At 61.0% G+C, this 109,398-nt stretch overlaps 12 protein-coding genes across 18 annotated transcripts; 4 read left to right on the forward strand and 8 right to left on the reverse strand.

The window, feature by feature from the left end:
• Nucleotides 1-6: 6 nt before the first annotated feature.
• THBS3 (thrombospondin 3) lies at nt 7-4,340 on the reverse strand (the record flags this gene model as incomplete). Its single annotated transcript, XM_039389650.1, has 11 exons — nt 3,211-4,340; nt 2,307-2,513; nt 1,868-2,124; nt 1,673-1,775; nt 1,426-1,452; nt 1,058-1,140; nt 910-961; nt 674-822; nt 375-515; nt 152-229; nt 7-66 (listed from the first exon to the last, which is right to left on the reverse strand). Coding segments are annotated over exons 1-11 (1,236 nt in total), but the record flags the coding sequence as incomplete, so codon positions are not given.
• A 507-nt stretch (nt 4,341-4,847) lies between these two features.
• Nucleotides 4,848-8,443, forward strand: MTX1 (metaxin 1). Its single transcript, XM_027751339.2, has 8 exons — nt 4,848-4,981; nt 5,090-5,159; nt 6,423-6,502; nt 6,624-6,716; nt 7,043-7,225; nt 7,398-7,474; nt 7,804-7,958; nt 8,036-8,443. The coding sequence occupies exons 1-8, from the start codon at nt 4,901-4,903 to the stop codon at nt 8,263-8,265; spliced, it is 969 nt and encodes a 322-aa protein (XP_027607140.1). The 5' UTR covers nt 4,848-4,900; the 3' UTR covers nt 8,266-8,443.
• Nucleotides 8,444-10,055: 1,612 nt separating this feature from the next.
• Nucleotides 10,056-12,975, reverse strand: LOC114003937 (lysosomal acid glucosylceramidase-like). Its single transcript, XM_027751340.2, has 10 exons — nt 12,879-12,975; nt 12,572-12,763; nt 12,342-12,488; nt 12,106-12,239; nt 11,399-11,571; nt 11,062-11,299; nt 10,698-10,922; nt 10,451-10,614; nt 10,244-10,369; nt 10,056-10,164 (listed from the first exon to the last, which is right to left on the reverse strand). The coding sequence occupies exons 1-10, from the start codon at nt 12,943-12,945 to the stop codon at nt 10,056-10,058; spliced, it is 1,575 nt and encodes a 524-aa protein (XP_027607141.2). The 5' UTR covers nt 12,946-12,975.
• Nucleotides 12,976-16,997: 4,022 nt separating this feature from the next.
• On the reverse strand, nt 16,998-20,376 carry LOC120324896 (lysosomal acid glucosylceramidase-like). The gene is made up of 10 exons (XM_039389645.1): nt 20,301-20,376; nt 19,911-20,102; nt 19,681-19,827; nt 19,410-19,543; nt 18,892-19,064; nt 18,552-18,786; nt 17,622-17,846; nt 17,385-17,548; nt 17,181-17,306; nt 16,998-17,103 (listed from the first exon to the last, which is right to left on the reverse strand). The coding sequence occupies exons 1-10, from the start codon at nt 20,374-20,376 to the stop codon at nt 16,998-17,000; spliced, it is 1,578 nt and encodes a 525-aa protein (XP_039245579.1).
• A 3,934-nt stretch (nt 20,377-24,310) lies between these two features.
• LOC114003933 (lysosomal acid glucosylceramidase-like) lies at nt 24,311-27,672 on the reverse strand. Its single transcript, XM_027751333.2, has 10 exons — nt 27,219-27,672; nt 26,717-26,908; nt 26,496-26,642; nt 26,262-26,395; nt 26,009-26,181; nt 25,671-25,908; nt 25,305-25,529; nt 25,029-25,192; nt 24,746-24,871; nt 24,311-24,659 (listed from the first exon to the last, which is right to left on the reverse strand). Exons 1-10 carry the CDS (start codon nt 27,283-27,285, stop codon nt 24,557-24,559), a joined length of 1,569 nt encoding a protein of 522 aa, XP_027607134.1. The 5' UTR covers nt 27,286-27,672; the 3' UTR covers nt 24,311-24,556.
• Nucleotides 27,673-27,734: 62 nt separating this feature from the next.
• FAM189B (family with sequence similarity 189 member B) lies at nt 27,735-33,337 on the reverse strand. Of its 4 annotated transcripts, none has more exons than XM_027751332.2 (12): nt 33,099-33,337; nt 32,464-32,520; nt 32,197-32,307; nt 31,908-32,033; nt 31,715-31,822; nt 31,375-31,535; nt 31,173-31,272; nt 31,006-31,090; nt 30,341-30,919; nt 30,054-30,119; nt 29,452-29,714; nt 27,736-28,875 (listed from the first exon to the last, which is right to left on the reverse strand). In XM_027751332.2, exons 1-12 carry the CDS (start codon nt 33,315-33,317, stop codon nt 28,705-28,707), a joined length of 2,046 nt encoding a protein of 681 aa, XP_027607133.1. In that variant the 5' UTR covers nt 33,318-33,337; the 3' UTR covers nt 27,736-28,704. The 4 variants fall into 4 exon arrangements, with proteins under 4 accessions (XP_027607131.1, XP_027607130.1, XP_027607133.1 ...); XM_027751331.2 differs by having other exon boundaries at nt 30,054-30,122; XM_027751330.2 differs by having other exon boundaries at nt 27,735-28,875; nt 32,197-32,520.
• Nucleotides 33,338-34,142: 805 nt separating this feature from the next.
• Nucleotides 34,143-37,669, reverse strand: SCAMP3 (secretory carrier membrane protein 3). Its single transcript, XM_027751337.2, has 8 exons — nt 37,501-37,669; nt 37,269-37,388; nt 37,067-37,187; nt 36,859-36,987; nt 36,537-36,696; nt 36,288-36,389; nt 36,066-36,183; nt 34,143-35,434 (listed from the first exon to the last, which is right to left on the reverse strand). Exons 1-8 carry the CDS (start codon nt 37,624-37,626, stop codon nt 35,288-35,290), a joined length of 1,023 nt encoding a protein of 340 aa, XP_027607138.1. The 5' UTR covers nt 37,627-37,669; the 3' UTR covers nt 34,143-35,287.
• A 1,305-nt stretch (nt 37,670-38,974) lies between these two features.
• Nucleotides 38,975-50,368, reverse strand: CLK2 (CDC like kinase 2). Of its 3 annotated transcripts, XM_027751335.1 has the most exons (13): nt 50,235-50,368; nt 47,116-47,285; nt 45,269-45,506; nt 43,486-43,579; nt 43,072-43,138; nt 42,623-42,739; nt 42,251-42,417; nt 41,740-41,834; nt 41,307-41,436; nt 40,514-40,596; nt 40,210-40,289; nt 39,935-40,025; nt 38,975-39,623 (listed from the first exon to the last, which is right to left on the reverse strand). In XM_027751335.1, exons 2-13 carry the CDS (start codon nt 47,283-47,285, stop codon nt 39,441-39,443), a joined length of 1,515 nt encoding a protein of 504 aa, XP_027607136.1. In that variant the 5' UTR covers nt 50,235-50,368; the 3' UTR covers nt 38,975-39,440. The 3 variants fall into 3 exon arrangements, with proteins under 3 accessions (XP_027607136.1, XP_027607135.1, XP_027607137.1); XM_027751334.2 differs by lacking the exon at nt 50,235-50,368 and having other exon boundaries at nt 43,486-43,582; XM_027751336.2 differs by lacking the exons at nt 43,486-43,579; nt 47,116-47,285; nt 50,235-50,368 and having other exon boundaries at nt 45,269-45,345.
• A 710-nt stretch (nt 50,369-51,078) lies between these two features.
• On the forward strand, nt 51,079-61,094 carry HCN3 (hyperpolarization activated cyclic nucleotide gated potassium channel 3). Its single transcript, XM_027751348.2, has 8 exons — nt 51,079-51,651; nt 54,217-54,646; nt 54,799-54,960; nt 55,428-55,646; nt 56,050-56,196; nt 56,293-56,533; nt 57,107-57,271; nt 57,758-61,094. The coding sequence occupies exons 1-8, from the start codon at nt 51,320-51,322 to the stop codon at nt 58,900-58,902; spliced, it is 2,841 nt and encodes a 946-aa protein (XP_027607149.1). The 5' UTR covers nt 51,079-51,319; the 3' UTR covers nt 58,903-61,094.
• A 2,978-nt stretch (nt 61,095-64,072) lies between these two features.
• FDPS (farnesyl diphosphate synthase) lies at nt 64,073-67,201 on the forward strand. The gene is made up of 9 exons (XM_027751351.2): nt 64,073-64,255; nt 64,831-64,971; nt 65,046-65,126; nt 65,221-65,343; nt 65,897-65,985; nt 66,141-66,213; nt 66,336-66,413; nt 66,492-66,626; nt 66,809-67,201. Exons 1-9 carry the CDS (start codon nt 64,112-64,114, stop codon nt 67,007-67,009), a joined length of 1,065 nt encoding a protein of 354 aa, XP_027607152.1. The 5' UTR covers nt 64,073-64,111; the 3' UTR covers nt 67,010-67,201.
• Nucleotides 67,202-67,333: 132 nt separating this feature from the next.
• On the forward strand, nt 67,334-74,420 carry RUSC1 (RUN and SH3 domain containing 1). 2 transcript variants are annotated; one of them, XM_039389647.1, is made up of 10 exons: nt 67,334-67,404; nt 68,144-69,753; nt 70,158-70,262; nt 70,651-70,727; nt 70,821-70,995; nt 71,104-71,209; nt 71,302-71,348; nt 71,630-72,632; nt 72,942-73,070; nt 73,757-74,420. In XM_039389647.1, the coding sequence occupies exons 2-10, from the start codon at nt 68,217-68,219 to the stop codon at nt 73,845-73,847; spliced, it is 3,270 nt and encodes a 1,089-aa protein (XP_039245581.1). In that variant the 5' UTR covers nt 67,334-67,404; nt 68,144-68,216; the 3' UTR covers nt 73,848-74,420. The 2 variants fall into 2 exon arrangements, with proteins under 2 accessions (XP_039245581.1, XP_027607148.2); XM_027751347.2 differs by having other exon boundaries at nt 67,336-67,404; nt 73,752-74,420.
• A 3,951-nt stretch (nt 74,421-78,371) lies between these two features.
• Nucleotides 78,372-103,538, reverse strand: LOC114003944 (histone-lysine N-methyltransferase ASH1L; the record flags this gene model as incomplete). The annotated part of the gene is made up of 22 exons (XM_039389646.1): nt 78,372-78,793; nt 79,653-79,954; nt 80,570-80,610; nt 81,510-81,676; nt 82,778-82,950; nt 83,617-83,755; nt 88,209-88,299; nt 88,574-88,660; nt 89,399-89,647; nt 90,806-90,938; nt 91,041-91,095; nt 91,516-91,668; nt 92,702-92,859; nt 93,099-93,193; nt 93,385-93,546; nt 93,736-93,844; nt 96,077-96,223; nt 97,182-97,388; nt 97,835-97,943; nt 98,175-98,220; nt 99,779-99,852; nt 103,421-103,538. Coding segments are annotated over 22 exons (2,907 nt in total), but the record flags the coding sequence as incomplete, so codon positions are not given.
• Nucleotides 103,539-109,398: the final 5,860 nt, after the last annotated feature.

Below are 109,398 nucleotides of genomic sequence, written 5' to 3' on the forward strand. Positions count from 1 at the left end.
GGGGACGCAGCCCGACGTTTGGTTCCCCACAAAGCCCGACTTGCAGGGACCACACTTGAAGGAGCCCTGGAGGGGGAGAGAGGGCAGGGGTGGGATGAGGGGAGCTGGGTGGCCCCGGGAGCCAGGGAGGGAGCAGGACAGCGCTGCTCACCAGCGTGTTGGTGCAGATGGAGTTGGGGTCGCAGCCGCCGTTGTTCCCATCGTTGCATTCATCAATATCCGTGCAAACCTGCGAGCAGTGTGGGAGAAACCCTCACCTGGGGCCTTCCCCTGCCCATTCCTGCCCCCCTGGGAAGTTGCCCTCCTCACAGGCAGTGCCCCGCAGTCTGGAGCACCCACAGGGAACCGGCAGAGTCCTGTGGCACCTCACTCACCTGCTTGCTGGCCTTGGCATAGTCCACCCCCACACCAGAGACGGTGTTGCCTCGATAGCCACGGGGACAAGGCTCACAGCGGAACCCGGGGGACGTGTTGATGCACTTGGAGCCAGGGAAGCAGGGGTTGGCATGGGCACACTGCAGCACCGGGAAGAGAGACCGGTTTCACCCTCGGGCACAGCATCGGGGTGGCTGCTGCCACCAGGTCCCAGCAGGGCCTTTCCTGAGAGGAAGCATCCTCTGCCTGCACTGCCCCGGCAGTGCTGGGGCTGCTGGTCTCCCCAGAGCGTGCCCACCTCCTCGATGTCGGCGCAGTGCGTGCCGTTGCCCTCCAGCCCCGGTGGGCAGGGCCCGCAGCGGTACCCGGGGTACTCGTATGTCTCCATGCAGTCCACCCCGCTGAAGCAGGGGTTGGGGTTGCAGCGGGACCGGTGCTCGTGGAAGCCTGAGGGGAGGACAGGCAGATGAGGGGTGAGACAAGGCGGCCCTTTGTGCCCCCCTGAGGTGGGGGCAGAGCCTCGCCAGCACTCACCGCAGACCTGGCACTCCATGATGGTGTTGCGGATCAGAGACATCTCCTTCACCTGCAAGGCAGCAGAACGTGGAGCATCAGGGGGTGCTGGCACCGTGCTCTAGGGAAATCCGGCCCAGGGAGGGCTGGTACTCCCCCGCTGTCCCACCTGGTCCCTAATGTCTTCCCGCAGCTCCGACAGGACCCGGTTGAAGAGGGTCAGCTGCGTGACCAGCGCCTTGGTCTGCTCACCTGCCAGCAGCAGAAAGGACAAGGTCAATCCCAGGACAGACACAGCCCCCTGGGGACATAGGCCAGGACTGCTCTGCCCACCAGCACTGAGCTGGGAGGACAAGGCAGTTGACAACCTGTTCTTCTCCTCCCTGGTTCACACAGGATCTCTTTCCCCATAACACAACCCGTGCCTTTTGATGCACCCTATGTGGGGCACTGGGACAGGCTGTGGAAGGGTTTCTGCCTCTGTGGAGCCCCAAATGCCTCAGGCCAGGGAATGGGGAAAGCAGAGCAGGGACTTACCCAGGATGGAGGCCAGAACACTCGTCACTGCAAGGAGAGAGACGAGATGTTACCAAATGCTGCCATCACACCCCGGCAGCATCACCTCACACAGTCACTCCCGGTCAGCACGTGAGCAGCGCTGGAGCTCCCAGCTGTGTGGGGACCCTGGGCCAGGAGAGGCAGGAGCACCTGTCTGTGCTGTCACCCCCCACCTCCCTGTACCACAGCATGCACAGGTGACCCCATAAGCCTCCCAAGCCATTACCTGCACTGTGAATGGACTCATCTCCTTGGAAAGGGCACTCACTCAGGGCCCCCACACGGCTCATGGACCCGCCCAAGATCAGCTTCATGGACTCCACGAACCCCTGATGTACGTGGGGAGACACAGCCAGTGTGGGGGGGCTCTGCCGATCTCCAAGGGCACGGTGGTGGGGGTCTCGGTCCCCCCAGCACTCACCTGCATCCTCTGGTAGGCCTTCTGCCCCGTGCGCACCTCGATGGCCTCCACCTCGGCCAGGGGGATCTCGGACAGCTCGGGTAGCCCCACGCTGGAGTCCATCTGCTTGCAGTCGACGTAGAGCTCCACGCTCAGCGTGTCCCTGCGCAGCCCGCTCAGGCGCACGATGATGGAGTGGCTCTGCCCGTCCGCCACGTGCGCGTGCTGCAGGTTGACCGAGTGCACCTTGTTGTCCTCCCGCAGGTACCGCACCAGGACTGCGGAGGAGCGGGGAGGGGCCATCAGCTCCCCCCTGGCACCGGCAGCACCCCGGGACCAGCAGGCACCCACTGCTGCTCCCCGTGAGCCCCTTGGACGGCAGGAACTCAGTCCTGTTTCCTTCAGAGCACTGGGGCAGGAGCAGGACCAGCCCATCCCCACACATGGGGCACCCACCCACCTTTGTTGATCTTCCCCACGACCGAGACCTCCAGCCACCGCGTGTTGTCCTTCTTGGAGTAGAGGCCGAAGAGGGTCCCCCCCTGCTTGGGGGGCAGGCGGAAGGTGGACAGGAGGTACACGTCGTTGACGGTCAGGAGCTCCATGCGGATCTTGTGGGCCACGCTGGCCATCTGCCGCACCTCGCTCACCAGCAGCAGGTCAATGACTGCGGGAGCCGAGCACCGGGGTCGCCTCCGCACCGGCAGCCGCAGCTGCGGCCGGTGACCGCAGGGATTCCCGGTGCGGTCACACCGAGGGGGGGTTGGGGGAGACCCTGGACCGCCGTTCCCCGGGGGGACCGGGGAAGCCCCGGGGTCTCCGGGGCCGCCCCCGCGCGGTGGCGCTCCAGGACCGGCCGCGCCGCCGAGAGCGACCCGCGGAGCCCCCGCACCGCCGGGACCGGCGGAGTCACGGCCCGGAGCCCGCCCTGCAGCCGGGGCTCCCCCGCATCCCGCTCCGCGGAACCCCCCGCGCCCAGCAGCAACGAGGGACGGCCGGACAGGGAGACCCCGGAGAGACGGCCGGGCCCCCGGGGCGATCCGGTGGGAGCGCGGACAGCCCAGTCCGCAGCCGAACGGATGCCCTCCTGCTCCGTGCAAACCGAGAGGAGCTCCGGTTCCGCGGTTAGCCCTCGCCGAAGGACCCCCCCGCCGCCCCGAGCCGGCATCGGAACCGGCGGCCACCCTGAGCCCCGGGGATGAATGTCCCTGTGTCCCCGCCGCCCGGCTCTCCCGGGGCGAGCGGAGCCGCTGTCAGCGGCCCCGGGACAGGGGCTGCTGCTGCCGCCGCCGTCCCCCGACTGCCGCCCGTCCCGCCGCCCCGTCGGGGCCGCCCCGCCGCCGCCCCGAGCTCCCCCGTTATACCTTGCAGCCCCGGGCGCGCCGCAGCGGCGGCGCCCAGCAGGAGCAGCGCCAGGAGCGCGGAGCCCCCCGGTGCCCCCATGGTGCCGCCGGTGCCGCCGGTGCGGAGCGGAGCGCGGCGGGGCGGGGTGGCGCACGGGGGAGGGGCCGACGGGGCCGGCGAGGAGGAAACAAAGAGCCGTCAATCACCGGGCGCATCTCGGGGCCACCGGCGGGCCACCGGCGGAGGCCCCGGAGGCGACGGGGGGGCAGCGGGCCGTCGCGGCGCACCGGGCCCGGGGCTGCGGGGAGTCCCCCCACCGGGCACTGCCCGCCCCCGGGGCAGCCCCCGCTCGCAGCGCCAGTTCACCGGGAGGTCAGGCGGGCTGGGGCCGCCCCAGCAGCGCCGGAGCATCCCGGTCCGGGAGAGCGGGACCGGCCGTGGGGTCGCTTGTCCGGGGTTGTCCCACGCCGCCGAGCCCCCCGGGCCGGCGGAGCTCCGGGGCCGGTCCGTACCGCCGGGGGATGCTCGGGCCGCCGAGCCGCTCCCGCGGAGCCCCGGCCAAGACGTGTTTACAGCTGTTTCCCCCAGTGCCATAACAACGGGCCGGGCCCGGCCCCGGGGCCGCCCCAGCCCCGCGCCCCCGGTCCGGCCCCGCGCCAGCGGCCCCGCGTAACGGGGGAGCGGGGGTGGGAGTGATGGAGGGGGGTGGTCCCGAGCCGCACGCGGGGCGTTTTCCCTCCGCCGCTGCCAGCGGGCTCCCGGCCCGGCTGCGGTCCATGGAGACGTGCGGGGGGGTGCGAGGCTGAGCGGGGTCCAGCGATGCGGGGCTCTGCGGTGCGGGAGGTGCGTGGCTGTGCGGTGCGGGGCACAGCAGGGCTGTGCGATGCGGAGAGGTGCGGGGCTGAGCAGGGTGGAGCGGGAAGCTGCGGGGCTGAGCAGGGTGAGCAGTGTGGAGCTGAGCTGAGCCGAGCCGAGCGGTGCGGGGCAACGCGGGGAGGTGCGGGGCTGAGAAGAGCTGTACAGTGTGGTGTGTGGTGCGGGCCAGAGCAGGGCTGTGCGATGCGGAGAGGTGCGGGGCTGAGCGGGACTGTGCAGTGCAGTGCGTGGAGGTGCGGGGCCGAGCAGGGTGGAGCTGAGCTGAGCGGTGCGGGGAGGTGCGGGGCTGAGCAGGGTGGAGCTGAGCTGAGTGGTGCAGGGAGGTGCGGGGCTGAGCAGGACTGTGCGGTGCAGCGCGTGGAGGTGCCGGGCCGAGCAGGGTGGAGCTGAGCTGAGCGGTGCGGGGGTCCCGGCAGCCGCCGCCACCGCCGCCCTTGCACTGCGGAGCCCCCGGTGCGGTGCCCCCGGTGCGGAGCCCCCGGTGCGGTGCCCCCGGTGCGGTGCCCGCGGTGCGGTGCCCCCGGTGCGGTGCCCCCGGTGCGGAGCCCCCGGTGCGGTGCCCCCGGTGCGGTGCCCGCGGTGCGGTGCCCCCGGTGCGGTGCCCGCGGTGCGGTGCCCCCGGTGCGGTGCCCCCGGTGCGGAGCCCCCGGTGCGGAGCCCCCGGTGCGGTGCCCGCGGTGCGGTGCCCCCGGTGCGGTGCCGCCGGTGCGGTGCCCCCGGTGCGGTGCCCCCGGTGCGGTGCCCGCGGTGCGGTGCCCCCGGTGCGGTGCCGCCGGTGCCGCCCCGCGGGGGGGGCGGTGCGGGGCCGCCCGTCCGGTTCCGGGTCGGCGGAAGATGGCGGCGCCCATGGAGCTGTTCTGCTGGGCCGGGGGCTGGGGGCTGCCCTCGGTGGACCCCGACTGCCTGGCCGTGCTGGTGAGCGGCGGGGCCGGGGCGGCGGGGCCGGGGCCGGGCCGGGCCGGGGGTCCCGCGGGCTGAGCCCCCGCTGCCGCCGCTCCCTCCCTCCCTCCCTCCCTCCCGCAGACCTACGCGCGGTTCACGGGGGCGCCGCTGAAGGTGCACCGGGTCACCCACCCCTGGAGGAGCCCCTCCGGTAAGGGCCCCGCGGGGGATACCGGCACCGGAACCGCCGAGACCACCCGGTGCCGGCACGGCCGGGGACCCCCCGCCCCATTGCCCCCCCCCGCTCCGCACCGCTGCAGCCTCCCACAGATCACACACCCTCCTCATCCCATCACACCTTCCTATCCCACCGCATCCCTCATGTCCTGTGGATCCCCCACCCCACTGGGCCCCCCCCTTACCCCATGGCACCCCCTCATCGAGTCGAACACCCCCTGTCCTATGCCCCCCCTACCCTGCACCCTCCCACCCCATTGCACCCCACTGTGCCCCATTACCCCCCCATCCCATAACACCCCCTGTCCCATCACCCTCCCATCCTATTTCACCCGCTGCCCCATCACACCCTCCCACCCCATTGCATCCCTCATCTCCAGTGTCCCCCCCTGCACCCTCCTGCCACATTACACCCTCTCATCTCATTGCACCCCCTTTTCCTATGACCACCACAGCACTCCCCTGTACCCCATCACACCCCCTGTCCCATTGCACCTCCCTTGTCCTATTACACCCTTGTACCCCATTGCACCCCCTTGTCCTGTCGCCCCCTGTATCACTGCACTCCCCTGTACCCCATCGCACCCCTCTCATCCCATCACAACCCCATTGCACACCCTCATCCCACTGCGACCTGTGTCCCCTTGGATGCCCCCTCACCCCATCACAAACCCCCCTCATCTCACCCCCTTTTCCTGTGGTCCCCCTGCACCCTCCAACTCCACTGCACCCCTCTGTACCCCAGCACAGCCCCCTCATCCCATCACACCCCTGTCCCATCACACCTCCACTGTCCCATTGTACCCTCACACCCCATTGCACCCCCTTATCCTATTGCACCCCCTGTCCCTTTGGACACCCCTTTCACTCCATTGCACCCCCTCACCCCATCACACCCCCCTTTTCCTGTGCCCCCCTGCACCCTCGCACCCCATTGCCCACCCTGTCCCATTGCACCTCTTTGTTCTCCCTTTTCCCATTACACCCCCTGCCTGTCGCCCACACCCACATCCCAGTGCATCCCCCTCATCCTCATTTTCCATCACACACGGTTTCCACCCCTCACCTGCACCCCTGTACCTCCCACCCCCCCTTACACGCACTTCTCCCTCTGCCTCCCACCCCTCACCTGGGTGTGGGGGCCCTTCCCCTTGTCCCAGCTTTCCCCCCGACCCCTTGCCCGCCCAGGGTGCCCCCCAGGCACGGCACCTGCAGCCCCCACTCCCCCTGCCCACAGGGCACCTGCCCGCGCTGAGGACGCAGGATGAGGGCACCATCTCCAAAACGCAGCAGATCATAACTCACCTCAGGAAACAGGTACAGGGGGGTGTGGAGCACCCCCTGCCCCGGGCTGGGGGGCACCAGAGCCCCTCGAGGAGGAGGGGGCTCTGTCGTGTCTCCCACTGGCAGGATTCAGCGCGTGGTGTTTTCTCTGCAGAAGTACAACGCCGACTACGACCTGTCGGCCACGCAGAACGCAGACACGCTGGCCTTCGTGTCCCTGCTGGAGGAGAAGCTGCTGCCGGTGCTGGTGAGGCTCAGGGGGGAGCCGTGGGGAAGGGGGGCTCGCCAAGGATGGGGTCTGCTCCCTGGAGACGTGCCAGTGGGCTCAGGTGTGTGCCCACCCGCCTGCGGAGCCGGAGAGCGCTGCCGGCAGCAACGTCCCGGGGGTCCGGCGTGGCAGGGATCGGGGTGGGGGTGGGTTGTGCAGCCAGGGCTGGGGTCTGCCCTGCACCACGATGCTCCCGCAGCCCCTCATGATCTCTGGGGTGGCTGTGCTGGGCAGGGGCTCTGGTGTGCCAGCCCCCCTGGCTGCAGCCCCGCCGTGGCCGGGCCGCGGTTTGTTCTCCACCACAGATCCACACGTTCTGGGTGGATGCGAAGAACTACGTGGAGCACACGCGGAAATGGTACGCGGAGACCATCCCCTTCCCCCTCAACTTCTTCCTGCCCAACTCCATGCACAAGCGGCACCTGGAGCGGCTGCAGCTCCTGTGGGGGGACGACTACATGGAGGATGAGGAGAAGCTGGAGAAGCAGGTGAGGGATATGAGGTCTGGGCACAGCAGGTCCTGGGTGGTGCCCAGGGGATTCATGTGAAGCCAAAATCCAAATTATGGTCTGGGATTCTGCCCTCCGGCTCCCTTGAGCACCGTGGCAGTGCCTGGGTGGGTGACAGCCCTCTGTCCTCCTCCTCCTCCTCCTCCTGCAGCTCTACCGGGAAGCCCGGGAATGCCTGACACTCCTCTCCCAGCGCCTCGGCTCCCAGAAGTTTTTCTTCGGAGACTCGTGAGTGGCCGAAGAAGGAGCAGGGGAAGGGGCCTGCCCACACCCTGGCGGGGCTGAGCCTCCCCTGGTCTGCAGGGGAGTCACAGCCCCTGTGCGTTGCTTTGTGGGTGGGACAGGGCTGTTCCAGGCAGCAGGGAGTGAGGAATTCAGGCTGTGGGAGTGGTCTGGGATGGGATCATCCTGCTCCCCATCCTCACCTTGGGCTGGAGGCAGTGCCCTTCCAGGGAGAGGAAGCTGTGTGCCATCCCCCAGGGCGCTGGGAGGTGGCCAGTGTGTCCGAGTGGCTCTGGGTGGGGACAGTGGCCCAGCCCTGGCTCTCTGTGCCCCAGGCCGGCCTCCCTCGACGCCTTCGTCTTCAGCCGCCTGGCGCCGCTCCTGAAGGCGAAGCTGCCCAACGGGAAACTGCAGCAGCACCTGAAGTCCCTGCAGAACCTGTGCAACTACTGCACCTCCATCCTCAGCCTCTACTTCCCCTGGGATGGAGGTGAGGGCCGTCCCCCACCTCACCCTGCGGGCTCGGGGTGACCTTTCCCCCCTCTCATCCCTGCTCTGTTCCCCCAGCTGATCCCTCGGCCGGTGCCCCACGGGCTGCGGGCACGGACAGCAGCGAGGGAGAGGAGGACCCCCACAAACGGCGCAACCAGCTGCTGTCGGTGCTGGTGGGGCTGGTGGCCATGCTGGGCTACGCCTTCCTGAGCGGCATCGTGTCCATCCAGCGCGGCGGCGTGGGGCCGGCCGGCCGGCAGCCCATCGCCATGGGGGAGGAGGAAGAGGAGGAGGAGGAGGAGTGAGGATGAGCTGTGTGACTGTCTCACCCCCCCAGCCCCCTGGAACTGACTCTTTTTACACCGGGAGCCTGGCAGCATCATTCCCCGTGGGTGCTCCGCTCGTTGTCCCGCCAGGAACCACGGCCCTCACTGCGGGAGTGTCCCTGCCACGCCAATAAACCTCCCTCTTGTCCTCTCGGCACGCTCAGGGTCCTTCCCAGTTTCCCCAGTTGCCCAGGATGGAGTGCTGCAGCGGGCACCAGCATGTCCTGCCCCCAGCTCTGCCCTTGGCCCCAGGCCCAGGTCTCACTGGGGACTGGGCACAGGGGGAACCTAAAAGCATCTGTGGTGTCTCAGCTGCATCCCCTGTCCCTTCTCCTGCAGCTGTGGGGCTGAACCCACATCGTTCCAATGTGGAATCCCTCTGGGCAGATTCTGTGGGGCTCGTCCCCCGCCCTCCACGCTGCTGCCAGCCCGGCTGCCCCGAGAGCAGCACAGCTGGGGACGTGAAACCAGTGCCAAGCGCGGCCGGGGCTGCTCGTCAGGACACGTCCCCAGACCCGGGAGCACTCCCTGCTGCCGGCGGGACACCCGGAGCCCAGCTCCAGCAGCCGGGATCCCTCCGGCGCTGACATGTGTTTGCATTCCTCCGCGCCTGCCAGCGCCGGCAGCTCCCGCGGCTGGCACGGCCGGGAGCGCGTCCCGCGGTGAGCGTGGGTTGCCCGCCGCGGGCTCGCGGGCTGTGAGCGGGGTCGGGGGGCACCCACTCGGGCTCCCTGTGCCCCCCGTGGTCCCCTGGGCCACCCGGCGTGGGGCTGGCCCCCGGCGCTGGCCGCGCTGCCGCCGTTCCCTGCCGGCCACTGCGGGTTTACGAGAGCACAGATGGAAACAGCGGCGCCGGGCCAGCCCGGCACACAGCCCTCGCTTGTTTGGCCGCCGGCTGCCGCCGCCGCCGGCATCCCGGCCCTGCTGCTGCGGTGGCTGGATGTCCCCGGGCTGAGCTCCTGGACACGCGCCCCACGTGCCCCCCACCCAGCCCCGATGGCCGGGGGGCCCCTGCGCCGTGCGGGAGCGGAGCTGCGGTGCTGGGCAGCTGCGGAGCCTCCCCCGTACTGGCCCAGTTCAAGGGGCCCCACTGGGAGGGGGATGACTCAGTGCAGCCCCCCCAGTCCGAGCCCGCTCCCCCATAACGTCACTCAGGAAGTATGTGCCCCAAGCTCCCGGTTCCCATTAGCTGGAGGGGCTGATGGCTGCTCCGGCAGCAGAAACCACAGCCGCCTGCTCTGGCCGGGGAGAAACTGGAGCTGCCGACGCCAGGGCTTTGCACTAAATCCCGACTGCGGGTCCTGGCTGCTCCTGGTCTGCAGTCCCTGCCAGCTTTGGGGCCTGCCCTGCCCTGGGGATGCTGCAGACAGGAGGAAGATGCCACCCCTTGGGGTGAAAGTCCCCTGCATCCTGGAGCACCAACCCCGTAGGATGCCCTCAGGAGAAGGGCAGGACAGGCAGGGCAGGACCCCATGGGGCTCAGGAGGTGCCATCAGCCCCAAACCTGCCCCCTCCATCCCTGGCACAGCTTGCCCGCTGAGCTGGCACCAAGGGGGGTGGGGGTGCAGGCAAGGTTTTAGAAAACCTGTTTATTTTATGAAAACATCTAGAAAAGGGCAGGCGTCGCAGCCCCTGGATCAAACAGGTCCCCTGGGGCACAGGGGGCTGCAGGGGCTCTGCTGCAGCCCCAGCCCCATGGGGGTCCCGTCCCCAAGCCCCCACCAGCACCGTGCTCCCAGTGCTGGCACTTTGCTCCTCCAGCAGCTGCACTAGGCTGGCTGCTTCCACAGGAACGTCTGGATGGAGTCACTGGGAGCCGTGGCCTCGATGAAGCCGATCCGGGGGTCAGAGATCCCGAAGGACACATCCGTGGGGGAGCTGAAGGGAATGAGAGAGGGGATGGAGCTCAGTGGGAGCAGTGGGGCCGTGCAGCAGGGCGCAGGGCTGAGCCACTCACCGGTTCAGGACCACCAGGACGACGGTGCCGTCGGGGCGCAGGAAAGCCGAGTGCTCCAGGTCACACCGGTGGCACTTCTTGGAGACGGCCAGTCCCACACGCTGTGAGCCCTCGGGGATGAACTTGCTGTGGGGACAAGCAGGGTCTGAGCATGGTGCCAGGAATGGCACTGGAGCCGGTGCCAGGAGCCAGCAGCCCCTGACCCACCTGAAGTGCCCCAGGTGGTAGAACATGGGCTGCTTGTAGAAGATGTCCTTGCTGCTGTCCACGATGATGGGACTGTCCACGTAGTTCTTGCTCCAGTTGGGGCCCCCCTCCATGTCCAGGGCCAGGTTCCAGTCAGTCCAGCCTGTCACGTAGTTGTTGAGGTTCTGTGGGGCAGGGGATGGAGCTGAGTCCCGGTGCTGAGCCACAGGGGGTGGCTGGTGCATCCCTGGCCCCTGCCCAGCCCTACCGTGAGGATGCTGTGGCTGTACTTGCTCCCACGGTCCCAGCCACCCAGCACCACCCTGGGCTCCCAAAAGTAGGAGCCCGTGGAGGCCTCTGTGGAGAGGAGGAAATAGTCCGGGAAGAGGTGATGGGTGATGGAGAGAGTCAGGTCGATGGGCGCCAGGAAGTCCAGGTACCAGTGGATGCCAATGCCACTGATGTAGCTGGCGGCCACGGGGTCTTTGAGAACCTGGCAGGAGAAAGGGGTCACCAGTGCCCAGGGCTGGAATAGCTGCCGTGGGACTGGGAGAACTGCTGTGGGGCTGGGAGTGCTGCCATGGGGGCAGAAGACCCACTGTGGGGTTGGGGAAGCTGCCGTGAGGACTCACCACCTGGGCCCAGTAGGGCAGCATCACCCTCTGGTCGTCCAGGATGATGAGCTGGACGTGGCGGTGGGAGCTGTTGGCCAGCGCCGGGCCCAGGTCCTGGGCGATGAAGTCCCGCTGGTGCTCGGGGGAGAAGCCCAGGCACTGGAAGGGGTAGAAAACAATCTCCCCGGCCGTGGGCTCGTTCCCTGCCGTCACTGCCCAGAAGGTCAGGTTGTGCTTGGCATATTCATCCAGGAACCTGGTGTGGGGCAGACGGTGAACGGCCCCGTCGCACCCGTGCCAGCCCCAGCCCCGGCCCAGCATCCCTGGCACCCACCGTGCTCCCGTGGCCCCTCACCTGATGAAGTACTTGGCCCAGGCCTTGTGGTACTTGTCCCCAGGGTTGCCCTTCAGCGTCCCCCTCCCCGTCATCGCGCCGTTCGTCTTCATCCAGACAGGGGAGGTCCAGGGGCTGGCGTAGAGTGACAGTGGCCGCTTGGCCACCGCCTGGGCTGCCCGGAGGATGGGGATCTGGGGAGAAGTGGGATGGCAGAGAGCTCTCCAGGTCTGCCCCAGCACTGGCAGTGCAAGCAGCAGGAGTCCTCCTCTCCCTCCCCGGAGGCAGGAAGGTGCTCCCCTTCCCTATCCCAACCCATTCCGTTCTATTCCATCCCATCTCAGCCAGGGGGCAGGATGAGTCCTCTCCCTCCCCGTTGGCAGGAAGGTGTCCCCCTTCCCCATCCATTCCCTTCCCATCCCCTTCCTTCCCATCCTGTCCCATCCCATTCTGTCCCATCCTGTCTCCCACCCAGATAAAAGGATGAGACCTCTCTCTCTCCATCAGTGAGACAGTACCCCCTTCTCCATCTCTTCCCATCCCATCCTGTCCCATCCCATCCAGATGGAAGAATGAGTCCTTCTCCCTCCCCATCAGCAGGAAGGTACTCCCCTTCCGAAGCCCATCCTATCCCAAGCCAATCCCATCCTGTCCCAACTTGATTTTATCCCATCCCATCCCACCCAGGTAGCAGCCCTGGTCCCTCGGGCTGTTCCTGAAGGACCCACCTTCATCCTCGTGTCCTCCTCTGTCAGGTTGAAGTGTTTGAGCTCGAAGTCTCCCTCGGCGTCGGCGTAGGTGTACAGGCGGACGGAGAAGTCGGTGCTGGCCATGGGCACACGCACGAGGTTGTACTCGATGCCTGGGGACAGGGTGGGTGGTGATGGGCACTGCCAGGGTGTATTTGGGGGGCGCAGCACCCCCAGCCCTGTCACCCAGCAGTGCCGCCCTGCCCCGGGCTCACCTTCCTCGGAGAAGTAGGATCGGAGCAGGTGGTTCTGGGCAGCCTGGGACAGGGACTGGATGTTGATGGCGGCCGCGTCGGTGATGGAGCCCCCGAAGCCCTTCACCTTCTGGAACCGCTGCGCCGTGTCCAGGGTGAGGTGGAAATCTGGGGGGGACACACAGAGTCACTGCCACCGTGTGGGACGGACTCTGCCCCGGGTGGGCAGCAGGTCCTGGCCGTGGCGGTACCTGGGCTCTCGGCGTTGTGCTGGAACCTCCCCTCGCTCCGCTCCAGCCTCTTGCCGGCCTTGCTGCTCTCGTACTTGACGTAGGAGCCAGGGGCCGGCAGGACCAGGGGGTCCAGTGTGTCACAGTACGTGGCACTGCAGGCACAGACCAGTGAGCCGTGCCCAAAGTCCTTGGCATCGCAGGGACGGCCGCCTGTGGCACAGGAGAGACCAGGCAGGCACCGAGGGCTGCGGCAGGAGCCCAGCTCACCCCTCTGACCCACCACAGACCCCAAACCCACCACCCTGCACAGCCCAGGGACACATACCTGTGGCCTGCAGGGCTGCCTGTGCCAGCAGGAGCCAGCCCAGGATGCTGGCACAGCCTGGCCCCATGGCACCTCTGCTGCAGTGGCTTGGGCGACGTCGATGAACACACCGGGGCTGGGAGCAGGGTAAAGTGTCAGCACCCAGCTCCTCTCACCCTGACCCAGCCCCGCACGGGGACAGAGACCCAGAGCAGGGAGACCCCCAGCATCACCCCCCTGCCCGGGGGGCTTTGGGAACCCTCCTTCCAGGGCTGAGCCTCCTCCCCCTGCTCACTGCCCACTCCTCTCCCACCCCTCCAGTGCCCACCAATAGCTCTGGCTCCCAGCCGAGGGTGCAGTCCCCCCAGGTTTGTGCAGACCCCAGGTTTGTGCAGCCCCTGGGTGTGAACTGCCCCACCAGCCCGGTGTTTCCGGCCACCCACACCAGCTTTACCTGTACCTGCAGATCAGTTCACTCCCATTGTCTCCCTCCCACTCCTTCTCCCTCTTTGCTCCCATAGCTGTGCCATGCTCTGCTGTGCCATGCCACGATGTGTCATGCCATGCCATGCCATGCCAGCTCATGTGTCCCTGGTGCCTCCCAAGCCATGGCCAGAAGCAAACAGGTCCACACTCCCAAATCCACGTGCGTGGCAGCCAAGACTCTCCCAGCCAGAGCACTCTGGGGCTCGAGCCCCCAGCACAGAGAGTCCCACATTCCCCTGCTCCACACAGGTGCTTGCACCCTGCCCTGTCCTTCCCATGCTGCTGGGCAAGGAGCCTCTCAAGGAGGGAGATGCCACCTCTGAGCCTCCTGACCCTTGTGCCAGGTTGAGGACACCTCAAGGCCCCCGTCAGAGGGAGGCCAGGTGGCTGTTCTGCACGCACTGCCTCCCACTCCCTGCCTGGGAATGATGCACCATGGCCTCAGCACGGTCCTGCTGCCTGGGGCTTCCCCCATCCCCATCCCCTTCCCCATTCCCACCTGCTGACAAAGCCTCCCTGGACCCAGGGGACTCACCTGTTGCCAAACCCCCTCTTGCTGCGTCTCTGGGGCAGCGGCGCCGGGACCTGCGTCCTGGCTGTGCCTGGTGGGAGGGGACGTGTCTGGCGGAGCAGGAAAGGTGAGTTTGGGATGGGACAGCTCATGGGACTGCGTGTTTGAAGAGGAGCCTGGGGATAATTTTGCAACCCGGCTCCAATGAGTTTTCAACACACCACAGCATTTGCAAAGCTTTCCCTGGAACCTGTCCTGGTGGCCAGAGGGAAGCTGGGGGAGAGGGATGCCCACCAGCTCCCCTCAGGTGCCTCCATCACCCCAGACAGGACCTTCGCAGCCACCCCCGCCCAGTGCAGTGCTCCCCTTGGGAAGAGCCCCACAGGAGCAGCCTTGTGTCCCCAGGACAACTCAGGCAGGGTGCCCACCCAGGGTCCCTGCTCATCCCACTGGACAGTGGTCTGGCTTTGCCCTTGGTCAGTGCCACCACCACGACCCGTGTCCTGCTTGTGGCTGCTCCACCACCTTCCCTCCTGTGGCCAGCGGTGCTGCTGAGGCCATGGTGGTCACATGCCAGCAGCCAGCCTTGGCAGGGACCCCCGAACCCCACTGCTGACCCCACAGACGGTGGGCACAGTGGGGGCAGCGCTGAGGGTCCCATTGTCCCTGTGCCCCCCACGCTGGAGCCCCACGCCGCAGCGGGCTGGGTGGAGCTGGCTGCAGCAGTTTATCATTTGCAAAACAAGTCTGGGCTCCACACCTTCTAATTTGGGATCCTTCCTAATTGCAGGCATCTGGCTAGCAGAAGAAACAGGAGAGGGGCAGAGCCACGGTAGGAGCGGCATCTGTGCTGGGGTCCCCATGGGGAGCTGGTGCAAACGGCCAGGGAGACAACCCCCCACCCAGCCCCTCTGCCAGGGACAGCAGCCCCTCGCTGGAGACCACGACCCCCCCATCCCAGAGACCACAGCCCCCCCAACCCAGGGACCACAGCCCCCCCAACCCAGGGACCACAGCCCCTCATCCAGGGACCTCACCCCTCTCTCAGGGAGGCAGCCCCTCCCCCAGGGTCCGCAGCCCCTCACCCGGGAATTGCAGCCCTTCCCTGAGGAACACAGTCCCTCACCCCCAGGGTCCTGCTCCTCCTGCTGCGGCCAGAGAAGGGACCCCCCGGCACACGCTGCGGCCCGTGGGGGTGATGGGGGTGATTCTTGCAGCCTCGCCCCGGATCCTCGCACCCGCCGGTGCATCCCCAGTTTCCCAGTCGGTTTTTCAGCAGGGAGGGAAGGTCCCGGCCCCGCGGCAGCTGCGGTTCCGGACGGGCAGGAGCAGGGAGCCAGCCCGGAGGGGGCAGTGCCGGAGCATTTCCCTGCACAGGCGTCCCCGGGCGCTGCCGAACACCCGGGGTGGGGGTTCTGTGTGTGCCGCCCCTGCCTCGCAGAGCGCCGATATCCCTTGGGAAGTGTGGTGTCAGGAATAGCGTGGCCAGCAGGACCAGGGCCACAGGGCCCCTGTGCTGGGCACTGGTGAGGTGACACCTCGAATCCTGGGGTCAGTTCTGGCCCCCACATGACAAGAAAGACATTGGGGGGTTGGAGTGTCCAGAGAAGGGAATGGAGCTGGGGAAAGGTCTGGAGCACCAGGAGCAGCTGAGGGAGCTGGGGAGGCTCAGCCTGGAGAAAAGGAGGTTCAGGGGAGACATTCTTGCTCTCTCCAATTCCCTGACAGGAGGGGGGAGCCAAGGGGGGGTCAGGCTCTGCTCCCAGGGGACAAGGGACAGGACAAGACGAAACTGCCTAAAGTTGCAGCAGGGGAGGTTTAGGTTGGACATTAGGGAAAATTTCTTCATGGAAAAGACTGACAAGCCCTGGCAGAGGGTGCCCAGGGCAGTGCTGGAGTCACCATCCCTGGATGGTGGAATTTAACAGACGTGGATGGAGCACTTGGGGACAGGGTTTAGTGGTGGCCTTGGCAGTGCTGGGGGAACGGTTGGACTGGATGATCTTGGAGGCCTTTTCCAACCTCAACAATTCCATGATTCTATTCCGTGACTCCAAGCACAGGCAGCCCGGCCCGGCTGCCGTTGGGACCAGCACTCCCCAGGAACACGGACAAAAGCTTGGGATGGCCCGATGTGCTCCGTGAACAGGGCTGGGGCAGAGCCCGGTGCCACCTTCACGCCACACTCCAATAAAACAGCTGTTAAACCTCTGGGTTTTTCATTTTCCCCAACCTCAGCAGCTCCGAGGCTCTCACACGGGGGCCTTTGCCAAGGAGCGCTCTGGCTTTCTCATTCCTGGACTTCAAAGGTGCTGGTAACGTTCCCAAAGGCACAGGGAAATACTGTAACTGGTATTTAGGGAAAGCAAACAGGACGGGGAGGTCACTGCAGGCTGCGGCCGGTGCTGGCCGTGGCCGGAACAGAGGGGACTCTGTCCAGAGGCCACCCCGGCGCTGGGTGGGTGGATGTGGCCAGTGGCATGAGCTCCGGGAGAGGGGGCACCCCTAATTTGCCCATGAGGTTCGGTGGATGGGGGACACTGATATCATTTACTCGACCTTTCCGAGTATCTGACATTTGGGTTTTAAAAAAAAAAATCCCCCCCACCCCTCCAAAGAAAGCGGGCCGGGGAAAAACCAACGGCACATCTGGAACGAATCAAGGTCTGGCAGCGGCGGAGAGGCTCCAGCTGCAGGGATAAACAAGGAGCCACCCGCGGGCCACGAGGCCGGAGCCCCCGGGGCACCCCTGGCCCGGAGCCGCCTCGCCGAGGAAAACCGAGCGATTTCCGAGCGCGTAGAGGAAACACTGACGGGAACGGCGCATTCCGGAGGGAGCGCGTCATGGCTTTACTTGGCGCCCGAGACACACGCGAAGGTTTCGAGGGAGCCACGTGTGGAAGCGTGGTCCAGGAGAGGCGCACAGGGAGCTTCCAGGGGGATGGGGGATGCTGGGAGGGAGGGGAGGGGCTGGGAAGCAGCAGCCCTGGCTGGGAGCACACGGAGCCCCTCGCACAAGGGCTCAGCCCCTGGTCCCTCCTGCACCCCCAGCACTGGGTCATCACCCACTTCCACCACTGAGGGGTGCTGGAAAGGGTGGGGGAAGAGTTAACCCCTGGAGCCCCCCAGCACTGCCCCGGCCATCACTGCTGGCGCCACAGGTAGGTCTGGATGGAGTGAGCCGGAGCCACGGTCTCGATGAACCCCATGGCGGGGTCCCAGATCCCAAATGGCACATCCCAGCCAAACCTGGGGGGTGAGAGAGGCTGAGCAGGTCGGCACAGCCAGGGCTGAGCGTCCCCCCTTGTCCCCCTGCCCAGGCTGACCTGTTGAGGACCACCAGGACGAGGGCACCGTCGGGGCGCAGGACGGCCACGTGCTCCAGCTGGCAGAGGAGGCAGCGGCGGCTGCTGTGGAGCCCCACGCGCCGGGAGCCCTCGGGGATGAACTTGCTGTGGGGAGAGGATCAGGAGAGGGGTTGTGCCCCTGGTCTGGGGCTGGCAGCAGCACCTGAGCTCCCCCCGACCCACCTGAAGTGCCCCAGGTGGTAGAACATGGGCTGCTTGTAGAAGACGTCCTTGCTGCCGTCCACGATGACGGGGCTGTCCACGAAGTTCTTGACCCAGTTGGGCCCCCCCTCCAGATCCAGGACCAGGTTCCAGTCGGTCCAACCGGCCACAAAGTGGTTCAGGACCTGGAAGGGTGGGGAAGGGGCTGAGCAGGGCTGAGCCCCCCCAGCCCCGGGCGGGCAGCGTGGGGGGCTGTACCGTCAGGATGCTGTGGCTGTACTGGTCCCCTCGCTCCCAGCAGCCCAGGGACACGGCGAAGCGGAAGCTGAAGACGCCACTGCAGGCCTCCGTGTAGAGGAGGAAATGGTCAGGGAAGAGCTTGTGGGTGGCCTCCAGGCTGCAGCCAGGCGGGACAATGGGGTCCATGTACCAGTGGACCCCCAGGCCGGCCACGTAACGGGCAGCTGTGGCATTGCCCAGCACCTGGGGGAGCAAAGGAGATGCCTCACACCAGGACCACCCACACCCCGAGGCTGTGGGGATGGACACACGAACCCCATGTGCCAGTGGGGTCTCCTGGGGCCACTTTGTGTCCCCTCCTGTGGACACTGCAGCCCCCTCCCTGCAGCACTGCATCCCCCTGAGCAGCACCCCAGTATGGATCCGGCACCCCAACAGCACCCCAGCATAGCTTTGGCACCCAGCTGGGTGCAGTGGGAAGGGTTTGGGGGTGCCCATCACCCCCCACCTGGTTCTGCTCCTGCCTGGTCCTCCCTCCACATCCCCCTGGGGTGGTCCAGCCCTGTGGCTGGCAGTGAGGGAGAGACACGCTGAGCCCTCCCGGAGCTCTCGCCGGGGCAGGGGCATGGATTACTTTCTTTCCTCCTGCTTTCAGGTGACTCCCCCAGACAGCTCTGTAGCACTGTGTGGGGAAGCTGAATCAGCCAAGACTCTGCCCAGAGAAGGTGCTGTTGCCGGGATCTGGGATGTGGGTGCCACCTCCTGTCCCCACTCCGGCCAGGCACACGCGGAGGCGGCTGCTCCCGAAGGAGCCGGCTCCGGCTCCTGCTCTGGCAGACCCGGTTTGCTCCCGGTCTCCAGGGCTGGGAGAGGCCGCTGGCTCCATTTCCTATAAACCCCGGGGCTGGGGCGGGAGGCGGAAGGGGAGGAAGGGGCTCTGCTCTTCACCACTTTGGCCCAGTGCGGGAGGTGGATGCGCTGGTCGTCGAGGATGAGGAGCCGTGTGCGGTGGGGGCTGCGGGCCAGCGCGGGGCCCAGGTCACGCAGGATGAAGTCCCGCTGCTGCGCGGCCGTGAAGACGATGGTGGGGAACTCGGGGGGTGTCAAGAGCCCCGCCAGCGGCTCGTTCTGCGCCGTCACCGCCCAGAAGGTCACGTTGTGTTTGGCGTATTCATCCAGGAACCTGGGGCAGGGAAGAGGGGGCAGCCTCAGGCTGTGCCTGCCCCCATAACCCACTCCCCAGCCCCCCTCTGCAGTCTATCCCGTGGTCTTGCCCCGGGGATGGTACTTGATGAAGTAGTTGGCCCAGGTCTGGTGGTACTTGTCCCCCGCCTGCCCCTTCAGCGTCCCCTTCCCACGGATGTCCCCGTTACTCCTCATCCAGCCCGGGGCGGTCCAGGGGCTGGCGAACAGCAACAGCGGCCGCTTGCTCATGGCCAAGGCTCTGTGCAGGACAGGGATCTGTGGGAGCGAGCAAAGGGACCGGCTCAGCTCCAGCTGAAGCCCCCCTCAAAACCACAGGGCCCAGCACCAGATTACGGGGAGCACTCAAGGGACCCCAGCCAGGACCAGCAGCCGGCGAGCACCACCCCATGGCACAGCGCCCCGGCTCCTCATCCCGCCAGTGCCAGCCAGGATGCGCCGGGACGTGCCCCGGAGGAGGTGCCAGCTCCCACAGGCTGTCCCCACACACCCTGCTACTGTGTGCAGGGCTCGGCAGCACCCGGTCACGGGGGTCCCGGCACACGCAGGAGCTCCGGTGGGAGAGGGGACAAGGAGCCTATGGCAGCGGCTTCAGCCTCCCACCTTCATCTTCACATCCTCATCCACCAGCCTGAAGTGCTTCAGCTCATAGTCATGGGGGATGTCGTCGTAGCTGTAGGGGCGCACGGAGAAGTCGCTGCAAGCCATGGGCACCCGGACGAGGTTGTACTCAATCCCTGTGGGAAAAGCGGGAAAAGCATCAAGCAGCACCGGAGCAGGCGCCCAGGTGAGGGGTGTCCCTGCAGCGGGGACAGGCACGGCCACCTCCGGTGACCCCACGAGCCGCCGACGCTGCCGTGCCCTCACCGCTCACCGCACGCGGAGAAGTAGGAGCGCAGCAGGTTGTCCTGGGCCGGCCGTGACAGCCGCAGGATGTTCATGGCAGCTGAATCCGAGAGGGACCCGCCGAAGCCCTTCATGCTCTGGTACAGCGTGGTGATGTTGAGGGTCAGCAGCAGCCCTGAGGGGAGAGCCCTGCTCAGCCCATGGTGCCCGGGGGACCTGCGGTGGCACCGCCGCCCACCTTTCCGAGCCTGGCCGTACCTGGGGTGTGCAGGCTGTGCTGGAATTTCCCCTCGCTCCTCTCCAGCCTCTTGCCGGCCTTGCTGCTCTCGTACTTGACGTAGGAGCCGGGGGGTGGCAGGACCAGGGGGTCCAGCGTGTCACAGTACGTGGCGTTGCAGACACAGACTATCGAGCCATGGCCAAAATCCCTGGGGATGCAGGGCCGGGCGCCTGGGGGGCACGGGAGGGGAGGGGGTGGCACGGGAGGGGAGGGGCAGCTGCAGGCTCAGCTCTCCCACCTGCCCCGGATGATGTGCTGCCCCCATGCCTTGCATCCTGTCACCTCCCCAGCACCCGGGTCCATCCTGTCCCCAGGCTCCTGCCCCTACCCCGGGACATCCCGGCGCCCCGGCACATCCCCGTGCTCACCTGCCGCCCGGGGCACCGGCATCAGCAGCAGAAGCAGCAGCAGGAGCAGCCAGCCCAGGATACTGAGAGCCCCCATGGCCCCTCCACGTCCCTTCAGCTCCAGCAGGTCCCAGGGAGCAGCACCTGCGAGCAGGAGAACCCTCAGCCAAGGCAGGGGGATGGAGGGACAGGCTGTGCTTCCCTCCGGATCTGCCCCATCTCCCCAGCCCCTGCTTCTCTTTTCTCTGCCAGAGAGCTCCTGCCCCCAGAACACCTTTGTCTTTCAGGTAGGTGAGGTGGGTCCAGCCCACCCACCTTCACCCCGGCTGCTCCCGACCTGTGCTGCTGCCAGCCCTCCTCCTCCTCAGCGGCTCCAGCCTTTACAGGGAGCTGCTCCGAGACCTCCCTCTGCAGCACACCCTCTCCCTCCCCCACAGCTCCTCCTTGCCCTCCTCCCGGCCCGTACCTGCCCTGGGGCCGGGACCATCGAACTCTCCTCGCCGTGGGGCTGGGGAACACCGGGTCCCCCTCGCCCCCAGCGCCGTGCCAGGGAGGGACAGCGACACAGCGCCGGCAGCTCTGCCTGAGGGAAGGGCCCCACCAGCTCAGGGAGGTGTCGAGGGGGGAACTCTGGGACCCCTCTGCAATCCCTGAAGGAAGAGCCGATTCCTTTGTTTTGTCGGTCACGGTCTGGACGAGCCCCTGGGAGTCTGGCAGAGCCCAGGGAAGGCTCGTCACAGCTGCCTGTCCTGCTGGGAACCTCCAACAGCATCCTGGACCACCCACTTACCCCTGCCCACCACCCCACTGCCCCCCTCTCCCCCAGGAGCTGCCATGCATTTGTGTCCAGCATGGGGAGGGCCCAGGACCCCCGGGTGATGCCAGCAAAATGGCCCAGGGTGGCAGAGGGACCCTGCAGGGATGGCCACACAGGAGCTGGGGCCACTGCCATTCCCTGACAAAGGCTTTGGAATTGCTCTGCCCTCCTCAGTGGGCGCTGGGGAAGGTGGCAGCAGTGGCAGCAGTGGCAGCAGGTGGGCAATGCCCCAGCTTCCACGCAAGCAGGGCTGCACTCTGGCCCCTGGCCATGGCAGTTGGACCCACAGACAGGGACTGGGTTCCCTAACACCAGCCATGCCAGGAGCAGAGCCCAGCTGTGGTGACCAACTGCTCCAGGAGCACTCCTTGCTCCTCTGAGAGGGACCCTCCAGCCCAGGACAGGGTTGAACTGGGCCAGCTCAGCTGGGCACACAGATCCCACCTGATCTGGGTCCCATCACCCAGGCTGTGCCTGATCCCATGAACATGTCCCCATCACTGCAGGGACGACCTCAGTATCTCCCCACAGGGGTGGCCCAGGGGACAGAGAGTGGCCACATCCCAACCACAGCTCCCTGGCACAGCTCCAGTGGCCTGGAGTGTCAATCCCCACGTCAGAGCTCCCCTCCACAGGGTTAAACTGCTCCGTTAGCTCTCCCTGCCCGGGTGGAGCAGCACTTCATGACTAATTTGCTCCTTTCCTGGCATATCAGATGCAGCTCTGGGGCAAGTCAATTCATCAGAGTTCCTCCTGCCCCCAGCACTGCACTGCCATGGGCCCTGCCATGGTCCCACACCTTCGCTGGGAGCTGAGCCACGGGACACCAGCCCCTGCTGCCACCAGAGCTGGGGCAGACAGGGCCAGGCAGCCCCTGGTTCCATCTCACAGGGCAAACAGCTGCCCTGGAAGGGAGCTCCTGGCCCAGTCCTACTGTGCTGTGTATCTCCCACCCCCAAGTGTGATTAAGTTGTCACGCGACTGCTACGCCCAGGCTAATGAGCCCCAGTTTTAGGGAGGGGTTAATAGGTCCTGTGGCCATCAGCCACCTCCCAGCCTGCTTCCAGCCACCTGGGATGCCCCACTCACCCTTTTCCGTCCTGAGGTCCTGCTGAGGGGCCAGAGCCCCCCAGCTGGCTCAGGTCCCTGCAGCTCCTGGAAGCAAAAACACTGCGGAGGCTGCTGGAGCTCATCCTTATCAACATCTGGCTGATAAGAGCGTCCTGCTGAGCAGGAAAAGTGAGACCCAGGGGACGGGCAACGCCTCGCACCACGGAGCCGCTGGCACGGGACGTGCTGGGCAGCCCCACCAAACCCCCAAAATCCGCTTCTTGTGGCCGCTCCCCGCGCACAGGGGGCTGGTGGGGGTCGCAGGGGCCTCGCTGGCAACGTGTGGCCGCCCTTTGCAGCGCACAGGTGGGTTCGTTCCGTGCCGGGGCCGAGGATGTGGGCTCAGAGGAGCTGGTGGAGGAGTCGGGGGGTGAATTTTGGTCCCTTAGTCAGGAGGGTGTGGATGGGGACCCTGGGGACACTGAGCTGGGCTGAGTCACCTTTATGGGCATCACGACTCCGTAAACACCGAGGCCAAAGAGCCTCAGTGTGGCATCACAGCAGTTCCTTCCCCACAGCTCGTTCCCCGCAGCGGGACCCCAGCCTGGAACACGGAGGGACACAGACTTTAGGGTGGTCACTGGTGCCAGGCCAGTTCCTGGGGGGCCCCAGCAGCCCCCTGCCACTGTGAGCCCCAAACAAGGCAAGGCTTTGCACAGGAATTAATGAGTCAAGCCCAGCCAAGCCCAGGACTCGCCCCCGCTCCGTTTATCCCAGAGCTGCTCTGTCCTTCAGAGCCGAGCACAGAGACGAGGGCACACGGACCAGGGTGATTCAGCATCTGGCCACCAGCTGTTAGGACCAGGGCAAGTAAGAAAGAAGAAGGTGAAGCAGCAGCCCTGCACCAGGAGCAGGGTGCTGGGAGCGGGATGCTGGGAATGGGATGCTGGGAGCAGGACACTGGGAGTGGGGCTCACTCTAGTTATGATCCTGGAGAAATATTTCCCTCTTGTGGACAAACACAAACAGCCTCGGGGCAGGAGCAGGGTGCTCTCCCCAGGATGCCTCCTGGAGTTGAAGGGTCCCAGGGCTCCCCCCCTGGAGCAGTGTTGCTGTGGTACCACAGTGCAGGATGTCCCAGGGTGACTCTGTCACGCACAGACCCCGCCTGGGCCGTGCCCAGCCCACACAGCATCGGGGCTGTCAGCCCTGACAGCACCCCCGGGCACGTCCCACCCCCGCGGATCAGCCCAAGGGCCCGGCCGCCCTCCTCGCCCTGCAATTGTGACCTCCCTGCCCTAATCCCCTGCTCCCACGCCCTGCCAGCTCCCTCCCTCCTTCCTGGGTGGACCCACTCTCAGCGCCCACTCCTGGCCCTGGGCCAGCTTGCTCAAGCTGCCCCAGCTCCGTGGTGGGTGCTGAGCCCCTGGTGCACCCCCACTCTCCTCTCCACAGTGGGGACCCCTCTGCCCAGTCCCCACAGGGGCACAGCTCATGCTCCAGGCAGGGTTGCTGCAGCCTGGCCAGCATCCCTGTCCTGGCAAAGCCCCAGGAGCAGCTGGCAATGCCAGAGCCAGCTGGGACCCTGAGCCCTCCACGCTGCGATGCCTCTGGAACTGGCTCTGCCTCCAGCCCTGACCCTGGGAGCACCCTGGGCTGGGAAAAACGTGATTCACACACCCCCTGGCCCAGCACTGGGCTGTGAGTGGCTCCAGCTTGGTAGTAAAAGCATGGAAAGCTGAACCTTGACTGCAACCCCTGCCCAGACCTTCCATCAGAGGGGTGTCCAGGTGTTTCGTTCCTGCTTCTGCTCCTGCTCCAGCACCCAGAGCACCTGTGTGCCAGGTGAATCCTGAGCCACTTGCCAGGTCCTAAAACCTGTCCCCAAAGGCACTGGAAGAGCACCCAGGCTCTGCCCAGCCCCTGCCAGGCAGTACATGCTTGGAACTGGGAGGAGACTGGGAGCACCCCCTGGCACAGTGAGCTCCACAGGGAGCTGTGGGGGGCAGAGGGGGAGCAGGGAGAGGGGCTGCCCCATGGCATTCCGAGTGTTCCATGCTGCTCTCCGTCCTCCTGCGGGCTCCATGCCCGGGTGGCACCCAGCCACAGTGCCCAGGAGCAGGGGAGGGACCCGGACGTTTCTCTCCCAGCCGCGGACACCGAGGCAGCTTCACCGTTTAATGCCAGAACAGCAGAACACAGCGCTCACGGCCTGTGGGGTCTCCACCCTGAGGGGCACCGGTGCCCCCGGCCCTCCTGCCACACGCACGGCGTCCCCGGCCCGGCTCGCTCCGGGCGCTCGGCTCCGAGGAATCGCTCCCCCCGCGCGCCCCGGCCCGAGCCCGCGGGCAGCTGGGGCCGCACGTCCAGCCCGGCCGCGTCCGGCACGTCCACGGGCGCCCCTTCCCCGTCACTGCCGCTGCCACACGTAGGTCTGGATGGAGTTGGCCGGAGCCACGGCGGAGATGAGGCCGACGGTGTCGGCCAGCCCGAAGGAGATGTCCTGGGGGGAGCTGTGGAGGGGAGAGCAGGGGGGGTCAGAGGTGCGGCACCCACTGGTGCGCAGGGCCCACAGCAGGGGCTGGGCCGTGTCACTCACCGGTTCAGCACCACCACCACCACGGCGCCGTCGGGGCGCAGGAAAGCCGTGTGCTCCAGCGCTGTCTTCTTGGACTCTTTGGAGGCAACGAGCCCCACGCGCTGGGAGCCCTCAGGAATGAACTTACTGCACAGACAGAAGCAAGAAGCAACCTCAGGGAGGGAGTCAGCTCCCAGGAGAGCTCCTCTCCCACCAAACCTGCCCCGCTCTCCTCCTGACGAGCTGCTGCGATGATGGAGCTGAAGACCAGGCAGGTGGATGCACGTCAGGGGCCCCAACCCACCTGAAGTGCCCCATGTGGTAGAACATGGGCTGTTTGTAGAAGATGCCTTCGCTGCTGTCCACGATGATGGGGCTGTCCACATAGTTCTTGACCCAGTTGGGGCCCCCCTCCAGGTCCAGAGCCAGGTTCCAGTCGGTCCAGCCAGTCACAAAGTGGTTCAGGTTCTGCAGCAGGACAGCTCAGACATGTGCCCAAGGAGCAGGGTGCCGAGGGGAGAGGGAGCACGCTGGCAGCCCTTCCCAGGGCCCATCACATGCAGTGATGCAGGGGCCTCACCGTCAGGATGCTGTGGCTGTACTGGTTGCCCCGGTCCCAGCAGCCCAGGATCACATCCCGCTCCCAGAAATGGGCTCCGATGGACGCCTCCGTGGCCAGGATGAAGTAGTCAGGGAAGAGCTCGTGAGTGGGCAACACTGTGTCCTGTATGGGACCGATGAAGTCCAGGTACCAGTGGATGCCGATGCCATGGACATAACGAGCTGCCTCTTCATCCTCCAGCACCTGGCGGGGAGAAGAGTTGGTCCTGTGGGGCAGAGCCAGCGCCCCAACCCTTGCACAGCGGGACGGAGCGGCCGAGCCCCCCCGTGGGCATGGGGGGCTGTGCCCCGGCTCTCTGTGCCAGCCATCCCTGCCCACGCTCACCACTCTGGCCCAGTGCGGGAGGTGGAGCCGGTTGTCGTCCAGGATGATGAGCTGGACGTGGCGGTGGGAGCTGTTGGCCAGCGCCGGGCCCAGGTCGCGGGCGATGAAGTCCCGCTGCTGCTCGGCCGTGAAGCCCAGGCACTGGAAGGGGTAGTTGTTGATCAGCCCGGCCGTGGGCTCGTTCTCTGCTGTCACCGCCCAGAAGGTCAGGTTGTGCTTGGCGTATTCATCCAGGAACCTGGTGTGGAGGGCAGGGGTGAGCCGTGGGGGGTCCTCAGTGCCACCACTGAGGGTCCCCCGGGTATCACCCCTGTCCCCTCACCCTGGGCGCTCCTCACCGTATGAAGTAGTTGGCCCAGGTCTTGTGGTACTTGTCCCCCGCCTGCCCCTTCAGCGTCCCCTTCCCTATGTAGGACTCGCTGGTCTTCATCCAGGTGGGGGAGGTCCAGGGGCTGGCGTAGAGTGACAGCGGCCGCTTGCTCATGGCCATGGCTCGGTGCAGGACAGGGATCTGCGGGAGGGGGTGGAGGGACTGGCTCAGCTGAGCCCCCTGAGGTCCCCCATCCCACCCTGCTCCCTCCCACTGCTCGCCTTCAGCTTGGTGTCCTCATCCCGCAGGCTGAAGTGCTTCAGCTCATAGTCATAGGGAACGTCGTCGTAGGTGTAGGCGTGGAGGGAGAAGTCGCAGCTGGCCATGGGGAGCCGGACGAGGTTGTACTCCAGCCCTGCCAGGCACAGGGGTGGCAGTGGGACACGAGGTCTCCAAAACCTGCCGGCACCCAGGGTCCCTGCCGCCATCCTACCTGTCTCCCTGCGTGTTCTCACCTTCCTCAGAGAAGTACGAGCGCAGCAGGTGATCCTGCGCCTTTTCCGGCAGGGATAGGATGTTGATGGCGGCCGCGTCGGTGACGGAGCCACCAAAACCCTTCACCTTCTGGAACCGCTGCGTCGTGTCCAGGGTAAGGACAACGTCTGCAGGGAGGGGAGCCCAGTGTGACAGAGGGTCACAGCGGGGTCCACCCCATCCCTGCCACCTGTGGCGGTACCTGGGGCGCAGAGTCTGCGCCGAAACCTCCCCTTGCTCTGCTCCAGCCTCTTGCCGGCCTTGCTGCTCTCGTACTTGACGTAGGAGCCGGGGGGTGGCAGGACCAGGGGGTCCAGCGTGTCGCAGTACGTGGTGTTGCAGACACAGACCATGGCATCGCGGCCAAAGTACTTGGGGCTGCAGGGCCGGGCGCCTGGGGGGCACGGGAGGGTGATGGGGGCAGCCTCGGGGATGCGTCTCTGCCAGCTCTCCCACCTGCCCCAGGGTGATACCGCTGCCCCCGTGCTCCACATCCCGGCACCTCCTGGCCACCGAGCTCCACGCTGCCTCCGGGTGCCCAGACACTCCTGGGCATCCCCGGACACTGGACAGCCGCGGGTATTCCCTCTCCTTGCCCCCCTACTCCGGTCCACCGGGCACCCCCAGTCCACCGGGCATCCCCAGCCCTCCCGGGTAGCCCTGTCTCCTCCACCCACCGGGCACTCCCGCTCCCCCCCGCTCACCTGCGGCCCGGTGCGCGGCCAGCAGCACCATCACCAGGCGCCAGCACAGGGCACCGGCAGCCCGCATGGCCCCGCCGCTCCCGCTGCGCTCGGAGCCGGCTCCGCAGCACCGGGCCCGCCGCCGGCCTCGCCTTTAAGGGCGCCCGGGACGCCCGGGACGCCCGTCCCGCCCACACCCGGGGCGCCGCTGCAGGAGCGGCACCGGCTCTGGGCGGGCCCGGCCCCCCGCCCTTCCCGGCGCCGGTACCGGGACGGCGGAGCGGGGGGGGAACCGCAGGGGCGCGGGGCCGCTCCGCCCCCCCGGGACGCGCGGGTGGTCCCGGACCCGGACCCGGTGCCGCTCCCCGTGCCCCGCGCTGCCTCCCCCCGCCCCGACGGCACCGACCGCTCCGTCCCGCGGAGCCGCCACCGGGAAAATCGGGAAAACGGGAAACCGGCGCCCCGTGACCGGTCAGCTGATCGCCCGCCCCGCCCCGTCCCGCCCGCCCCGTGACACCGGCCCCACGGCCCCGTGGGCGGCGGCGACCACCTTTTATTCGGTCTCTAGCGAGGGGCAGCGGCCGCGGGACCGGCCCCGCAGCGCGGCCCGGGCGCAGCCGGGCGGGGACGGGGGGAACGGGCACGGCCAGCGCGGGGCACCGGCAGCGGCACCGGGAACGGCACCGGGAACGGCACCGGACGGGGCGGGGCGGCTGGAGAGGGGACAGGCATGGCAGTCCCAGGCTACGGGCACGGCTGGCCCAGGGGACCGGGGACCAGGCCAGCACAAGGGACAGGTGAGGGGACAGGCAAGGTCATCCTGGGGTACAGGCACGGCTGGCACAGGGAACTGGGGAACAAGCCAGCATGGCCAGCACAAGAGACAGGGCAGGGGACAGGCACGGCCAGTGCAGGGGACAGGGCAAGGGACAGGCATGGCTGTCCCAGGGCACAGGCACGGCTGGCACGAGGGGATAAGGCAGGAGACAGGCATGGCCAGCACAGGGGACAGACATGGCCATGCCAGGGTACAGGCACGGCTGGCACAGGGGACGGGGTACGGCCAGTGTGTGGGACAGGCACAGCCAGAACAGGGGACAGGGCAGGGGACAGGCATGGCCATCCCAGGGAACAGGCACAGCTGGCACAGGGGATGGGGCAAGGGACAGGCATGGCGCCAGCACAGGGGACAGGGCAGGGAACAGGCGTAGCCATCCCAGGAGACAGGCACTGGGGACAGGGCAGAGGACAGGCATAGCCATCCCAAGAGACAGGCACTGGGGACAAGGGAGGGCACAGTCACCGCTGTCTCAGCCCCCCAGCAGACATCCCAGGGGACCAGCCCCTCGCCCCGGCCCCGCCTGGGGAAAGGGCCAGCAGAGTCCCAGGGGCCACGGCGCAGGGCCCAGCCCCACCGGGGCAGAAGGAACGTCCGAGCAATGTCCAGGGCCAGGCCCAGAGCGGGACCCCTTCTCCAGAGCAGGGGGTCCCCGCGGGGGCTGCGCCCTCAGAGCGCGCTCTCCTTGCAGGCCCCGCTGAGGCTCCGGGGGCGGCTGCGCTCCAGCCGGCGCGCGGACAGGAGCCGGCGCAGGGACGAGGTGGAGCTCAGGTCCCCGCAGCTCTGCAGGTGGATTCCTTCGTGGGGCCGCTCCGCGCCCGGCCAGGCACTCCAGGGAACCTGCAAACCCATGGGGATGGGCTGGAGCCGTGGGACTGACACCCCTGCCCGTGGCACCCTCTCGTGCTCACCTCCCCCCCGAGCTCGCAGCCCCCACGCTCTGGTTCAGCTGGACGGCAGGGGCAGGAGGGCAGAGGTGACAGGGATGGCAGAGGCGGGCATCACACGCCCAAGGTGGCATTTGGGACAGGCTCGTTCCCATCAGGGCCTCCCGGGCTGCGCAAGGTGTCAAACCTCCCGTAAGCCGAGTTGTCAGAATGTGCCTCTGGGTGCGGTGACTCAGGAGCAAAGACAAAGCCCTTGCAACAGGCACGATTTTCCCACTCCTAACTCTGGTGGGGATCAAGGGAAAGGAGCTGCTCCCCAAGAAGGGCTGGGAAAGGGCAGTGCCGTGGGAAGGAGGCTCTGCCTGCAGCCGAAGTGCTGACAGCGTGAGTACCTGATGGGGGAAGGGGCACCACGGAAGGGAGGCCAGGGTGGGGGTGCTAGTGGGGACCAGAGGGAGGGAGAGGGTGCGGATGGGGGTTCTCTAGGAAGAAGGAGTCACCCCTGTCACCTGCGGCTGCCAGAACGCACCTGTTTGTGCCCCTGGAAGCTGTACCCAGACACCTCCACCCCGGCTGCCAGGCTGCGCTTGGGTCTCTGCAGGAACCTGGCCACCAGCCCGCGGGTGCCACGGCAGCCCTTGAGGTCCCCCAGGGAGCGAGTCGTGGTCTTTGACAGCTGCTCTGTCACCTTCTTGCAGGGTGGCAGCTTGGTCTTGCCCACCGAGCCGGCCCGGAGCAGTGGCGGGGAGTCACAGTGGGAACGGCGGAGCAGGCAGGCCTCGGAGCACAGCCCTGGGGGGACGCCACTGTCAGAGCCAGGACACTGCTCCTGAATGACCCATCCCTGTCCTCAGACCCGGGACACTGCCCTGATGGACCTGTCTCCATCCTCAGACCCCAGGACACTGCTCTGACAGACCCATCCCTGTCCCCAGACCCAGGACACTGCTCCTGGCAGACCCGTCCCCACAGCCCCCGGGGTCATGGTGTCTCCCCTTGCCAGCCAGTGGGAGCAGTCCCACCACAAGTCTTCATTGTTCCAGCCCCAGCAGGATGGGCCTGATCCCCAAAGGGCTGCAGAAATGCTCCCCCCACCCCTGTGTCTATCCCATTTCATCCCAGTGCCCTGACCTGTGTCGGCGGAGGAGTCGGACACGGTGTCCTCCAGTGCTTTGGTATAAAGTACTTCCCTGAAATCTGCTGGGAGCAGAGAGAGCCCTCAGGCTTTGGCAGCTGTGCGGACCCCAAGCTGCACGACCCCTTCCCCAGCACCCTCCCGCTGCCCCCATTCCTCCCCACCCGCCTCAGCCTGGCTCCAATCCCACGGGGCCGCGGAGAAACGCAGCCAAACCCTGCGGCACATCCCGGGGCTGCCCCGAACAGACCCTCCCACACGCACCTTGGTCGTTGCCACCTACCAGCATGGCCGGCCAGAGGGACGCCGGGGTCACTGTGCGACCTCAGCAGCGGGCACGGGGCCAGCCCCGGGGCGGGGGACGAGGGGCACGAGGTCTCGCTGTTGCGCCGGGGGTGGCCCGGGCGCCCGGCGCCGGGGTCCGTGGGGCGGCCGCCCCCCCTCCCCTGCAGCGAGCCCTTGTCCTTGAGCCGCACCTCGGGGAAGCAGGGCCCGGCGCAGCGCGCCAGCCCCGCCAGCCGGTTGCAGCTGTGGGTGACGGCTCCCCCCACCAGGACGCCGTCGTGGCCGGGCTCCGCCGTGGAGCAGGAGTAGGAGCGCTCGCCCCGCGCGCGGGGCTGGGGGGTCTCCTCGAAGGGGCCCTGCAGGCCCAGCGTGGGGCTGCGGGCGTGGTGGCTGCACTGCACGCAGTCCACGCTCAGGCAGTAATCGGCGCGGCTGCGCTGGATGGAGCGGAACAGCACGTAGTCGACGGAGCGCATGGAGCCCTGCAGCTCCAGCAGGCACGAGTCCTCCGAGGGGCTGCTGTCCCCGGGGATGTCCATGATCTCGGACATGATCAGGGAGCCGCTGTCCATGGACACTGCGAGGAGCGGAGGAGCGCCGTTGAAGGGCTGCAGGGAAGGGCCGGTCCCCCCGCGGCCCCCCGTGCCCATGGGGAACACTCACCTTCTCCGCTGAGCACGATGGAGGGGACACGGTCGCAGGTGCAGGCGTGTGAACCCTCTGTCAGCTGCGAGTCGTACAGGGTGGCCTGTGGGGCAACACGCTCAGGGCTCGGCCAAGCAGAGCCCACCCTGCCTGGCCTCCCCTGCCCGCAGCCCCCCGGCCCCCACCTGGCTGTCCCCCCGCAGCCCCATCACGGTCTCGTAGGACGGAGGGAAGTCAGTCGGGTAGAGGGGCACGGGGCTGTCCATGGAGCCATTGTAGGTGATGCTGCAGAGGCAAGAGCAGCAATGACATGTCTGGTGGGACAAGCCCTGCCTGGGGGCACACAGACCCCCCCCCCGCTCCACCGGCCTCGCCCCCAGGTGGTACCTCTGTGCGTCTGTCTCGGAGCTGCAAGTGTACTCAGGTGGGTAGTAGGGGGGTGGTGGCACTGGGGGCACGAACTCCTCGAAGTCCATCATGCTCTGCAGGAAGGTGTCAGGGGGGGACGTGCATTCCAGCGTCACAGAGCTCGAGCGCTGCGGGACCAGCTGCAGGGAGAAGGGAGAGCTGGAACTCCCCTGCCCAGAGATCCAGCAAGGGATGCACATTCTGGGCTTTAATCTGCACACGAACGGGGCCAAGTCCTGTCCTGGCACTCCGGGTTCCCCCCAGCCTGGGAGCACTGCTCCCCAGCCCTGTCTGTTCCCAGGCCAGGGCTGGGACTCACCACATGGACGATGTCGAGGGAGAAGATGCGGATGCAGCAGACGACAGCAGAGAGTGTGCAGATGACGGTGGAGAAGACGGTCAAGCCGCAGACACTGAAGAGGAGGTCCTGGGGAGCAGTGGGGTGAGCTGCAGAGGCCACAGAGCACGGTGGGGTGCACAGCCGCTCCCCTAGTCCCCCCCTGGACCCCCACCTTGAGCGCCACGCGGATGCTTCGGCAGTTGGGGTTGGGGAACATGGTCAGCATCTCGCTCTGTTGGCTGCAGGAGGCGGGCGGGGGCTCCGAGCGGGCCTGGCAGCAGACACACGAGTCCCTCTCCTGGCGACAAGGAACACCATGAGGGACCGCCCGCGAGGGCCACCGGCACGTCCCGCCGCCAGACCCCGGCTCTGCAGCTCCCCCTGTCCCCAAGCCCTGCAGCAAGGGACGAGCTGAGCGCGGAGGCCCGGGGGGCTCCGGGGCTGCCCCCGCTCAGCCTCACCCTCTCGCAGGCCTCCAGGGACTTCACCAGCTGCGCGTTCTGGCAGGACAGGATGGAGCCAGCCAGGCTCAGCATGACGCCCAGCACCGACAGCAGCGTGAAGAAGGCGATCTGCAGCGGGAGGAGAGGGGCTGCCGGCCACGCAGGGCTGCGGAGCAGGGAGCCGACACACACGGCTGCAGGGGCACGAGGGGCTGCTCGGCCTCCCCATCCTGGACTTCCCCACATGCGGAGGGGGTGTCGTCGTCCCCCCCCCCCAGCACCTACCACCAGGGTGAACGGCCGCTTCCAGGAGACGATGCCGACGAGCCCGGACAGCGCCAGCTGCAGACGCACAAACCCCGGGGTGAGGGTAGGGAGGGGTCTCTGCCAGGCAATGGGGCCCCGAGCAGCCCCTGCCCACGGGAAGAGCCCCCCCGATCCCTGGGGGGCCCGTAGCCAGCCCAGGAGCAGCAGGGCTGGAGGGGCAGCCGTGGGAGAAGCAAGCTGGGAGAAACTGCTGATTCAGGGCCTGGGGGCTGCGGGCAGCTCCGAACCGGGCAGCAAACCCGGGCCACGATCCGAGCTGCAGGGTCACCGCGGGGGCCCCCGGGTCCTGCCCTCCCCCCAGTACACAGCAGGTAGAGCAGAGGCCCCCTCGCTGTCCGGCCCCTGCCCTGTCACCACTGTGCTGCCCCTCCTTGCAAACCTCAACGCGTTCCTCGACAGCCCCTGCTCGGGGGTCTCCATCCCTCACAGAGTGACCCTGGGGGACACCTTGGGATTCTCCCACAATGCACCGCGGCAGCCACGGGCAGAGGGTGGGGGAGCAGCGGGGCTGCTCTCCCCTGGGACCGGCAGCAAGCTCGGCCCCCGGGGAGCCGTGCGGCCCCCTCCCCGCACCGCGCCGGCCCCGCACTCACCGAGAAGCCGGCCCAGGAGGGGCAGGAGTGCCGGATCTTGGTGGAGGGCGTGATGGTGGCCGCCACCAGGCTGAAGGTGACGATGAGGACGCCCAGGATGGCTTGGATGAGGCCCAGGACCAGCAGGACCTGCAGCCAGGTGCGCTGGAGCCGGAGGTGGGTGAGGCTGCGGGAGCTGCGGCCGGTCAGCGAGCGGCTGGAGTTGGTGGGGGAGGGCATGGCCGCGGCGGGCGGCGGCTCGGGGCCGGCCCCGGAGCCCCGGGGCAACCGGCGGCACCGCGCCAGGACCGCGAGGAGCGGGAGCGGCCGCTCTGCGGGAACGGGCCGGGCTCCACCTTTCGACTCCCGAAGGATGCTGACGGCGGCTCTTCCCTGCCCCCGCGGGGGGGCTCGGGCAGCGCCCACGGCCACGCGCGGCCGGGGCCGCCAGAAGCTCCGCGGAGAACAGAACCGGCCTCACCGGGGCCGGCCTAGAGCCGCCGGCCGGAGACAGAGCGCGGCCCCGGGGCCGCCGCCTCCTCCTCCTCCTCCTCACTGACCGTCGGTGGAGCGCCGGGCCCCCGCCGGGGGATCATCCCGCCCCGCGGGGGCCGAGAGCCGCCGCCCGGGACGCGGCCTCCGGGGCAGCGCCAGCAGGCGGGAGCCGCGGTCCGCACCGGAGCATCCTCCGCGGGCGGCGGGCGCACGGCCAGGTCCCGCTGCCGGTACCGGCGGGCGGCTATCGGCGGACCGCCCGTCCCGCGCCCCGCAGCCCCCGGCGGGGTCGCCGGGCCGGCGGGAGGCTGCGGGCGAGCATCGCCCCCTCCGCGAGCGCCCGTGGCCGCGGCTGGAGGCGGGCGGCGGAGCGCCGGGAGCTGCGGGGACGGTCCCGCACCCTCCGGCTGCTGCTCGACCGCGCCCGCCCCCGGGGCCGCCCCTGCGCGGCACGACGGGAGCTGTAGTTCGTGTCCCCCCCACCCCCGCACCGCCACCGCCGGGAGCTGCGACACCGGCCCCGGCCCCGCCGCTCCCGCCCCCCCCGGTCAGCGCACCGAGGCGGCGGAGGCACAGAGTGGAACTTCATTTATTCCTTAAATAAACCCGGAGGCGGTCGGGGGCAGCACACGGGGGGCAGCAGGGGGGGCGGGGACCCCCACGGGACCCCCCAGCACAGCAGGACGGGGCCGAGCCGCGGGCACCGGCCCCCAGAGCTGAAGGCACGAAGCCTCTCGCCAGCCCCGGAGCTGCAGGGACAAACCGGGAGCGTCCGAGAGGAGATGGGGCGAAGCAGAATGCATGAGACCTGTCCCGGGGAACCCCGGGGACAGAGGGCAGGTAAGGGGAACACAGGCACTGGCTCAGCCCCCGAGGAGGGTGAAGGCCTTGGGTGAAGGCTGCTGGGGGGAACGAGGGGTCACAGTCCCTGGGGTGGGTGAGGAGGAGGGTGGGGGGAGCTGTTCACCCCTCCCTGGAGCCACAGTAACACCAGGGCCGCTCCTCAGCACCCAGCCTGGTTTTGGGGTCCACAAGGGGCACCTGGGCTAAAGGCAGGAGCCCCACCAGCAGCATTTGCCCGAGTACTGCCTGTCCCAGCCCTGCTCTCCTCAGCCTGGAGAGAGGGAAAGGACGGGGAAAGGGACAGGACAAAAGGGACAGGACACCCTGGGGACAGCACCGGCCCCATCCCACCGGAGCAAGCCCTGGGGGGAAGAGGGGGATGATGTTCTTGGCAGAGCACGGGGGTCCCGTATCACAGGGAAAGGCAGGCAAAGGGAAGAGCCTCAGGACTGGACACAACGAGGGGCCCTCCACGCCCCAGGGCACACAGGTGTCACCACCAGGCAGGGACACAGGAGGGCCCAGGGAAGGCGAGCGGCAGTTCCAGTCCCTGTCACACATCCGGAGGAGGCTCGTGCTGGAAGGGAGGGCGATGGCAGGCGCAGGGCTCGGCCTCGGCACCACCCACCCCGCTCCCCCCAGTCCGCTGAGGGGGAGAGGGACCAGCGCGAACCAGAAACAGCCTCTGTCCGTGAGGGAACGGGGGTTCGAGCAGCAGACGATTCAGGCACCAGCACTTCCAAGCCGGGATGAGGCAGCCTCTGACAGCCGATGCGGGCGCGGGGGATCCACCGAAAGTGCAACTCGGATTCTCCTCTTCCCCGGGAAGAGCCCCCGCGCGTGCCGGGGAGGCAGGGCCGGCGCCCGCCCGGCTACGGCGCGCGGAAGGCGCTGGTGGCGGCGCCGGCGGCGGCGTTGGCCGCGGCCGTGCGCACGGCCTGGTTGGAGAACACCCCGGCCGCGAACTCCTCCTGGGCCTTCTGGAAGCTGGCGCCCGTCCGGCGGTACAGGGAGTGGATCTGGAAGGGTCAGGGGGTCAGGGTGGGGCTCCAGGGACACCCCAAACCTGCCACCCCCCCCCCCACAAAGGCTACCCCTTTTTCCTTTTAAAGGTATTACTTTATGCCTTTAGAGATACTACTTTCTCTCTAAAGTAGCATCTTTGAAGATACTACTTTATTTCTTCGAAGATACTACTTTATTTCTTCAAAGATGCTACTTTATCTCTCTAAATATAGTACTTTATCTCTCCAAAGACACTACTTGCTCTCTCCAAAGACACTACTTTCTCTCTCCAAAGACACTACTTGCTCTCTTCAAAGGCTATTACTTTATCTACTTTATCTCTGTTCTAAAAACAAAACCGCCCTTTGTTTCAATCACCTTTCCAAAACTCTTGTTAAGTGATTAGCTCTATGTCTTCCCTAACTGAGCTCGCAAACACCTATGTTTACACATTTTTGGTTTGTTTTTTCATTCTGCTTGCCCATTTCCTCTTGCTTTTATTGCAGTGGTCTCAGAGATCTGAACCACGCAAACAAGTGCAGCACTGTCAGGGGCTGTAGAGGAAGACGAAAGCCACCCAAATTCAGCCTCCCTGGCACTCGCTTCAGGTCAAGTGTGGCTATGGGAAGAAGTGTCCCAACGCACCTTTTTCAGCATAATGATGCCCAGCACAGCCACTGCCGTGAAGGACAAGGCCACCAGGATCATCATCACCGCCACAGCCGTGTTCGTCCGCAGCGCTATCAGGCTCAGGATCCAGCCACTGCAAAAACAAGAGCCTGTTACTGCCCCCAGAGTTCCCTCTTCCCCACCCTCCTCCCGCCGTGCCAGGGTCCTGGGCCAGCCTGGGGTCAGCACACAGCTCACCTGAATCCCCAGTTTGGGATGCCAATGGCCTGCAGCACGTACATCACATTCTGGGCAAAGAACACGAAGAAGAAGACAAAGAAGTTGAAGGAACTGTCGCTCCTGAGAGGAAGAGACAGGCAAAGTTAGGCTGCAGGAAAAGAGCTCTTAAAAATTCCTTAGAGCAGGGGGACAGCGTGGAAACACCACATCCCGCAGAGCCAGAGGCCCCAGGGAGCTGCAGCAGGTACCCCCAGCTCGGGCACACACCTGAAAGCTTTGTACATGGGCCGGTACCAGCAGACAAAGGAACAGGGCGTGTAGAGCAGAGCCCAGAGGATGGAGAGGCCAAACCCGGACCCGGACGAGGGATCCACGCAGAACCAGGCCAGCGAGGACAGGAAGTTCAGGAAGAGGGTAATGGTGCTGGCTGAGGGACAGGACAGCGCTCAGGAGCCTGTGGGGCTCACCCCACCCCACCCCAGACCAGGCACCACCCGCTCATCCCAATTTTCCCCAGAGCAACAGCACAGGACACTCATTCCCCTGCTCCCTCCCTGGGTCTGTCCCGAGATTCCCGGGCTGCACTCACCCATCCAGAGGTAGTACATGGTGGTAACGGTCTTCTGGAAGTCAGCAGGGATCTCGACAGGGATGTCCTGGTAGAAGCAGGGCTTCACGGGGCAGAAGGACGGCAGCGGGGGCCAGTTGTTGAGCCTCGCTGCGGAGGGAAGGGGGTGAGGAGGGGGGACGGCTCCGAGGGGGCGGCCGCCCCTCCCTAGCCCCGCGGCCACACTCACTCTGTGACCCGCCGAGGGCCGCGTTCTGCAGCTCCCGCTCCCGCCGGTCCAGCTCCTCCGCTTTCCGGTTCAGCTCCTCCTGCCGCTTCAGCAGCTCCGCCGTGGCGGCGGCGGCCGAGGCCTGGGCAGGGGGGGACACAGACCCTGGGCTCCCGCCGCCGCCCCCCGGGTGCCCCCGGCCCGGCGGCGCCTCCCCCCGTACCTGCGAGCCGTAGGAGCCGTAGTTGCGGGGCTCGGTGGGACTCGCCTTCCGCGGGGGCTGCGCGGCCGCCGGGACCGGGGGCGGCGGGGCCACCGACGGCGTCTGGAACGGCGGCGGAGGCTGCGGGGGGAGAGGGGAGCGGTGAGGCTCCGGGAAAGAGCTCCGGTCCCCGAGAATGGCCTCGGTCCACCGGAAAGGCCCCGGGCAGGCCCCGGTCCTCCCGAGCGCTCACCGCGTCGCTCTCGAAGGGGTTGTACCCGTCCAGCGCGGCTCCGGGACGCGGCTGCAGCGCCGCGGGGTCCTGGAAGGGGTTGTCGTCCGGGAGCACGGCGGGGCCGCCGCCGCCGCGCTGGGCCATGGCGGGACCGGGGACCGGGGACGGGGAACCGGGACCGGGAGCGCGCGCGGGACCCGCGGGAGCGGCGCCGCCGCCGCCGCCTCAAGCCACGCCCCCCTGCCGCGCGCCGATTGGCCCGCGCCGCGCAGTGACGTCATCGGGGAGCTCCCCGCCCCGCGCCGCAGGGAGCCACTGCGCACGCGCCGGGCGGGGCCGCGCACGTGACGCGCGGCCACGTGTCTGTGTGTGTGTTCCCCCCCCCCGGGGTCACGTGAGGCGCATCCCAAAACCTCCCAAAACCTCCCAAACCCCCCGACTCGCACATGCCACCCCCCCTCACCCCCCGCATCCACCCTCAGGTGTCCCTGGGCCGACACCCATCGTCCCATCGCCCCTCGGCTCCCGGTGTCCCCGCCTCCCCCCCCTTTTCCCACGCGACTCCCGCGACAACGGCGACAGGGACGGGACCCCCTCCATCCCCTCACCGGCGCTCCCGTGTACCCCCAGGGTTCCAGGTCCCCAACCTGCCCTCTCCGAGGCCTCACCTCCGACCCCCCCACCCCGGCTGCAGACTATGTCCCCCCCAGCAGTGGAGCAGCTGTCGCTGAGCCCCCCGAGCCGGCCGGGTGGGCTCCGACAGCCTGGGAGGGACCCGCGGCACGAGGAGCACTTGGGGAATTTCTCCTGTGTCTCCTGGGCCGGTTATTTATAGGAATCCCCGATTCCACGGGCTCCAGCTGCCTGCGGACGGCACAGCGACCCCCCTCCCCAGCAGGGATTCCTCAGCATCCCCTCCATCCTCAGTGCTCAGCAGAGACTCTGCTGAACATACTCTTCAGCCTCTGAACAGCCTTGAGAGTGACACACGAACACCACAGGTGAGCTCCCACCTCTGGAACAGCCCCAGCAATTCCCAGGGAACAGTCCAAGCCACACTGCAGAGCTGAGAGGAGCCCAGAAGGCACAGACAGCCCTGGGGTGGGTGTTGGACCCACGTGGGCTCCTGACACCCCTTTTCCAACAGCCACCACCAGCAGCCAGTGCTCCACCCCAGCCAGGGTCGAGAGGGCTCTTCAGGTGAGAGAACACCTGTCTGAGGGCCCCACTGTCCTTTTTCTGCTTCCCACCCCAACACTGACCCCAGGGCATGAGGAAAGGGGCAGCTTGACCCCACAACCAGCATCTGCCCAGGTCCAGCTGCAGCCCTGAGGGCCAAGAGCAGCTCTGAGCCCCTGCAGGCTTGGGAGGAGTGGTGCAGGTAGACAGAGCTGGTTTCCTAGATCACAAAGTTCCTTTCATCCCTGTCAGCATCTGCTTTCATCCCAGGAGCAGCTGCTGCCGGTGCCAAACCCAGCTCAGTGGCTTTTTATTCACTTCATATTTATTTGTCACAAAGACTGTACAAAATTCTTATAAAACTCTGGTGTGGGGATGGGCTATGACATTGATCCAAAAAATAATTCCCATGCAGTCCCACCAGTTCCATAACTTACAAGGGAACAGATAAGCTACAGAGAGCTGCGAGTCCCGGAGTATTTACACCGAGGGAGGGCAGGAACAGGAGACAAAGCAACACTTTGACGAGAGAGGTATTTACAGCATGGACACACAGGCCCCCCCTCACCTCATGGAACAGCAGGTCAGGCCCACGCTGCCCCGAGGCCGACAGGGCTATTTACAGTATCTCACATATTAACAGCTTTACAAAGGGGAGTTCTTCTCATGTATATATATAAAAAAAAAAAGAAAAAAAAAAAGCACCAAGTGTCTGGATAAGAAGTCACGGGGGGCCTCCACGGGGGCTAGAATGCAAAGGCTGGCTGGCACCGGCGGCGTCACCGGCTGATGTCCCGGCTCGAGTCCCACAGTTTTGTGCTGGGCTCCATGCCCAGCAGGTCGAAGAAGGGGTGTTTGAGGGCCTCGGCCAGGGTGACCCGCTTGGACGGCTCGTACTCCAGCATGCTCTCGATGAGGTCGAACAGGCGGTGGTGGTCCTCGGCCTCCGACGTCAGGTAGCGCTGGGGGGCGGAGGGGACAGGTCAGGAACGGCCTGGGACATCCCCTGGGCTAAGCTGGGGCCATCCCTCAGCCCAGACCTCAACTCTGGGCTCCTCTATCCACGACAGAACTGCCCTTCACCCATCCGTGCCCTTCCCCACTTCCTGAACTCTCCATGCCCTCCTCCTCTTCCACTTCAGATTAAACTCAGGCTTCCTAGTTTATTCCAAGGTTCTCTCAGGAAGACACCAGTCTGAGCCTTTTGCTGCCCTGCGCTTGCCCAGAGGGAGAATCTCTGCACTGAGGAGGGGCTGCTGCCCACCCTCCTTACCCGCAGGGGTTTGCAGTTCTCCCGGACGTAGCGTCCGGCCGAGGTGTTCTCGTCCCAGTCCAGGCGCCCGTGGTAGAAATACTTCTGTTTCCTGTCGGAGTAACAGGTGGGAACAGGTTACACCTGAGCACAACACACCCTGCAGCAACAGCAGCGTGCCAGCCCTGGCAGGGCACACGGCTCGGGGCACCAGCACGGCCAGGGGACCCAGGGAATTCCCCCTCCAAAGTGGGATCCCTCAGGGAGGCTGCAACACCTGCAGGGCCCTTGCTCACCTCGTCTTCCTGACCATCCGAGAAGGAATTGGCCCCAGGATCCTCTCCATCATGGCCAGGTGCTCCCGGTTGTCGTGTGTCTGAGAGAGAGAAATGTAAAGGGAAGGCATGGAACAGATTCCAGTGGTTCTGCCTCCAGCCCTGGCTATTCCCCCCACCCGAAACCCCTTCCTGGCCAACACTTCTCCAGGACAGCAGTGATGGAGAGACCCCCATCAGCCCCAGGGGCTCTGGGCTGTGCTGGGAATCAGCCAGAATCCTCTCTCACCAGTTGGGAAGTAGCCACACCACCCGGAGTTCTCACCTGGAACAGGGTGAAACCCACATAATACTCAAAGATGATGCAGCCAATGCTCCACACATCACAGGGCTGGCTCCAGCCAAGCTCTGAAAAACAATGTTGTTTAAATAAATGATCCAGTTATGGTACAGGATTTCAAATCCCTCTCCCTTTAAAAAACAAACAGCTGGAAAAACAGTTCCCATTCCAGCCAAGCCCCTGGTGCCCTGCTGGCAATGCACTGCAGTGCCAAAACACCAACTGATAATCATGGAATCATTAAGGTTGGAAAAGACCTCCAAGATCATCAAGTCCAACCTTTGACCCATCACCATTTTGTCACCCAGCCCAGAGCACTGAGTGCCACATCCAGTTTCTGAACACCCCCAGGGATGGTGACTCCACCACCTCCCTGGGCAGCCTCTTCCAAGGTCTGACAACATTTTTTGTGAAGAAATTCTTCCTGATGTCCAGCCCGAACCTCCCCTGGCACAGCTTGAGGCTGTTTCCTCTCATCCTGTCCCTTGTTCCCTGGGAGCAGAGCCAGACCCCCCCCGGCTCCCCCCTCCTGTCAGGGAGTTGTGGAGAGTGAGAAGGATCCCCCTGAGCCCCCTTTTCTCCAGGCTGAACAACCCCAGAATAATGACATGGCTATAATGATGGCCTTCCCAGAAAACAGCACTGGAGAGCTCTTAAACAAACACTTCCCATCTCCCAGGGCAAAGCCGGGACAGCTCCTGAACGATGTGGAGGCCCAGCACTCCCCAGCCCAGCGAGCAGCACCTCGAGGGACACACCTGCCTCGGCAGGGACCTACCCAGGATGACTTCAGGGGCCCGGTAGTGCCTGGTGGAGACAATGGTGCTGTGGTGCTCGTGGTCAAACGTGGCACTGCCAAAGTCCACCACCCTGATGGCCGTGCTCTTCACGCTCCGCTCGTCCCGCTTCTGCACAGGCAACAACGGGATCCGTGACCCAGGAGCTCCCAGACAGGTACTCAGGGCCTTTCCTTACACACCACGGGAGGGGAAAGCTTTGGGGGCCCCACAGCTCAGCCCCAAACAAACTCCCACCGCCAGCCAGCAACACCTGGGGTCCCCATGGCTCACTTCTCACTGCCTGAACACAGGCAGCTCGTGCAAGACACAGGCCCTGAGGGAGCCCCTGTCACCTGGGGCACGTCCCAGCTCCCCTCCCAGTCAGGGACACCAAGAACCCAAGAGCAGACCTGACCCCAGGCAGTGTGTTACCTTTTCCAGGTTGTAGGAGAGCTCATAGTCCGAGTTCACAAAGAGGATGTTCTCCGGCTTGAGGTCGGTGTGGGTGAGTTTATTGTCGTGCAGAACTGGGGAAGCAAAGAGAGTCGGGGTGATGGGACAGGAGCAGAGCAAGGCTGCAGCCACAAAAAGCCATCATTGCTTCAGTTTGCTCATACTGGCACCACTTTAGCCCACATTTAGCACTGGGTGTGAACAGGCTGGCCCAGGCCAAGATGCTTCATCAGAAGCACAAAGACTTATTGTATTGATCACCAGAAGGTGAGGGGGGTGGATGCTGGAGTGCCCTAAGCTACTGCCAGCCCCCAAGCCTTGGAAAACAAACAGGATTCACTCCCAGAGGGGCAGGAAGGCTCAGGCTCAGAAGAACAGCAAAAACTCGCTTGCTCTGGGCCACCAGTTGCACGAGTGTCCCGGTCCCTGGGAGCTGCACAGCTCTCCAGGTCAGCCCAGTGCAGCAGGGAGAGGAGCAGGGAGCACTTACACTTCACAGCCTGGCACACCTGGAAGGCCATGTGCCGTACTTGGTGGATGGGGTAAGGCAGGTAGTTGTTGTCCTTCAGGAAGTCAAAGGTGCTGAGCCCCAGCAGCTCAAAGGAGATGCACATGTGGCCATGGTAGTCAAACCAGTCAAACATCCTGACACAGAGACTGACAGAAACATTCCAGTTGGGACCAGCTCTGCAATGCCATCCCTGCGCCAGGCTCCTCCTTCCGCTGCTCAGTCTGTACCCCACGGCAAGGCAAGATGCCTCCAACACTAGCCAGGATCACATTCAGCCACACAGCACCAAGAACCTCTTCCATCCCACCCCTGGAACCGGCCCTTCCAGTCCAACACCAGGAGCACACTCACTTTGTGTTCTCGGGATCCTTCTCGTTGATTTTCTCCAGCACGTTGATTTCCAGCCGAGCAGCCTCTTTGTATTTCTCTACGTTTTTAATGATTTTGAGAGCAACACGTGCACCACCCCTGAGAGAGAAAGCACAGAGTGAGCCCTGAGGAGGTCAAAAGGGCTGTGTCCTATGAAAGGGACCTTCTGACCAGCCTCCCCCGTGCAGCACAGCCTCCACCACCCTTGCTCGAGCAGGTGGCTGTTTTTAAGGGGTGTCCACCAAAGCTGTGCCTTTTCCCTCCCCACAAACAGCCCCAAAGCCTCTCCCGGCACACAGGTGACCCAAGAGGGCGAGTGCCCAGACCAGCAGAGGACATTGGAAGCCAACAGATTAGTTTTCACCCCCAGGCTCCCACATTATGCCCGAAAGGCTCCACTGCCAGCTGCGGTCTCCCCTCTCCCCACGTACCTCCGGTGATCCATGCACTGCACCACCCTGCCGAACGTGCCTTCCCCCAGCGTGCTGATAATCTCATCTGGGAGGGAGAGAAGGAGAGGGAAGGAGCTGAGAGAGGGAGCAGCACCTGGCTGCAGCGATACACAGGGCAGAGGAGAATGCATTGCAACACCTAACCTGCACACAGCTGGAGAGACCGGAGCAGCGGAAGGCTGACACCGGCTGCACAAGGCAGCTGCCCTAATTCCCTGGCACTTCAGTAACAATACACAATATAAACGTAGCTTTTAACAAAAGGGGAAGGAAAAGGAGAGGGTTTCTCTTTAATAAACAATGAAAATAAAATGAAACAGAAAGATAAGACAGATCTGCGACTGCGATGGGAGCTTAACTAGAGAGCTAAATTATGTTACGATTTGGCTGTACATCTTTCTTGTAGCCAGTCGCCGACGCGATAGATCAGATGCCCCTCGTCGTCGTCCTCCACACTCTTGGCCCTTCTGCTGCTCTGTCGACTCCGCTGCTGGCCCAGGCAGACAGGGAATTCATCATTCACCAATCAGATTTTCAAACCAGCGCAGCAGCCAGCGTCACGCATTGGTTGGTTTGGAAATTCACATGGTTGTTTGAGGAGGGGTTGCAGGAGGAGATTCCCAGCCAATTCATACGGCACAGAGGAATATATAACGATAGGGATATTGCAAGGGAACATGTCAAGATACAACACACTAGCTCAGAAAAGAAAAAAAAAAACAGTTTCGCTTTTCGTTGTAGCAAAAAAGGAAAAAAAAAAAAGTAAGGAAAAAAAAGTAAAAAAAAATAAAAATAAAAAAAAAAATAAGAAAAAAAAGAACCTACAAACAGCCCCACCCGAACCAGTGTGAGAGCAGAGCTGTCAGTGTGGGAGCCGAGGGGGCACGGAAGGGGCCGGCTGCTCTCGCTCCCACGGGGGCTCAGAGAGGAATAGCACCAGCCTTCGGGTCCTGGGGACCCCCTAAACATGCCAGAGGCCACAGGGAGGGGGCTCCCGGCAGCCCCACGGCCACCAAGGAGGAAGGGCAGTGGGAGGCAGGTGCCCAGAGGTCCTGCACAAGCCCAGGCTGCCCTCACAGGCACCCCCATCCCACTCCAACAACCGCCCACACAGCTTCCCCCAGCCCCGACACTCGGAAAGAGGAATTCAGAGATTCCAGAAGCAGCTCTAGGTAACAACAATCCATCCAAAACCGAGAGTTTACAGTGACTGCCTGGGGAAAGACGGACACCTCTTCTCAGACCCTCCCCCGAAGAAGCTGATCCTGGAAGGACTAACTTCCAGGAGAGAAGCAGAGCCCAACAGGGAACAGGGACAGCCTGGGATGAGGCAGATAAGAGGTTTATGCCAGAGAAGAGAAAATTCCTGCCTTCAGTTCCTCAGCTAAGTATCCCCACACCTGGGAGCAAGCGGCCCAGCAGACTTGGGACCCGAATCCAGCCCCCAATCCCCTCCCTGGACACACAGTCAGAACAGACCAGACAACACTGAGAGCTCCACACACAGAGCAGAGACCGTGTCTGGGGTCTAACAGAAGTGAACAGCAGAACAGACGAGAAGAGAAAGCCAGGGACACTGCCAGGAAGAGCCTGGGATGGTCGCTGCCTCCACCTGAGCTGAGTGGTCCGAAAGCTCTGCTCCTCCGCAAAGCCCCTCACACGACACCCCACGTCAGCTGAGCCCACCCAGGAGGATCTGCTCTGGAGAATCAGAGCCAGGGGCTTCCTGCCACAGCCCAAACCAGTGACCACGGGGACAAGCCACCTGTCACAGGCTCTCTGGGACTGGGACCAGCTGAGCGTCGGCTGTTTGAGCCTCGCACAAATCCTGCCTGGCTGGGGCTCCTATACAGCTCTCCATGAGCGTCACCAAACGGGAGGAGCTGCAGCACCACCCCAGGGACACACCCCAGGGACACATCTGTCCTCCCACCTGAGCGGGCAACACTAAGAGAGAGGGTCTGAGCCCCCCGTGCCCAGCCGGCGCAGCGGGACGTGCGGGCAGGAACGCTCTGCACCGAAAACTTTCCTCCTGCACACACACACGCACACACACACACAGAGTTCAAGCCGAGTCCGAGAGAGCGTTTAGAAAGTGAGTTTTCTACTTACCCAGCTCGGCACCTGGGAGAGAGAAAGGTTTACAGGGCAGGCCCAGCGAGAGCAGGATACTCACCGATGAGGAGCGGCTAAAGGACCGGCTGCGGCGCCGCCTCCGCCTGTGCTTACGCCGGCTGCTTTTGCAGCTGCGGTAGCTGCCCTCGCGGTCCCGGGAGCGCCGGTACTCGTAGGAGTGGCGGTACTCGGGCTCGTAGTAGCCGTCCCCGCCCCGCTCGCGGCTGTAGTCGTTGCGCCGGTAGCTGTCACAGTAACGCCGGTCGTAGGCCCGCCGGTCTGCCGAGTGGTCGTCGTAGCTGAAGGAGAGACACGGCCGAGGATTGGGTTGGGAGGGACCTCGAGGATCATCCAACCCCAACCCCCTGCGGGTCGCTCGTGGTTTTATCCAGCCTGGCTTTGAACACTTCCAGGGATGGGGCAGCCACGGCCCCCCCGTTCCAGTACCTCGCTACCCTCAAAGTAAAAAATTTCTTCCCCTCTTTCCATTTGTACCCGTTCCCCTTGTCCTGTCACTCCAGCTCCTGAGGAACAGTCCCTCTCTGGTTTCCCTGTAGTCCCTTCAGATATTGGAAGGTGCTCTGAGGTCTCCACACAACCTTCTCTTCTCCAGCTGAACATTCCTAGCTCTCCCAGCCTGTCTCCAGAGGGGAGGGGCTCCAGTCCCCCTTATCAACTTTATGGTCTCCTCTGGACTTGCTCCAACAGTTCCATGTCCTTCTGATGTTGGGAACACTGTATGCAGTGTTCCAGATGTCTCACCAGAGCAGAGCAGAGGGGGAGAATCTCCTCCTTCCATACACTCAGTGACAGCAGCTCGGGGGGCAGCAGCAGTGGGAGTTCTGGGGGCTGGAACCCCAGGAGGCAAGAGGCTCTGAACTCCCAACCCATGGCATAACAAAGGGCACAGGGAACTGTGTCCCAGCCAGGTGAGGGACACTCATAGACGTGCAGGAGTTGATGACCCCCACACTTTCCTGCACTGAGACTCTGAGGGGATAAAAGAAGCCCTGGGGGTCCTTTGTTTGGGGTCCCTCCCCAGAGGCACCAGCTCCAGCTGTTATTTTGTTACTGCACCAAGATTATTTCAAGGCTCCAGAGGTCTGGGACTCAGCTATGGGAAACCTGGGGCTGAGCTGGTGAGGAAAGTGGTCTGACTGGGAGTGTGGGGGGTACAGGGAGCTGCCACTGCAAAAGGGCCTCAGTCCCAGCTCAGGTGGTGGAGTGGGATTGCTGGAGTGGCTCCTGGATGGTTTCCCTAAGAGGGGAGCAAGATGAGGGGGTTTGGTCACGAGCATGGCCTAGAATGCTCAGAGCAGGGCCCAGGTCACACAGGAGCTGGGTGACCATGGCTGACCAGGCCCAGCTGGAGAAACAAAGATGATGAAGGGACTGGAGCATCCCTCTAATGAGGAGAGACTGTGGGAGCTGGGCCTGGTTAGTCTGGAGAAGAGAGGATCTCATCAATGCATATAAATATCTCCAAGGCACGTGTCAGGATGGTGCCAGGGTGTTCAGAGGTGCCCAGTGACAGCATGAGGAGCAATGGCCATAAACTAAACCACAAGAAGGTCCACCTCAACATGAGGAAGAACCATGAGATTAACCCAGTTGGTGTTAACAGTGCCAAGGTTGTGGGTTCAACCCCAGTGTGAGCCATTCACTTAAGAGCTGGACTTGATGGTCCTTGTGGCTCAGAATGTTCTGTGTTTCTGTGAAGAACAAGGCTGGAAGAGCTGCCCAGGGAGGGCACGGAGTCTCCCTTTCTGGAGACATCCCAAACCCACCCGGCTGGGTTTCTCTGTGCTCCGGGTGACCCCGCCTTGGAAGGGGGTTGGCCTGGGTGATCTCCAGCGGTCCCCCCCAACCCAACCGCGGCGAAGGAGGGCAGATTCGAGCCTGGCTCACCTCCGGGATCGGACGTGGTAGCTGTCCTCCCTCCGGTGCCGCCGGTCCCGCTCGCTGCTGCTCGACCGCGACCGCGTCCGCCGCCGCTTGTGCTTGCGGCTCCGGTAGCGCTCGTGGTAACTCCCGCGGCTGCTGCGCTCCGACGAGCGGTACCTTCGGGAGTGAGGCATCTGTGGGGACAGCGGGGACCCCCGTCAGGCACCCAGGGACAGCGGGGACCCCGCCAAGCACCTCTGGGGACAGCAGGAGCTGCTGCGTGGGACAGGGACCGGTTCAGCAGGGACCACAACACAGCACACCCGAGTGTCCAGAGTTCTGAGAGTGCTCTTTGGAGTCTCCGGGGGATTTTGGGGTCCCCCAGGTGTATTTTGAGGTCCCTGACCCCCCTTTTCTCCCCACAACACCCTGAACACGCAGGGGAATCAGTCTGAGAGCGAAGCGGAGTCACTGTCGGTGCAGACGTGCAGGACAGAGGGGGACAAGAATGTGAGTGACCAAAATCACCCCAAAACCAACCCTGGCACCCCCAAATTCCTCTGAACCACCCAAAAATCCCCCCAAAATCCCTCTGAAATCAACCCTGACGCCCTGAAATTCCTACATTGCCCCAAATCATCCCAAACCCCTTCAAATCCCCCCAAATCCCACATCCATCTGCTGGGCATGGATGACTCCCATTCCCAGGGATCCTGCTTCATTCCCAGGGACTCCTGCTCCTGTTCCTCCCATTGTCCCTGAGAATCAGATTGGGATCAAGGCCTTGAAGCAGCACATCCACATCCTTATTTCCCTGTAACTATTTTTAGGGATCAGGATGGATTTTATCCCCAACTTTGCCTTTATTTTTCCCATTTATCCAGGATGTTGCCCTGGGACTCCCCCTCTTCCCTGCTCCTATTCCCCATCCCATTCCCACATTCCTGTTTTTCCCCCAGAAGCAGGACTGGATCAAGATCCTGAAGTGGCACTTGGGAAACACCCATATCCCTCCCTATTAACCACGTTTCAGAATGAGGATAGATCTCCTATTCCTGACCTTTTCCCTGACCCTGTTTCTGTGGATTTTCCCATTTTTCCTGTGTTTTTTCCCCCACATTCAGGTTGGCATTGAGGCCCTGAAGCAGCACCAGTGTCACATCCATGTGTTGGGGATGAATCCTGGAGGAGGATCCCAGTTTCCCCTGGCTCCCTGACACCATCTTTTCCCATTTTTCCATGTTTTCCCCCCAGGAACAGGACTGGATCAAGGCCCATGGATCCTTGACCCCACTCCCAGGGATCCCCCTGGGGGAGAAGAACTTTTCAGAGATCCCAGAGCCCCCTAAAACAAGATGGGACCCCCCAGAGGAGCTGTGCTTGCTGTGTATGGGAGAGGTTCAGTCATGGGAAAACAACTCTCTCCCAGTTACGTAGAAAATAAAAGTTTTGGGGTTTTTTTTAAGATCTAATTGAAATATCTATTTCAATAAATCCTCCTATAATTTTTATTTTGACTTTTACATGTCTCAGAAGCCAAAAAGAAAAAAAAACCAAACCATTTTGTCAATGCTGCCAAGTGCTATATGACACCTGAGTGGCACGAGAAGACTGGAACTAGTTCTGCGTATTAATCAAATCTTTTCCAGGTTACTTCCCCCTGTTTGCACCCATCTGTAAAGTCCACAGCTCCAGGAGGAGTATTTGCACCTCCAGGGCTTCCACCTTCTCCCCTTAAGCTCCTGTGCTCCCCAGGGAGGAGGGAACCACCCCTGAGGAAGGTGAAATGAAGCCCTGGATGTCACCAAAGTCCCTGTGCAGCAGTAACGGGAACACCCACGGGGGCAACTCCCCAGGAGATGCCCCTGGTTTGGTGCCAAGGAAGTGACATCCACACCTGGGGGGACACGAGGGCAGGGAAGAGTCTGGAGGGGCCACATGAGGAGCAGCTGAGGGGAGACCTCAGGGGGCTGCAGCTCCGACCTCTGCTCTGTGTGAGCAGGGACAGGACCTGGGGAAGCAGCTGGAGCTGTGTCAGGGCAGGGTCAGGTTGGATATTAGGAAAATTCTTCCCCCAGAGGGTGGCTGGGCACTGACCAGGCTCCCCAGGGCAGTGGGCACGTCCCCAAGGCTGTCAGAGCTCAAGGGGCATTTGGAGAATGCTCTGAGGGACAGGGTGGGATTGTTGGGGTGTCTGCGCAGGACCGGGAGTTGGATTTGGATGATCCCCTTCCAGCTCAGGGTATTCCATGGTACAATTCCCTGTGCCTGTGGGAAGTGCCCAGGAGCAAACCCACCCTTCCCAGTGCACATTAACAGAGCCCTGCAAACCCCCGGCTCTGCCCCTCTGGGGGACCACGAGAGGTCAGAGCCAAGGAGACCCCCGGGGGGGGATGGCACAGCTCCAGCTCCAGCTCTCACACATTCCCCACACGTATTTCAGCTCCCCAAGCAAGAGCAGCTCCACCTGCCTCGGCTCCGCAGGCACGAATCAGGGAATCATGGAATGTTAAAGGGCTGGGAGGGCCCTCAAAGCTCGCCCAGTCCCACCCCCTTCCACGGGCAGGGGACACCTTGCACCAGGCGGGTTTGCTCTGAGCTGGCCTTGGACGCTTCCAGGGATGGGGCATCCACGGAATAACCCGTGCCAGGGCCGGGAGAGGAGCCCGAGCTCCCTTTGCCCACAGAGTTCCCACAAAACACCCCCCCGGCCACCTCCCCGCCCCCGCCCCGCGCTGACATCACCGGCCTGGCTCGGACAGGCACAACCGGCCGGGGCTGGGCTGACCCGGGGGGAAGGGGCTCGGGACCCCCAGGGCTCTGCGGGGCGGCTCCCGATCCCCCCGGAGGCCTCGCCGCTTCCTCGCCGATCGCGGGGAGCGCCGAGGCCGGTGCCGGCGGGACGAGCACCGGGGCCGGTCTGGGCGCGATGATGGCGGCGGCGGGCGGGGCCTCCCCCGTGCGGGGCCGGAAGCACCGGGACACCGGCAGCGACGGGCGACGGGCCATCGGGACCCGCCGCCCCCCTCAGAAACACCCACATCGTGTGTGCCCCCGCCCCACCGGGGACCCGCCGTGGACCGGGCCCTCCCCGCCCGCGGCCTACCCGCCCCACCCCGCACCGCCCGCCGCGCGTCACTCACCGTCCTCGCAGCCAGCCCGGTGCGCTTGTCCCACAGGAAATCCGTGATGGCGGCCGAGGGCCCCGCGGGCCCCGCTCCAGCTCCTCCTCCTCCTCCCGCCGCCGCCGCCGATCCGGGTCCTGCCGCCCGCGGGGCCGCGCACGCAACGCAACGCAACGCAACGCACGGGGGCGCGCGCACGTACCCGAAGGCGCGCGCGCGCGCGCGCGGGAGGGGAAAGGGGGAGGATGCGTCACGCCGGGCGGGGCCGCGCGGGGGAGGAGTTACACGCGATAGGGGCGCGGCCTAGAGTAGAAGCCACGCCCCCTCTCGCGTCCTTTTGGCGGGGTTAGAGCGGATTGACACGCCCACTTCTCACCCGAAGCCACGCCCCGTCCCTCTGACGGTGGCGGGACGGGATTATATCAGAGGGGCGGAATTTCCCCGCCCACCGTCTCCCGGAGCCCCGCCCCGTCCTACTCGGGTTAGACATGAGGGGCGGGGACTAGAGTGGTTCGCTCCGCCACTCAAGCCCCGCCCCCTGGTGGAGTAAGGCCAGGGGGGCGTGGCCTGTACCGAGTGTCCCCGCCCGTCTCTCCCAAACCACCCCCATCGCTCACCATGTTTGGGTATTGTGACTGTGGCCCCGCCCATTTCACCGAAGCCACGCCCCTCCTGGGCTCATCAGCCTGTGACGGGGCGGGGCTACTCCCGAGCGGGCGTGGTCTTCCCTGCGAAGCCCTTCCCTCCGGCCCCGCCCCGCCCCGCCCGCCGCGGGGTCCCGGCGCCGCCGCCGCTCCCGGTGGTGCCGCCCGGGCCTCGCCGCTCCCGGTGCTACCGCCGCTCCCGGTGCTGCCGCCGCCGCCGGCGCCTCCCCGCGCTGCCAGCGGCGGCCGCCGCGCCCGCGCCCGCGCCGCGCGCAACAGGCGGGCTCCCGGCGGAGCGACAAACCCACCCCGGTGTGACCGAGCGGCCGCGGGCGGCCAGCGGAGCGCCCGCCCGCCCGCCCCGGGGCCGGGCATGTGCGGCGGGGCGGCGGGCAGGGCGCCCGGGCAAGGGCGTTTGAAGGAAACGTGAGGCGCGGCGGCGGCGGCGGCGGCGGCGGGATGGAGGCGGCAGCGCCGCGGCGGAGGAGCCCCGAGCCGCGGGAGAAGCCACCGGTGCCGGACGGGGAGGCGGCGGGGGCGCCCGCGGGGGCGGCGGGCGCGGCCCCGGCCTCGCCGGCGGCGGCGGCGGCGGAGCAGATCGTGGCGGAGGGCGAGGCGGCGGCGGCGGCGGCGGGCGGCACGTTCGTGCAGCGGCAGCTCGGGGCGATGCTGCAGCCCGCCGTGAACAAGTTCTCGCTGCGCATGTTCGGCAGCCACCGGGCCGTGGAGATCGAGCGGCAGCGGGTGAAGTCGGCGGGCACCTGGATCATCCACCCCTACAGCGACTTCAGGTGGGGACCCCCGGGCCGGGCACCGCGAGCCCCCGCCACCGGCAGCGGCACCGGCGCCGAACCCCCCGCGCCCCGGTGCCCGCTCCGGCTCCGCCGCCCCGCCCGGTGCCCGCCGCTGTCCGTGGTGCTGAGCGTGGCCCCGCCGCCGTCGGGGCAACAAGTGCCGGGGGCCGGGGCTCCGCACCCCTCCGCGAAGGCGGCTGCACATCCCCGGAGCCCCGGGCCGCGCTGTCCCAGCCCTTTCCCCGTCCCCGGTTATCCCACCCGCACAGACAACTCTGTTTTGCCTCATTTCCCCCCGTGTGCGTTCCCGGTACCCCGGGGGCAGCAACAGCCCCGCCGAGGCCGGGAGCTCCGCTGACCCGGCCCCGGGCGTGCGGAGGCGGACGCAGGGGCTGCCCGGCTGTGCCTCGCCCCCGACAGCTCCCCCCGCCCTTCTCGGTGCTGTTTTTAATTCGGTTGAGCAGCCGCCGCCCCCCCAGGACATGAAACCCCGCGGCTGAGCAGGGCTGGGCACTCTGCGAGGAGCCGGGCCTGGCTCACGGTGTCACCGGGATCACCGCGGGAGCTCGGGGATGGATGATGTGGGAGGAACCGGGTGTCACGGGGATGTTGAGTCATATAGGGTGGGCTTTCTCCACGGGGGATGAAGCTGCCAGGCAGTCATCTCCCCGCAGCAGGCTGTGACACGGCTGATGTCCCCAGCCTGGGGGGCACCTCGGAGTGGGGCTGGCACCCACCACGGGTCCACGGCACCTGTAGCCATCTCCCCTCATCGCTGGGCCTCGGCCACACCGCCCCAGCACAACACCCAGGGCTGCCAGCCCCGAGAGCCCTTTTCCCGGGGAAGCCATCCCAAAGTTTGCGAGCCTGAGCTTGACCAGGAGCTGCTTGTGCAAGCGGAGCCGTGAGGGGAGCTGGCAGGTGGACAGCTGGGGGGATTACACCGGTGTTTATCACATTATGGGGATACACAAAGGCCGTGGAGATCAGGGCCCCGAGCGCTCGGCCTGACACCGAGTGAAGGACAGGGCCTGTCCTAAAGAGCTTAAGCCTAAATCTGACTCGAGAGCTCTGGGCAGGTTCGGACACCGTGGGGACAGTTTCCCTGCTCAGGATGTGGTGTTTCTTGGGGCAGAGTGTGGAGGTGAGGAGGCAATTGCTCAACCCCTCCTGCCTCAGCGGGTGTCTCCTCAGCTGACCCAGCAAACCCTGGACATGGCAAGAAGGTGTTAATTTGTGAGAGGCTCCTGATCCTGGGGCGGCTCCTGACCTTGGGTGGGCTCCTCAACCCTGGGGTTGCTCCTGGCCCTGGGGTGGCTCCTGACCTTGGGGTGACTCCTGGCCCTGGGGTCTCTCCTGACCCGTGGGTGGCTCCCAGCCCTGGGGTGTCCCCCGCTCCCTTGCCAGCTTTTGGTGCTCTCTTACTGAAGGAGTGTCTTGTGGCACCACGACTTTCCCTTCCCTCACCTGCAGAGATCCTGGTACCTGTGTCCCAGTGCGGGTGCAGGGTGGGAAACACCCAGAGACTTCCATCACCTGCCAAGGCTGGTTTGGATCCACCAGCACTGAGTTGTCCTGAGGTCACCTTTGGAGATTCAGGTCTATACCCACAGCCAGGGCTGGGGCTAATGGGGGCACCTGAAAGTGGGAACTGGCCTTGCTTTCCCAGGGACCTGGGAAGGCTCTGAGCTGGGATCCCAGGAATCACGAGCCTGGTGGAGGAAGGCTGTTATGTGTCTGCCTGAAGAATGAAAACATCCCAGGGGCATTTGCATATGAACGGGGATGCTGGATGTCCTGACATAACCAGCTGCTCTTGGAATCTCTTGGCTTTTCCTCCAAAGCCTCTGAGCTCATCCAGTCTCAGCAAAAGGAGGTGGATGAGGGGTGCTGCAGGCCCAGGGCTGTGCAGCTCCTGCCCGGTGTGCACTGGCAGCTCCTTTGGAGACAGACATTCCTCCCACCTTCCCCTGGTATTGGCGTTGTCTATCCTTGCCTGGCTGTGGCCTGGCTCACCCTGACAGCCTCCTCGAGTCCCTCGGCCGCCCCAGGAGCTTGGCTCAGTTTGCATAACCAGCAAAGCTTATCCCAAATCCTGCTAAGCCATCCCGGGTGGTGGCGGGGAGCTGGCAGATGACAGGGAGCTCCGGGAGCTCCAAGGAGCAAAGCCCACATTCTCCCTGAGTTCTCCACAGGGCACGCATCAAGTTTGGGCTGGGGGCACACGTGTGCATGCACTGTCATGCCACTAGGAGATGAGAGTGACAGCCAAGCCCCTCGAGCCCCCCACTCCCACACACACGGGAGGTGACATTTTCCCCCTGGGCCCCCGGCCCGGTGCCGAATCGCTCCTCTCCACACACCTTTACTCACATCTGTCCCAGCCAAGTAGCAGGGTCTTAGTCATGTGTGTGGGCAGGCACGTGTGTCCTCAGCACCGGCCTCTCCATGCTCTGCTGGACTCCAACTTTGAGCCTGGTTTTGCTGTCTAACCCCGCCTGTGTCCTGCCTCTCCCTGCTCCATCCCTGCCCCGCTCCGTCCCCCACATCCCCACCCTGCAGGTTTTACTGGGACCTCATCATGCTGCTCCTGATGGTGGGGAACTTGATCATCCTGCCCGTGGGCATCACCTTCTTCAAGGACGAGAACACCCCTCCCTGGATCGTTTTCAACGTGCTCTCGGACACTTTCTTCTTGGCTGACCTGGTGCTGAACTTCCGGACAGGCATCGTGGTGGAGGACAACACGGAGATCATCCTCGACCCCCACACCATCAAAATGAAGTACTTGAAGAGCTGGTTCCTGGTCGACTTCGTTTCCTCCATCCCTGTCGACTACATCTTCCTCATCGTCGACCTGGAGACCCAGGTGGATTCTGATGTCTACAAGACAGCGCGGGCCCTGCGCATCGTCCGCTTCACCAAGATCCTGAGCCTCCTGCGCCTGCTGCGCCTCTCGCGCCTCATCCGCTACATCCACCAGTGGGAGGAGGTGAGAACCCCTCGGGGGTCCCCTGGTTGGGGTCTCAGGCCAGTCTGGGGGGCCCTGGCTGTGTGGTATGGTCTGGCTGGAGGGCAGAGAGGCTCCAAGGACCGTTCTAGGAGAAGAGTTTCTCTGCAGCTTCACTCCTGCCTGTCCCCCAGATCTTCCACATGACGTACGACCTGGCCAGCGCCGTGGTGAGGATCTTCAACCTCATTGGCATGATGCTGCTGCTGTGCCACTGGGATGGCTGCCTCCAGTTCCTGGTGCCCATGCTGCAGGACTTCCCCGAGGACTGCTGGGTCTCCAAGAACCACATGGTGGTGAGTGCCCGGGCAGGGGTGATTCCAGACCGGATCTGCCACAGGAGGGAGAGGATTTGGTTACACATCTCCTGCTCCAAGGCTGGAGCTGCCTGGAACTACGTGCTGCTGAGCAGCATCTCTCTGGTCACAGCAGTGAGATGGGGCACAGGGAATCTTTGCCTCAACTTCCTATCTCGGCCCACCTTGCTGGATTGAGGGAATCCCTCAGGGAGTGGATAGGGCAGTGGGCCTCCTGCCTCCTCCCCAGAGCGGGAGCTGGTGCCACCTCAGGGCTTCGCACCATCCCAGTGCCACCTCCTGGAGCAGAGCTCGACCCTTTAGGCTTGGACACATCAGCAACACTTTTCTCACCGGAGTTCTGAACTCCTGTGAGAACTCCCAGCTTAAAGAAGGGGGACTGGGGGGGGTTCAGCCCCTCAGCTCCTTCCAACAGCCCCCCCAGCGCCGCTGTCCCTCGCCTGCAGAACGACTCGTGGGGGAAGCAGTACTCGCACGCCCTGTTCAAGGCCATGAGCCACATGCTCTGCATCGGCTACGGGCAGCAGGCGCCCGAGGGCATGACCGACGTCTGGCTCACCATGCTCAGCATGATCGTGGGGGCCACCTGCTACGCCATGTTCATCGGCCACGCCACCGCCCTCATCCAGTCCCTGGACTCCTCCCGCCGCCAGTACCAGGAGAAGGTCAGCGGGGTCAGGGGAGCACTGGGGGGAGAGCCCTGGCATGAGCAGGTCCGGCTCCAGAGCCAGCTCAGCACAGCTGCCTCACCCTGCTGATTCCACAGAGAGGGGTCTCTGCCCCTGCCACTCACCCTGGGGGTGTGGGGAGGGACCTCAGGCTGCCCGTTGGGATAGAGACACCCCGTTCATCCTGCTGGGGTTCACCCTGATGCAGTGAGACCCCCATGCTGGTCTCTGCCCTGGGAACCCCTGGGACCCCCTGCATTCTGTCCCAGAGGTGGCCTTTTGGGATGGGGCCCTGGAGCAGGGGTGAGCCCTCACTTCTCACCACCAAGGAGAGTGGATGCATTGTCTGGCCATGCAGTGGGTCCCAACTCATCCCTGTGTGTTCCCCTTGTCCCCACAGTACAAGCAAGTGGAGCAGTACATGTCCTTCCACAAGCTGCCCGGGGACACGCGCCAGCGGATCCACGAGTACTACGAGCACCGCTACCAGGGCAAGATGTTTGACGAGGAGAACATCCTGGGGGAGCTCAGTGAGCCCCTCAAAGAGGTGGGGGCAGGCACCTTGAAATGGGCGACCCCGGGGGAGAGGGGCTGGTGCTTGCTGGGGCCAGGCTGGGTGACATCCCTGCTCCTCACCCCACAGGAGATCATCAACTTCAACTGCCGCAACCTGGTGGCCAACATGCCCCTGTTTGCCAACGCCGACCCCAACTTTGTGACTGCCATGCTGACCAAGCTGCGCTTCGAGGTCTTCCAGCCCGGGGACTTCATCATCCGCGAGGGCACCGTGGGCAAGAAGATGTACTTCATCCAGCACGGGGTGGTCAGCATCCTCACCAAGGGCAACAAGGAGACAAAGCTGTCTGATGGCTCCTACTTCGGGGGTGAGGCTGAGCTGGGGGGACTGGAGAGCAGAGGGGGGTGAGAGTTGCCAAGGGGGAAGAAACTGGGGCACCCCTGATGTTTCTGCCCCCCCATCCCCTTTGCCTGGTGCCAAAAGCTTGGCATCCACCTCACCCCAGGCTCTGGGGCACAGAAGGATGCCCCCATGCTCTCCTGGGGTACCTTGCTCAGCAGATGGGACCAGAGGGGCAACTGCAGTGCTGAGGTCTGGGGCAGAGCAGGCATCCACCACCCCACCACCAGGGAGGAGAGGGTGTTTAAATCAGAACATCTGAGACAGTTTATAGGTTACAGGCACAAGTCTGAGAGGAAAACAGGCCAGGCCATCACAGCAGCCAGGCCTGGGTCTACGTGATCTGGGGAGGGAGGAAAAGGCCATTCCTGGCCATGGGTGTGGCTGTGCCTGTCCAGGCTCTGGGGTCTGTCCCTCCTCCCGAGCCGTGCTGCACTCTGTGCAGGGTGTTGGGGTGCCAGGCAGTCCTGTTCCCACTCTGCCTGCTGGGAAAGGGATGGATGGCAGCATCGCCCTGACCCCCAGCCCTGTCTCCCTGCAGAGATCTGCCTGCTGACCCGGGGCAGGCGCACGGCCAGCGTGAGGGCCGACACCTACTGCCGCCTCTACTCCCTGTCCGTGGACAACTTCAACGAGGTGCTGGAGGAGTACCCCATGATGCGCAGGGCCTTCGAGACGGTGGCCATGGACCGCCTGGACCGCATAGGTGAGGAGTGACTGACCCCTCTGTGCCCGCTCCCAGGGGCCACGGCACCCCGGCCCTACAGGCGATGGTATCACAGACCCTGTGGATCACAACACCCAGCCCACGGTGCCAGCAAGGAGGATGAGGGGGAGCACAGCCAAGGAGCCTTCCTCCAGGATCCCTCTGTCCTCCAAGGCAGTGCTATAGGACAGGTTTCCCAGGGAAACCGTCACCCCCTCACACTTGCACTGTCTGGTGCTGGTCAGCTGCTTGTCCTCTCCCCTCCTCACCTGCAGAGGACAAGCAGGACCCCAGCCCCCATCCTGGAGCCTTTGGAGCCAGGACTCCCGTGTTTTGTCCCTGCTGCTTCCTCTGCCCCAGCCCAGACCCTCCTCAGGGTCTTGCTTCCCCTGGCACACTGGTCTTTACTGTCCCTTCCCTGCTGCCACCCTGCCCTCCACAGTGTCCCCGAGAGCTGGGTTGGTGACACTCCTGCCCTCCACCCAGGGAAGAAGAACTCCATCTTGCTCCGCAAGCGAGCCGAGCACAGCTCGGGGCCCATGAACACCGAGATGATCCAGCAGATCGTGAAGCACGACCAGGACATGGCCCACAACATCCAGGACCTGCAGCAGATGGCGATGGGCCGGGAGCTGAGCGGGAAGCCGGTGATCTGGGAGCCGCTGGTTCACGCGCCCCTGCAGACGGCGGCCGCCACCACCAACGTGGCCATCGCCCTGACCCACCAGCACAGCCTGCAGGCCCACATCTTCCTGCCGCCCTCCTCCATCTCCAGCCCCCTCTCGCCCGAGACCACCCTGCTCACCAAGCCCGTGCGCCGGTCCCAGCCCAGCCTGGGCGGCTCCCGGCCCTCCTCCGTGAGCTCGCCGTCCGGGGCGCAGTCCCACCTCCAAACGCCCGCTGCCGGCTCGCCCTCCTCCCCCATGGTCCAGTCCCAGGCGCCGCTGGAGAGCGGGGCCCAGAGACCAAGCCATGGGGCGCAGCCCCTGCCACGAGCAGCGCAGAGGGGGGAGATGCCGGGGGGGGCCAAGCAGCCCCCGGGTGGTCCCCAGCCCCAGCTCTCCAGGTCCCGCGGCGCCTCGGTCTCCACCTCGCTGCTGCAGCAGGCGGCGGGGGCGGCGTCCCCCAGCTCGGAGCAGGCGCTGCCGCCGGGGAGAACGCTCCACTACAGCCTGTCCCGAGCCACCGGCTCCCACATCTCCCTCCTGATGCAGCCCCAGCAGCTGGTGAAGCACAGGAGCATCCAGGGCCTGCCGGTGGGGCGGCTCACCCAGGATGTCCGGCTGCTCTCTGCCTCCCAGCCCTCCCTCCCCAACAAAGTGGCCCAGCAAGCCGAGGGGAGCTCCTTGAAGCAGGGCAGGAAATCCGCGGGGAACCTGGCCCGCAGGTCCTCTCCCTCGGTGGCCGGACTCCTCGCCAAGCCGTGTCCGGGAGTCCCGGCCCAGCCCTCACACCCGCAGCAGATGCCTTCAGGATCGCTGGCTCAGCCCGCCCGCTCCGCGCCGGGAGCCTCCACCCCGCAGTCCCCGGTCTCCACGTCCAGGCAGGCAGCAGGTCCCTCCCGCAAGGGTTCCGTGGCCTTCAGCCCCGAGGTGGAAACGGGGAAGCCCAAACTCCCGTCCAACATGTGAGTCCCGGCGGCACCGAGCGCAGGCAGGAGGGACCCGGGCACCCCGGCGACAGGAGCAGCCGAGCACCAGCCCCGCCGTGCCGCGGGGAAGGTGAGGTGAGAGGCAGCACCCGCGGCCTTGGAAGGGCTGTTTCGGGCACGGGGGCGCAGCAGGGGTGGGCACGGGGCAGCCCCGGAGCTGGCCCAGCTGGGTGAGGAGGGGGCTCTGCTGACTGCCCCGAGGGGGGACCCTGCCCGGGCTCTCCCCTCCTCGTTCATCGCCATCTGTCCTGAGTCCTGCCCTCGTCCTGGAGGCACAGGACAGGACAGAGCCCTCGCCCCAGCTCTGGCCTCTCTGGGGAGCTCAGCTCCCCACAACTGCCCTTGGGGGCCGGGCCCCCCACGCTCTGCCCGCGCATCCCAGGGCCTGTCCTCGGGGCGGGGCTGGCGCTGGCGGCTCCTCCAGCTTGTCCTCTGTCACAGCAGCGGCCACCTCACGCCCACCTCGATCCCCAGAGAGCTCTGCTTTGCTTTATGGGGGAGGAGGGAGAGGCAGCCCCCCGGGTCCCCTGCCGGGGTGGCCGGAGGGGGATGGAGACCACGGCAGGGGCTCCCCGGGCAGGCAGAATATGGGGCGCCAGGGCCAGCAGGGGCCAGGTCCCCCTTCCCCAACACTTGGGGGTGGGTGCCAGGAGCTGGGGGTCCTGGGCAGGATGGGTGCCAGGAGCTGGGGGTCCTGGGCAGGGCTCCCCTGGTGTGACGAGTGCCAAGCAGCAAAGCTGGGGGCAGAGGGGTCTCCACTGAGCAGACCCCCCAATCCCTCTCCCCGGCTTGGGGGAGCATCTTTCCTCAGAGGTGCTGAGTCCCTGCAAGGTTGGGATGTGCTGCCAAACAGGGCTCTGCACCACACCTGGGCACTGTGGCCTGGACCCTGGCACGGGGGCAGCCTGGGAGGACCCCACAGCCTGTGGCTCCAGGAGGATGCTCAGAGGGTCACGCTGGGGACCCCCACTGCCTGTGGCTCCAGTAGGATTTTCAGAGGGTCGGTCTGGGGGAGACCCCTCTGTGGCTCCAGGAGGATGCTCAGCCCGGGCTCTGCTCCCCGTGCCCTGCCCTGCGGTCCCGTTTCCAGGCTGCCTGGAGATGTCAGTCACCAGCACCGCAGCGAATGAAAGGCTGTCGCCAAGAGATGCCAACCCCGGGCAGTGTCCGGGGGACAGGCGGGGCTGCGGGGTCACCCCCTCCTCGGGGTCCCCACAGCCACCCCACGCCGCCCCTCCAGAGCCAATAGTCTGCAATGTGTGTTCGAGTCGTGGCTCTGCCGAGCAGCCGAGCTCTGCTTACAGTGTCGCTTTGGGCCAAACCGTGTTCAGTCCTGGTTAGAGTAGTGTCCCCTCCGACCCCGCCACGCTGCGCGAGCTGCTTCCCACTCCCGGAGTCAGGAGCCATGGCTTGTGTGGTGCTCTGGGGCTCGGCTGCCGCTGGGCGGGGCCCGCCGGACCCCCGGCACAGCGGGTGAGGTCGTGTTCCCTGTGCTACTTTACCGAAGTGAGGTCTTCAGTTCTCCCCCCTCGTGTTTTGGGATGTCGGGAGCAGCCCGGAGCGCAGCGCTGCTCCGGGAGCCCACCAGGAATCCCGGCAGCGTCTGCCAAGAGGGGATGTCCAGCACTGCCTTCTTTCCATGGACTTCAACTCCCCTTCCCCGCCCACCCCCACGTCCCCACTCCACCCCCGCGGTCGGTGTCCCCCGGACAGCCCCTCGGGCAGGGGTCTGCAGCTGGGCCGCATGTCCAGCGTCCCCGGGCTGTGTCCACACTGCGTGATGTCGATGTCTTAGTGGTCATCCTGGTGTCCCTGCAGAGCACACGGGCCGGCCCGGATGGCACCGGGAGCGGCTCCACTCCCACCGGCCGAGCCTTTGGTGCACCCTCCCCGTGCTGGCAGCCAGAGCCACCCTGTGCTTCTGTCACCGCGGCCCCTGCCCCGCGTCACCTCAGCCCGGTGGGGAGGCACAAGGCGGGGCTGGAGGGGCCGGGGGGGTGCCGGCCGTGCGCGAGTTTAGCCACCAAAGACCATGACCCTCCACTCTTGCACTCGCGGCAGTCCATGTACAGAGCTTGTAGTTTTCATATCGCAGAGGATTTAAAAGCGTTTTTTTATTTTTTGGTCGTTGTACATAATGGATTTAAATAATAAAGAGAGATTCTGAGCTGGTCTGGGGGAGCCTCTTTCTGCACTGCCCGTGGTCCCCCAGCGCCCTGCCCGGGGATGGGATGGGACAGGGACATCCTGGCCCTCTGCAGAGCCGGGAGCAGCCAGGACACCCTCGGGAGCCCATCGAGGGGCCTCTCCCCGGCCCCACAGACCCGGGAGGCACAGCAGGAGCCCAAAGGCTACAGGTCCCCTCCCGCCCACCCCGATCACTTTCGGCCCCGGGGAGATTAATGTTTAATCTTTGGTTATTTTCCCCTTCCATCTCCCTTCCCTTTATTAACGGGGGGGGGAGGGGCAGGTTTGATTGCAGAGCAGACTCGAGGCATTAACGTGATTAAATGAAGGTCACACAGTGCAAGGTGGGCCGGGGAGCCGCGGCCCTGCCCGTGTTTGCTCTGCCTCTCACCTGGCACGGGGTGCGGGGCTCAGGTGTGCCCTGCCTGCACCCCCAGCGTGGCACAGGCAAGGGGCAGGCAGGATGTGGGGGCAGACAGGACAGGGACACAGGCAGCACACAAGGGCAGGCAGGGTGCAGGCAGGACGCAGGCAAGGCACAAATGCAGATAGGGTGCAGATGCAGGTAGGACACAGGCAGGGTGTAGGTGCAGGCAGAACTCAGGTGCAGGCAGGACGTGGGCACAGGCAGGACACGGGCACAGGCAGGATGGAGGTGCAGGCAGGAGGCAAGCATGGCAGGACTCAGGCAGGGCACAGGCAGAACACAGACACAGGCAGGATGCAGGTACAGGCAGGGCTCAGGAAGGACGAAAGTGCAGGCAGGACACAGGTGCAGGCAGGACACAAGTGTAGGCAGGATGAGGGTGCAAGCAGAACACAGGTACAGGCAGGGTGAAGGCAGGACACAGGCATAGGCAGGAGGCAGGCAAGGCCCAGGTGCAGTCAGGGCACAGGCAAGCACAGGCAGGAGTGAAGGCAGGGCACAGGCAGGATGTGGGTGCACACAGGACACAGTCATAGGCAGGAGGCAGGCAGGGTACAGGCAGGATGCTGGTGCAGGCAGGACGCAGGCACAGGCAGGACACAGGTGCCACCCCCCGTGCCCAGCCGACTCTCCCCATGGCAGCCCCGCATCCCCGGGGCAGCCCCTGCCCGCAGGGCACTGCTGGCAACCCCCCTGCCCCCCCAGCAATTAGGCTCCGTGACAGACGATGAGCTCAGCGCTGATTAGCGGTTTCTCTCTAATTTGATTATTTCAGATTACCCCGCAGCCAGCCCGATTAAGGGGGCGCGGGGGCTGCCCGGCCCCGAGCCGCTCCGCGGGGCTGCCGAGGGCCGAAAGAGCATTCCTTGGGAATGAACTCCAGCCAACGTCCCATGTCCTGTTCCTATTCCAGTGCTATTCCATCCAGCCTGTGTCCCGCGCCCCATCGGCTGAGGTGGCGGGGCAGGGACCGGCGTCCCAGGGCACGACAGAGCCCCGGGGGTACGGACAGAGCCCCAGGGTGAGGGCAGAGCCCCGGGGGTGAGGGCAGAGCCCCAGGAATGTGGAGAGAGCCTCGGGGGTGAGGGCAGATCCCTGGAAGTGCGGAAGCCCCGCAGAGCCTCGGGGATGAGGGTAGAGCCCCGAGGGCACGGACAGAGCCTGAGGATGCGGGCAGAGCCCCGCTGCCCGCCCCGGGGGTGAGGGCAGAGCCCCAGGAATGTGGGGGCCCCGCAGAGCCGCGGGGTTGAGGGTAGAGCCCCCCTGCCCGCCCCCGGTACCAGGTCCCCAAGGACGCCTGTCCCTGGGGGGCCGGTGACTCTGCCCCGAGCCCCCGCGCCCCCGGCGGCGGGGAGGGGGATTAGCGGGCGCCACGGAGGGATTAATTAACTCGGGTGAGCTGGGATTAGGGGATTCGGGGGGATTCGGGGCGGACGCCAATCTGCGGGGCGGAGGCCGGGGCAGGAGCTGCGAGCAGCGGCCGGGGAAGGGGCCACTGCGTGTGCCCACCCAGGTCACGCCTGCTGGGTCCCCTCGGGGGTCAGTGGGGAGCTGGACACCCCCGGCACTCGGGGTCTCGCCCGCTCACATAGGTGGGTGGTGCGCTCCACCTGCAGCACCTGTGCTGTACATCACACCTGTGCTGCACCCCACACCTGTGCTGCACCCCACACCTCTGCTGCACCCCATACCTGTGCTGCACGACATACCTGTGCTGTACCCCAAATCTGCACGGCTCCCCACACGCACAGAACGTGCCAAATGCACGGCACCCCACACCTGTAAGGCACCACATACCTGTATGGCACCCCACATCTCTATGGCACCCTATATACCTGCACTACCCTCCACATCTGCAGGGCATCCCACACCCACAGAACGTGTCAACTACATGGCACCCCATACCTGTACAGCGCCCCACACCTGCACTGCGCCCTATACCTGTATGGGACCCCATAACTGCACTGCACCCCACACCTGTGCTGCACACCACACCTGTGCTGCACGCCACACCTGTATGGAACCCCACACCTGTGCTGCACGCCACACCTGTATGGAACCCCATAACTGCGCCGCACCCTATCCCTGTAGGGCACTCCACACCCCCAGCTCCCCCCCCCCAGCCCCAGCGCACACCTGTCACCTGCCAGGTACCTGTCTGGCCCCGCCCACGAAGCCCCGCCCTTCACCTTAGCCCCGCCCACCGACCCATCACCCACGCCCCTCAGCCTATTGGCGCCGCTCCTTCCCGCCTCCGCACTCCAGCCGGGCTCTCGCTCCATTCCCCCTCTCCACCAATCACCTGCGTCCGTCCCGCCCCCGCCGCGCTTCTATTGGCTCATCCCGCTTGGGCTCATCCTCACACGATGAAACGGACCAATGGGCACCGCCCCGCGACCGCCCCGCCGGCCCCGCCCCCCTGCGCGGGGTACGCCGGGAGTTGTAGTCCCGGCGGCCGCCCCGCCAGCGGCCTCGCCCGTGGACCGGGACTGCGAGTCCCGGCGTGCCCCACGCGGGGGGGCGGGGCCAGCGGGGCCTGAGGGTCCGCGGGCGGCGGGTCCGCGCACGGGGCACCATGAACGGCACCGGCAGCAGCGGCGGCTCCGGGGCGGCCGAGAGAGAGGAGTTCGCCGCCTTCTTCCCGCAGATCGTCCGCGACCTCACGGAGGATGGGCTGGGCCACCCGGAGGTGGGGGACGCCGTGGCGAGGCTCAAGGAGGTGAGCGCGGGGACGAGGGGCGGCGGGGAGGGTCGGGGGGCAACGGGATGGAGTCGGGGGACGGCGGGTCGGGGGTGACGGGCAAGGGTCGGGGGCTGCGGGCAGGACAAGGGGCGGAGGGTCGGGGGGTGACGGGCCAGGGTCGCGGGGGCGGTGGGCAAGGCAAGGGCCGGGGGGCGGAGGGTCGGGGCCGGGGGGCCGGGGGCGGTGGGATGGGATCGAGGTCGAGGGGACCCGGTCGGGGTGCGGTGGGTCGGGGGAAGACAGGACAGGGACGGGGGGCGGTGGGCAGGGCAAGGGTCAGGGAGCGAGCAAGGGTCGGGGGGAGACGGGCCAGGGTTGAGGGGCGGTGGGCAGGGCAAAGGTCGGGGGGCGGTGAGTCGGGAGAAGACGGGATAGTGTCGGGGGGGAAACGGGAGAGGGTCGGGGGGCTGCGGGCAGGGCAAGGGGTCGGGGGGCGGTGGGTCGGGGGTGATGGACAAGGGTTGGGGGGCGGCGGGCGCGGGACCAGGGGGCACGGGGGGAGGGTCGGGGGGCTGCGGGCAAGCGCTGCCCGCGTCCCTGCGCTCCCGCAGGTGCTGGAGTACAACGTGCCCGGCGGGAAGTGCAACCGCGGGATGACGGTGGTCGCCGCGTTCCGGCAGCTGGCGGGGCCGGGGCAGCGGGACCCCGAGAGCCTCCGCTGCGCCCTGGCCGTGGGCTGGTGCATCGAGCTGGTGAGAGGCGGGACCCCCCGGGAGGGCACCCCCTGGGCACCCCCCTGCCCCGCCCCTAACCCGACCTCCCGCAGTTCCAAGCCTTTTTCCTGGTGGCCGACGACATCATGGACGAGTCCCTGACCCGCCGCGGGCACCCCTGCTGGTACAAGAGGGTGAGAGCCCTAAGGAGCCCCTTGATGTCTCTGAGGGGGGTCCTGTGGGGGTCAGAGGAGCTTTGTGACACCTCTCCCTGCGCTCCTGGTGCAGGAGGGGATCGGGTTGGATGCCATCAACGACGCCTTCCTCCTGGAGTCCTCGGTGTACCGGCTGCTGAAGAAGTACTGCGGGGGCAAGCCCTACTACCTGCACCTGCTGGAGCTCTTCCTGCAGGTGAGCCTGGCTCCCAACTCCCTCTTGGTGGCATTTCCCGGGGCCTGGGCCCTTTATGGAGGTTTGTGGGTCTTGAGAGTGTTCCTGGGTGTCCTGCCGGGCATGCAGCCTTCCTTCTGACCCCACAGGGCTCAGGGTCTGCACTGTGCTGTTGGGGCTTTGCTGTGGGGGGAATAAATCCAAAAAATCCATAAGCATCAGTGGATGGAATCACTCATTGCTTTGGGTTGGGAGGGACCTTAAATCTCATCTCATTCCGAACTCCCTGCCGTGGCCAGGGACACCTTCCACTATCCCAGGTTGCTCCAGCCTGGCCTTCCAGGGATCCAGGGGCAGCCACAGCTTCTCTGGGCAACCTGTGCCAGGGCCTCACCACCCACACAGGGAAGGATTTCTTCATAATACTTCATCTAAGTCTCTCCTCTTTGAGTTTAAAACCATCCCCCCTCATCCTGTCTCTTCTGCCCATGTAAAAAGTCACTCTCTCTTTTATCAGCCCCTTTAAATGCTGGGAGGCTGTAACGAGGCCACAAATCCTTTCTCTCCCCTCCAGACGGGCTACCAGACAGAGCTGGGGCAGGTGCTGGACCTCATCACTGCTCCTGTGTCCCGGGTGGATCTGAGCCGCTTCAGCGAGCAGCGGTAACGGGGACAGGGGGGCAGAGCTGTGGCTCCTTCCTGGCCGTGCTGTGGCCTCGACCTCATCCAGGGGCTCATTTTGGGGGAGCTGCTGGTCCCTGCTGGCCCCGAGCTGCAGAGCTCGGGCCTTGGGGCTGAGCCTGGTTCCTCTGCTGCAGGTACAAGGCCATTGTGAAGTACAAGACGGCGTTTTACTCCTTCTACCTCCCCGTGGCCGCCGCCATGTACATGGTGAGTGCGGTGGGAGCGGGCTCAGGAGGGGCCTCACCCCCGTGGGAGGCTGCCCAGGAGGGCACGTGCTGGAAGGCAGGTGCTGGAAGGCTTTATTCCCTTTATTCCACCCCCATCCTCAGGTTGGTATCGACAGCAAGGAGGAGCACGACAACGCCAAAGCCATCCTGCTGGAGATGGGGGAATACTTCCAGATCCAGGTGGGAGGTGGCTCCGTGCCCCTGGGGTGCTTTGCCAGGTGCTGGTTGTGGCACTGAGGTGTTTCCATGGTGGCACAGGATGATTACCTGGACTGCTACGGGGACCCTGCCCTGACGGGGAAGGTCGGCACCGACATCCAGGACAACAAGTGCAGCTGGTTGGTGGTGGAGTGTCTGCGCCAGGTCACGCCGGAGCAGCGGCGGATCCTGGAGGTAAATCTGGGCTCACAGACCCGGGAGAGGGGGGGTGTGGTGCCGTAGTCCACACCTGAAGTGCCTGGGTTGTCACCCAGGAGGGGTGGGAGCGCAGCAGGGAGAACAAAGCTCCTGCCTCCTCCCGATGCAGCAGCACCGTGAGCTGGGGCTGGGGCTGACTCGCTCCGGGTTTTCCTCAGGAGAATTATGGCTGCAAGGAGCCCGAGAAGGTGGCGAAGGTGAAGGAGCTCTACAGTGCCCTGGGCCTGGAGGCGGCTTTCCGGGAGTACGAGGAGCGCAGCTACCGGCGGCTGCAGGAGCTGATCGGGCAGCACGCCCGGCGCCTGCCCCGGGACATCTTCCTGGGCCTCGCCCAGAAGATCTACAAGCGGCAGAAATGATGGGGGGGGGCCTGGCCGGGGGCTGCCGGGCCTTTGCTGAGTGGTGGGGGGGCGTCACCCCCCGCCTGGAGCTGCTCCGTGCCCTGGGTGGGGCCGGGGGCGGGTTTTAGAGGGTGCGATGGGATGGCCGGGGGGGGTTCATCGATCGCCCCCCCGCCCGTGTGTGTCAATAAACATAAGTTATTGTGGGTGCGTCGCTGCCTGCTGTTGGATGGGGACGGGGCTGGAGGGCGGGGATGGGGATGTCGCTCCCCCCGGCGCTTTCCGAGGTGGGGGGGATGCCCGGAGCGCCGCCCCCGCCGGCGGGGCGGGGACCGGGCGGCTCCCGGCGGGCGGTGGCGGGGCCGCGGCTCCTCCCTCCCTCCCGCAGCCGCATTCGCCGCCGCAGCGCCGAGGTGAGCGGGGCCGGGGCCGGGGATGGAGCCGGGATGGAGCGGGGGATGGGGACGGAGGGGGATGGGGCGGCCGCGCCCCGGAGCGCCGCTCCCTATCCCCGGGGCCGAGGGATGCTCGGCGTCGGTGGATGCTCGGGGCCCTGGATGCTCGGGGCCCTGGATACTCGGAGCGGGCGGATGCTCGAGGCCGGCGGATGCCCGGAGCCTCCCGCCCGCGGTCTCCGCTGCCCGTTCGCTGCCCGCGGCCTCCAGCAGGTGCCCGGGGCCGGGTTCTCTCCCGGTAGGGCCGTTCCCGGCGGTTCCGTGGCGGTTCCCGGAGCCGAGGTCGCCCCAGCCCCCGCGTGCCCGCCGTGCCACCGCCCCCGGCCGGGACCCCCCACCCTCACCCCGCCACGCCGAGGCTCCAAGGGCATTTTCTCCTTGACGGCATCTCCGAGATGCTCCCGACCCTCTGGAGGGAATCCAGCCCTGGAGCAGCCAGAGCTGCCCGGGATCACGCCCGGGCCACGCTCCAGGGACCAGCGGCCGGCTGCAGCTCCTGCCCAGCTGCAGAGCCCTGAGCCCCGTGGGAAGCCACGGGGCAGCCCCTGTCTGGGGCCACATCCCCGTCTCTGACCCCCCCAGACCCCAAGCTCGGCCCTCCCACAAGGTCACTGCTGTCCCTCTCGCCCTGGCCGTGCGTCTCCAGGTTTGTGCCACTGCGTTTTCCCCTGACCTGGAGGGTGTTTGGTGCTTCCAGGGAGCTGGATGGTCTGAAGACAGAAGCTGTGGGGCTCTCCAGGGAGCCCCTGCACTCCCAGCAAGGCAGCACCATGCTGGCTCCAAAGAAAGGCCTCCTGTGCAACCTCAACCACATCCACCTGCAGCACATCTCGCTGGGGCTGCACCTCTCCCGGCACCCCGAGCTCCAGGACACAGACGGTCCCACGGGTGGGGGAGAGCAGACCGGCTGCAGCCACTGCCCGGAGAACCATGAGCCGGTGGACGCCAATTCCAACAATCCCTCCATGAAGTGCCGGTGTTGTGAGTCCCACGGCCCGGAGCCGGTGACGCTTGGGCTCCAGAACCAGGCACTGCAAGGGGATTTCCCCTGCCTGCACAGTGGGGGGGAGGAGGAAGAGGAGGAGGTGGCTTCCCCTTGTGATCCCCCTTGTGATTTGGCTTCCTCCTCCTCCTCCTCCTCCTCCTCCTCCTCCTCTGTCAGTAGCTGCTCCGATTTCAGCTTGGATGACTCCCCGGTCTCCGTGTACTGCAAGGGCTTCTCCGTAGAAGAGTGCCAATCCCCTGAAAATAACTCCAGCATCATTCCCATAGAAAATGTCCAGGATGGCGAGTCTCTGGCTGACCAGGGTGGGACGTGTGAGGGAAGAGCTGCCAACCACAACTCCCCGGTGCTCCGGACACCCAGGAAGAGCCCGGACAGCCTCTGCAGCACCAGCTCGCTCGACTCCCGCTGCGACGAGCCCTCTCCCGGCACAGCAGCACAGGAGACCACCAGCCCCCGTGCTGACCTCGACCCCAACTGCAACCCCCTCCCCGAGCCCGATGCTGCGCCTCCAGCACCGCCCGTGCCGGAACGCCGGGATCCCGGGATGCCGAGCGGTGCCCCGGAGCCGCGGCCCCGGGCTGGGGGTGTCCCCCCTCCCGTGCCCCCCCGGCCCCGGCGGAGGATGCAGATGCTCAGCGGGCACCGAGCGGAGCAGCCGCGGCCGGCGGAGCCCGAGCCCGGCTCGGGTGAGCTCTGCAGAGACGCGGCCCCGAAGACCATCACCTCCTTCCACGAGCTGGCCCAGAGGAGGAAGAGGAACGCGGCCGGGCCCGCGCTGGCTCAGGCCAGGGTTGACCGCAGCGACTGGCTCATCGTGTTCTCTCCCGACACGGAGCTGCCCCCGCCCAGCGAGCTCCTCTCCAGCACCGCGGGCCAGGAGCCGGCCCGGCCCCAGCCCCAGCCCCCGCGGGACGGGCCAGCCAGGCCTCCCGGCCCCCGGCAGAGAGAGGTGACGACGTTCAAGGAGCTGCGGTCCCGCAGTGCCGCCAGGCAGCCCAAGGGCCAGCGGGCAGAGCAGGCCCAGCACCCCCCCGCGCCCCCGGGGACGGCCCCCGGCTGGGGACTCCCCGCGCCCCCGGGGGGACCGGTGCTGGCTCCCACCGACGGCCACCAGCTGAGGAGGAGACCCCGGCCCAGCCTGCAGCCCATCGCCGAGGGGCAGCCGGGGGATGTGGAGGAGGGGGGGCTGCCCCCGGGGCAGAAGGGACCGGGTGCTGCCCCGGTCCGGAGGCTCGGGGGTCCCGGCAGAGCTCCCGCCGTGCCGGGGGCGGCCCAGAGAGAAGACGAGACCTGCACGGGGGGTGAGTCTGAGTTCCTCCGGACTGGGTCGGGGGGAGTCTGCCGGAGGGGCGATGGGGGCGATCCCGGGGGGCTCCGGGCCGGGCACGGCCGGGGTCACCGCTTCCCTACGCGCGGGGGTCCCTCCGCATCCCCGGCGCGCTCGGCGGGACGCGCGGCCCGGGAGGTGCCGGGGCTGCCCCGGAGCGGCCCCGCTCCGCCCCGCGGCTCCCAGCGCCCTTCCTCCGCCGCGGGCCCGGCCCCGCCGCCCGGCCCGGCCCGGCCCCGCCGCCCTTCGCCCGCCGCCGGCCCCGGGGCTCCATGAGCCGGAGCGACCCGGGCCCCGCCGCCGTCCCCGCTCCTCCCCCGGCCCCGGGCAGCGCTCCCGCAGCGGCCCCGCCTGACCCCGCCGCCCCGCTGTCTCCAGCCAGGCCCGAGCCGCCCAACCCTGGAGCCGCCGCTGGAGCCGCCGCTGGAGCCGCCCGGCCCGGCGGGGGAAGCGCCGAGGGGCCCCACGGGGAGCACACGAAAGGTACCGGGGGACGGGGCTGCGGGGCCGCCCGTCCCGGGGCGGGTCCTGCCCGGAGCCTCGGCGGGGCCGGGCGGGGATGGACAGAACGGGGGCGGAGGGGGAGGAGGGGAAGGACGGGACCCCCGGGGCTGCGGCGGGTGCGAGGGGCCCGGACACCCGCCGCGCTGAGCTGGGGCAGGGACAGGCAGGGACAGGCAGGGACAGCGCAGGGACAGGCAGCGCTTCCTGCACCAGGCCCGGCCCAGCCCGCCCCCGGTGGGGCCGGAGGACGCGGGTGGGGCCTCCCGCGACCGTGTCCCCCGTGGGGACGGCGGGTCCCTCGTCCCCGTCCCGTGCCCGGTGGGTCCCGCCGCGCTGACCCTCCGTCCATCCCTCCCTCTGCCCGCAGCGCTGCTGGTCGCCGTCAGCTCCGCCGTGGACAAGGTGATCGCCCACTTCAGCACCGCACGGAACCTGGTGCAGAAGGTGAGGGGCTGGGCAGGGCAGGAGGGGCTTTGGGAGCCCCCGAGGGAGGGATCCCCCCCATCCCTCCCCTCTCCCTGTGCCTCCCCACCTCAGGCCCAGCTGGGAGACAGCCGGCTCAGCCCCGACGTGGGGTACCTGCTGCTGCACACCCTGTGCCCTGCCCTCTACGCCCTGGTGGAGGACGGGCTGAAGCCGTTCCAGAAGGATGTTATCACAGGCCAGAGGAAAAACTCCCCCTGGAGCGTGGTGGAAGCCTCTGTGAAGACAGGTGGGGGTGAGGTCGGTGGCACCTGGGGGTGCCTGGAGTCCTGTTCCAGCCCAGGCTGAGGGGAGTGTGTGCCCCAAGCAGTGACTGTCCCTGCTCTGCACCCCACAGGCCCCAACACCCGCTCCCTGCACTCCCTGTGCTGGCACGTGGCCGGGCTGGCCCCGCTCAGCAGCACCAGGCAGAAGTTCCACGCCTTCATCCTCGGCCTTTTGAAGTGAGTGTTGATGCCCCACTCTGACCCTGCTGCCGTGGCAGGTTGGAACAGTTACCAAGGGCTCCAATTTGGGTTCCCTTTGTCTTATTTAGCATTAAACAGCTGGAGCTGTGGATCTCTCACCTGCAGAAGAGCCCAGGTAAGGACACAGTGCCCATGAGCTCCCCATCCAAGCCCTCCCACACCTACCAGGCTGAGAATCCCACACTGGGGTTGGGGTTTCTGTAGTGGATCAGGGATCATATCTGGGGTTTCCATGCTCGGCTGGGGTTTCCACAATGAATCAGGGCATCATTTTCCATGGAGCATCTTGAGCACAGAAGGTGGTCTGACTGACTGGGACATCCCAGCTGGCTCTGGGAAGGGGGAGTGGCAAGGACAGGTCGTTCTGCCCCTGCCCAGCCCGTCCTTGTCTCCCAGGTGTGATCTCCGTGCTCTACTCACCCACGGCCTTCTTCGCCCTGAGCCAAGGCCCCCTTCCCCACCTCGCCGACGAACTGCTGCTGCTCATCCAGCCCCTCTCGGTACTGACCTTCCACCTGGACCTGCTCTTTGAGCACCACCACCTCTCCGTGGACGTCCGGCCCTTGTCCCGGCGGTTGGAGTCCCCTCCCCGTCACCCCCTTCCAGCTCGGGGGGCCGCGTCTCCGGAGGGCCGGGGCGGCGCTGCCGGGAACAGCCTGGAGGATGAGACCCCCCCCGACGCCCTGGGGAGGGTGGGGGGCGCAGGGGGCAGCACGAGGGCCCGGCCCCAAGCGACCATGGGTGGGCTGGTCCCTGCCCCCCCGGTGGGGGCTGCCCTGCACCAAACCCTGCAGCACGTGCTGCGCTGGGGGGACCAGCTCAGCCGCGCTTTGCGGGGAGCTGAGGGACCCCCGCAGAGCCACGGGCCCGAGGAGGGCTCTGGGGGCACCAGGACCGGCCTCAGTGGCTGGTGGGGCCAGCTGAGCCAGTCCTCCAGGATTTACAGTGCTCCCAGCAAGGAGAAGTTCCCCTTGGTGTGGTGGACGAAGCTGCGGGGGAGTGCGGGGGATCCCAGCCCCGGCCAGGCTGCGCAATCCCAAACGCTCCTGAGCGAGGCTGGAGGGACAGAGCTGCAGCTCCTACAGACCAAAGCTGTCCCTGAACGCTCCGGCCCAAAGCCCAGCAGCAGCACTGACACCTCGGGGACCTCTTCCCCTGAAGACCTCGTCCTGCCCACTGGAGCTGGAGCACCCAAGCTGGATGATCCCACTGCTGGAGAGAAGCTCCTGGATCTTTCCCCAGAGCCTCGTGCCAACGGGAACCAGGCAGCACCTCCTCGCCCAGGGTTGGGTGGTCCTGGTCCTGACAAGGGCAGCTGGCTGGGCCGGCTCTTTGGAGCCACCAGCCCCTCATCCAGGAGCTTCCCCCCCAGTCCTGACACCGTCTTGGCCAGGTCCAGGTAAGACCCAGCTTGGGCAGGCAGAGGTGGGAAGTGGTGTTTGCTGAGGAAAGGTTTCTGTCCCATGGAGAGCTCCCCACCGACCTCTCAGGGGTCTTTTACTGCCCCTTGTCCCGGGTTTGTGATCCTGGGGTTAGGGAGTGTCCCAAGTGCTGCTGCCATTGCTCCCAGTCCTGTGGAGCAGAAGCAGCTCCTGGCGGTGCTTTATCGGGCCCTTCCCCGCCCCAGATCAGCAGAACAGTCTGAGCAGGGTGGTGCAGGATGGAAAAGCTCCCAGGTGAGCTTGTGGCTGCCTTTGCTTTGTGGCAGGAGACCGTCCCACTGGCTGTCCCCCAGCCCTCGGGTCCTGGCCGGGGTGGTGAAGGGGCTGGCGCCCGACAGGACCCGCGCTCAGGAACAGCCGGAGAGGAGCACGGCCCCCCCTCCCCAGGCCCAGAGGTGAGGCAGGACATGGTTGTATCCAGGGCTGGGAAGCTGGTGGTGGGTTTTTCTGGGTGGGGGGAGCCGGGGCTGCTCCCGGACAGGGCCTGGGGGTCCCACACAAGGCCTGGGGGTCCCACACAAGGCCTGGGGGTCCCACACATCTCTCTAAGTGAAAGGCACCGCTCCACGTCACCCACTCTGTTCCTGCACCCCCCGAGGATCCCCATCTCCTGCTGAGCTCTGGGGGAGCCCGTGGCTCTGCCCACCTGGGATCAGTTGTTTTTCCCAGATATTTTTGGGGGGAATTTTTTAGCGTTTTCCCGTGGATTTTGTGGATTTGTGGCAGCTCGTTTGGGGCAACCCTGTGGCAGCTCTGGCCGGGTCATGGCAGGTCAGAACAGCAGCAGTGCTGTGTCCGAGAGAGCAGGGCGGGGGTGTGGCCACCCCAAACCGTGTTTGGCTGCTTCCCTCCTCCCCAGCCCTCGCTGGCCCTGGCCTTGATGTCCCCACCCCCTCTGCCCCAGAGCTGCTCCCACTCTGCTCCCCATCCCGGGTCCCTCCTTAGGTGGCACCTCTGCCTAAGGAGGGGGTCACCAGCTCCTCACATGAGCATCAACCCCCCCCGAATGCTGTGGGAGCCCTGGGGGTCCTCGGGGTCCCTGGGGAGGCGAGTCCCCGATGGTGATTGTGGTGCAGGGCAGTTCGGGCACTGTGCGACCACACGGGCACTGCCGACGGGCACCTGAGCTTCCAAAAAGGGGACATCCTGCAGCTGCTCTCCACCGTGGATGAAGACTGGATCCGCTGCTGCCATGGAAACAGCACCGGCCTCGTTCCTGTTGGTTACACGTCCCTGATTTTGTGAGGAGGCGGAGGAGACCCGAGGAAGCGGCTGAGCTTGGCGGAGCGGGGAAGGGATGTCTCCTGCCGCGGCTTCACCACTTCCAGGGCTTTGTCACCTTCGGGGCTTCACCACCTCTGGGGCTTCACCACCCCCGGGGCTGGCGGCTCCCAGGGGACCCGGCCCTGTGCCCGTCACTGCTGCTCCTCCGCATGACGTCCCGTCCGCCGGCACCGCTCCGGGACCCTCCCCGGGAACTGCTCTGGCTCACGGTTCCTCAGCTGCTGCCCACGCCTGTGCCAGGCCGGGGACGACCCCTGTCCCTGCCTGGGCACTCACAGCCCTGTGTGTTATCTCCATGCCATCCTGTCTTGCCACTGCTGCCACCTCCACGTGTCCCGCTCTGCCCCGGTGGCCCCGGCCGGCCCCGCGCTGCCCCAGCACTCTGTACATAAGTTGTAACCACAGGAATGAGCTTGTTCCACTGGGAAAAGGCTGGAAATAAAGGTTGTGACTCACGTGTCCGCCTGTGTGAATGGATCACTGGGGCTGGGAGGGCTGGGAGCGGCCACGTGGCTCATCCCACTGTGGGTGGGCCGGGCTGGCCACGCTGGAGATGCTCCCGTGGGAGCACCGGGGGGTGCCAGGGCTGGGCTGGTGCTGGGACAGCAGCCAGGGAGCGTGGGGAGGCCTCACACCCCGGCAGAAGGTGCCCAGGCTCCTCCACAGCGTGGGATGAGGCGACTGCAGCCAGGAATAGTCCTGGAGAAACACTCGCCAGTTTTGGCTGCTGGGGAGCAGCCCCACGCACTGGGGATGATCCGGGTCGGTTGGTTCAGTTGTTTGTTCAACTTAAACTAATCCTCTCACTGCCACAGGATGTCAGGAGGGGCTGGATGGCTTCGATTTTTATTTTTTTCGGGTTTTTTTTCATTGCTTGTGATGTCGCCCCAGGACTCACAGTTCGTACCGGGCTCCCCAGTAAAAGGGAGACGTGGCCGTGCCGGGGAGCGCCCGGGGAGTGGCCACACAAGGGCAGCCGCTCGTCCCAGAGGCAGATTTGGGCCTCTGCTCCCTCCCATGGCCAGGAGCCACATTTCACCCCTCTGAGCTCCCGTTCGGGTGGCAAAGAGCCGCTGTGTCAGCGCCCGGGCTGGGACCTGCTGTCAGGACAGAGCCGCTCTCCTTTTATTCTGTTCTCCTCACTTCCCGCTCTGGAATTTTTACTCAGACGAGGGACATCATATCCTAATTGGAATGTTACTCGACTCGCCTCGAGGAGGTTTGATTGAAACCCACAGCTGCTCCTGGACTTGGAAATGGGGTCACACCAGGAGGGGAAGGAGCCAGGCGGTATTTCTATTTTTTTTTAATTAAACAGCCCTGCAAGGCTTGGCTGGAGCCTCGGGTTTAGAAGGAAGGTGAGTGTAGGGGTCAAGGCCAGCATTTCCATGGCCATAGAGAGTCAGGCACCAGGGTTTATATCCTGGGAACAGAATTTGTGGATTTAATGGTTCCTGTCCCATCCTGTCTGTGGTTGTGCACCCTCCAACCCCACACGGGGACTGTGCTGCCGTTGTCCCTCCTGCCACTTCTGCACCACAGCAGAGCCACTGGTACCAGATTAAATCCTCCAAAGTGCCACCACCCACCCGGCACGTGGGTGTTTGGGAGCTGGGGCAGCGCCTTGGGAGAGTGGGAATTGGAGCTGGAGTGCAGCAGGAGGTCAAGCCAGGGCAAGGACAGACCCTCAGAGCCCTGGGATCGTGGGATCAAAGAATCACAGAATCATTAAGGCTGGAAAACACCTCCAGGATCACCGAGGTGTCCCATCCCCACCTTGTCCCCCAGCCCAGAGCACTCAGCGCCACATCCACTCCTTCCTTGGACACATCCAGGGGTGGGGACTCCCCCACCTCCCTGGAGCCCAGTCCAATCCTTAACAACCCTTTCCAGGAGGAAATTCCTCCTCATGTCCAACCTGACCCTCCCCTGGCACAGCTGGAGGCCGTTCTCTCTCCTCCTGTCCCTTGTTCCCTGGGAGCAGAGCCCGACCCCCCCCCAGCTCCCCCTTCCTGCCAGGGAATTCCAGAGCCAGAAGGTCCCCCCTGAGCCTCCTTTTCTCCAGGCTGAGCCCCCCCAGCTCCCTCAGCCCCTCCTGCTGCTCCAGCCCCTTCCCAGCTCCGTTCCCTTCCCTGGACACGCTCCAGCCCCTCCGTGTCCTCCTTGCAGCGAGGGCCCCAAAACTGCCCCCCGAGTTTGAGGTGCCCGGCACTGCCCTGGCCCTGTGGCCACCGTGGCTGCTCCAGAGGTGCCACTGCCCTCCCTGCCCACCTGGGCTCACGTCCAGCCTCTGTCACCAGCACCTCCAGGGCCTTTCCCAGCCCCTCTTCCCCCAGCCTGGAGCGTCCCACGGGGTTGTTGTGACCCAAGGGCAGCTCCTGGCCCTTGTCCCCGTGGATCCAGCCTGTCCAGATCCAGCCTGTCCAGATCCATCCTGCCCTCGGCACACCCCCACCCCCACGGCAAAGAAAACCCCCCGAGCCAGCCGTAGGAAAAGATTTTTTTTCCATTTAATACTAGACTCTCAGGATTGAGATGCAGGCTTTTTATGCAATTACATCCAATGTTAAAATTGGTAATACATAATTTACAAAGATTAACATCAAAACAATGATCTATTTAGATATGCTTTGTAAAAAGGAAATATATTAGCAGCATTTATTTTCAGCAATCACACAGCCTACACCCATGCAGACTAAGGTTCAGCTCTATTTGCAGTAACGTAGTGCTTCCTGGCTCCGGCGGCGATCCTGGGGACACAACGGGTCTGCTCAGTATTATAAAATAACCGAAAAATAAAAAAAGTCATTAATTTCTACACCAGTAAGAAAAAACAAGTTCTTTTGCACTTACCTAACATTTGATTGTCTAAAAAACATTTCGTTTAGTCTTTCAACAAAAGAAAGATAAAATGACAGAGCTAGTGTCTCGCTTCTGTACGCACTTTATTTTTTTTAATTTTTTTTTTTAAAAACTTTTTTAGTGTTTAACACCATTGGAGACAATGATTTTTTTTTTTTTTCTGTTTGAAACTAAATGAGACAACTCGAGGGTCTGGACATGCGATATTCCTACTACACGCACGAGTATTTTATACTCAGGGTTCCTGGTACTGTACAGTGCTTCTCTACAGTAAGAAAATATTCCAAACTATTTTCTTATTTCTTTTTTTTTTTTAATAAAATATTTTTTTTTCTCAAAGGGGTTTTTTTTTCTCCTTTCTTTTTTTTTTTTTTTTTTTTTTGTTTTTTTTTGCCTTTTTTTTTTCTTTTTTTTTTTTTTTTGTTCCTCCTCTTTTGAAATCAACACATAAAAGTTAATGGAATGAGTCATGTTCCACTAAGAGTAAAATAATTATAATAATAACAAGAATGTACAGTAGGACGAGCTTGGTCCATAAAAAGGAACATGTAACTACGGTATTGCTTTACATCCACGCAGCAGATATATACAACTTGGCACATTAAAAACTGGATTTCTTATAAGAACACCTAAAACAGGACTGTTTATATGCATGTGTACGGCTGAGACAGGAAAGCAAAGCCACGTCCGGGGGCAGCGGGTGCCTCCCACCCCCCATCCCGCCCCGGGGGCTCCGGGATTTTGGGATAGCGGGGGTGGGAATGGTGTGGGACCCCTGGCCAGGACGTTCAGCTGTCCACCAGCACACGAGGGTAGTGTTAGCATCGATATATTCTACAGCTCACGACAAACACTCGCTCGGATACTGCCTGACGGGCACGGAGTGAAGGGTTCCTTGGTTTTGTAGTTCTTTTTTTTTTTTTTTTTTTTTTTTTTTTTTTTTTTTTTTTTTTTTTTTTTTTTTTTTTTTTTTTTTTTTTTTCCTTTTTTTTTCCTTTTTTTTTTTTTTTCCTTCCCAACAGGTTTTTTTTTAAATTTGCACAACACACGAGACACACGAGAAAACCACAGCTTATCCAAAAAAGAACCAACGGCAACGGCGGCGTCAGGATCCGACTCGCTTCCTAGAAAACTCCTCTGCAGGAAAAAAAAGCGGGGGGGAAAAAAAACCCAAAAGAACGAAAACAACCCCCAAAAAACCCCTCACGCCCCGCCCCTTCCTCCCCCCGCCCCTGCCCAGCCGGTGCCTCATCCCAGCGCTCCTGCCCCGCTCCTCCCCGGCACAGAGCACAGGGACCGGCCCGCGGCGACCCCCGGCCTTGCTCTTCTTGGAACTTGTGCAAATCAGAGGCTTTTCTGGGGCAGCCTTTCACTCTGAGCCACTGGGCCTCTCCCCTCCCCTCTGGATTCCCTTCCCTGGCGGTGCTGGTGCAGCCCCAGGTTCTCAGTGACCGTGGGGAACACCCCCCTCAGAGTAACTCACTCCTTTTTTTTCCTCTCACCTCCCCAGTTTTTTTTCTCTCTCTCTCTTTTTTTTTTTTTTTTTTTTTTTTTTTTTTATTTTTTTTTTGTTTGTTTTTTTTCCTCTGAGTGGGAATATCAAGCAAAAAATAAATTAAATTTGACCATCCTGGACAATATAACCACGAGGTTTCCTCAGTACCTAACATCAATACAAGGCACGCCCACCAACACACACACCAAGAGCACTGCAGAGCAGGGCAGGGCGGCGCCCCGGCCCCTTTAAGTGCTGCTGTTTGTAGTTCTGTCCGTTCGCGGCCGCCTCCTCCCCCTGGGCCGGCACGGAGGAGGTCGGGCCGCGGCTCCCGGGGCTCGGCAGCCCCCCAGGTCACAGCCCCCGAGCTGGGGTGGCCCCGCCGTCACTTCCTGAAGCTGCTCTCGGGGATGCTCAGGGTGCGGCGCCGCAGTTTCCTGCCCGATCCCTCCTCCAGCAAGTACGTGACGTCGATGGCTGCAAGGAAACCCAGGCGTGAAAAGGGGGAGTGGGAAGTGCTGCACCAGCGGGAAGGGGGGAAAACACCCCCTGGACCGTCGAGTCCAAGCTGGGACCCGTCCCCGCTCCGTCCAGCCCTGTCCTGGACACGAGGAGCAGCTTTCCTGTTCCTTTATTCCTGGTTCTTTGAGGGGTATTTCCATCCACACTGATATCCAAATATATGCAAAACACCCGAGACTGAATTTAGCCCTGAGCCGTGGCTGGACCAGACAACCCCCAAAGACCCTCCCAGCCCTGATTATTCATCAGTCCATGACTGTTTGGGCACTGCCAGGACATGGAAGAGACTGGACAGGGCTCATCCCAGGCTTTAAAACTGAAAGCAGAGACACATTTAACCAGAGCACCCACAGCTCAGACAACACCTCCAGCAGGTGCTCAGAACCCAAGGAAAGCTCATAAAAGGTCAAAAGAGACTCTCCAAATTCTCTTCTTTGGCATATCTGTTAGTTCCCCAGTTGTAAACATGGAATGATGGGGGGGGGTTATTAAAAATATTATACAAAAATATAATTAAAAATATTATACAAAAATATTATACAAAAAATATTATACAAAACAGTGTCAAGTGGTAAGAAACTTCCCTTGGGTTTTACTTGCATTTCTGTTGCAAAGGAAAACGTGGCTGCAAAAAAAACCCACCTGATTGTTCCTAATGCCCACCAGCAATAAATTAATTATTTTAAAACAAATAAATTTTGTTTAAATAATAAATAAATAAATAAACAAACAAACAAATTTTTAAATAAATCACAATAATTCTACCAACACAGTGCCCAGCGAAGCAAACCCCGACCTGAGCCTGAACTCTCACCGTTTTTCCCTGGGATTTTCTCTAGGAGGTTGAGCAGGATCTGGTTCAGCCTCTCCCTCTGGAGGTGCCTCCTCTCCTCGGGGCTGCAGAGCTGCCTCGTGTCCGAGGGGGCCTCCTCCCCCTTCTTCTCTGCCTCGCAGCCCTCGCTGGGCACCGGCTCCTTGTCGGGCTCCTCGGGGCCGGGCAGCTCCCCTGGCACCTGCTCTGGGGCTCCCAGCACCTCCTCCATCAGGGGCAGAGCGTCCTCCTCTTGGTTTAAGTCTTTGATCTGTGGTTTTGAGCGATCTGATTTCCAGGATGACCTGGAGGAGAAGGGTTTAAAGAGGTTTTTTTCAGACCCTCACCTAAGAGGCCGATTCCCGGCGAGGCCAGGACTGCTCTCTGGAGCTCAGCACTTCCCTCAGTCCCTGCACCCATCACACCCCCCCAGGTCCCCCCAGCCTTGTCTGCACCCCACAGACGCAGCTGTGACAAACAAATGGCTTCTTATTTCCACTTGGGAAGGTTTTTGTCTCCAGAAGCTCAGGCCAGAGCTTACTGGGGCTTTCCTGGAACAGCCACGGCCCTCGGAGGGTGTTTTTACAGCCTCTGGCAGACATGGAACAGCACAACTGGGATCTGGGCTCCTCCATGTGGGAAGGAGGAGCCTCCTCTGCTGGGCAGCTCCACACTCAGCTGCTTTTGCTGACTTTCAAATGGCTCCTGTTCTCTTCCTGATGTGCATTATTAAGGAACACTTCTCTAGGCTCTCCCTCCTCCCTTGTTCCCTTTTATCTCTCTGGAAGCTTAGAGAGCTTTAAATAATTTAAACTCGAGGTTTCCACAACCCCCAGGGGAAATGGGCAGGAGGAGAGTGAACACCACAAACAGGATTCTCTCATCTCTTCTCCCCAAACAATCTGGGAGGTGACACTCACCTGCCTCCGTTTCTCTTGTAGTTGTCTGGCACATAATGAGGCTGCAACAGCAACAAAGACTGTGGTTAATACCAAAGCAAATTCACAGTGGAAGAAAGTGCTGGTCTATCAAACACTCTGGAAATACCAATGCAGGACACCCTGGGAATGCTGGTGTGTCTCACACATCAGACAACTCCAAAGGAGAAGGAATAATCACGTAATAAGGACAAATCAGAGCCAGACTTACTCGATTTTTCCTATCTTCTAAATAAATTTCAAGCCACAGACCATCAGGGTACAAATCCCCTTTGCTTTCTGCACAGCACAAGTTTGGAACCACCTCCAAAGCCACTACAAAAAGCTCTGCTCCAGGGAGAACAGAAGGTTTGCAGATCTCTGTGCTCAGACAGGGCAGTGCTGCCCTGGAGATCATCTCTGAGCTCACCCATCCCCACCCCTTCAGCACCTCTTTGCCTCTCAACTGCAGGTTCTGTTACACTCAGTTTTCTTTCCCAGCTTGCTTTCAAGCCAGCTTTTCCCCCAGACTGTGCGTGCCGACAGAATCATGGAATTGTTAAGGTTGGAAAAGCCCTCCAAGATCATCCAGCCCACCCAGTGCCCCATCCCCACCTTGTCCCCCAGCCCAGAGCACTGAGAGCCACGACCAGTCCTTCCTGGGACACCTCCAGGAACGGGGACTCCAAACCTCCCTGGGCAGCCCCTTCACCTGACAATCCTTTCTATGAGGAAATTCTTCCTGATGTCCAACCTGACCCTCCCCTGGCACAGCTTGAGGCCGTTTCCTCTCGTCCTGTCGCTGGGAGCAGAGGCTGATCCCCACCTACGGGGTCAGCTCCCTTGGGCTCACCAAGCTTCCTTCACCAACACTCAGGGGCTTTCCAAAACCCTGTCCAGCCTTCTAACGACAGGTAAGGGAGCTGAGAGAACCCCCACTTACTGAGAAGTCTCTCTTAGGGGTGAGTTTCTTGGGGAAGTGGTCGAAGGCGTAGGGTTTGGTGCACACGGGGTAGCGGTTGCGGTGGATCTTGTAGAAGAGGTGAGCTGACTTGTCCAGGCGGTAGTCACAGATGTACACATCCTGCTCCTTCACCCCCTTGGGCCTCCCTGGGGGTTCAGGACAAAGCACACAGGAAAGAACAGCCATCAGGTTGAGGGGGAAACACGTGCTTTGCCCCAGCCCAGCGCTGGAGTGTCGGAGTGTCCCCGTTTGCTCTCCTTCGGAACCACAACAGGACACGCTGCTGGTTCAATTCCAGGGGGGAATCCACACACTCTGATCAAACAGCAGCCAAACTTCCACAAAAACAATTATCCACTGCCATCACCTTCTCTTCCCTGCCCATCACAATTCCAGCAGTGTAGTCCCTCTTAAAACAGGAATCCCTGTCCTGGGGCAAAGCCACTGTGTGTCCTCAGCTCCAGAACAGGCAAACATCCCCCATGGCCTTTGGACAGCAGGATTGTTCCAGTGCATGTCCTGGTTCCTGCTGGAGTAAAGTGAATTTTGCCCCAGTAGCTGGTTCAGCTGTGTCTGGGATGAGGATAATGTTGGTCACACCCTGATGTTTGGTTGGTGCTCAGAAGTTCTTGGCCCAGGCATCACATGGGGACTGTACTGTGCTTCCTGGGGTTTATTCATGGAATCATGGCATGGTTTGGGTTGGAAAGGACTTAAAGACCATCTTGTTCCACCCCCTGCCATGGGCAGGGACAACTTTCACTAGACCAGGTTGCTCCAAGCTCCATCCAACCTGGCCTTGGACACTCCAGGGATCCAGGGGCAGCCACAGCTTCTCTGGGCAACCTCTGCCAGGGCCTCCCCACCCTCCCAGGGAAGAATTTCTTCCCTATATCTAACCTGAATTTCCCCTCATCTAACCTAAATTTCCCCTCTTTCAGTCTGAAGCCATTCCTCCTTGTCCTGTCACTCCAGTTCCTGATGGAGAGTCCCTCTCCAGCTTCCTTGTAGCCACTTCAGGTACTGGAGACCTCTCTCTCTCTGCAATCTCCCTTTCCATTACTACTCCTGCTATTATTATTATTACATTTTACTTTATTTCAGCCAGCTATTCCTATCCCAACCCCTGGGATTTTACCTTTCTCCAGCCCCCCCTCTCATCCCACCGTGGCCGCTCTGAGCTGCCGACGGGGGTCGAACCACGACAGCCCAAATTCCCGGAGCCGTGTCCCGTGTCCTGTCCTCACCTTTGCAGTAGGTGTAGAGGTCCAGCACACAGCACGTGCCCACCACGGCCTCCAGGGGGATGATTTCGTAGAGCGGGACCCGGAAGAGCTCGTTGTGGTAGAACTTGCGGGACGGGGAGTGGTGGGTTTCGTGTGGACGGAAATAGTGGTGGCCAAAGGCAAAACGCTCCTCCCTGGGGGGGGAAAGGGGAGAGGGGACAGAAATGAGCCCCTGGTACAACTTCACTTCATGCCCTCCTCCATTCTGAATTCCCTCTCTTGCACTTTGGCAGTGACTGGGATGGGGAGTGGAGTCACCCCTGCAGTCCTCTGTGGGTGGGCAGAGCTTTGGTCACAGAAAAGATGGTTCAGATCTGATTATCCTGCTCATCCAGTGGGATCCTCTGTGTGCCACGGGATGTGAGAGCAGCACAGAGCACGAGACAGACACCCTGGGAGGTTACAGAGCAGCACAGTCCCTTTGCTGCTTTGCACATAACAATTTCTGGGGCTCCCTTTGCCTTGTGTCTCATTTCTGTTCCCATCAAACACCCCCGGCGTGGTTTCCATGGGCACAGCACACTGTGGCTGTGACTGACTGTGACTGTGACTGACTGTGCTGCTGTCACAGGCACTGAACCACCTCACAGCTGCCACTGGGAACCCTCAGCCTGCTCCGACACTGAGGAAAGCCCATCAGCTTGTACCTCAAACCTCCAAGCTCCCACAAGCACAAGCAGAGACAGGTGAATCCCCTTTGCACCCACACCACGTGCTCACTCCTGCCTTTTTAGGCCATGACAGGACTTCCATGGAAGCCCTGTGCCCTGACAGGTGGGGTGTGTGGGGGCTGCACTCACTTCTCGTTCTTCCAGAGCTTCTCGATGCGGAAGATGTCGAGTTTGTCCCTGTTGATGTGGGACAGCAGCCGGTACGACTGACGCACGGGGTGCCCGTCGGGGGTCCTGCGGCTGTCCCTCATCAGGTACACACAGTCACCTGGCACAGGGCGAAACAAAACACACACCTGTGAAGGGCTGGGCGTGTTCCCAGCTCTCCAAAACCAGAGGAGCAAATAAAGGTGCCACCAGAACCAACACGAGAGGTCCCTGATGTTGGATTTACAGAACGATGCAAACCCACCGCAGAACCTGCAAGGGCCACGGTGACGTTTCTCACAACAGCTTTACAGGGGAAACACCCGTAACTTCCCATGCCCAGACTGAAAACAACCTGTAAGGTATCAAAATCTACGATGACAGACCAAAGGATATGGAACAAAGTCAGCTGTGATTAGGAAAATGTGTAGGAATTAGCGGTGGCTTCAATGTTTAAAGAATAAATCTTTGAGAGAGAAGATACTCAGAGGGAAGATTGTTACTGAGAAAATAAATCCTGGCTCGACAAGCCCCAAGCCTTTGGTTATTCCAGCAGAATTCCAATGAGATGCAGAGCTCAGGAAAGGCAGAGAATGCAAAAAGGGCTGAACAAAATGGCACTGCTGGCAACTCAAAAAGTCTTTGCCAAGTGCAACCCCTAAAGAGGTCCCTAAACTTCTCTCTATCAATTCTGTCCCATGAGTGAATTAACTCTTTACTTTTTTCTGCTCTGATCTGTGAAATCACAGAATCTCAGAACGACCTGGGTTGGAAGGGACCTTAAAGACCCCCTCATTCCACCCCTGCCCTGGGCAGGGACACCTCCCACCAGCCCAGGCTGCTCAGAGCTCCATCCAACCTGGCCCTGGACACTTGCAGGGATGGGAAGAGCTTCCATCTCTCGTTATTTACCTCACAAGGAACAAAAACCTGGGAGGTCCCAAGTCATAAAAAGAATGGCACAGTCACTCTGTTACTTTGTGCATAACAATTTCTGATGCTCCCTTGGCCTTTTGGACTCATGTAGAACATTTTTCTTCTGTTTTCATTAAATTGCAATGACTCCTGGTTTTTTCCCCCTATTTCTTTTCCCCTGGTTTTGGGTATGTGCAGTTGTGGCTGTTTTCCTTCCATGGATATTGCTGTTATTCATCAGCAGGTTCTGTTGCTGTAACTTCCATAACTTAGGAACAAAATGCCAGGGAAACGTGGCCTCAGGTCCATCAACACCTCAGTTTTGTTATAACCAAGTTTAGGATTGGTGAAGGATGAGTAATTCTATTTTTATAAATATATTCTCACTTATCAATCTGGTCTAAGTGTAAAAGATGCTCCCAAGGACTCCTCATGTGCAAAAATCACTTTTAGGTTTGATGTTGTCCCTGTTGCTGTAACAGTGGACACAAAACATTATGGAAAAATATAACCTCCAAGTTAAACCAGAGGGGATGAGGTTCCACACAGGCACTGCCATGGAGCCAGCTCTGAAACCTTTGGGACAACCAGCATTCCTAGTAAACAAATAGTAGCTTGTAGGAAGTTGTAGGATGGAGAAAGGGAGTTTTATTCCAGCTGGATTAAGTACAAAATGGTCTGAAGACAGACTGACACAAACCTGCACAGAGCAGAGGGCCAGGCTGGGGACGATCCTGTGCTCACCCACTGCAGCAGCTTTGAGAATCAGGGAATCATGGAATGGTTTGGGCTGGAAGGGACCTTAAAGCTCACCCAGTGCCACCCCCTGCCATGGGCAGGACACCTCTCACTAGCCCAGGTTGCTCCAAGCCCTGTCCAACCTGGCCTTGGACACTTCCAGGGATGGGGCAGCCACCTGGGCAACCTGTGCCAGGGCCTCCCCACCCTCCCAGGGAAGAATTTCTTCCCAATATCCCACCTAACCCTGCCCTCTTTAAGTCTGAAGCCACTCCCCTTGTCCTGTCACCCCAGTTCCTGACAGACAGTCCCCTCCAGCTTCCCTGCAGCCCCTTCAGACCCTGGAAGGTGCTCTGAGGTCTCCACAGCACCTTCTCTTCTCCAGCTGAACATTCCCACCTCTCCCAGCCCGTTTCCATAGGGGAGGGGCTCCAGTCCCCTCACTGACTTTGTGGCCTCCTCTGGACTTGCTCCAACAGTTCCATGTCCTTCTGAATTGGGGGCAGCCTGGACACAGTGCTCCAGGTGAGGTCTCATGAGAGCAGAGCAGAGGGGCAGAATCCCCTCCCAGGCCTGCCTGGCTGTGCCTGGGATTGTCCCAGGCCAGGGGCAGGACCCTGCACTTCACTTTGTTGAACTCCATGAGCTTCACATGGTCCCACCTCTCCAGCCTGCCCAGGTCCCTCTGGATCCATCCCTTCCCTCCAGCATGTGATCACAGCACACAGCTCAGTGTGTCATTACTGCCTGAACTAAAGATGGGATAACAACAGCTTCCCTTCACAGCACGAAGGGGAACTTTCACAGAAATTAGGGAGGAGGGTTCCATAAAAGACTCATGAAGAGGTCCATGCTGAGAGCAGCTGCTGGCCCCAAGCAGAATGTAAATAAAGCCATTTAATTTTAAACCACCTAGTTTTAAATGAGCTGTTTTCAACCCTTCTTCCTGACCTCTTCCAGGAGAATAAAGCAAACCCAGCACTTCTTGTGCCTGACTGAAATAGGAGCACTCGGGAAGAGATGCACACAAATGCTCTCCAGCCCAAAGGATCAGGAAAGATGATTCCAATTCCAGCTTATCCAGAGGTTCCTGACTATGAACCAGCTGCCCCTCTGCCCCAAAAAGGGGGTTTTCCAAGGAAGAAACACAGCAGGTGTTGCTGGTGCCTTGGGGGTGATGACAAGGGGCAGTTCCTGGCTCTGTGGGTTTTCCAGGATCCATTCTGACTCCAGTTTGTCAGCTCCTATCTGAGGCAGAACTCCCTGTTCCCTCTGCAGGATGTGATGGACCAGCTGATCAGATCTATACCCATCATCTCCTGGGTTTAGGTGCTGGGGAATTCTGGTAGAGGAAGCTGTGGTGTAACCCAACAACCTCCAGCAGAATTGCCAAGAAATCAAAAAACAAGTTCTCTGACCACGGACTGAGGGGCCCTCCCTGAGACCCCTCTGAAGGAGAGGGATTTGGTCACAGCAGAGTGTGCCCACTCACACAGCTTTTCACCCTTGTTCCTCCAAAACATCAGCTCTCAAGCTTGGAAGTGGCAGAGAAGTCCAGGGTGCAGCTCACCTAGGCAGGCTGGGGGCCCCAACTGTGTTTCCAGGCTTTTTCCAATACACAACACCCAGGAAAAATGTAAATCCACACACCTTTCTGTGTGTAAGGCCACGTTTTTGACTCAGAATGTGTGATTAGGGGGCCTTTTAGAAACCAGAGGGAGTAAAAAGCTGTTTCTCCCTCTGTTTAAGTGCCTGACAGACCCTCAGCACAGCAGGTCCTGTGGTTGTGCCTCAGAACTTTGGGTGGGGAACTCGAGACCAGCAACGAATCCACGGATTTTCCCTCCTCCTGCTGGAGTTGTGTGTTCCTTCCCAGCACCTTCTGGTTGTACAACTTGCTTAATCTATCCCCTGTACCTGCAGGGGCATCTGGGGCCCAAGAGTGGCAGTTTGGTCCCCTCTGTCCCCTGCTAATGGTATGCAGGGCTCAGCCACAGGAAGGGCATTTCCCTCATTAAAGGACATTTCCCTCATTAAAGGACATTTCCCTCATTAAAGGACATTTCTCTAATTAAAGTCACCAAGATCAGATCAGGGGTACCCGAGTAAAACCCAATGTGTCATGACAAAAATGCCCTCAGTGCTCTGAATGCCTGGAAGATGCCACAACCCCCAGATCAAACGTCACCCATTCCAACAGAGAACATGAAATCCAGCTCTGACACAGCCCTTGGAAGTGAGTTACTCTCCAGCAAAAAACACATGAGAAACCCAATGGCTGAACTCTGGAGAGGACAGTGCAGAGCAACCACCACCAAGGAAGACTAAATGAAACTCCAGAATCCTGCAAATGGGATGAAGAATATGCTGTTCTTTGACCTTTTTTTTTTTTTTTAATTCTCCACTTTCCTGAAGTCTCTTCTATTCCCCTCTAGCAAACATATCAGCTGGTTTTACTCATTTAAGAGTAGCTCCTTCATAATGATAAAGGCTTTTTTCTAACCTTGTGTGTATCTCTAGGATGAATTCAGTGAACTGAATTATGTGGCTTTGGCAGCTGCCTGGGAGAGATTTGGGGCTTCAGAGCACTGTCTAGAGAGATAAGCTTTAGGGAACACACAAGCAATGAGCTAAGTGTTTTAATGACCATTCTGCACCAAAATACTGAAGGTCTAACAGCCTTCTTGGCCTTTACTTCTAAATGTTAACTACCAGCAGTTGGCTCAGCATCTTCCTCCCCTGGCCAGAGGAGTCTGCACTCAAGGTAATTAACATTTCTCCATCAACAGCCTGTGAGAGCTTTCACTGTGTGTCATTCCCAGCATCACAGAGAGCAGCTTCCACTTGTGAAAAACGAGAGGATTTTTGACAGGGTGATGCCAGAAATCCCTGCCCACTGTGGGGGAAAGCCCAGCACGTACCCTGGCGGAGCAGCAGGTCGTCCCTCAGCAGGCAGATGTAATAAACACAGCCAGGCTGGGCATAGTGGGGCCGAGGGATCATGGGGACCTCCTGCAGGGAAACACAAAAAAGGGAGGGAATCCTGAGCTGCCCAACATTACCAGTCCCAAAATGGGGCTGAAACCCTTTTGGAATCATGCAGAGAAGAACTGACCCCTCCCGGGACTGAACCCAAACCAAGGCAGACACAGGAAGGGAGAAACTTAAGAAGCGAGAAAAATTAAGAGAAACGTAAGAAAGTGAGACCCCAGCATTTACCAACCCCAATAAATACAAATACAGGAGCTGCTTCAGTTTATAAGTGCGTTAAGGAAGGAGAGTTTACCCTGCTCACAGCCCGAGGCTCACACTGCTCACACAGGTAGTGCTCCACGTCCGAGTTCACACCCATGCAGTCACAGTGCTGCCAGACCTGGGGAAACAGGCACAGCCCAGCTCAGTCAGAGTCCTGGCACAGGCTGTGTGTACAAGCTGCCTTTTCTCAAAAAACATTAAGGAGAGCAAGACAATAAGGTTCAGAAAGGAAAGTCGAGATTTTCTTTGAACTATTTCACAGCACATCAGAAGACAGACAGGATCCCCAGGCAACTGCGTGTGTAAAAGCCCAAAACTGTTGGATTTAATTCCTCTCTCCCAAGGGCAGGAGCTGTGCCAGTTCCAGCTCCTCTACACAGAAACGCAAGTTGCATTTCCTTAGAACACACAACTTCTTCTCTTTTGGAGGGGAAATGCAGGGCTGGAGAGGTAACTCATGCTACTGACTACATGGAAACTACTGGTCACAGAGAAGAGAAAAAGAGAGAGATTCCATTTTGGGTTGCCCTGCCTCACCATGCACTTTTCACACTGGATCATGAGCCCCTCGTCCTTTTAAAGTCCACAGATGCAGTGGAAGCCTAAAACTGTGGAAATTCATTTCTCCCTCCCAAGGGCAGGAGCTGTGGCAGTTCCAGCTCCTCTACATAGAAACACAAGCTGCATTTCTTCTGTGAAAACAGCATCTCCATTTCCTCTGTGAAAACAGCACCTCCACTCTTTTGGAGAGGAAATGAAGGGCTGCAGAGGTAATTCATGCACTGACTACATGGAAACTGCTGGTGGTGGAGAAGAGAAAAAGAGAGAGATTCCATTTTGGGCTGCCCTGCCTCACCATGCACTTTTCACACTGGATCATGAGCCCCTCGTCCTTGTAGAGGCCGCAGATGCAGCGGATGACGTCCTCGTCCTTCTCGTGCCCGTTGTCCTTGTCGCACACCGAGGTCTCGCTGCTGTCGGCCTCGCTGGCCGTCTCGCCCACGATCTCGTCGATCTGCGCGGCCGCCTCGTGCCGGGCGCTGTAGTAGGCCTTGCGCAGCCGGCACACGTCGCGGCCCGTGGGGGACTTCCTGCCGTAGTATTTCTGAGGGGAGAACACACGGCGAGGGCTTCGTCTCCGAGCCCTGGGTTTTTGGTGCACCCAGGAGGGGTCTGGGTCTGCCCTGAGCCGCGCCCCAAACACCACACGAGGGGCTGTGGGGTCGAAGGTTGGGCTCGGTGAGCTCAGAGGGCTTTTCTGACCCGGCTGATCCTCTGAAATGTGGGGGGCACCTCTCCATCCCACTCCTTATTCTCACCAGGTGGGTGGAGAAGGGATTGAGAAGGACTTGGGGGTGACGGGTGACCGAAAACTCAGCTTGCCCCGTCCCTGTACCCTCACAGCCCAGAAACCAAGGGGATCCAAGGCAGAGTGGGCAGCAGGCCCAGGGAGGGGATTCTGCCCCTCTACTCTGCTCTCCTGGACCCCACATGGAATATTGTGGCCAGTTCTGGTGCCCCCAACATCAGAACTGTCGGAGCAAGCCCAGAGGAGGCCACAAAGTTGATAAGGGGACTGGAGCACCTCCCCTATGGAGACAGGCTGGGAGAGGTGGGAATGTTCAGGCTGGAGAAGAGAAGGTGGTGTGCTGAACTCACAGCACCTTCCAGTGTCTGAAGGGGCTAAAAGGAGGCTGGAGAGGGGCTGTTCCTCAAGAACTGGAGTGACAGGACAAGGGGAATGGCTTCGCAATGACAGATTAAATTTAGGTTGGCTCTATGGAAGAAATTCTTGGCTGTGAGGGTGGGGAGGCCCTGGCACAGGTTGCCCAGAGAAGCTGTGGCTGCCTCTGGATCCCTGGAAGTGTCCAAGGCCAGGCTGGATGGGGCTTGGAGCAACCTGGGCTAGTAGAAGGTGTCCCTGCCCAGGGCAGAGGGGTGGGACTGGATGATCTTTAAGGTCCCTTCCAGCCCAAACCATTCCATGATTCTGTGATTCTCTGACATCTGACACTGAAGAACAAGGTGCTGCTTCCAGAAGGAACTGGAATTTGTTTAGGTGAGCTATTCATGCATGTCCTTGACCTTCTCTCTGCCTGACCTAAGGCAATCAAAGAGCACATGGATTGCTCTCGAGGGCTCACCAGGAACAGATCAGCACAAGTTCTCCTCCTCCAAGATATTTCTCTTCCTTTGCTACTGTAAGTCAGCAAGAGCACTAAAGGAGGTCACATCCCTGCTCTCAGGCCAGAGGGAGCCTCACCTCTGCATTCCTGAACACCTTCAGCATGTCCCCATCAAAAGCTTCCACAGTTTTGTAGTAGCCAGTCAGGATCTGCTTCTCAATGGTGGCGAGGTCCAAGGGGTCAGAGATCTTCTCGTAATAGTCTGCATTTCTACAGGGGGGAACATTGGCACAGTGTCACGTTCATGAGCAATTCCAACCGTGCAAATCCATCGGGGAACGCTCGGGGATGTTCTGGGAAGGCAGCACTTACTTTTTCTTTGGGGGCAGGTTCAGGAGAGGAGCTGCGAGCGCCTGCCTGGAGGAATCTGCAACAGGGACACACAGCTTAGGGACATTCCCGGAGTAAAACTTAAAAATACAAGTAACTAACATTCAATCTGGGTTAGAAAAAGGCTATTCTACTAACTGAGCCACGGGAAATTAAAATGCTTCTGCATTTCTAGATGCTGGTGGCTGCAATCAGACCCCAGGTATCAAAATGAAGGACAGTGTCCTTGCAACTCTGATTTTTGCTGAAATTTTGAAAAATCAGTTTTAAAGGACAGCAACATATGAGGGTTCTGGTGGCAGAGGATAAAACAAAGTGATTATAGGTAAGTGGGGAAAGAAAAAAACGAGTTCTTCAACATCCCATCTTTTTCTAGTATCTCCTATTCTGAGAGTCCGTTGTTCCAGAGGCTGAAAACATCCCCGCGGAGATTTTTTTTAAGGAGTGCCAGGTTCACCTTTGTAGGATATGATGCTGTCACATATTTCCTTGAAGATCTGTGCCAGGCGGGCAGCACGAGCCACCTCGATGTTCTCCTCGGCCGCCGCCAAGCGCCGCGTCCGCACCGAGCGGGCCGTCTGCAGGGCTGAGAACTGGGTCATGAACACGTCTGGGGGAGGGCAGAAAAGAGTCACCTCTAAACAAAAAACCCACCAGAGAGCAAATCACAGCACCTCCACCCGGGATTATTAAGATTAACGCGGCTCCTGAGCTGCTGGAGCAGCACAAGGCGTCGGCTGCTGTTCCCAAGTCGGCTCTCACTGCTCAGGGCTCTAAACTTAAATTTTAATCAGTTTAATCAGCTGGTTATTGGAATGTTTTATGTTGTTGGAGCAAATAAAACATGTCATTGAGTTCACCCCAAACACTGACTGCCCACCTTCTCCTGCACCTGACAGTGGGGGCCCAATCCTGCCTGGCTGGGAGGGTGATGGTCCTCCGTTTTGGAGCAGGGTTAATTTTCCCCTGATAGTTGTATTTTGTCCCATTCCCATTTAGAGACAAAAAGCTCTAAAATTATGAGGATAGATGACAATTTTCAAAGTCAGCACAACTGTTTCTGGTCTAGGGATACAGAGAGCAGGAAACAGCCCCTGTCAGGGCCCGACCACAGATGGTCACGAAATCACAGTCATGGAATGGCCTGGGTTGGAAGGCACCTCACAGATCCTCTTGTTCCACCCCCTGCCATGGGCAGGGACACCTTCCACTAGCCCAGGTTGCTCCAAGCCCTGTCCAACCTGGCCTTGGACACTTCCAGGGATGGGGCAGCCACAGCTTCTCTGGGCAACCAGTGCCAGGGCCTCCCCACCCTCACAGGGAAGAATTTCTTCCTCATATCACAGAATTATATCCTAGAACCATTTAGAAAAGACCTCCAAGACCAACCTTTGATTGATCACCACCTTGTCAACTAGAGCATGGCACAATGTTAAATACCACGCTCTGACAAACCCCTCCTGCTGAAACACCAGACGTGGCACCTCCTACCAGGATTCAGGAGACCCCTGAGTGCCTTTACCCGAGCAGCATCCCCTGCACGTCTTACAACAGGTGTATGGGTCTTGTAGTGACCCTACACCGGATTTATACAGAGGTTAAACCCCACCTGGGTCCCCAGGGCAGCCCCTGCGTGGCCTCACCTGATTTGATGTTCCCGTCATCGCGGCAGATCCCGTTCCAGCGGGTGTACAGGGACGTGCTGTGGATGTTGTCACTGACGTGCTTCACCTCCTCCTGCTTCTGTCGGATCTTCTCCCAGTTTCGTACCAGAAAGACGTGGTGTTTTAGCACAAAATTCCTACGGGAATCAGAAAGGGATGCAAGGACCACTTTTTACTGAGAAATGAATTCCCTAACGCGGGGGAGAAGCTGGATATTCAGAGGTACACTCTGTGCCTTCTCTGCTCAGTGGGGAGGAACTCCAGCCTGGCTGGGTTAGAGGGGAACTCAGAGCTGCATCCTCAGGCATTTCATGATGCACCAGTGTTTGTTCAACACTCCATTTCTGAGGCCAGTCCCCCAGAAACCCTCCCTTACCTCTCCCTGTTGGACATGGGCTTCATCTGCAGCTGAGGGGTCAGCCTGGTCGGGGCGTTCACACTTTCACTGGGTTCCTCAGGGATGTGGCCCCTCTGGAAAACAGATGGTTCTGATAGACAGGAAAAACTGTGCCAAGAGCTCAGCAGAGCACTCAGAGCAGTCCCTGAGACAGAACCTGCAGCACTGCTCTGCTGCACGTACAGATACACCAGTTTTTGGTCTGATGGCACAGACTGATTTCCCATTAACCTCTACCCACCCAAACTCTGTCTTTAATACTTACCCTCTTCTTTAATTTGTGCTTTGACTTCCTCTTCTCTTTCGACCGTCCAGGCCTTCTGTGGGTGCTCACAGGCTGGTTGCTTTTGCTTGAAAGTCCATTCATGCGCTGACTTTTCCCCCCAATTATCCCTCTGCATTTGTCAAAGCCACACTTGCAGAGTTGCTTTGGGAGGGGGGGGAAGAGAAAAAAATAAATTAAATAAACCCCCAAAGATTTCGATTCTCCCTCAGCATTCCAAAGAACCTCTTGTGCCAAATACAACGCGACAGGTTTTGTTAACGGACCTTCGGCTTCACAGAACTGTTGGCCCTGGGTGACACTTTTTTTAAGGTCTCCCCGTGGGATCTTTACCTGCTTTTCAACGTTAAAGGAGTGGAAGTTGTAGTCGTAGGTCAGCTCAGTCCCAGCAGGCATGTCCTTGAGTGCATAGAGCCCGATCCGATAAACACCGTTCACGGACCTGCAGGGGAAACACCAGCAAACATTCCCCAGGATTACACCTGAGATCCTCTCTGTCCACACAGTGGGAGTGTCAGAGACAGGAAGCAACACTTCTGCTGCACCCTGGGTCCTGCCTGTTCTTCACCTGTACAGTTCTCTCATTTCTCTGCTACAATAAACCCCGAAGGCCAAAAAGTGAACACAACATTTACAGAGAGGAGGAAGTTGTGCTTTCAGGAAAAGCTACGAACTGTCCTGGCTATCACAAGAAATCAGCTTGTCCACTGCCAGCACTCAGGCCCCCTCCTAGACTGAAATCTTACACTGAGCATCAAACTCATCTCAAAATCACAGAACCACAGAATGGTTCGGGTTGGGAGGGACCTGAAGCTCATCTTGTTCCACCCCCTGCCATGGGGGTGGAAGGCAGGGACACCTTCCACCAGCCCAGGTTGCTCCAAACCCCGTCCAACCTGGCCTTGGACACTTCCAGGGATCCAGGGGCAGCCACAGCTTCTCTGGGCAACTCCTCCCAGGGTGCCAGGGCCTCCCCACTCTCACAGGGAGGAATTTCTTCCCAATATCCCATCTGACCCTGCCCTCTGTCAATTTGAAGCCATTCCCCCTTGTCCTGTCCCTCCATCCCTTGGAAATAGTCTCTCTTCATCTTTCCTGTAGCTCCTGCAGGCACTGGAAGGCCACAATCAGGTCACCCTAAAGCTTCTCCAGGCTGAACAATCCCAACTCTCCCAGCCTTTCCTCCCAGCAGAGCTGCTCCACCTCTGATCCCCTTGGTGCCTCCTCTGGACCTGCTCCAACAGCTCCATGTCCTTCCTGTGCTGGGACCCCAGAGCTGGAGGCAGGACCCCAGGTGGGGTCTCTAACCAGAGCAGAGCAGAGCAGAGGGGCAGAGTCCCCTCCCAATTCTTTCATTCATTTTGTGTTGGATTTTCAAATTTAAAACTTGATTACTAGTGCTTAAATCCACCAGAATTATCTGGGAAACACGAGCTACTCTGCTGCACTGTCCCCACAGTGATTCCTGTCACCACCATCTGCTACTTCCCTGTAAATCATTCACTACAAATCCCTCAGCACTTATTTCCTCCTAGCCTGGCCCTGCATTTCACACTGCACTGTTGATATCTGTGCACAGAAGAGAAAATGCCACTATACCAGTGCTGGTGTGACACAGGCTGTGCTGCAATCCCACTGTTTCCCTCTTTGCCTGTGTTAAAAAATATTTCAACTGCCAGGAAGAAAGAATATACACACATAGAGGAGTTCACAGTGTTACCTGGCCTTCAACATTTGCAGTGTGACAACCAGCAGTGCTGGGCTTGCCTTGCCAGAAAACTTAGACCTTGTTTGCAAAGCCCTTGCAAACACTCCACAACAACCCCCTGCAGCTCCACAGGCTGGGGACAGAGTGGCTGGAGAGCAGCCAGGCAGAGAGGGAGCTGGGAGTGGGGATGGACAGGAGGCTGAACAGGAGCCAGAGTGTGCCCAGGGGGACAAGAAGGCCAATGGATCCTGGCCTGGCTCAGGAACAGGGTGGCCAACAGGTCCAAGGAAGTGATTCTGCCCCTGGACTCAGCGCTGGTGAGGCCACCCCTGGAGTGCTGTGTCCAGCTCTGGGCCCTCAGCTCAGGAAGGACATGGAGGGGCTGGAGCAGGGCCAGAGGAGAGCAACAAGGCTGGGGAAGGGACTCAAGCACAAGTGCTATGAGGAGAGGCTGAGGGAGCTGGGGCTGTTCAGCCTGGAGAAGAGGAGGCTCAGGGGAGACCTCCTCACTCTCTGCAACTCCCTGACAGGAGGGGGGAGCCAGGGGGGGTTGGTCTCTTCTCCCAGGCAACTCTCAGCAAGACAAGAGGGTTGGGTCTGAAGCTGTGCCAGGGGAGGGTTAGGTTGGATATTAGACAGAATTTCTTTCCAGAGAGAGTGCTCAGCCATTGGAATGGGCTGCCCAGGGAGGGGGTGGATTCTCCGTCCCTGGAGGTGTTTAAGGACAGACTGGATGTGGCATCAGTGCCATGGGCTGGGAACCACGGCGGGCTTGGATCAAGGGTTGGACTGGATGATCTTGGAGGTCCCTTCCAACCCAGCTGATTCCATGATTCTATGATTCTAAGGTCTGAGGGTTACTGACACCCCTCCCCTCCCTGTTCTGAGCTCAGACCCCCTCAGCTGCTCCGGTTCCCTCAGCCCGGGTGCCCCGGGTCCCCAGGGAGCAGAAAGCCCCCCGCTCACCATTTCTGCATCTCGCAGTTGGGGTTGCAGCTGTGGTTGATGAAGCGAGCCTCGTTGCCCATGCGGTAGCTGTCGATGACCATCCCGCTGTCCAGGTTCAGGCAGTAGTGGTCGCTGTGGTTGTGGTACTGCTCGATCATGCGGTTCCTGCCGGGGACACAGGGAGCCCCCGTCACTCTGCCTGTCCCCCCCTCAGCACACGGGGAGCGGCACAGCGAGAGACACAGCGAGTTCTCAGAGGGGGTTTGGAAGGATAAAAGTAATGTTTTATATTTTATAGAGCCGTACACCTAGAGAGGGAGGAAAACCATGATTGTACCTATTTTTATAAGTCAAGGCCACTGACAGAGCTTGGGTTAGAATTTAGAAATTTGCTCTTCTGGAATGCTCCCTTTTGGGTTCTGCAGATTATGTGTACACATTTCATGGTGATAACCTGTGTATGGAAGAGAAAATGCAAGTATACATTCTTTGGGGTGTCTGTGTATGCACGTGGACAACAACCAGCTGCTTCCTGGGGGCTGGACAGTTTCTGGAATCACATCCATGGATCACAGGAGCACAGTGACAGGAGTCAGTGTTAGTGGTTGTCTCTGTATGAGGAGACTGCAGCTGCCTTCTGGTGGAGCTCTGAGAGCAGCAGGTCCCTCCAACCTCAAATATCCCACGATGCTACAGAGTGAACAAGACAATTTCTTTCTTTCATTGGTTATTAATGCTCCCACTTGGTTTCTTTTTAACTTCACACCCACCTGCAAAAGCCCATGTCCCTTCCAGTCCCACTCTGCCCCTCAGTTCTACCTGGCACCGTCCAAATCCTGCACAGTTCTCGTTTGGACTCACAGTCACTCGCAGCATTTCACATTTACAGGGCAGATGAGGCACAGGATTCATTGCAAACACTCATTCAAACTCCTCTCCATTGAACTGAGAACAACTTGACTGATCTAAAAATGCGAATTCTAAGCCTCCCTTCTGGCTGTGACCAGAACAGGATTCCTTATCCCCCCCTTTGTTCCTGTCTAAGGATATCCCACCCACGACCACAGATGCCAAAGTCACTCATCGAGCCTTCCACGCCAAAGCAGCAAATAAATATTTCTACCTGAATTCTTGCTCACTAACAACTTCTCCCAGATATTCAATGATAAACTGTCCTGCTTTCAGGGGCTCCTTGGTACGAATACCCCATCCTTTCTCCTCGGCCCGGAACCTCTCCAGGCACTGCACCCACTCGTGCCTCTGGATGCGCTGGTTGCAGCACTGCTCCCCACAGGGGCACGTGTTGGGGGAACACTCTGCAAAGATCATCCTGAAACACACAACAGGGGAGGGAGAGAGCACACTCTGAGAGCTGGAAGAGACACCAACCAATAATAACAAATGAAACAAAAGGTGCTCAGGAACTACAGTGCTGTTTGTTTTCAAGGGGTAATTCCCGCAGTGATTCCCAGCCTGGCTCTCACTGATACTCAAAGGGCAAAATGGAGCTTTTAATGGGATCTTCCTCTGGAGAAGAGGGGGATTGTTCATTCCAAAGGGATTGTTTCTCTGGCAGTGCTGAGGAATCCCCTGGAGCGGGGAGCTCAGCCTGGGGGGTGTCAGTGGGACCCCCAGATGCTCAGACTGGGAATTTTCCCTCCCAGCAGGAGGAAGGAGCCTGGACCCCCATGACGATGCCTTTCCTGCTGGGGTTGCATCCAGCACAACTCTCTTCCTAAGAGAGGATGTGAAATAACCCAAGGAAGCCATTCTGACCTGTTCAGACAGTCCTCCACACAGCCCTTCCCACTGTCATCCTCTGGTTTCTTACAGTTGCAGGTGGTGGCCGCGTAGCCAGAGAGGGGTTTGACATCCACGTAGACATCTGTAGGAAAAAAAGAGAAAGAAAACAAACCCAAACAGGGAAAAGAATTCTTCCCAGGTGAAAAAACCAGAACTGCTTATCTACAGTATTTTCATTCCAATTAAATAAAGCAAAAAAAAAAACAAAACAAGCAGGTGGAAGTGACTTTGGCAGGACAAAGAGCAGGACAGAAAGAAGAGGTGTCATGTGAAAATTCCACAATTAACAGTTTAGTAATAAGATTTTACTTACTAGAACGGATTTTTTTGTAAAGTGGGACATCTGGCTTTTTATACAACTGAAAGGAAGAGAAAGAAAATTTTAATACATTGCATAAGTGCATCTGTTATTCAAAAGGATCAGGGAAATGATGTTCTGTTACATAGGGAACAGTTCTGTAATCATTCCTAGAAATCTGCATTCTCTTCCCTAGGCTCAGACTGCATTAGCAAATAGGTCACAAAAAGGATGTGAATAAGCAGAACCTGGATTTAATGAGACACTGGAGCAGTTTGTCCACCCCATGGCTTGTTCTGTGTGCCCAGAGCAATGTGGGAACCAGCTGTCCCAAGGACAGGCTCCTCTGGACAGGGCTGGAAAGAAGGGCAATTATTTAAACCCACATTGGGGAAACCATCTTTGGTGGAGTCACCACGTGCCAACGCTTGAAAAAGTGAGGTAGAAAAATCAAGGTGCTTGTCAAAGCTACCCAATGACCTCCAGGGTCTTTTCTGATCTAAGGGATTCTCTGAACACTGTGAGTACAGGTGGGAGAAATGCAGATTCATCTTCTCATCAGAGGAACTTCCTCTGCAGATGGAGATGGCAGGAGGGAAAAGGGAAGCTTACACCACAATTCATAATAATTTCAGATATATTCCAGCCTTTCAGACAAGCTTTGAGGAATAACTGGAAATTATGTGTGTGTTTCACACACATTTCCTGCACTAAGAGCCCTCCCTCAGTGACACACAGGCACGACCCTGACACCTCCACACCCCTGCACAGAGAAACTCCTCTGCAGGGGCCTCTGACATTCCAGGGAGAGATGGAAAATGTCAAGGAAACAGATTCCATGTATTTATTATTTATGGAATACCGAGCAGACGAGACAGGCAGATGCAACTCAGCGTCAACACTGGGCAAGGAAGTGCCCTCAGCTGAGGTGTCCCCAAGGCCCCTGACTTGAGGATCAGATTCCAGGGGCCACAGTACCTGGGAATTTGTCCTGCTAATTTACATGCTCAAGTTACACAGCTGAGAGCACTTTCTTGCCACAGAGCCAGGGACAGACTCCCCCCACCCCCAGCCTCAAATCCTGTGGTAAATCTCTCGGTGGAAACTTCTCAGGGGAAACCAACAAAAAACCCCTCCTATTTTTAGGCTCGCACATATTTAAAGCTCTTTTAAAGGGAACGAGCCCGTTCGACGGTTCCTCTTCTTCCCTCAGCAGGAAAATTTCAGCTTGCAAGTGAAAAATAAATTCCACTCCGCTGGGATGGATCCAAGGAAAATAAGGGCTGAGATTCCTCAGTGCTGCTGGCAGAACACCCCAATTCTCCCGGGGCGTGTCTGGAACCAGCTCCCTGCACGAGGCAGCGCCGCCAAAATAAGAGTCTGCAGCCAAATCCATGGCTTTTGCCAGCAGAAACTCCCGGGATTGCTATTTTGCAAGAGAGGGAATAATGGGAATTATCCACATTAAACACATATGCAAATCTGCAAATCCTTTCTCTCCTCACACAGTGGCAGCAACAAGATATTCCCCAGCAGGCAGGATGTGCAGACACAGCTCTCGTGTGCTGCCGCTTCCCTTCTAAGGCTTCTGATCCCAATCTTGGCTTTTTATCTCCTACCTGGTTGTGTTTCCACTGCCAGAGGATGTCGTAAGGCAGCTGGAAGTCAATTCTCTTTTGTCTGAGGTACTTTCCTGGAACAGAAAGGTTGGTAAGTGGCACACACTCATCTCCACGTGTCCCCGGAGAACGGGAGCCGCTCCAGGCACCTCGCCAGGGTCTGGCAGGGCCTCTGGAAGGGACACAGGGGAGCAGAAGCCTCCCAGAACATTCTGTCTGTCAGGGCAGGCCCGGGGAAGAGCCTCTGTGTCGGTGTTCTGCTCTCCTGCCCTGCTCAGGTGGGACCTGCCAGGGACAGGTACGGAAGGTCTTGGCTCAGATCCGACCACAGCACCGGGCAGGGACAACAGCAGCTGGCACGAGTGACCACAGCACTGAGAGGGGTGACCACAACACCTGAGAGAACTGACCACAGCACCTGACAGAACTGACCACAGCACTGAGAGGGGTGACCACAACACCTGACAGAACTGACCACAGCACTGAGAGGTGACCACAACACCTGAGAGAACTGACCATAACACCTGAGAGAAATGACCACAACACCTGAGAGAACTGACCATAACACCTGACAGAACTGACCATAACATGAGAGAACTGACCACAACACCTGAGAGAACTGACCACAGCACCTGAGAGAACTGACCATAACACCGGAGAGAACTGACCACAACACCTGAGAGAACTGACCACAGCACCTGAGAGAACTGACCATAACATCTGAGAGAACTGACCATAACATCTGAGAGAAATGACCACAGCACCTGACAGAACTGACCACAGCACCTGACAGAACTGACCACAACACCTGAGAGAAATGACCACAACACCTGAGAGAACTGACCACAACACCTGAGAGAACTGACCACAACACCTGAGAGAACTGACCACAACACCTGAGAGAAATGACCACAATATCTGAGAGAACTGACCACAGCCCGACAGAACTGACCATAACATCTGAGAGAACTGACCACAACACCTGAGAGAACTGACCATAACATGAGAGAAATGACCACAACACCTGAGAGAACTGACCACAGCACCTGACAGAACTGACCATAACATCTGAGAGAAATGACCACAACACCTGAGAGAACTGACCACAGCACCTGACAGAACTGACCATAACATCTGACAGAACTGACCACAACACCTGAGAGAACTGACCATAACATCTGAGAGAACTGACCATAACACCTGACAGAGGTGACCACAGCCCTGCAAAGAGACAACACCTGACACAACTGACCACAGTTCTGTGAAGTGACCACACCACCTGACAGAGGTGACCATGGCCCTGTGAAGTGATCACAACACCTTACAGAGGTGACCACAGCCCTGTGAAGTGACCACACCTGACAGAGGTGACCATGGCCCTGTGAAGTGACCACACCACCTGACAGAGGTCACCATGGCCCTGTGAAGTGACCACACCTGACAGAGGTGACCATGGCCCTGTGAAGTGATCACAACACCTTACAGAGGTGACCACGGCCCTCTGAAGTGACCACAACACCTGACAGAAGTGACCACAGCCCTGTGAAGTGACCCTGGGCCTTCTCCATGAGACAGCTCAAGGCCAACAGGTTCCCCTGAACTCTCCTGTGCACAACCCAAGGCTTCAGCACAGGACAAACCTGCTGCACTGCCCCAGCACGATGGTAAATCCCAACACTGCACTCAAAGAAATCAAATCAGGTTTAAAAATAGCCTCCAAGCCTGTTCCTGTGACCTTTACCAGAAGAGATTTAAGAATGAATTCAGACTTGGCAAACACATTCCCCAATGTTTTGGAAAGGCTTCAAGATGCTCTGTATTTTCAGCAATAACTGAAACTGTTTCAGACAGAAATCAGTGCTTTCTCTGCAGATTCTGGCTCTGCTCTGACATTCCCTGTCACCCCAAAAGGACCCTGACCCATGACATCATTCATTCCAGACCCCAGGGCTGACACTGCTGAGTTCTAGCCAAGATTAAACTTTCTCTGATCGTTTTGCTGGAATCCTGTGTCCCAAAACTGCAGTGAGCAGGATGAGGTGTCACTCCCAGGTCTGATTTTCCCAGCTTCTCTCACTCCCAACAAGTGCCTTTATGTTCCTCCAGCAATGGTTCCATATAAATTCACACACCCCCCCTCTCCACTGGAAAATAAAAATGGTAATGTTTTCCTTACAATTCCCCCCTAAATTACTTTTCATTTTCAATGCCTTATTCATCCCTACAAGGTTCCAGGAAAGAGCTAAATCTGCTGGGAATTTGCTTTCACTCCTGTGACCTCAGCAGCCCAAACAAAGGGCTCTTTCAGGTGCCCTGGCACCGAGCCTGGAGCAGGGGAAGGTCCCTTCACCCCCCTCAAGTGCAGTGCCCTGGCAGAGTCCCAAAGCTGGCCACTGCTCCGGGGTTAAACCATCCCCAGTGCCCTGGATGGAGCCCTGGGAGCAGCTCAGGCCCAGGGCAGGAGCTGGAATGTGGCAGCAGCACCAGCACTGGGAGTCGGAGTGTCCTGGCAGATGCCTCGGCCACGGGGAGGTTCGATGACCCCCATTCCAACAGGAAGTGACAGAGGGCAGGTTTGGGAGAATGCTGAGAACTTTAATCACCACCTTCAGCTCTGAAACCTGCTCTGTGGCCCCTGATTCACACAGATCTGGCCAACTCTTCTGCCTCGCTGGGAGAGCCAAACTTCTCAGCTGAAGAAGACAAGCCAGTGACACGGGAGTGTTTGATGGGACAAATATTCCTGCTGAACAAAGTGGAATGTCCCAAACCTGCCTGGCATGACGGGACTTGCAGCAAGAAACCACGGCACTTCAAAAGCTGAAACAATTACCTGAGAAGTTACTCAGCCTTGGTTCATCCTGGGAAATGATGGGAGCTGCACTTTGGGAGCTCAGGGACATCCCACCCCTGGGAGCAGCATCCCAAGCTCCAGCAGCTCCAAGTGCCTGGGCTAGACTTGGGTTACAGCTTCTTTCCACAGGCACTTCCCTGGAAATGTCCAGGTTGGACGGGACTTGGAGCAGCCTGGGCCAGGGGAAGGTGTCCCTGCCCATGGCAGGGGGTGGCACTGGATGAGCTTTGAGGTCCCTTCCAATCCAAACCATTCCATGATTCTGTGATTCTGTGAAACCCTAAATCCCATTTTTGTCCTACCCAACACCTAAGAATTGGGATAAAATAAAAACCCAGATAATAGCAAAGCTTTTCATTCTTCCACCCTTTTATCCATGTTTAAGGTCAGACACAGGGACAAGTGGGAATTTATTATTCCATGCTCAGCTTTTTGGATTTAACAAATGGTCATAATTGTCTCTGCCTACTCTGCTGCAGCTTTACTCTGAGGAGGAGACTCTTGCTCTGCATTTCATCTGAGGGCTATCACAGCTAAAGCAGGTTTGAACACCAGACTGGCATTTTCAGACACACCAAAAAAATGAAAACAAAGCTCACGTGGCAAGTCAAGAAAAGCCTCCTGAGCCCCAACTTGTGCACTGGGGAGCACAGAGAGCTGAGCGTGGCCCTGGGCAGAGTTCAGGGGTGACCAAAGGGATCAAAAAGAGGGAAGAGGGAGAGAGCAGAGAGCTGGGCAGTGCAGGGGATCCCCAGCTCACCCCACCACCAACCCCCCCAGGTACCCACCGACGTGGATGGGGGCAGGGAACAGCCCGTGCTCGTGCTCCCCCGGGGTGTATTCCAGCTTCTCCTTCTTCAGCTGGATCAGGCGGCTCTTGGGGCTGTGGGTGACAGGGACACAAGGAGAACATCACAACGGGCACCAACCCCTGCCCTGGCAAAGGGCACAGCTCTGGGGGACAGGGACACAAGGAGAACATCACAAGGGGCACCAACCCCTGCCCTGGCAAAGGGCACAGCTCTGGGGGACAGGGACACAAGGAGAACATCACAACGGGCACCAACCCCTGCCCTGGCAAAGGGCACAGCTCTGGGTGACAGGGACACAACCAGAACATCACAACGGGCACCTGGCAAAGGGCACAGCTCTGGGGGACAGGGACACAAGGAGAACATCACAACGGGCACCAACCCCTGCCCTGGCAAAGGGCACAGCTCTGGGCTAGGTAAAGGACAGTCTCTTGTTCAGTCACCTCTGGGACATCAGGCAAGAGAATAACAACAGAAACAGCCCCCAAAAAATGCCTGCCAGGGTGCCTGTCACCCCCAACACTGAGCAAAGGCAATGAAACAGGGCAGTTGGCTCTTCGGCTTGGTTTCGCTGGTGACGCGTGTGGTTACGGCCTCTGGTGTACCGCGGTTTTTTGGAGCTCTTTTGTGTCTTTCCTTGGTTCTTTGTCTCTTTTTTCTTTTCTCTTCTTGACTGTTTGTCTTTTTCTTCTTGTTCGATTGCTCGTTTGACATTTTTCTCGTTGTCTTTTTCTTTTGTATTTTCGCTTTTTGTTTAATTTTCTTTTTTTTTTAATTTTTATCTGTTTTCATGTCTGCGTTTTGTCCTCTTTTTCATTTTATTTTTTCTTTTTTCTCTTGTTATTTTCTCTTTTTTCTTTTTTTTTCCCTCTTTTTCTTTTTCTCTTTTGTTTTTCTTTTTCTCTTTTTTTTTTTTTCTTTTTCTCATTTTTCCCCCCCTCTCTTTTTTTCAAGCAACACCTCACGGGACACCATCATCTTTACATGCCCAGCACATGATACAAAAGCAACAACTAACCCTACACAAATAAAAGACAACCAAGAAATCACATCTGGTGGGTTTGGGCTGAGGAACTGGACGTGCTCTCCTGCTTTGCTGAGGGCAAATGTTCCTGTGCTGCCCTTCAGAAGGTTGTTCAGCAGGGAGAGAACAGAAGTGAGAGTTTAAAAAGCAGTTTTACAGAAGGGGAGAAGAGGACTATGAATTCAGTGGGTGGGTCAGGCAGGTGTCAGCTCCAAAACCTGGCCTTTACAAACATCTCCTTCTGGCCACCGACAGCCCCTGGAAATTAAAACCTGAGGTGGTTATATTTAGTGCTGCAACATCCAGAAGAGACTTCTAAATGTCAAATATACCAAAGACTAAATCATATGGAAGCCTGTTGAAGTGTCCTGAAGCCTTTTAAGGGATTTACTTTAATAACTGGCTGTACAACTGCAGGCTGACTCGATCAAAAATGGGATATTGTTTAACTTGTGAATGGATAATGCAAGTTAAAAACAAGTTTTGTGGTACAGATACCAACAACTGGAAATAATCTGGAAGAGATCCTTCCCTGGGAGGGTGGGGAGGCCCTGGCACAGGTTGCCCAGAGAAGCTGTGGCTGCCCCTGGATCCCTGGAAGTGTCCAAGGCCAGGCTGGATGGAGCTTGGAGCAACCTGGGCCAGTGGAAGGTGTCCCTGCCCATGGCAGGGGGTGGAATCAGTTGATCTTTAAGGTCCTTTCCAACCCAAAGCATTCCAGGATTCTCTGAAGGTCAGAAACAGAACTGATGGCAATAATTTGTGGTTTATATTCTCTTCTTAACCCTTCTGGATTTCTGGTACCTGTTCCACAAGTACAAGTTACTAAACCTTGGATTAAAAGGTTTAATTATGGGGATTAAAACCCCCCCAACAAAATGCCCCAAACCCAAACCCTGCCCACCCCTCTCATCTTCCAGGTTGTGCTGCACCAAATCTCCACAACTGGTAGAGAAAGGCCTTAAAAGAACTACTGACAGGACCTGGAAAGCAAGGTCTAATTAAGAGGAAATAGGGATTTTGAAGAGGCAAAGTGTGCCCAAGAGGCAAGCAAACCCTTAAACCAAAGGCAGAGAGAAAAGGGAAAACATTCCATAGGAAGGTGACTTAATTCAACCTAAATGTGCAGCCCTTTAACACACCCACATTCTGTGCAAATGGAAAAATAAAACTACAACGAAAAAACTACAAGGAGGAGCCCAGAGTGACAGGGAAATGAAGGAGGTGATTGTCTGAAAACACAGAATATCCCATGAATTCCTCCAGGCTCTGTGGACCCTCCTGGGTCAGCCCTGGTCATAAGTGAGAGCATAAAGGGCCTCAAGGCTCGAGGGGTTTCAGAGGGAAGGGCTGAGATGCCAGAAGCAAGCAGAAATATTAGAAGGAAATTAAATATTGAAAGGAAATATCAAAAGGAAAGCAGAAATAAAAAAGGAAATACGCTAAAATCATCAAGTATAAACCACACAGGCAGTTTTATAAACATAAATACCACGTAAAAAAAAAGCTTTGTGTCTTCAAAAAGGCCTCTCTGCAGTGCCAAGAAAAGGTGTGTGTTGCCAGGCCTGCCTGTTCCCACCAGGATGGGCCCTTTCAGGCTGGGCTTGGTGGTTGCCCAGAGAAGCTGTGGCTGCCCCTGGATCCCTGGAAGTGTTCAAGGCCAGGCTGGAAAGGGCTTGGAGCAACCTGGGCCAGTGGAAGGTGTCCCTGCCCAGGGCAGGGGGTGGAACGAGACGAGCTTTGAGGTCCCTCCCAACCCAAAGCACTTTATGATTCCAAGCAAGCCAGTGGGACCAGGGTGAGACCTGGCCAATAACCTGGGAAATGAGACCTGGCCAATAACCTGGGAAATGAGACCTGGCCAAAATTCTGGGAAATGAGACCTGGCCAAAATTCTGGGAAATGAGACCTGGCCAATAACCTGGGAAAAGAGACCTGGCCAATAACCTGGGAAATGAGACCTGGCCAATAACCTGGGAAATGAGACCTGGCCAATAATCTGGGAAATGAGACCTTCCAGCAGCCCAGCTACATCAGGGAGCTGGGGGAGGACATTCCTGAGCATCTGACACACTGAAGCCTGGCTACATAAAAGGTTGGACTCGATGATCTCAGAGGTTGGACTTGATGATCCTGGGGGCCTTTTCCAACCTTAATGACTCATTAAGAAACGCTTCCCTCTCTTTAATCCACTGCCTAAAGCTGTCTGGTTCAGCTTCTGACGGGACAAACCTAAAACACCCACTTTGGGAATGGTTCCACCCTCAGCAGACTGAACTGGGCTCTCTTTGCAAGCTCCCAGGACAGAGCGATGGCCAGGGGATGTTTCGGTGGAAGATGAGAACAGTCAGAGGCTGAAGGTCAGGCTTAGTCTCAAAATGTCAGTCTAAAGTCTCAGGCAAACTAAGAAAGGAACAAAGACCAGAACCACAGTTGTCTTCCCTGTACCTGCATTTCTCCTCATCCCTCTCCTTCCCTTTCTTTCTGTTCCCCCTCTCCAGCTTCCAGTGCCTTCTCCCTACACTCTCACCACGCTGGCTGGGATTAGTTCCCTGTGGAATTAGGTTTCTGAGGTGTGGAGCCCAGCTTCTCTCTCTGACCACAGGCTGACAAACACACCAAGTGGGGATGAGCTGGCTTTGCTGCTGGTCTGACTCGCTGTGACTGCAGGGTGAACCACCCCAGGAACCCAGAGGAAGGCTGGATTCCATCCAACCACTATCCCAAGTGCCCTGGACATCAGGCTGGGACAAAGGAAAGGTCAGCACAGGAAAAGGAATAAGCCAAAAAGGTGAGGAGAAAGCACAGCTGATTGTTCCAGTGCAAAGTCAGGCACCTGCTGAACTGCTCATATCAAAATCCTGCTATTGCTCTAAACAATCTACAGCATTTTAGTTTATTACTAATTCACTAATGACTAAATTTCTTTGGTGACCTGGACTTTGCACTCCTCTAGGAAAGCCACTGCTGGATACAGAGAGTGACTCCTGCCTGAGATCTTCCTTTGTTCTCAAAGCTGCAGCCACACACTGAACCTCCCTCCAGATCCATGGAACTCTCCCCGTGGGAGCTGAGGGGTGGGAACACTCCTGTGGAGGCTGCAGCTCCACTGCCCACAAAATTAGAGCTGGAAATGGGGTAGAACTGAGACTGCCTCAGGAACCATTCCTTTTGTTCCTGGTTTGTTTGCAAGGAATCGAAATCTGAGCTCTCCTCACCGGATTTGAGTGAGGTTTCTGCACAGAGGTGAGGTGGAGGGAAATCCTGCTGAGGCAAACTGCACGTGGCTGAAGAGAAATGAAGCAGTTTAAAAATATCTGTTAAAACTGGCTGTTTAAATCTCTTTTAGCAGTCAAATAACACTGGCCAGGCCAGGCCAAACCTTTCCTGTGCTGCTGGATGTGACTGATGCAGGGAGAGGTTGGAACTTTGAACAGCAAACCTCAGCACAACTTTCACTGGCTCCTCGTGGCATTTTAGGGAATATTTAGGAAGGATGAAATGGAGAAGGAAAATGGCCCTTAAGGCAAAGTATCTGCAGGTGAACAGTGCAAACAGAGCTCCAGAAAACCAGGGGTTAAAACCCACCAAGAGGCACAGGGAGTGTGGGAATGGGGACAGAAAGCAGCACTAGAGGGTGCCCCACGATCACAGAGCTCCCTTTGCCTCCTCCACTCAGACCAGGTTTCCCAAATCCTCCAGCAGGAAGTTACATAAATAGTGGGATAACAAGATGAACTTCTGCTCTCCTCCTGCACTGCCAGATGTCTGCCCTGGCAGCAGAACTGGAACAGCACGTTAAATCAGCAGAGGATCTGATTAAAAAAGTGACTGTTGCTCTGTGGATTTAGTTTGCTGAACCAACTTGGTAAAGTCACTTCTGCTGAACCAACTGGGTAAAGGAGTGACCCAGTCAGAAGTGACTCCTTCACCCAGTTGGTTCAGCAAACTAAACCCAGAGTGACTGAAGAAGAGAAGACTCTCTCAGCTCCTCTCTAAGGCAACAGAGCTAATTCTCAGATTTGGCTGTTGAGTGATGGGTGGGGCAGTGACAGACCATCCAAGTGTTAAAGTTTCAGCACATCTGATTTCCAACACAAGTGGCCAAACACTTTGGTCAGACTCAGATCTTTCTTTCTTCTCCTTAAAGAGCCTTGATCCTTTCATCACTTGATCTTTGATCCATGACAAAGATGCCTTCATTCCACTGTGGACAGAGAACACACCAGGAGCAGCTGATGGACTGCACTGGCAGCTTCCCAGTGGGCTCTGCAACATTTTTACGTGACAAAGTGAGAAGGTGCCAAATTTTCTCTCTTTTCAACCTGTCAGATCCCATCCCAACAGGAGCACGAATTCCTGACTTCAACACATTTGTTCAGATGGCTGTGAGTGACTACAAAGGGAAGGGGAAGGAGGAGGTGTCCACGTCCTAATGGACACCAGGCTGTGAGACAGTGGGAAAAAGTGAAGGAATGCTGGATTTCTACCCTAAACATCTCACAGAAAATGGAGATGAACTTCACTGAGCTGTGAAAGGGACTGGGTGCATATCTGGAATTCCTTCACACACAAGATGAGCAGTTGTCCCATTCAGCCAGTGAAAACAGGGATCTAAGAGCCCCTTTCCTGCAGACACTGTGCTCAGCACCTGCACACACCCAGCTCTCCCAGTCCCCTCAGAACTGCTGAACGAAGCTCTCACCTTCTTCAAAGTCAACACCAGAAACTCTTCCAGGCTGCTCAAGGCTGCTTTCTGACTGGGGTTACATTTCACACCTCCACTGCCTCGGGTTCTGACAACTACCACGTGCCTGATTTTTCACAGGCCTCAGTTAAGCTGATGTTTTATTTCAGCTCCTCATTAGCAGCAGCTCTTAATGGCTGAGGGTGAAAGGAGAGAGTCTGCAGTGGACTGTCAGAGAGCAGC

This window comes from Pipra filicauda, unplaced genomic scaffold (assembly GCF_003945595.2).
Source record: "Pipra filicauda isolate LSUMZ 115617 unplaced genomic scaffold, ASM394559v2 scaffold754_size109397_pilon, whole genome shotgun sequence".
NCBI lineage: Eukaryota > Metazoa > Chordata > Aves > Passeriformes > Pipridae > Pipra > Pipra filicauda.

Coding starts and splice junctions, on each gene's coding strand:
- MTX1 (XM_027751339.2), top strand. CDS start 4,901: ATGGCGGCGCCCATGGAGCTGTTCTGCTGGGCCGGGGGCTGGGGGCTG. Junction 4,982..5,089: donor CCGACTGCCTGGCCGTGCTG/GTGAGCGGCGGG, acceptor TCCCTCCCGCAG/ACCTACGCGCGGTTCACGGG. Junction 7,226..7,397: donor AGGAGAAGCTGGAGAAGCAG/GTGAGGGATATG, acceptor CTCCTCCTGCAG/CTCTACCGGGAAGCCCGGGA.
- LOC114003937 (XM_027751340.2), bottom strand. CDS start 12,945: ATGGGGCCAGGCTGTGCCAGCATCCTGGGCTGGCTCCTGCTGGCACAG. Junction 10,370..10,450: donor TACCACCTGGGGCACTTCAG/GTGGGTCAGGGG, acceptor TTGTCCCCACAG/CAAGTTCATCCCCGAGGGCT. Junction 10,165..10,243: donor GTCCTGGTGGTCCTGAACCG/GTGAGTGGCTCA, acceptor CATTCCCTTCAG/CTCCCCCACGGATGTGTCCT.
- LOC120324896 (XM_039389645.1), bottom strand. CDS start 20,376: ATGGGGGCTCTCAGTATCCTGGGCTGGCTGCTCCTGCTGCTGCTTCTG. Junction 19,544..19,680: donor CTCCTACTTCTCCGCGTGCG/GTGAGCGGTGAG, acceptor CTTTTCCCACAG/GGATTGAGTACAACCTCGTC. Junction 17,549..17,621: donor ACAGCCACAGCATCCTGACG/GTACAGCCCCCC, acceptor CCACCCTTCCAG/GTCCTGAACCACTTTGTGGC.
- LOC114003933 (XM_027751333.2), bottom strand. CDS start 27,285: ATGCGGGCTGCCGGTGCCCTGTGCTGGCGCCTGGTGATGGTGCTGCTG. Junction 26,643..26,716: donor GCGCAGACTCTGCGCCCCAG/GTACCGCCACAG, acceptor CCCTCCCTGCAG/ACGTTGTCCTTACCCTGGAC. Junction 25,909..26,008: donor TGGGCCAACTACTTCATACG/GTGAGGAGCGCC, acceptor CCTCCACACCAG/GTTCCTGGATGAATACGCCA.
- FAM189B (XM_027751329.2), bottom strand. CDS start 33,317: ATGCCCTCCCCCACCAACTCCAGCCGCTCGCTGACCGGCCGCAGCTCC. Junction 32,034..32,196: donor CCCTGGAGGCCTGCGAGAGG/GTGAGGCTGAGC, acceptor CCTTGTCGCCAG/GAGAGGGACTCGTGTGTCTG. Junction 31,091..31,172: donor GGCTGCGGGGGGACAGCCAG/GTGGGGGCCGGG, acceptor GTTGCCCCACAG/GCCACCCTGTACGACTCGCA.
- SCAMP3 (XM_027751337.2), bottom strand. CDS start 37,626: ATGGCCCAGCGCGGCGGCGGCGGCCCCGCCGTGCTCCCGGACGACAAC. Junction 37,188..37,268: donor ACGGCTCCTACGGCTCGCAG/GTACGGGGGGAG, acceptor CCCCCTGCCCAG/GCCTCGGCCGCCGCCGCCAC. Junction 35,435..36,065: donor GCATCATTATGCTGAAAAAG/GTGCGTTGGGAC, acceptor TGACCCTTCCAG/ATCCACTCCCTGTACCGCCG.
- CLK2 (XM_027751334.2), bottom strand. CDS start 47,285: ATGCCTCACTCCCGAAGGTACCGCTCGTCGGAGCGCAGCAGCCGCGGG. Junction 40,026..40,209: donor CGGATGGTCAGGAAGACGAG/GTGAGCAAGGGC, acceptor TTACTCCGACAG/GAAACAGAAGTATTTCTACC. Junction 39,624..39,934: donor AGAACTGCAAACCCCTGCGG/GTAAGGAGGGTG, acceptor TCCGCCCCCCAG/CGCTACCTGACGTCGGAGGC.
- HCN3 (XM_027751348.2), top strand. CDS start 51,320: ATGGAGGCGGCAGCGCCGCGGCGGAGGAGCCCCGAGCCGCGGGAGAAG. Junction 54,647..54,798: donor ACATCCACCAGTGGGAGGAG/GTGAGAACCCCT, acceptor CCTGTCCCCCAG/ATCTTCCACATGACGTACGA. Junction 57,272..57,757: donor GGACCGCCTGGACCGCATAG/GTGAGGAGTGAC, acceptor CCCTCCACCCAG/GGAAGAAGAACTCCATCTTG.
- FDPS (XM_027751351.2), top strand. CDS start 64,112: ATGAACGGCACCGGCAGCAGCGGCGGCTCCGGGGCGGCCGAGAGAGAG. Junction 65,127..65,220: donor ACCCCTGCTGGTACAAGAGG/GTGAGAGCCCTA, acceptor CTCCTGGTGCAG/GAGGGGATCGGGTTGGATGC. Junction 65,344..65,896: donor TGCTGGAGCTCTTCCTGCAG/GTGAGCCTGGCT, acceptor TCTCCCCTCCAG/ACGGGCTACCAGACAGAGCT.
- RUSC1 (XM_027751347.2), top strand. CDS start 68,217: ATGCTGGCTCCAAAGAAAGGCCTCCTGTGCAACCTCAACCACATCCAC. Junction 70,996..71,103: donor GGAAGCCTCTGTGAAGACAG/GTGGGGGTGAGG, acceptor TGCACCCCACAG/GCCCCAACACCCGCTCCCTG. Junction 71,349..71,629: donor TCACCTGCAGAAGAGCCCAG/GTAAGGACACAG, acceptor CTTGTCTCCCAG/GTGTGATCTCCGTGCTCTAC.